A 128,158-nucleotide genomic window follows, 5' to 3' on the forward strand; every position below is an offset into this window, starting at 1 on the left:
ACAATACAACAGGGCTTACTGCTTTTAATTTGCTGGTAATTTACTATACAGCACAAGTCACCTCCTCCGGTGACACTCCAAAGTTTCAGCCCTCTGGCCAGTCAATCACTTCCAAGATTCCTGGGCAGTCAGGGTTTCCTATTCAAGCCCATGGCATTATCAGTGCAACCCACTTACTCAATGTAGCATCAGTTGCATGATGTGTAGAGAGCACCCTCCTTTTCAACATCCAGCTCAGCACAGGCAATCAAGGTGCGAAGAGGAGCTGTGCTTCAGTACCAACTATTTCTGAAGCAGCTCAAACTCCTTCATATGCTTCTAATATTTCTTTTTCAGTTGGAGAGTAATGGGAATGATAAAGGCAGGGCAGATTGGGGAGAAGGGAGAGGTATTCTTGACAGCAAGCAGGATGACCTGCTGTATGTGAAATTCAAAACTAGCTAGGAGAAATCAGAAGTTTTCATCTATTATACCTACACAGCCACGGCTAAATTGAAACAAAGAAGCCTGGTTCATTGCCACAGTTGCTATAAAATTGGCGTTTATTGATTATTCAAAATTACTAATCCCCCGAGCAATTTGTTCACAGCAGACACAAACACCATAACACACCATCATGTTCTACATGGAAGACAAGTTATCTGACTAGACCTTCTCATTCTATGGTGTAAAGTGTTTGATTTTGCTTTCCCCAACCTACTTTTGCATCTATTTTAGCTTCTATGAAATCTCAGTGATAGAGGCAGAACTGCAATCAAAATTTAATCAGAAAGAGCTTTGATCTCACTAAGGGCCAGAGGGCTTTGCAGAAACTCATGCTTTCTCTAACAGATTTGAGGCATCATCCACCTACCACTTTTAACAAAACCAGCCAAGGATCACTCAAGAAACTCTCCTTGGGAGAATGCCTGAACCCATGTTGAAACCTTCCTCAGGTCTGCCCTTTTTCCTGACTGTAAGTCATCCAGACACAATCAGAGGACTTTGGCTTGTGGCCTGGATTTTTCCTGCATCTGGCAATCCCAGACAGATGTACACCTAGCAGTTCTTCAGCACATATACAGAGTCTATAGCATATCAGCTACCCAGATAAAATTGCTCACTGGAGTCACTGAAGACATGCTATGAAGCACTATGTGTAAATCCTGTTCAGAAAATTCCAGACAAACATAGCAAGTCAGTCCCACAAAGGGCTTAGAACTGCATCATCCCAGGCATAGGTGATGTTTATCTGAAGTCTAAGAAGGATACCCTGACTTGTGCATTGCCATGGACTTTCTATCATCATTATTTCTTGCTCATTTTAGAAAAGGCCTTCAGGTCTTCTTTAAGAGAAGTATTTAATGCTAAAATAGTAAAATTATCTGGAATCCTCCAAAACACATTCTTAGACTCATGTTAGACACATTTACTAGTACATACAAAATTTAAGTGCCGTAAGAAAGGAAGTATATTGAGATATTACAAGGAATCTTGAAGCCTAGTTTTTAAAGCAAAATCAGCACTGAGTTTCCGCATGACTTCCGCATGACTCAGCCCATGCTGCTCTCTTTTAGTAAGTCCATAGTTTTCTTTCACATACTTTGCAAAGGGCATTAGATGTGTCCTAGCAGGAGTCCCATCCTTCCGAGTGGGCTGACTCAGGACCAGCTGCCCCCCACAGAATGCACACATGAAGCACTCTGTGTCCAGAGACTTGGAATGACGTCCAGTCCTGAAATGGAAAAATAACTACTTTGATTTCACACTTGAGGTAGACAGTACTTATGGGAAAGGGCTCGTCTCCCAGGCTACTTAAGGTCAGATTTTTAAGCTAGCATTTTAGAACAGGGAACAGACTACATACTTCACACAGTGGAACAATCAAATCTGTATTACACATTTCTTTACGCTAGAACCTTTACCACTGCCTTTTCAGCTTGGTTCCTTCCTCTGTCTGTTTTAGTCTCAGCCTAGTAGTATGAAGTGCTACAACATTTCAAAACACCTCCACAACTCATGTATCAACTACCCCTTGCAGTTTCTCCTCAAAGCCATCACCATGAAATCTTCTCAATGCTCTGTTGCATCTAAGCATTGCGTAGTCATAGTAAACACTTCAGGAAGATTCTTTCATATGCAAAATACTGTTTCCTTCCAGTGCTTCTGGAAGTAGCACATATGATCCTCAGAAAAAAAAATCCCATGCATGCTTTCTAAGCTTGCATTTAGCCCCTAAAGTTGGGGGGGGGGGAGCAGGGAATAATAATTTTTTTTTTTTTTTAATTTAAAAAAAAAAAAAAAAAAACAAACAACCCCACACCGTTGTCAGCCACTTTCCTGGGCTATGCAGAACTGAATTCACAAAACTTCATGCTCTCCAACTGAGACTGAGGTCATTACATACTGAAGTCTGTGGTCAGCTATGATCTTTCAGAAAAGGTAACACCTTCCATACCCATGAAAGGTAAGAAACTTGTGAAATTACTATAGCAACTATTTCTTCTGCTTGATCTCAGCAACATATATAGTTGTCATTTCACAAATGCAGTAAGCAAGACAGAAGTCTAATGGCCAATGTTGCAGTCTATCAGTAGATCTGCATCCTAGCTTCAATCCTTCACATCATAGTGCTGCTCACATCTGTGTGACTGCAGACACCTATTCTTCCTTTAATATATACATAACCTGAAAGAGTCCATGAGGTAAAAGATCAATTAAAAAACTGACTATAGCTTTTACAGAGTTTTAAACCAACAGAAATCATTCTATTGTTGGTCTCTACATTTGACTTAGCACCACTACCATAACAAAGATACAAGATTAGTCAAAGTGTTTAGTCTTAATTCAAAGTCATCAAGATACAAAACCCAGAAAGTTTCCCCTGATACTTTGTTCTAATATCTGATTACTGTCACACATTTTGTGCTCAGTTTTTATGGGGACTTGTTCCACTTTTGAATTCCAGTTGCTACTGACTTCTTTCAGCGTCAGATAGTCCTCAGTATCTTTACAAGGATGAGCATATAAAAAGTAACTTGGTCCACCATGCCAAGTCGCACTCCCTTGTGGACTGTTTTTACTTAGATCAAACCTAGATTGTTGTCATAGCACATTCAAAGACATTACTTTGTAAAATGTAAAATGTGGCTAGATTTCAAAAGAACTTGGAATGCATTATTTCTGCAACACATGCTAGTAATTTGCTTACATGAATTCTACAGGGATGTGCCAGATCCAGTCATTGCCCTGTCAGTGCAGGTCCACAAGTATTACTCCTGATGTAGTACTTAGAACTAAGACTGGAAATACCACCCCCTACCAAAAAGCCTATAATAGGATCAGTGTTGATCATGAAATCAGAGATAACTGGTCAAAAACTTTCACAAGATCACCCAATATTAACTACAGTGAAAGGTAAATCCAAATTTACTTCATTTGAGCAATGTTTGAAAAGTGAGAGCAGCCACATGGGGTGTGATCTTTCCCTGCCATGTCCTTCAAAGCTGAGGCACATATTCTGATCTCTTACTGCTTCCCAGAGACCCTCCATCATCACCAATGGTCCTCAGAAGACACTTCTGCCTGTCCTGACCTCTGAACTGGAACTGAAACTACCTGGAAACAAACATGTGGAATCATGTAGTGAGGTTCTGTGGGCTCAGGAAATGTGAAGTAACAACTCAGAGAGTATCCCAATTGCTTCACAGTTTAAGAGACCCATGATTTCTAGACACAGGAGACAAGTTAGAGACAAAGTTAATACATAGTCACATGCAAGATCAAAACATTACTCACGTAGCTTTGCAAGAAACACACTCATAGATGAATTTGTAATTAATCTCATAGCTGTGGCATCGTGTTACTACTGGCAGTTCTGGATGAATCACAGCTGATTTATTGGCATAGAATCTCCAGAATCGTCCATGTCCATCACGAACACCATTGATCAGCCAAGTGGCTGCATGGCAAACCTCATGAACTAGTGTGTCCCGAAGACGATCTTGGGGTAAGGCAAACAAAAAGACATTAAGATCAGTCAGGTATGGGGAAGTATGGACTTTCATCTTTGGTCACTGCTTCAGACCTTTGACACTCATTAAGATGCAAGAGTTATTTTGGAGGTTGGAATTACCAATGCTTTGATAAGACAAAATGCCCCAAAACAAGGTTTTACTCAGTCTGTTTCCAGTTTTGTGATTAGCCCTAATTCTGCATCCTAGTTACTTCCCTGCACACCTGATCTGTTTGGGGGGTTTTTGTTGTTGTTGTTTGTTTGGGTTTTTTGGTTGTTGGTGTGGTTTGGGGTTTTTTTCTTTTTTTGTAATAAGACCTGAAACACCTTTATTTAGACCAAGATTCATTGATTGCTTTTGTAACATTGATACCAGAAACAACTAGAGCAGAGGACTGAATTTTCTCCACAATTAAAATATTTCAGTTGGAAGGGATCTACAATGATCATCTAGTCCAACTGCCTGACCAAAAGTTAAAGCATGTTATTAAGGGCATTGTCCAAATGCTTCTCAAACACTGACAGGCTTGGGGCAACGACCACCTCTCTAGGAAGCCTGTTCCAGTGTTTGACCACCCTCTTGGTAAAGAAATGCTTCCTAATGCCCAGTCTAAACCTCCCCTGGCACAGCTTTGAACCATTCCCATGGGTCTTATCACTGGATACGACAGAAGAGATCAGCACCTCCCTCTCCACTTCCCCTCCTCAGGAAGCTGTAAAGAGCAATGAGGTAACCCCTCAGCCTCCTTTTCCCCAAACTAGACAAGCCCAAAATCCTTAGTGGCTCCTCACAGGACATTCCTTCCAGCCCTTTCACCAGCTTTGTTGCCCTCCTCTGGATGCATTCAAGGACCTTCACATCCTTCTTAAATTGTGGGGCCCAGAACTGCAGAGTACTCAAGGTGAGGCCACAACAATGCTGAATACAGTGGGATAATCACCTCTTTTGACCAGCTGGTTATACTGTGTTTGATGCACCCCCACCCCAGGATGCGGTTTGCCGTCTTGGCTGCCAGGGCACACTGCTGACTCATATTTGAGCCTGCTGCCAACCAGATGCCTTTCTGCAGGGCTGCTCTCCAGCCACTCCTCTCCAATTTATACTTGTGCCCGGCATTACTCCATCTCAGGTGCAGAATCCAGCATTTGGACTTGTTAAATTTCATCCCATTAATCATTGCCCAATGCTCCAAAATAGACAGATCCCTCTGCCAGGCACCTTGTCCCTCATGAGAGTCAACACCTCCCAGTTTGGTATCACCAGCAAATTTGCTAATGGTGCATTCAACTCCTGCATTCAGATGATTGATAAATATGTTGAACAGGACTGGCCCTAGAATTGAACCCTGAGGAACACCACTGGTGACCAGTCGCCAGACTGACGTAGCCCCATTCACTGTAAGCCTTTGAGCTCTGCCCTTCAGCCAATTCTTCACTCAGCGCACCACAAACCTGCTCGTCCCACAGTTGGACAACTTGTCCAGAAGAATGCTGTGAGGGACAGTATCAAAAGCCTCACTAAAATCCAGAAAAACTACATCCACTGCCCTCCCTTCATCCACTAGGTGGGTGACCTTATGACAAAAAGGTATCAATTAGTTAAACAGAACTTTCGCTTTGTGAACCCGTGCTGACTGTGCCTGATGATTACATTACTCTTTAAATGCCTTTCAACAGTACCCAGTATGATCTGCTCCATAATTTTTCCAGGAAGTGAGGTTAGACTAAGTAATCTGTAGTTTCATGGGTCTTCCCTCACACCCTTCTTGTAAATTGGAATAACACTGGCTAGCTTCCAGTCAGCAGGGACCCCACAAGGAGTTCCCTGTTCAGCCAAGCTGGGCTTCTGCCTTGCTTGCTTGACTTATGACACAACGGGATTGCCTGCTCCTGTGCTTCTAAAAGGTGCTTCTTAAAAACTGACCAGAACTTGTGGACTCCTAAACCCTCAAAAGCAGATTCCCAGGGTACTCTGTTGTATCTCTCAAATCTAATTTATTGAGCTTACTTCAAAATAGTCTATTAATTACAGAACTGGTTCTCCTACAGTAACTGCAACATTCACATCCCCAAATTGGGAGATGAGGGAGAAATAGTTACAGTACCCAACATGTAACAGAACTTAATTTGGCACTGACTTGTCTTTATTCCAGCTTTAAATGGTACCAACAAGGTGGCTAGCTACGATGGAAGAAGTCAGATTTTAGATTGCCGTTATAGTACATATCGAATTAGAGTAACCTATAGATCTTCAAATCAATAAGAAATATAAACAAGGTACTGCAGTTAGCATGAATACATCCATGTTCTCACATTTTGTAAGTTTGCCCAGCCTCTTAGAAGGGTTGTGAGGACAGGTACTACCATTAATGGATTTATTTATTCAAGGTAATACGAAGTTTCAAAGCAGTGTCCAGTTCCAGATCTCTTAGGTCTGTTTTTTCCTCTAGAACCTGCTTTCTCAAAGAAGAATCAGCACAGCATATCTTTTCTTTTACCCACCTGCAGAGTCACAGACTTTCTCAGAAAGTTCTATGCGAGCATAACGCTTTGCTTCAGGACCTTCTGTCTGGCCAGTTACACAATATCCTGCTGTTTTTCTCATTTTCTTATTCCAGATTATTACCATTTTCTCTGGTAACTGAAAAACAAAACAGTATATGTAATCTGCCCTTCTCCTACCTCTCTTTTCTTCTGGCCCTCTGGCTTCCCCCTATATTTACTGCAAAGACAGTACAGGATGCGTCTGTTAGTGCCCTTAACACTGTTGTCACTTAAGATGCAAATCCACCCTCCATGGCTTCTTATTCCCATCATCAGTTCTTCTGTAACCAACACCAGGAGTTTCACAATGCAGGATGAGACAAAATCCCTTAGTTCCTCTATTCTGCCTCCAAGAGTGGCTAACACATGCCACTTAAGAGGAAATACTAGGACAGGTCAGGCATAAAACAGAATTTCCTCCTCCAAAAAACAAAACAAAAAAAATATTCTTCCCAACTGCTAGACATTTGCAAGACAACACCTCACTGAGCCACACGTGGTTCCTTTGCATTAAATAGCCCTTAAAGTTGTTTTCTGGTGTTTTGGGGAGTGTATGTGTATGTTTAAGAATACATATGCATTGTTAGCATCCACAATAGGCTATGATCAGAAATTCTAGAGCTTAATAATCTACAGGTCAAGTACCATCTGCTTTGGTTCTTCTGAACCTGCAACTTGCCATTTTAATTTGATGCACCTTCACACTGCAAGAGGGTGAATAATCACCCCTTGCTTATCCTCTGTACTGCTCCTGATTTTATAAGCCCTCATCATATCTATCTTGGTTGGCTCTGTTCTTTTACTAACAGTTTTCTGTCATCTAAATTAGTTAATGAGCTTAAGGAAATGGTCCAACAGTAGTAAGTGCCAGCACAGGTACAGGACTGAAGCACTGGGGAACAAGATACTTTGCTTTCAACAAGAGTAAGCCTGTTCAGCTCAGCTTTATGTGAAATCATGAACTCAGCCTGTCCTTGGTCAGCTCAACAACATTTTCCTCAGCTGCACAGAAACATTTTCCTTCCTGAAGGAAACTCTACTGGAATTACTGAGGGCAGCGTCCTTCCTTTCAAGGATGTTTCTCACCAGAGGAGGGTCTCCAGTATCCCAGAAGATGTAAAGGTCAAGACAGCAGTTCTCTGGAATTGAACCTTCAATTTGAAATACAACTTACAGCTTTAGATTTGCCCAAAACTGTTAGTCAAAGGATAAGCAGCTTTTTAATCTGCTCTAGAACTGCAGACATGAACATGCAATAGGAATGAATGAAGACTGCATGTAGCATGACTAAGCACAAGGCAAGAGGCCCTAACAAAGGGAAGTGCTTTTATCCATGAGTTCTCTGCCCCACAGCGTAGGCTCCCAGCACTTGCCTTGTCAGCTGCAGGCAAGAAAGTTGTGCTACAACTAGCTATTAGGCTGTGGTAATGCTGCAGAGTTCACTAGTACATGTTACTTCAGTAAAAGCTGAATGAGCAACAGTGGTAGGCAACCTTGAGCTTCTTTCAGCAGCAGAAAGCCATAGCTGCCTTTGCTGGGGTCTACTACCACAGAGGCAGCAACAGAAACATTCCTAGGCTGCTGAGCTGATGACCATGCAGGCACTATTAAATACATGAAGATAAATATCAGTCACCTCTTCAAAGATGAAACTGATCCAAGGCACCTCATGTAGCAGTTTCTCTCATCAAGGACTCTTGGACACCATCCAGACTGCTCACTTAAGGATGGTACACCATTACAACTGGGAAAGCAAGCCGAGCTGAAAACCACTGCATCACAGTGGTGATAAACCCTTTTCAAATAAATTGCTTGAACTAATTCAAACATAAGCCATTGCTATAAAGCTTAACTTCTCAAGTTAATGACTTAACTGATGAGGATAAAGAGTAATCACATCAAAAAGTGAGGAGCAACATATTAACCAGCATTTTAGAATTGTCGTTTTTGTTTTGAAGCCAACCTTCTGCTCAAAGATGGTACTATTATACAGACAGTAGAGCTTCTGTGCCAGCTCCTCTTTATTTTTCTTGAAATACTTCACATAGTGGGAAGCCGGATCTGAGAGATCTTGCAAGAAACAGCCAGGCACCGAGCACACCCTGAGCCTGCAAGAAAAGCCATAAAGCGGTTTACTGAAGTACAGAGATATCACACTGAAAAATAATGGCCACTTTACAGCCAATAAAGATCTCTGGCATGCTGCCACTAGCATAAACCTCTCCTGACTTTTCATTAGCTTGCCCTCACAAGGCCAGTGGGGCACACATGCTTATACTGTCCTCTTCCCCCTTCAGGGGCATGAAAGGGCAGAACTGTTGCAGTAGTTCTGCAATTATTTCATTAATTCACAAAACTAGATTATGAGAACTCCTGAGTAGGAAAAGAGGGTGGCTCAGATCTTTGTGACACAGTGAGCCACAATTATACTAGAACTTGATCAATATATGAACAGCTCTAACGTGATCATCCACAATAAAAGTATGTTTTCAGAAATATAGCCAAAGATGTTCTGGGAATCCTCAGGAATTCATTCGGGGAAGTAGATATTCTACTAGGATGACTAACTCCAATACTGCAGCATTCCGACAAAGCATCAGCTTTAAACACATCATTTAAAGGTTTTGTATTGGTATACACAATTATAAGATGATTAAAGAACACATCACATGGCTAAAAGGCAGAATAAAGGCAGCTATTAGAAATGAAAAAGACATTCTTCTGAAAAGCTTAAGCTGCATCCACATACAGAAAAAGAAACATGAATTATAAGGATATAGGTAAAAAATATCAAGACAAGCTTGTTAAAAGACATGAATTACTAATAGAATCAGTTTTGATATATTTTCAGAGGCAGGCAGCTGGATAGATAGAATCTGTAAGGCCAGTGCACATTAGAAGTATGCTGTGCCAAGACAAGGAATAGCAAGAGAGCTAACATTTATAAAGAAGATTTGACATTTGTCAGATTTATTTGTCATCAATTCCTCTAAGCGGAGATTAGGGTATATTGTGCCTGTCACGCCTGAGACTGAAAGCTTTGATTTCCAGCTACTTAACCATTAACAACTGCTGAATTGGTAGCAGAAGTTTCTAGGTATCAGAAAAAACAGAACGTCATCCCAGGCAAAATGCTTAGCATCTCTTTGTCCATCTATAATGGTCCTAGAACCATAGTAAAGATGGAGAAATACTTACCTTTTCTCTGTCTTTGCTGATTGTGAGCAACTGATCAATTCATTCCTAGGAATTCTTGCAGAAGCCATCATCCTGGAAGGTGTTTCTTGAAGTGAAATGGAGTTTGGCCTTGGTGTCTTGACTCCCTCCCCTTTCAAGGGCTGGGCATCTTCACAGGGTGGCTTGATGTTTTCTAGTTCAACAGAAAGAGTCACAGGATTACACACTGTCAAAGAATTAGGAGTACAGATGTCAGCAGCCAGGTAACAGACAACGGTGAAAAAAGTCAAATATTCTGCCTCAGCATACACACTCTTTACTGTGCATACTTGAATGCAAAGGCTTTTACAACTGATGGAAAGGTAATTTGCTGTTATATACTACAAAAATTACCATTCAATGTAGGAGTGGCAGACTCCAAGCTTTCAAACATTGAGCTAAGAGGAAGTGGATGGAAAAGCATTTGTAACCTCACTCAGGCCCTTCTGTGACATTTCACCAATTCAAAATACATCACCAGCACACTGGGAGCAGTAATGCAGACACCATTTGAACAAAGAAAAGATTGTTCTAACCTTCTGTCGTGTACCATACATAAGTCACATTGTTTGTTTCACAGGCAAGTTCTGATCAGATAGCTGGCTATTTCCCCAGTCCACGTCTGGACAGATTGCTAAAATGACTGACCCTCACACCAGAAATCAAGGACCACTTCAAGGTTTACAGTCTCAGTAGATGTTTTCTCTGCTGGCTTTTCTCCAACTGTTCCCCTATTTGGGCCACTTGTCTCCTTTCACTATTCAACCATATACAGAGAAGCTAATGCAACTGCCAGCTCACTTCTAGAATATGTTTTCTAGACCACATTGACTTACTCCAATTAAAAAAAAAGTTGCTCTTTCCAGAGCGTATTTCTATGCTGTCAGCCATCCTCTTCCACAGGTCTCCTTGCCCTGAACTTGTTCTTGTTAGTGAGGAAGGCACCCTGTGTTTACTCTTCTAGAAAGAGATTTGTTTTCACCCGCTTACACAGCAATAGTCCTTTTCCCCCTTTGCAATCTTTCAGATGGAGGTCACTTCAGTTAGTCAGAGGAGAGAAGGAGCTACTGACTTAGGAAATTCTCATTATAAACTGTATTTTAAATAAAATAAAGTCAATTATAAATACAAGTACTAAATTAACAGTATCTAAACTGCTCAAAATTTCAGTCTTACCAAAATGACAGCTTCACATTAACTGCTATCATACATAAAAAAAAAAAATTAGTTAACATCATTCAAAACCACTAGTTAGATTTGTTTTCAGGACAATTTTAAAAACTAAAAATGCCTACAATTATAGGAATTATAAAAACAAACAACAGTGGAAAAACTTAAATCTTACATTTAATATGTTAATGAATATCTTAAATTTAATACCACAAAACTAGTAGAATTACTTTTCAGGATGCTCAGAGGAATAATTTCTGATTGCATCAAATTCAATTGCAAGATGCTGGGTTGCACTTCTAAAGCATATGCCACACAAATGAAAAGAATTAGGCAATTAGCACTACCATTGCTGCCAATAGGTAGCTTGCAAGTTAGCTAAGAACAATTGCTTACCTATTGTGCTTGGCTGGTAGACAGTTTTACTTGTGCTTAAGATTGGTTTTCGGGGTATACTTCGTTTCCTTATCCGTTCTATTAATGATACAAATTCATCATCAGAGCTATCTGATTCTACCTCTGTACTTTGTCGTAGTGCCACAGTTGGCACTTTATTTTCCGTACTCTTTTCACAACTTCTTTCTTTCCTTCTAACAAGTAAGTCTGGACTGCCTCTGGAAATTGATGCTTTCAGATTTTGTGGAGGTGAGAATTTTATGCACCTCTGACTCTCTCTCAAGTCTTTCACTCCCCCTTTTTGGTAGTCATGCCATGAACTTTCTACAAAGACAGAATCTTCAGTGTCACTTGAAGCCTCTGGATATTGCAATTCTTGGCAGCAAGTGTTTTTCTTTCCAGAAGTCAGGAACTTCTTTGGGGTCTGAAGATCCTTCTGTGCTGCACTTCAAAAGAAACAAAGTTTTGGTAATTTCATTTCGGAGACCTGCCTTTGCCTTAACACAAAAAAGTCCCTTGAAAGATAGGAAAACACAAATAATAGAAAGGTATCTTTACATTTTCTTTATTACACCCTGCTTATTTACCATCACACTAAATAGAAAGTCACTGAAAGATATTTAAAAAAAAAAAAAGGAGCTTAAACCCCATGTCCGTATACATCAGCCATCAGGCCTGACAATCCCGAGTAGGTAGCTAGCACTGGCATAATCTTCATTCCCAGTAACAAAAGCTACGTGCATGTAAGAGTAAGGCTGAACATTTCATATAAAGGTTTTATAAAACCACCAAGTGAAGGGTGACTTAAAAAATGCTCAGCCTTATCCAATCAGACCATTGCCTAACAGCACAAAGCGCACACTTGCCAACAAACAAGGCTTCTGACATCTCAGAGTTGACTTATCAAGACCAAGGAATCATGTCAGATCTATTGGTGACTTCTTTTTTTTTAATATGCTTCTGGTCCACTTTACTTCCCCCATTTGCCCTCCAGAAACCATTCGATTAACTTTTTGCAGTCTGCAGCTGGCATACGTGTTTCAGGGTTGACATTCACACCAGCTGCAAGAGATCCCACCCTTCTTGATCAGGGGTCAGAGCTTCCTCAGGTTCACTGAGATCACTGTTATTATTCCTCATCTACTAGAATTCTATCCTAATGGCTGTGTCAAGAATTCCAGAACCCTGTCCACTCCTTCTAGGAAAGTCCAGTTTGCTCATATCAATGAGAAGTGCAGCAGACAGTTGTAGTCAGGCTCTGAATGTTACCAAACCAAGGCACTTTCCAACCCTTGGGGGGAAACAGGGATCCTCTGCTCAGGCAAGCACTGAAACCACTCTGCCAGAGTGCCAGTGTTAAGACATAGGACCTTGGCTAAAGCAGCTCTAAAATAAAGGACCCAATCTGTGGCTCTGCAACACCCATAGGCAAGACTGACTGCCAATATCTGCATCAAATTAAAGGTATCTAGCTTAACAACACTTCTTTCTTTACTCCATGTCTTTTAACCACAGAATGAGCTGATACAGCCATTAGGAACGCTGTTTTACCTATCCTAAGTCCTCTCTCCACAGTGATCATCCCATATTTGCAGCTCAGTCTAATCAACCATAAGGTGCTACTCTTTTCACAGATGCAAATACCAACAGATAGTCCACAGTATCTGCAGACCTACAGCAATGTTTCAAAATGTACACTTGTCAGAACAGTACGACCATGCTTTCCTCTGTTACCCCCAGAGGAAACAGAAAAGCCTCTCCTGTTACCCTCAAGGAAGAGACAAAGAGATCTTAACAAGCTCTCTGAGAAATTTATGAGCTCAGCAATGATGCTATCTTTCCACCCATTAAAATTCCTGCTTCATATTTGTTGTTGGACAATTACTTGCTATTCTTTGTTGCGCTCTTTCTCACTTTAAAGTCCAAGAAGAAATCATCCGGGTCATCAATTAAGTCCTTCAAACTGCAAAACAAGCAAATAATGTGAAAAAAGGTAGGCATTAAGCAGGAAAATAGAAGAGTAATTCTGCCTTACTAAAAAAGCAAACCAAAAAAAGCCACCCAATACAACATTATCAGTTGCTCACAGCAAATGTTACCAACTACATCCATTAATAGGAATGGCAATAGAGCATGTACACCTCCAAAAATCTCATTTTATACTTGACCTGAACATACAGATAAAAGACGTAACAGTTCTGTCTGCACACGCTCCTGTATACATATCTGCCTATGAATCACTAAAACTTTTGTTTTTCTGTATTCTGAACAGTAGATGTGATACAGAAAACTAGTACGTAAACATTGAAAAGTCATTCATTACAGCACCCACCTTGCATCCGCCTTTTTAGTAAAAGATTTGGGAGTTTTCATTCTAGCTAGAACTGAAACAATAAAACATTAATTAAGAAGAAGGTTCTGGTTTTTTTGTTACACTTTTAAGAGAAAAGTTTGCAACTAGTAAAAATTCAGTCTAAAGACTTAAAAAAACCCAAACAAACATAATAATCCTTTACATACAATTCCAACTCTCAATTCCTCAAAGCTGACAGCAGCTGTCTAGCATTTCCTTCATTATTCAATCCTTGCCCAGCACAAAGCCAGATAAGAAGCGCTGTTATGTATCTTGCAGTATCCAGTATAGCCTCCTCATATATGTGGATCATTGGGGGTGGAATTAAATGGGTTTATCAATATTTTCTCCAAGCATTTCAATGACTGCAGGTAGTAGTTTTCCTACTGCAAAGAGGTGTCCATATGCTTATTCCACTAAGTGACTCCAAAAAAACAAACAAAAAAAAAGTTCAAACAAAATGGTAACAATAATACCCCACTGCAGAACTGCAATTCAATACTACTTCCCGGAAATAAATGCATTTTAATCAATCCAGGACTATCATGGTAACTGCTAAACATGAAAACACAGTTCAGGCAGCAGTACTGCACATGCTTGAGGTACTGACTCTTGAGAGATTATCAGAAATGCCATCAAAATTTCACACACCATCATTATAAGAAATTCAGGAAAGTTGAAGGGGAAGAAATTTCATTAAAGCATAAATCAGGCTGGGGAGAAGGGAAACAACTGTCCCTTCTTCAGAACATAATGGGCCAAAATAGCAGTTAAGGAGTGTTTGTTCTCATAATCTGAAGCTACATGCATGACTTCAGTGGGATTATAAACTTCTGCACTGTGCCATAAGCCCAAAACCAGAAGATAGGTTTGCTTGATAAAAGTTTTTATGGCTGACTGGTAGATTCTAGTACCAGGAAAAGCAGCTGAGCTACACCCAAATGCTGCCCTGAAAGCACGCTATTAAGTTAAAAAGCATAGGACGGGACTGAATATTGTCCTCTTTGAGGAGGAGCAAAAGGGGAGCAGGGGGAAAGAATTCAAGACCTTAAAGCTCAAAAAGTATTTGGAGCAGGAATTTATTTTCAGTTTTAGCACCCAGTAGTCTTCACCAGTACCTTCATTACAAAAGAAGTAAACACAGCATCTGCTGCCTTCCAAGCCACCACATCAATGTACCCACGGAAGCACAAATGGCCAGAAGCTTTCCTAGATGATCATAACCACAGTGTTCCTAGACCATGAAGCAGCACCAAACTAACAAGGCTGACACCTGGTCACAGGAAACCGAACACTTACAGAAAAATATGACTTGCTACTTAATAAATCAATTCTCTTTAATTTCTTGTCTCTTGGCACATATTTTCATTTAATTCTTTCCTACAACTGTCACTATAGTGATAGTATGGCAACAGAATAGCTTTGCAAATATTCTGCTCCAAGCCCCAACTAGTTACTCTCAGCTACCTTCCATGCCAGAGCTGACACATGACTTTGGCCTCAGCCTCCTCCTGGATGGAGGAGGCAAAAAAAGTAGAGAAAAAGAGAGAAAGAGCAGACTGTAGAATATTTATATTTAAAAAATTTACAGGAAAGTGAACAGTAACCTAATGAATGGACAGTAATGAAATATTTATCAGATTTAAAAGCGCAGAGATAGGGCAGGAACATTTTAATTGAACTGGACATAAGCATTGTCAAGCCTTACTACTTAAGATATGCACATGGCACTGAGCTAGAGCACAGCATGAACTCTAAAGTAATGAGAAATCTGCTTTAAAAGCAGCTGGACTAACATAATAGTGATATGCAAAAGGCAAATAAACAGATATGACTTGTTGCCTTACCATTTCTACCATCTCTGTTCAAATGTTGAATACTTAATGAAGAACATATCGCAAGATATACAAACCTTTAAATTACCTACCAGTCTGAAACCCACTTGAGATGTGGTAAAGCCATCAGTCTGTCTGAGGAACAAGCTAAATAGAACTCTTGCAACAGGAAAAAAACCAATGTGTACTCAACTACCCTAGCACAAAATGAGTCATAATGGCTATTACCAAAAATAAAAATACGGATATCGTGTTTTGTATGTACAGGCTAAACAAAGACAAGAAGTTATGCACAGCAGAAGCCACCATGTAAAATTTAGTGTTCAATTCCATCTTACCAAGACCGTGAGCCACCGTGAAAAGCCAAAAACATTCCTCCGACTGGTTAAGACTCATGCAGCAAAAGCCATGACACATTAGAGTGAATTCTGAGTAGTTTAGACATGTGTTTGGAACAGTGACTGCTTAGAGCAAATGTTTATTCCAAGATGCTTCACAGACTAAGAAGGAAGCAAGTGAATGACAGGGAACAGACAAAACTGAGGCAACAAGAAAAAATAATGCAAGGCAAAAAGCATCCAAGACTGAGACAAGGGATTCAAGAACATTCACTGTAGCATATAGCTACCAAAACCACACTGCAAGGAGAAAATGTACTTTGCAGCAGGAGCAATGAAAGAAAATCATGCATAAAAACTACTTCAGTATAACTAGATAGAAATGTGTCCTTTTTGTACTCCTTCAGAAAACAAACTAACATGCTGTTACTTACACATTTCAAATTCGTCATCACTGCTAGAAGAGAAGTACAGGGCATAGCTGCAAAAAATGAAATGCAGAATAACATCAAGAACATTAGGTCAACAGGAAGTAGATCTGCACCTCCACTGGCCTGAAATACATGTGAACACCAAGACCCAAAGATATATATTGAAAAACACTGAACATCTCAAATAGGCTGAAATGCTTTAAATTATTTAAAATAGAAATATTAGAACTTGTATATTAAAATTTATAACAACCATATATGTTCAATATTCAAGTAGTAATCAATCGCTGTCAAAACCTGAAAGATTGAACCATCTGGGGACACATGCTTAGGACATTACATTGGTTTAAGTTCAAATTGGGTATCAAAAGTCAGAAATGACAGAAAGCTTGTTTCTCATCTTACACATGGTATATGATCAGGTAGAGAACGCTGTGTTGTATTAAGTCCGAAACCTCAAAACATGCAACAGTGAGAAACAAGCTGCTTTTGTAAAAAGTGCACTTTAATATAGTTGCCATAAATATTTAGCAAACTGCAGTAGCTTTCGTAAAGCTATTTTAAGACGCAGAATGGATGCATTTCCACGTGGACCGCAATTCTCATGCAAATATAGAGGCAAACCATAATACTCTTACCAAATTTTTTACTTCATTTTCTGACAAAAGCCAAACATTAACAACTTGCAAAATACACCATGCAATTGCTTAAAAATATGAAGACAGGTTCTTTTAATCAGTTAGCCAAAGCTCGAAGACTGTAATTCTGAAACATGCTAATACCTACTAATTATCATAAAACAATTGAGGGAGTAACCTAAAATTATATTTAGATATGACCAATAAATATAACGAAGGACGCGAGGATGCGTGGGATGGGGCTGCTGCCCCACCGAACACCACCTCACCTGCCGCCCCCTCGGCCCTGGCTCCCTGCGGCCGCTCTCCCTGGGCTGCGCCCGCCTGAAGCCAAACCGCAGTAAGAGCCGGCGTCGCACGAGTCCGAGGGCCCGCCGCCAGGACGTCCCCCGGACCCGCTCCCCGCCCGCCCCCGGCATTGACCGTGCATGGGGGTGGCGGCGGGGCGCTCCCCGCGGCCCTCACCGCCCCGGGTGGCCTGCGGGCGCCTCTGCGGCGGCGGGGCCCCGTCCCGCGCCTCCTCGAGCTGCAAACGAAAGAGAACGTGAGGGGCCCGCAGGGTCTCGGGGTGCTGGGGGCGGGGGGGAAGGGGCTAGCGGCCCCCGACGCACCGTCGCCCGCTCCATCCCGCTTCAAACTGCCCGCGCCCCGCCGCAGCGCTTCCGGGGCACCGGGCCAGGACGCATGCGCGCCGCCCCGCGCCTGCGCACAAGGAACAAGCGGGCAGAGAGCCCCGCCAACGGCGGACTCGGCCATCGGCCGGCACCGTCGCAGGTCACAAAAGGGTCGTTAACCCCCCTCGTGGTACCGGACAGCTAACAGGAGAAGGAGCGAGAGCAGCTACAGCCAGGCTTCCTCCCCGGGGCATGCGGGCAGCGACAGCACCCCGCCAGGAAGAGGGGTGCTCATCAGGCAGCGGGTGACTGACCTAGGTGCGCCAAGCACCTGGGGCCTCCAGTACAACTGGGAGACAAACTCACCTGCTGCACATCAGCAACACCATTACCAAGGCTGACACTCATTTCAGATTGCAGTCTTTGACCCACCAGAGAGATTTAGGAGTTGGGGAACGCTGTTGTTGCTTATTTCAAAACAAAAATATTAATTTACACATAGGCCATGGCCTTCAAGGTACTACAGAGTTTGACCTGAGATAACAGCACCATGAAGGCCAGAAGAAACAAGCTGCTGTGAGGCCCCAAAACACTTCCGAATTAAGCATGCACACACACCAGATTTTTCATGTTTGGGTGGGTTTAGTCTAATCTAGTGGAAACAGAAACACCTATGTACAAGATCTACATTTACCTGGGATTATTTCTGCTGAAATAAATAGCATTACTTAAAATTACAGAAAGGCAGACGAAAGGCCAGCAGTTCAGAATACTTTTCTGACAGCAGCACACGGGCAGCAGAAAACATGAAACACTGGTCAAATCAGTCAAACTGGCAAACCAAAGCTTTATTTTTTGTTTAAAGTCTTTGCTACAGTACCTAGGACTGCGCCTCTATACATAATTAACAATCATTCCTGAAAGATCTGTATTTGGCACCAGTTTGTGTTTACCTCAAACACTTGTGGGGAGGATTAATCTCAAATCAAATTTGGTTTTTCAACAGGAGCTGCCATCATGAAGCCAATTAGCTGAGTTATTGGAGAAGCTTAAAAACAAAACAAAACAAAAAAAACCCACAAAGTCCTTATCTAAACCAACACATTACAGAGAGCTCCAAAACAGAGGTCAAACATTAAAAGGCTGATATAGGCTCAAGTGGTTTATAAAACCTATAAAAAAAGACTACACCAGCAAATATGCCCTTTCGGTCCACACAGTTCAGCAATTAATGCAGGGAGCAACACTCGCTAGCTGGAAATCTTGTCATGGGAGAATCACAGGTATACCAACAGGAGTACCCAAAATCAAATGTTAAAACACTCCAATTCCCAATCCACATAAAAGGAGAGAGATTCATAGGAAGATTAAATCCATCCATGAAATCATAATTGGTTGGGCAGTTCAAACCTCCCCCAGCAGCCACATCACTCATACACACAGGCTCACGTGTACACGGCTCAATCCCATTCAAATTCCTCATGGAATAAAAGGATCCCAGCCTCTATTGAGTCTTTCCCTATCATGCAAGAAATAAGTCTGGCTGTGCTTTAATCACCATCATGTATTACTTCAGCCACAGAGTACCAGGCAGATTAAGTAGAAATGCACAGTTTTTAGCTCATCATCTCTGCAGAAGTGTTTGAGAGGCTCAGTTCCTGGAGAGTTCTGGGTGGGCACACAGACAAGTCTCTCTTTCATGCAGATTCACTGGCCTCTACTGGCTTAATAATGTGGTCCGGTTTGTTGCCAGCAGCATAGTGATCCCACATCTGAAGATAAAGCCGCTCCAGGTCCATTGTGTACTGTTTCGTGTTGAACAAAGGACTGGATATTCTCTGCTTCCAGACTTTGCCACGTATTTTTTTCAGGCTACAAAAAGAGTTAAAAGTAGTCATGAGGGATTCCAAACACTTCGTAATACTGTTTACTTTTGAAATCTACTATTTTCAGCTAACCCAGAACTGCCAGTACAACCGTTTCAAAAATATCTGCTCCCCCGCTTCCAACAAATTCATATTGCTGTTTCAATCCCTCATAATTTCTGATACAGACCAGCATGACCACTTCAACTCAGAAGAGCTGCGACATTAACGCATTAACTTGTTGCATTATCTGTACTGCGGTAACTTTTTACAGTGCCATTTTTAACCTGCAGTAAGTGACAAACTGCTTAATTTTCAATTTAGAAAGAACAAAAGGTGAGCTATATTGCACTTTTCACCAGGTCAGAGTCTGCACTTGAGCAATTTCTTCAGAACAGGGAGCACTGTTATTCAACTGGGAGCACTGTAAGTTTACTGTAAAAGCAAAATCTGAGTTAACTGCAAGACAAGAAACCTCTAGACAAGGATTGCCTAGCTACTTTAAATATTAAAATACCTGCAAGATTAAAACTACTGATAAGTCTCAGCACTGTGCCCAAATACAGCACTTTACGTTCTTGATGTTACCACATTACACAGTACAAGTTTGCTTACTATTCCAGATCAGTTCCCAGTTTCACAGCAATATCCTCATATTCCTGTCTACTTTTTGCAATGAGCTCAAGACAACCCAGGCAAGTAAGCTGGGAGGCAGCAACTCGTGATGCAAGAGTCTCCCCTGTAAAAAAAAAAAAAAAAAAAAAAAAGTAACAGGAATAGGCTTATCAAGTAACATATTGCAGAGTATGAGTTACTTTCCTTCTGCCTCTACAAGAGGCAAAGTTTGTTGGGCTTGCTGTTTGTTATTAAAAAATTAATAATATTCAAACCCATCTGTTCTACGTAGGTTCCCCAGTATATTACCTGGCATAGTGACCATTGGAGTCCCAGCCCACAGTACATCCATCCCTGTTGTGTGCCCATTGCAAAGCGGAGTGTCTAGACAAACATCAGCCAATTGCCCTCTCCTCACATGTTCTTCTTTGGGGGCAACAGGAGAAAAGATGATTCGGTTTTGGGAAAGACCCAAGTTTTGTGCATATTGCTGAATATTGGGTTCTCCTACAGCTGGGAAACGCAGCAGCCACAGCACGCTGTTTGGAACTCTTTTTAGGATCTGAAACAAAAATAAAGAAGCAAATACAGAAAGTTCAGCCAGAAACATTTCCTTTTCCAAACAAGAAATTACCACATACTGAAATGAAGTAAAAGGCATAATCATTCAGTATTTTAATCTTCTGAGGTACAGAGCAGGAAAAAAATAGATCACCGTTTCAAGTAGAATAACTAGGACTGCATTTCTAATCCCACTGAAAGAGATAGCAACTCTGAGCAACAGTTCAGGGACCAGTACTTAGTAAGTCTTGAAATTTATGGTCTCATTTATTTACAGGCCCTTGCTATGGAATATAAAAAAATTACCCCTCAAGTAACTCCCAGCAATGCACTATAAACTGGACCTTGATACAGACACTCAGTGCTCAGATCTATCAATCTACCAACTGCCAAGGCCAGTTGTGACTTAATTGTGCAGATTAGGGAAGGCCCAACTTATTTCACAATGGAGTACAAGCATATTTAAGCTGGCCAAGATGTAATTTTTCACTGGCTAGAAGCACAGATGCTATTTGAAATAAATCTAAAAAATTCTATGTTCTATTAAGTCCCGCAACATGAGCATTGTAAGGATTCAAATGGCTCAGGTCAATGTTTTCACAGAACAGTTACAGTTTTAACTTGCATGAAGTTTCTCCTAACTTGAACAGACCAGCTATGTTCCAGAATTCTGACCTTAGATTTCCTATTAGAAACAGATACTCACATTAGCCCACATCTGTAAAGTGGAAGGATCAATCTTATACAGCTGATTAAAGTTACAGTATACAACAGCATCCTCTGGTAAGCCATACTGAGAACGGGTAGTAACAATTATAGTTCGTGGAACTTCTTCACCAGTTGCTGCTTTGTTGTTAATCTAAAGAAAGGAAATAGCTATTGGAACACTGAAATTGCAAGAAACAAGACTATACCCTGTGGAATCATCCTGACACAGCAACATTTGTTAGCATCGTAGGTTACTGTAAGCATATCTTCGGTTTTATTATACTAAACCAAAATTGTCTACTTACCCATAACAAGAATTTAACTGGTACGTGTACACACTTGTGGATACCACAATGTTGCAACCACCAAGGCACAAAACACTGGGCATTTTCATGCCCTTGCTATATCTCCCTGAAATTCCAAGTAACTGGAATAATTGGAAAGAAGACTTATATAAAGAGGCATTACACATGGACTCCTCCCCTCCTGAAGGTCACTTCATTTCCTTGAGACCAAAAATGAAATTAAGACTTCAAGAAAGAATAAAAAAGTATTTAGAAAGCAAAGGGGTTTTTTTGGCTTGCTTGTTTTTTGTAGTTTGTTTTTTGGAGGTTGCTTGGGTTTTGGGGGATTTTTTAAGATACAAAGACAACAGGCACAGAACAGATAGTCAAGACTGAAGATGCACACTAATATGTAACCAATAGACTGTACAGAACTAGCTGACAAGGAAATAATGGAAAATGCTGAAAATTAGACTAGAAGAATTTATTAATGGACTTTCGAAAAAGAATGTATCTTACAGCCTTCACAAAGAATAGGAATATGCTAATAAAAACCAGCAGAGGATGGAGTTGGGATAGTCAGAATACCATGCAAGTCTTGAGGATTAGGAAAATGGAAGTACGATATTTTTTTTTTTTTTTAAAATAAGGACAGGCAATGGTGGGATCAAAGATAGATAAAAACATCAGTACAGACAGGGCAAAACGGGTACTTAGAGCCTTTTTGTTTGAAAAAATTATTTTTTTTTTTATATATATATATATTTTACATACTTATATATTTAAAATTTAGCTCAGTGGCAGTGCGGCCAGCCAAAATAACTGTACTGTTGACAAACTTGACATGAATGACAATGACTTACTGCCACTGACTCGGTTAGAAGATGCACAAGATAATTTAGTTCAACAAAAGCTGGTAAAAGTGCTACTTATCCAGGTCACTGAGGAGACCTCAAAAACACAATGCACAGCTCTCGTTGACCTATGCCCAAAAGTAGCCGATCAAATTAGAACAAGCATGAAGAAGGGTTATATTAGTGTGATCAAAAGATAAAATTCCAGTTTTAGAAGTGCACTGACAGAGCTCAGATTGTTCATCTTGGTGGTGGAGTGCTAAGAAGACAAGAATTCTCTATTATTCTCAGGGAACAACAATTTCAGAAAAAAATGCTAATAAGCTTACTGACCAAACTAAGACATAACCTATCACCAACTTAAAGAAAAGTCTCAGCTGTGAACAAAAGAACTCATAAAAAGAATCCAAGGCATGAGATTATGGAAAGAGCAGTGATAATAAAAGGTCTCATAAAATGACATAGAAGAGTCTTCTGAAGGACTGCAAACTGAATAAAATTCACAAGTCAAAATACGGTATTTTTAAAAAGGAAGATCTGTTCTGCAAAGCAAGAAGTATTAAACAAAACCAGTAACTGTCACTACCACTAAAATCCCATGAACTGTTAAGCACTGAGAGGTGGTGGTATAGTGCATAGTTCAGAAAGATATAAGGAGGTGAACAAACATTGGTGAGATACAGTGGAGTAACTTTGCCTGTATTACCCAGCAATTTTTTTTCTAAAGGAAAAACACAATGGAAACTGGGTAACAACTCACAAATACCCTGCAGGCAATGAGCAAATCTTGCCTTCAAATTCTGAACAACCAAGTATCTTCTTTATGCAACAGGATTAAATTTCCTTGGACTTCAGATACCTCTTGACATAACCCCTCTATCTTTGGATCATCTTCCAGTACATCTGTGGCTTATAACACACTTGCGAGTTTCTTTCAGTATGAGAACTAAACAAATCAACATAAGACAGACATTTGCTTGGAGGTTTTTGTTCCTTGCTATGTTAAAGCATACACATATAATAAAATCCAAGAGAACAGCGTCTTGAAGTGCCTCACCTGAGTAGTTGCTAATCCATTACTGATGTTGAATCCATTGATAGTTATCTGAATTTGCCCACGATTAATCATCTCAATCACAGCTTCTGCAATTGTGTTCATAGGAATGACTGGCATACTGAGAGCGGCATTGCCATCTGCATTGTCACAACTGTCAGGACACTTCATCTAAGGCAGATCACATAAGCATCAGAGAAAGTACTAGCTTCAGTCCCTGAGACTGAACATACGAAGAAGTAGCTCTCACCTTAACAATCTTGACATCAGGGAGGCTGTCAAGGAAAGCCTTCAAGTCAATGCCATTCAAAACAATTCTGTTATCATAAATATGACCATTGGACTTGAAATCAATGACTGCTTTTTTCTGTTAAAAAAAAAATTTCAAAAAGTTACAAGATCCCTTACCAAGTACTATATACTAAGTACCATTTTATAAAGACAGCTATGGAAAACTTCTACTTTTCTTGCCCTATCTTCCTACATACCTTCAGATGGGGGAACATGTTGGCGTGGTCTCCAATAAAGAAAGTGTTTGGCATGTAAGCTAATTTCTCCGAATACTGCTCAGCCACCTCAACTGGGGAAGTTTCTTTATCTGTGATGATATAATCCATGAACAATGCCCCACTGGTTCCAGGATACCCTAGCCACATCGCCTAAAAACCAAGAAAGCAAGGCTCCAGTCCCAGGTATATTGCAAAAATAGAGGAAGTTAAAAATCAACACATAATAAGTTAAATTTTCTACCTACAAATTCAAGTTCCTTCTTGTGCTTTGTCAACTGAAGAGCAACCACTAAGCCCAAACTTTCACTACCGAGACAATGAACAGTTCAAGGATGTTCTAAAATTGACCCCTCAAGCAAAAGGCCAAAGCATCCAACTACGTGCAGGTATAGCCACAATACTAACCATCAGTGATTACAGCTTCTCTTAGCTGAGACAACTTCTGTAGCCTAGACTGACTCTGATTCAGGCTTTGCCCATTCTCTTTCCATAGGCATTTTAGAAAATATTTAGTCAAAAATGTAACTCTGACATTGATTCTGACTCATGCCAACTAGAATTTCACTAAGCCTAAAGAGTTTAAAACCAGTAACTCATTTCCACAACTGCTTCAAATACCCTTTCTTTGTTCTAACTAATGCAAGAAAGCCAGTGGTGTAGAGGAACCTCATAGAATTAAGGAGTTCTCTTGCAGGACATTATCAACTGCCATAAAGCACAAAAACCCCAAACTATTCTGCTTCAACAGAATGATCCTATTTGCCTCACATATGCTAAGCCCTAAAAAGTCTCTCTTGCTTACTGAGAAACATGACCCTTCAACATTTTTCCACTCTGCCAGAAGCAAAAGAGAAACTCTTCCTACTCACAGGTATTTTTTTGGAGATACAAAGCCCTCTAACTTAGTTACCTGAATAGGTGCTGGTCTCAGGGCAAACAATTCATTTCGGGCTCCTTTGGTATAACCATTCATATTAATGAGAATGTGTATCCCATCCTGATGGATGCGGTCTGCTGCTTTTCCATTACATGGTATCTGAAGAATAAATAAATACATAAAAGTTATTTTTGTTTTCATTAATAAATGTGGTTAGTCAGTGTACCAATGAATAAATGTCAACTGCATAATTTAATTTAGGTGAAGACTTAAATCTCATTACTCCTGGTTTTACAGAGGTGTTTAAGTCCTCAACTCAATCAAAAAAACCCCTGTTGAAGCCAAGAAAAACCTAAGTTTGCTAGAAACAGTTTAAGCAGTTGCTGACAGAAATTGTAACTGTGGTACTTCAAGATTGCCTTGCACATTCGAATCTGAGGACCAATACCTAGCATTGCCAAGCTCAGCAAGTCATGTAGAAAAGTATCACAAATGGACCACAGAAGAAACTTCAAGCAACACTGAAACTGCTTCCGTTCTTGGCTAAATCAAAAACAAAGAAGAGCGGAGCTTCACACAAGGTATTACCAATGACTTTCAAGAACAGCAAAGCCTTGGAAGTTACAATGTGTCTCTTCCTATCTAATACTGAAAGGTAAACAATTTGCAAAGTTTTAAATTCCTCCAAGAATTAATTATATAATTAGTCACTACCTACAAGCAGATAAAAGAAAATACATGTCTCTAGTTCAGCAGCAGTAAAACAAAAACCAAAGGCTAGAAACTGAGGCTATACAAACCAGAACAACCCCACCAGTCTCGTAAGGCTAATTAATGATCAAAGCTCACGTAGGGCAGGTGGTATATTCCCAAACTAAGGTAATACAGAGAAATTACTTCAAACTGAACATCAAGAGTAAGTTAATTAACTACTCTGCAGCCACTGCTAATGCTGATTCACTCTACAATTAATATGCACCATAAAAGTACTTAATTTTTGTAAAAAGGGAAAGCTACTTCACATTTTATAGCAGAGTTATCGCATGCACGTAGGCAGTTCTATCTCTGAGTGGACAATAATCTCAGTTCCTATCTTAGTTTAACTTTTAGGAAGTTACATTAGTAATGCAATAGATCACAGCAAACTGTTTCTACCTGTTTGACCCTCCTGTACAAATCTCTAAGAGTTGCACTGTAACCCAAAAATATGAGCTTGATACTTCAAGAATTTTAAGTAAGAAAACTCAGCATATCACTCCAGGCAAAGGAAAGAATTTTTCCTAGATAGCTGTTAAGTGCAACAACAAATATCAAATTGCTGCCCTATTTTACTATGACCCAGGGCTTTCAACAACCACAGCTACAAAAGCAGGGGAGGGAGTAGAGGGGGGACAGGACACACACACACACGACACAGCTTTCCACAAGCATAACTGAAGCTCATTATTCTAAAAGAACATTTTAAAATACCAACTTTGCAAAACCCATCTCAAAGAGCAATTCTGCTGACATCAATTCAGCGTTTTTACTTATGAGAGCAGTTTCTGAAGAACACTATGAGTTTTAAAACTACATGCAAGTTTACTCTGTCACCTAATCTGGGACTGTCCAGGTGCCAATCCAGTTCCACTATTAATGTACACTCATTATCCCATGTTGCTTCAGGGTTTTGCCAGTTATCTTGAGAAAGTATAACAACTCCTTGACTTCTGTGTATACTGAAATCCTCATCAGTTTTCACACAGAACTTAAAAACAACAAAACCACATGTGTATGTTACCAGAAGGGCCTTTTGATAGAGGGGCAAAATCCTACTAATCATTAAGCCTCTGTCTGGCTTCACTGGAGTAAAGCAATCTCAAATATATTTGCAGTTGTGCCATCTTGACTTACCCATGACATTTAGATATGACCATTATCTTAGGACCTAATGGAACAGTTATTCAATATTGCTAATATTACTCTTTAATAATCACACAGACGTCACACAATAACCACTGCATCTCAGGTAAGGCATAACACCAATACATCTACACACTCCAAAATGCTCAAGACTAATATCAGCCTAATTCAAGAAATTATTGCAATTAAAAATCTCAAACTGAACTCTTTCTTCATTTAGGTTTGCTAAAAGGTCAATGCATCAAAAAAGCTCACCTGAGATAAGTCAATGAAATGATTTGCTTCAGCCATCACTTTTACACGGAAGTTTGTACCATCATCAGGACTCAGGGCGTAACAGAAAACCTAGAATATGAGGCCCCGAAAATTGAGTATCTGCAACAACTTGCCAACAAAATAACTTTACTGTAAAACACATGGTATTGCAATTTTAAATTACTTTAGCAAAATTACATCTAGTTTCATACAAATTATATTACATTTATTTGTGTGGCATTTACCAGTTGAGAAAGAAGTGTGCCGCCCCCACCCCCCCCAAAAAAGGGGGGGTGGGGGTGGCATTTGACACATTTGCACCAGGCCCTATACCTAGTTCTGGTGCTAGAGTACAGCACTGCATCTCGCACAGGCATATATACAATGTTCTCATCAGCGCAAGGTAAAGTAATTTTAACATGTATTTGCATAAGCATTACATTCTCTAAGAATGCCTTTTACAAGACACCTTTGAATTTGTAGTTAGCAAGAAGCATAATTATGACTCAGGTTGAACAGACAAGCTAAGCCTTGGGGAAGCTTTTTAACAGACTTTTTAAACAGCAACTAGTTCTCTCCAATTAAGAAACTGCAAATGTATGAGAAATTCAAGGTTGACAGGTTATGCAAACAGGCAACTTTAGTTAACCTAGCACATATAGATACAGAACAAATAGAACCAATATGCAGAGAATTTATTATCTTGCAGGACAAAAGCATAGTTTTAGTAAAATAATAAATTATTTCTATTTAGTATTTAAATTAAGCTCCACAGAGCTTTATAAATCCAGAACAAGAAAGACTGCCCTTTGTCTTGAGCTGATTCAAAGTTAAATGGTATACTCTCCCTACACCCCATGTACTCAGACCACCAATTTAATTGTTTCATGAGAAAACCTGCTTCACAGTCACATTTCCGATAACAATTCAAGCATGCAGCTTTGCCACAAGGATTTCAGACTACAAAGACTTCATGACCAGGAAAAAGCAAGAAGGTAAGGGAAAAAGAGCCCAAAACCAAACAAAAAAAGATTAATAAAAACCACTTTTGCAAGAAGGAAAGATTTACAGCCCTTTACAAAAATAAGTAAATTCTCATGTCTTGGAAAACAGGAGCTCAAAAATGAGGCAATTTAAACAGTCACAGGGCAAACAATCTAACCGCAAATTAGTTCTATTTACAGCCTCAATCCCTTAACACAACACCCAAATAAATACAGATGTGACTGTCTTTAGCAATGCTAAAATACATACACTCCTTCTGGAGTAAGTGTAGTGTATCATTTCCTTTTGAAAAAGCAGTAGCCAGACCAATCTGAAGTCCATGTTTGTGATTCAGGTATCCCAGAGAAAAATACATGTAAATAAACCAGCAGCAGAGAGTGAACAAAACACAGATGCGTATCTGTAAATGAGAAGTAACCAAACAGTAGTAGCTAGATGTTGAGACACACCTACTCAAAGAACAGCAGTGGAAGCTTAAAAGAATTTTTCCATGGTCCACAAAACCTACCTACAGTCATTCCAAGGACACATATCTAATTTGCTTACCTTCTAAATAATGCTTCATACTGGTAAAGGAGAATGACTCAGGCTGGAGAACTCTTCAACCCATAAGAAAAAAAAAAAAGCCCGCCAACAAAAAACAAACAAATAAACCTAGAAATAAAAAAATTACGCTTCCCTAGTTCACCTGCCTGCAGCAAGTGCCACTTACAGCTGTATTTAAAGCTTTAAGCATGCCATTTATATTTTTACCTCAAATTTGTCTGGGTTATGCATGCCTGGGATTGACTGCATTAGGTGTGAGGTTGGGTGGTTTCCAAAATCAGAGCTCACATAGCCAATACGAAGTCGACCTTCACTGGCCTTCAAATCCTTGGGATGCTCATATGGTGGCTTGTGAAGAACATTAATCTGTCAAGAAAGCATACACAACTGTTTATAAACTCAGGAACCAAAACCAAATGCTAAACAGAGGGACAAAAAAACCCCCATGAGTTTGTAGAATTAGCCTTATCGCACATTCAAGTAAGCGGTCTGTGGGCATCTGCTGTTTCAAACCTGCATTATATGTATTCCATTGGAGCCCAGTGTAATGTCCATAAACTCTGTTACCAGATGTCACGTACCTACATTCAGCCAAATAAAGACAGACATCACTACTACAAGCTGACATTTCAGTATTACACCCCTCATTATTAAATATGCTGATACCACACCACTATGACCAGGAAGTTCTCAAACTACAAGCCACTTGTGACCAGAAGAGTATTCCTGTGAAATACCACAGCATGCTTTCTGTTCTTATGCTCACCATGTACCCCAGACATGAGCTTGTAGCCCCTATCACTGTCAGGACTATCAGGCTATTAAGACAAGCCAGTTTGAAAGCTAAGTGTTATTTTCTGAAGTTTGAGATCTTTACATTAGCTAACCACTCTTCCACTGGCTTGACAGTGTATTTTCAATTATAGTGGCAACCTGCTCAAGTAGTCCATCTCAATGCTCACAAGTGCTAACAGTCACAACTCTCTGGTTGAAGAGAAAAAGAAGTCGCATCAAATTTTAATTAAAGAATTTGCCATCAACCGCAACGCGTAACAGCTTGAGATGCTGTGCAGTCTTGTGGAAATGGCACACAGTTAAATAATTACAGCAAGAGAAGATATGTTTTTGGTATTCTACTGTATACAAAGCACTCCAAAACATAATCACAATGAATATTCAAGTACTTCCTGCTGTGATGCATCGCCCCTCTTAACATTGCTGCCATCACCACTAAAGTGAGTGCATCTGGAAATCCCAGAGCCAAACACAAAGCTCAGACGTTCCAGCAAGGATTCACAAGAGTCAAGGTCAGGTCCCAAGTGCTATGGGTGCTGGAAAGGACTAGATTTTGAGGAATGCTAACACACTTGATCTGTTTTACTGTCAGGAAAGAATAATTTACTCACTCTGCTTTTCCAACACCCCTCGCATATACTTTGCAAAACTAGATGAGCAACACTATGTCTATCTCTCTACAGGTCAGCATCTCAGAAACCTTACAAAGGCTAATACTAACTACGCAAGGATTAGATTTTCAGTAGGAACAGGCAAAACCACAAAGTACTTCACTCACAATTGGCCTGTGTAAGACTTCCTACCTTGTCCAAACACAGATTTCCATGTCTCTCAGCAATAGCCTTCCTAAAACTGTGAGAAAGGGGATACAGCATGCTATGATGTGGGTGGACAGAAGGCAGTCTGTTTTTCTCCAGTTGGTCAGCTACAATGCTAACCAGCTTCTTCATTCTTTCATCGTAGTCTGTCCAGTCACAGACAATCTAGAAGAAGGAAAAATTAAAAGAATATTAGGACAACAGCTTCCTTTGAGCCGTATCAGGTATTTCACAACTTGAGACTAATGCTTCTTCCAAAAATGGAAGCGAGAACTTCAGTAATTACTGTTGATGACTGTAGTCTTAGATCAGAAGGTAAGATTCTCTACTCTTCACATTTAAATTAGTGATTGGTTGAGGTGAACAAGCTTAGCATTTGCTGCAGAGGAATCTAAAGAATTACAATCAAAGCCTCATCTTCCTCACCTGCAAACAGTGGGCCAAGTTGCAGTAAGCATCTGGGAAATCAGGTTTCAGTTTCAGAGCAGTGCGGTAAGACGCAATAGCTTCTGGTATATTCCCTGAATCCTGTAAAGACACAGAAATGAGTCAGCAGATAAAGAGATACTCAGGGTAAGTACTCACAGTGCCCCACCATACTCTACAAGTGAATCATTCACATGTGCTACCTTGTGAATAGAGGCCAGGTTGCTGTGGGCATCAGCAAAAGCTGGGTTTATCTGAATGGCACGGGTGTAGCACTGTAAAGCTCCTTGAACATCCTGCATCTCCTTCAAAGTATTTCCCATATTAGAATAAGCATCTGCAAATGTGGGGCTGATTCTGAGAAATAAAGATAACGTATGTCATGAATAATAAAAGCTCCTCCTCCAATGAGAAACTATACCCATACCCAGATTTTTTGGTTTGCAAAGCAACTATCTGAATTAAAATATACTACTATAAGTCACTTCCTGTACAAATCTATGGCACTTTCCCGTTATGAAAGGCTGGGACTATTACAGATAGTATCCATTTACCTAATAGCCTCTTTGTAATGCATTAGAGCTTCCTGTAACTTTCCTTGCTGTTGCAGAACACTTGCTAAATTTGAATGCGCAGCAGCAAACTCTGGAAACACCTGGAAGAAAAAGAAGTAGAATCTGTCTCTCAAATGCCCCAAGTAGAACATATTGAAAAAAAAAAAAAAACAAACCACGAACTTGTGCATTTCTTACTCTTCTTTTTATATGACTCAAATCTCTGAGCAGATGTTCCTCCACTTACAACCAAAGAGGGAAAAAAAAAAACCTATGTCATATTACACATTCCCAACTTTAATTCCCCACCTCTCCCTCACCACATTCAACTGTACCTCAAGAGCTTTCCGATAAAGACGGACAGCTTCCTCAATATTCCCCTGTTCCCGTTTGATGTTTGCTAGATTGTTGAGAGAATCTGCATGAGTGGGACAAAGTCGAAGAGCTGTATTGTAGCATTCTTCTGCTTCTACCACCTTCAAAAAAAGGGATACTGTTAGTATGGCAATATTTGTTGTAACAGCACTGTTTATGAGAAGTCATTATCCAATCACTTTTAATAGATTCAAGGTGGAGGCTTCCTGAATTATTCTTCCTTATGACTAGCTAAATGAGGGTAACATCCCATCTTAATAAAGTTGGTGACACCTGGTGTCTAAAATAAACATTCACTATACTTTTAAAAAGGAAAAAAAAGTACTCCTTACACTGCCTTTCTCCTTTAAGGCGTTGGCCAAGTTACAATAGGCGTCGGGGAAGTGGGGTTGTAGTTCAATAGCCCTCCTGTAGGTGTCTATTGCTAGGTCTATTAGTCCTTGCTCATAATACACACAGGCAAGGTTGCCATGTACAACTGCATGATTTGGACTCAAACTCAAGGCTCGTAGATAAGCTGCTACAGCTCTGTAACAAAAAAAGAAGATAAATAATCATCCAGAGAGCAGCAATTATATTTACCTTGGTCATAAAAATGACCTACATTAAAAAAAACAAACTTCAAGGGATATGTATTATTAACACACACAAGTCTGTCCTGTAAGATATTACTGAAAACACAGAAGAGTACTGCCTGAATTAAAAGCCCAATCAAAGGATGAATTATTATTATTCATGTTATTTTAAAGCTATGCCCAATTCTGTAGTGACTAGCAGACTAGAAGAAATACTTTGTAAAACAGGAATGTTTTCCTCCTACCTGATGCTGTATAGTGATCAACATAAGTCTTCTGGGAAAAAAAATAAAACTTTCATCTACGTTTTTAAACACTCTTCTTACTAGGATAAGCATGAGACCTTTGCTCCATTTTTCTTCCAGTTTATTATTCAATTGTAACAATATAAACAGTATCATATTATTACATCTTTATTCTCTCCACTAACCTAACCTATGTATCATGCTTTACTTACACTTCAAACTTCACTTTGTTCAAAAGTGCGATCTTTAATTATATGCTCCTATAGCACTATGACTGATGTATTCAAATCCGATTTACAGAAAAATCACAACAGTATACATAGTAAGTAAATTCTGAAAAAGGTGATGTAAAGTCTAAAATGATGAGGAAACATGCCCTTGGTTGGCCTATTAATTTGTGGTTAAACCAGAAATCACAGAATGATTTATACTGTGTGTAATGCTAGTTAGAATAATTTACCTGTTCCCTGCAAGCTTTCATTAAATTTGGAGCCACAAACCACAGCTACCAGAAATTATAATCCAATTAACAGATGCAAATGGTACATTGCATATAAACAAACACAGCCTGGATCTTCTTCCAGAAACAAAAGATTCACATATCAGATTAGAGGTCTTAAAACAAGTTAGTTCAAAAAGACAGCAACAGTACTGGAACCCCATGCAATAACATGATGCTGACACATAACAAATACAGAATATTCAATCACATGCTTAGCTGAATTTCAGCATTTCAGCTTGTCTTACATAGAAGGAAAATTTTAGAAGAGACGCACTTCTAGATCATGTCTTGAATCACATAATGAAAACCGAGAACTCAACACTTACTACCTTTCTCAGACATCTTGTCTTCACCCATTCCCAGCCTGAATTTCAAATCTATTTTCATCAATACCTTCAGAAACTCTCATTTTTAACATTTTATTAAGTACAGGAAGATAACAAAGGAATACATTCCAGAGGAATTTTTTTTTTTTTTTAAATTCCAATAACCTGCTCTGTATGCATTTCAAAGCCATTTGCTTGCTTAGCTTACAGCAGAAGTCTTTGCTATACTGTCCCAAGAGATTTTTACATCAGGAATCTAATTTGTATCTTGATAAATCTGATAGGCCACTGACAGAGCGACAGTACTTATCCACTTACCTGTCAAATATCCTTGCCTCCTTCAGGACATTTCCCAGATTGATGTAAGCATCCAAAAAATTTGGGTCAAGTGTTACAGCCTGAAAATATTTTTGAAGTAACAGTTTTGAGCATTAACATAAAAACATTTTCTATGAAACCTAGTTGGTTTTTGGGGGGGGTTGTGCATTGAGGGTTTTTTTGTGGGTTTTTTTTGTTTGTTGGGTTTGGGGTTTTTTTTTAAATTTGACAAACCCAATCCGTAAGCATCTAAGACTATAAATAACCTAGCAAGGAATGAAAACTTAAGTCTTATAAATCAATCACAGAGCATCAAAGTTATTTATCTGTAGAAGTGACAGCATACACTATCTTCAAATTTATTCATTTGCTTACCTAGTCAGTTGCAACTACTGCAGAGTAAAAAGTGTTAAACATTTATTTCACATTAGGCTGATCATCACTTAACACTCCTGCCTACCCATGCTATGCTTCCTCTAATTTGTTTTTAGAGGAGAAAACCGTAAAAATCCATCTCCTTTATCTACTGCAAAATAAGACACCATTTAAAAACTTTAGCAGCCCAGGAAAAGAGAAACAGTTTCACAAGAGAGAGAAAAGAGCAAATACATCGTGTGTGTAGGGAAAATTCAGTAGCCATTTGGGGGGGGGGAACCCTGAAACACCCAAACATTTTCACTCCCTTCAAAACTAGTAACATGCAAAAAACTTAAGAACCAATAAAGTTACAGAAGATGCAGTAACAAACTACATGTGAGTATTTGACAGGTCACACTCTTACAGTCTTTCTCATGGGAACTATTATTTCCAAATTAAAATACTTTATAATCTATCACTAACTAGACACAGATCCAAAAAAAAATCTCAAGCAGTTACAATTATTTTTGTAGATCTTAAGTCATAAATATCAGGAAGAAACTGTCCACCACATCTTAAATCCTGATTTAGGTCACTTCAGACACTTGAAAGATGAGTACAAACTGAATTAAGATACCAACCAGAAGGTATCAAACAACTAGTTAATGACAACAATCTAGAGAACTCTGAAACAATAGTGGTGAAAAAATAATCCTGGAGAAGAGGAATTAGTGTGCCACTTAAAAATGTTCTCTCCAGTTACTCAAAGGGCAGTAATACCTGGAACAAAAATCACAATGAAAAATGATTTTAAGCAGAAAGTTTTTTCTCCCTCTCACACACAAAACACACAAAACATTATTCCCATCAAATCAGATTTTTAAAAAACTTATTCCGGAAAAGGACTGTAAAACAACTGAATGAATTTTCTTATATTTGACATATGTGTGAAGTCCTCAGGGCAATTCTAAACATATCTCTCTAGTGGCATACAGGCAGTCTGAAACATCAGGAAGTAAAAAAAACTATTAACACAGGCTGTTCACTAACAAGATCATCCGAAGTTCTCTGCTGATGAAAATATTTCTATCATCTACAAGCAGACAACTGCATGTAAAATCTAGCAATGAAGTTGACTGGCTTAGATAGTTACCTTTTCAAAGTGATGAATTGCAAGCCAAATTTCTCCTTGGGCATTGAAAACACAGCCAAGATTACTCCAAGCCACTGCAAAGTTTGGTTGAGTCTCAATTGCTTTTAAGTAACAGGCCTTGGAACAGTTAAAGAAGAGAGATACAAGGGAAGGGGAATATTTGTAAAAAGAAAAAAATGAGAAAAAAATAATTGTTAGTATGCCTTCTCTAACCAGCCAAAAGTGACCCTGCAGTATAGGCTAGCTTGCGCCAAAACTAATGCGCTGCAAACTGTTGTTGATCCTGCGCCAGCGCAAACCAAAACCCAGGTGCAAGCCCACCATTTTTCAGTTATGCTGATAACAAATTAACATGCCTTTATACACCAGGTCACCGCAGAAATCATCTTAGAAATAATTCAAGTAGTTCAGCAGAAATATCTGCCACCCTTAAGCGCATAAAAAACAAAAAATTACTGTGTAAAAAGAACTTCACTATGAAATAAAATTATGAATTGTGAAATACTCTAAACCAGACAGAAATTACTTTAAAAAATGAGAAAAGCTACTGAGAAAGATGAAGCCATTCTTCCTTTTAGTTGTCCTTGTCAAGTGAGATGACACACCCAATCCATATCTTGTTTCCCAGTTTCTTCAAATACATTCAATCATCTGCAGCTTCAAAACCTCAAATGACAGGATTGCATGAAGGTTTAGGTCCCTGTAATGCAAGCGCAAAAAATCGCTGCGCATCCTAAACAGCACGGCGCCACGCTATCGCTGCGAACTGCTTTGCTATATTGATTGCCCCTAGGTCCAGTGAACGGCCAACCAGAATCATTAATCTACCAGACAGGCCCATACAGAAACTCACATATTAAATTTGATGTCTGAACTCTAAATGCGTTACAACCCAATTATATCCAAAAGGCTACAGCCTGGAGCTTGGGCAGTCACCCAATCAGAGATTAATCATCTAGTCAACCGTTCACAAGGGCTTAATCGCACGCATTGCGCGTTACCGCTGCGCAGCCTTTGCGCTACTGCAGGATCACAGCGCATCATCAGAAGAGCAGAATGCTGCAATCCAAACAAAGAAGAAAAAAGGAAAAAAAATGAACAACCAGAAGAGTTAGAAGCTTTTACTATTAACTATCTCCAATTATTTCTTTAAAAAAAATATTTTAATTTACTTTTACTTTATTTCTTTGAAAGAATTTGTGGCTACTAGTATAAAATATTCTTACATTACTTGCTTGTAATTAAATATTTTAAGCTGTTTCTGAAGCCACAAGACAGAAGATTCAGGCATGGAGGCAAATGGTTTTGCTGTGGCAGTTACAAACCCGTTACCATATTTCTCATCATGTGACTTTTCGGTGCGTTCCTTGCTGGAAGAGGAGGAGGAGGTGTGTGTCTGCCCTAGATCCAGGCCTCGAGCTCCCTTCAGCGAGGCACCTTACGCATGGAATAGGAGGTTTCACCCACCTGAAACCTTCTAAATACAATATCAGTGGTGAAAAACCAAAAACAAGAGAGAAAATAAAACAAGATCATTAGTAAGAGTTCAACAAAGCAATTGCATTTTTTTGGATATGTCTTAACACATGGGAATGAGGACAATCTGTCTGTAACAAGGGAGACATGCAGAAGGGAGAGGGTTAATCAGGGCAATTGCATACAGCAGGGACTTTTTTTTTTTTTTTGGAAGAAAGGCTCTGAAATATCTACAAAGAAATTAAATTTTAGTTCAAACTGTAAGGAATCTGCTGGCTTGATCTTTCAAATGGACTGATAACCAAAGAAACACATTGCAATTTACTCAAGATGTTTTTCCTCATTTATTAAGTTCTCACAAAACGGAATAACACTTTCAAACTAGGTGTCTCCAGAGCTCTGAAACAAAGAAGTCAGCAACCTAAGGCAGGCGCAGTGTCTTGGCCTATACCAGTCACACTAAAGCTGCAGTGAAGTGCAATTCATGTTAGCTGTCCGCTTGGTGGGCTGAGAACCAAGTGTCTCAAAGACTGTTCAAACTCTAAATGCTGCTACAAAATATTTTCAACTTGGATCTGACCAAATCAATTAGGCTGCCCCAGGATGGTACGCACATCCAAGTTGTTAAGAGAAATCAAAAAATACAAACTTTAAACCTGCACTCCCATTACCCCATAAAGACCATAACCCTCCCCAAATGGTGCTACAGCCAAACAGACAGCTACGCTGTTCATACACTCCACTTTTTAGCATGCGCGTGGGGCTTGGAGTGACAGACGTGGAGTCCAGAGTGTTTCCGATTTCTCCACACTCCTCACCCCTGCAGCGCGGACGCGTAAGGTGGCTTGTAACAAGACAATTTGTTTGTGCAATCCAAGTTTTAACATGCCAAGAATTTTAAACTCATCTTGGTGTTCAAATTCACAGTTTAGGAAACACAAGACTGCTAGAAGCCACCTTTCCACTACAGCAAGTTTTCTTTCGATCAGTTCATTTCCCAAACAAACCAGCTTTGTCCTTCCGATTTCTTTATTTTGGGGGAGGGGAGAGGGAAGACATGAAGAAAAGATATTCGGGGGGTTCGCATACTGCGGCTATTGATCATTTACTAGCCTTTCTTCCACTATCAAGGGAAGGGAAAAGTTAAAAGAATAAAAATCTTTAAAAGCCAATATTACAAGGTAACATTTGGATAAGTTTCTTCTCCACTTACAAGCCACAAAGGACTTTAGAAGAGCAGCATTTTCAATAGCACCTGCATCGGACAGGGATCTCGAGCTAACCACAGGCTCTCTGCTTGGCATCAGCAGGCAAGCCTCAGATTTGAAGGACTGTTACTTATTTCCAGATAAGAGCATGATGGAGCCCCTGCCCAATACTTCAGAATGGTATCAGATAGTCTAGTTCAGCAGAAAGGCTTGGTAATGTTCCATTTCTTGACTTAAACCAACTTTTAAACATGGACATGCCATATCTTGCCCTGCAACTACTCTGGGGTGTTTCAGTGCCTTCAGTTTTCAGCAGTTTCTCAGACTGTCTGTAGATCAACGCAGATTTGAAGACTTGGTGCAATGTTCAAGTTTTCAAAACACTGACGTTTACATGTATTCTACCCAACACCTACCTTGGCTTCTTCCAAGCGACCCAGGGCTTTGAGCAGGTTCCCCAGGTCACTACGAACACAGTACAAGTCCTGAAAAATCAAAGTCACGCTATCAGCTTCAGGACTTCAGACGCCCCAAAGGTCTTCACAGAGAACTTGCAAAGGAACACCCCAGTCCTCTACAGCTTATTTTAAATTCTTAATAAATACATCACAAATGTAAATTATTTTTCTTGACCTAACATTACAGCCAACAGATCTTACTGATTTTAGTACTGTAAAAATACAACCATAAAGAAATACAAAGAAGAAAGTAATATTTCATATAGTTCCTCTTTAAACAGAAATATAAAAGAAACCTGAAGACAAATGCCCCCACACAAACAGCTTAAGTTCTTTTGCCATATATATTTGAAGCCCCCTTTTTTTGTTTTAAAGCATGACTGCAAACCTGTATTCTTAAGTTACACCATTGCCGCTATGGCTTTTAAATAGATTATATAGTGATTTTGCTTCCTGTATCCCCAAAGCAGTTTTTCTCAGTTTTTCCCCCTAACCCACCCATTTTCAACAGCCTTGCCACATGTTCTTGTTCTTTCATTTGTAACCACAGCACAGGCTGCAACTGCAGTATCTAGCAGTAAAGACCACAAAGAATGGGGACATTTTTGTCAATGCCAACAAAAGAAGTTTCTAACCTAAACAAAACTCAACTCCTGTAAGAAAACACCATCTTACAGTATTTTTAACCAGTGCATAAACTCCACTAGTCACACCACTTCGCATAAGTTAGACAAGTTCACCTAGGCTGAAGAACACAGCAAACAAGATTCTGAGCTCTTCTTGGACTGGGTTTACATTTGCTTTTCCAAAGGAAAAAGGATATATGCACACCAGACTGATGCTGCATTTTAAGTATTTTTTGACAAAATGTATGACCAAATAGCAAGCAGGTACCTTCATCATGATGAGCAGTACTATACAAATTATTTGAGTACAGTGCAAAATAAACAGGAGATAGCAGTCTGATACACTATTTACTAGAAATGTCAATTCAAAACAGTTGCAACAAAAATCCAAACATCAGATCTATTTTATAGGAGTCACTTATAGACAGATACTCAGCTTCAGCCTATAAAACATAAAAATGATGCTTCTGTAAACCAGTCCACAGTTTAAGTCTAACCAGGGCAACTCTCATCACCATGAAATTTCTGAATTCATGATAAAGTTAATACCTGATGATTTTTCAAGAGCTCACATTTGAGTCTAAGCAGTGACTCTCACTGTAATAATACTGCCTTAAAGCACATGAAGCTAAATACGAGGTTATTCACTGGAACTTCTGACTTCAGGGCAAAAAAAGAGAAAACCAGTTCCTTGCTTTTCTGTTATCTCAACAATACAGATAAGTACACAACAGCAGCCCTTACTGTATTGCAATATAAAACTTTTTGCTACAGAGGTCTTTCAAAGATCCTCAAAAAAAAGTATTAAGTAGATCATTAAGTTTATGGTGTACAGGTTGGAGGGAAAGATTATCACTTGTTCATTCTTTGAACCCTGCTATTTGTGTGTCCTGGGACAGTAGTAAAGTATGGAGTTCTTCTATACAATAAACTGTTACTTACAGGGTTGTACTGAAGGGCAGACACATATGCCTGTACTGCTCCTTCCATATCACCTGCAGCTACCAGTGCAGCAGCCAAATTAATATATCCATCAATGAAATCTGGTTTGAGGCGTAGTGCATGTCTATAATGTTCAATTGCTTCTTGTAGCTGTCCACGTTCCTTGTACACATTGCCTAGATTTGAGTAGGCTTCGGCCAACAGTGGATTCTGTTTAATAGCCAAAGTGCTGAAGTGAGCAGACCTGGAGAAAATTAGACAAGTTAGCAAAAAACAAACAAACAAAAAACCAAAAAACCCCACCACCCAAAAAACCCTCAACCCTTGATTTTCAGCATTTGCCTGTTTCCCTAGTTACTTAATGAACATTCATGCTTAAGTGAGCCAAACATACAGCCAACAAATCTGGATTTACAAGGCTGTCTTGTATGTTTAGGTTCTCCTAGCTTAAACTATCATCTCCCCTGTTCCTATTTTAGACTCTGCTGAAGACAGACAACTCTCATTTACAATCAGTAGGGTTCAAGTTGCCTCATCAAACCTGAACTCAACGCACTTGGAGAAAACACAACAGAAATTCTGTGAAGCCTCTTCCAACATTTGTATGCTTTAAGTAATGTTCCACTCAATATTCTTTTCAAGAAGCAGGACATAACTGAGAGATGTAATGTTAAATTCTGTGGTGTCCTCCCCCATCTTATTTTCCTATATCCAACTGTTATTACAACTTCATTTGGAAACCTATTAAAATAAACCTCAGTCAAAAGTTCTTACTTCCTTCACCAGCTCACACAGATTTACAGCTAGAAATTTCAAGTAAATTTCAAAATGCTTGAGGCACAGAAAGCAAGATCAGGAACAGGCAAGCAGAAACAATAGAGACAACTTTCAGATGACAAAATCCTTACCTAATCATGCCATTTCACAGCAAACAATCAGTCTTGCAACTTAAAAAAAAAACAAACCAAACTCCACAAACCCCCACAGTGCAGATGGAATAAGTAAATAAAAGCTTTTTTTTTAAAAAAACATATGCAAATACCTGCAGTACACACAAGTGTGGCTGACACTCCAATATTAATGTGTACAGTATTTTAAAATAGCATGAGAATAATAATGGCAAGACCTGTTGTTTGTTGTAAAGCTAGCTATTCAAATTTGTATTTCTCTTACTCTAACAAAATTCAAAAAGGAAGAACATTATTTTTGACCAGTCCTTACTGCTGCCAGTAAGTCAGTATTTGCATTCAGTGATAAAAAAAAGAAATCAATGTTAGAATAGAACTTTTGTCAGCTATGCTTAGTACTATTAGAGGTGCAAACTATAAAGAAAGCTTGACACAACACCTCAAGTCTCCTACCTGTCCAATCTGCGACACTGGAAGTGAATGGATGATAGTAATAAAAGCACACCAGTATTATCAGGCTCTTGTCTCCAAAGCTGCATGCAGTGTCTCTCTGCTGCTTCAAAGTCTCCTGCCTGATACTCACGGTGAGCCAACTCCGCTAACCCTTGGAAGGAAAGCATACGTTTCGTTGGTTCTGGAGAATCACCAAAACATTTAAAGGGGGAAAACAAAAAGTTAGATAATGGGAACAAAACAAAACAAAACAAAAAAAAAAAACCAACAAAATAAAACCATGTGAAAAAAAGTGTACACGACTGAAGGATGAAAATGTTTGAAATTACATAAAACACTACAGCACATGGCAGTTTGCACTCCCAGATCTTCATGCCCCAACCTATTACTATATTTCTAACATTATCTGTACAAGTCCATGACTTCATCAGCTAGTAACAGGAAACATGTAATGATGTGAGTATTGTCAATCGTTTTCCATTAACCTGAAATATATTTAAAGAGATTCCTGACATGGTATCGTACTTTGGTTCATAACAGTAGAAGCGCTGCTAACAGAACAATGACTCCCCTCACTCTCCCCCAAGACTGTAAATCTTACGCTTTTTAGCATTGTAAGTAAGTTCTAAAAACTTAGTAGGGAAATGAAGGACAGCAGACAAAGACTTCAAAGGACTTGAACAGAAGAAAGTTTTGCTGTGCCAGTAGTGAAAGCCCTTAAAAAACAAAACAAAACAAAACAAAAAACCACACACAAAACAAGCCAATGTGTAACAGTCCTTGAATCCCTATACTCCTACATTCTCTATATGAGTAAAAATTCCTTGCAGAAAAAAAATTGGCCTCGGAACAGTATCTGATGAGGGACAAACATACACTTCAATGATTATGCAACTGGCCTACAGAAGGAACCATTAAACAGACATGGTACAGGAAAGGAGTTACTGCTTCTGGAGGCTTAGCTGGAATAGGAGTGACAAAATCGTTTCAGGATTTAAGATACAATTGCGGAGAACAAAATTCTTCAGTAAAACACCACCTGTTTTAGACAAAACACCTGTGTGTGAAAAGTAAATACAATTTCTTACAAAGCACAGTTCTGTATTAAAATATAGACGTGCAGCTTGGAAAAAAAAAATCACAACTATTCATTCTAGAAAGAAGTGTTGGCCTTCAAATTCTGACTTTATATCAATGACTCTTGGCATTAAAATGTTTGATTATTGCAAGTATCTCTTATTTTTCCTCCTGAAGTCTAGTGTTTCCAGTACTCTGCAGTCACTTAATTTCATTCATGAAACGCTTCCCACCTGGACCTACATAGTTTTAAAATTTTGAATTTAAATGATAAATCCTTCTAATACAAGGAAGCACCTCAATATCTGAGTACACATACTTTTGCAGTTAGGTACTAAAAAAATCCTCTGAAACTCTTTAATTTTTTTGTGAGAACTTTAAGATAGCAAAATAATCACAAAGAGATAGGTACATAGTTACTGGGTAGTGTTTATTTTATGAAATCGGGATTGGTGTAAATTATTTTCAAAATTGCTTTTTTAGCACTAGCAGGTTTTGAAGATAAGATTGCAAACACTACATGATGTAACTAAAGTTGTTTTTCCAGATAGTATAGTCTCTGTCAGTGCTAAAAACTTGAACTGTTTCACAGTAAGTTGGAGCTAGCAAAGCTACTCACTTTCAGATACTTGACAAATTACTAACCAAGTATCTTCATCCAGATTCGATTCCTGCTTTCTAGGAGCCTAGCTTAATAGTTTTCCAACCCCGACAAAGGGAAAGGTGGACATCAGTATCTGGTTAAGCCTACCAGCAATAAACAGATGCAACTGTTATTTAGCATGAGAATGACAGCACCATTTACAAAAGTCCAAGGTGCTGACAGTAATAATGATACTGGAGTACCAACACACTGTTCCTCACTCCCTCCTCCTGCCGTTAACAGCCACACAGGTCTATCCCCTCTGGCAGTCAGCATATTTTCAAGTTCTGCTGATGGCACAAACACAGGGAAGCTGGATAGAGGAAGAACGTGTCCCGTGGACCCAAGTAATTTCTTCTTCAAATAAATTTTAATGATGTTATTAAATTTCAAAGCTAAAGCAAAAAAAATCTCAAAAGTTTAGATTTACATTCTTATGACCACTTGGAAAGAAGCTTCCAGCTGTTACCTAAATGCTACGTTTTGCCTACTTCAGCACAAAGTGAAACTGAATTTGCAACACCCAGGGCAAAACAGAAGGTGGTGCAGAAATACTGTATTTAACACCTCGGAATAAGAATTGCTAACAAAAGCAACCAAGTGAAACACTAAAATTTTCTCTCATTCATCAAGTCTCTTCACAAAACAACCTCCCCCAGAGGAGATAAAGCAAACCAATCACTCAGCATAAAATAGCCAGTAATCCACCTCCAAACAAGTGTTTTGGCAATGATCCTCGAGAACTTTATTGAAAAGTAGGAAGTGGACAGCTGTATCGCAAAGTTCAAGATGAGCTGAACTTTTAACAGAAAGTTGGCTGGAAGAAAAGTTCTACAACCCAAAGAATCCACAACACAGCCATCAATGGTTGCTCACTGAATCCATTTCTGAAGAAAATAATTGCAGTGAAGAGTCATAGCCAGAAGAATCCCTTGTTGAGTCTTACATACATGAATTTATGTACCTAGGCTAACTTGTGCCACATACTTTGACTATGACCTTGGAAAAGTCTAGTATGTGCTATGACAATGACCCTTCCTGAGACTTCTACAGAATACAAGCAAAATAAAAACCTGCACAGAACCATCACAAATGTACCAAAGGCCATTTTTTTCCCCCCCGCAGAAATAACATCCTAAGCACTTACCATACACTCATGCTCAACCTTACGTTTAGACAAAAATCTAGGCCCAGACAGAACAGTTGCCACCTCCATCTGGGAGGTGGTGGTGGTGACAAGGAGCACAGGACTCTCCCCAAGCACGCACATGTTCTTTTCACGATCAAGGCTGCAAGAGGATGCTGCAGCCTCACTGACTAGACACGTATTCTAGCTGAGGAGCAAAAAACCACCATATTGCAACACTTAGCCTCTCCATCTCCACTTCTGTATCACTACCATTTCCCTTTACATCCCAAACTCTGCATTGCTATCCCACCTCTTTCTCCACAGATCCTATTTTTTCCCTATTTTTCCCAGACATCGTTTCAGCTTTTCAGACTCTTCCTCCCCTCTCACTACCAAAACACACAGAAATCTGGGAGATAAAGCTGTGCTGTGCTGTCCTTTCATCCTTTCAGTAAGCAGAATACTTCTTTTTTCTTGCTCTACAGGGAAAATGGCATTTCTCCTTTTCTCTCCCCCGTCCCTCAAGTTCTGGATCTGTAAACTAAATGTAGGACGGGATCTTTCTTAGCTAAAGCATGCTATCTTACTGTCCAGAAAAGCACTGTACTTTTCAGCTATGCCACAGAAAACCTGCTCCTTAAGCGTAGCAAGAAATTCTGGACCAGTCAACGTACATTTTGGGTCAGGTTTTTACCCTCCTTCATCCTCGACGAAAACGCAGTCACCTGATAGTCGGATAAATATAGTAATAAGAGAACACCGCACTAAGAACTAATCGCGCCATGCTTCTCCAGGAGCGGCTCGCAGGCTGCGGCCGGGCAGCGCCAACAGGAGCCCACCGAGGGACGAGCCCGAGCCCGTCGGCGCCCCGAGGCGAGGGGGGACAAGCACAAAGGCGGCGGGGGCCGCGCCGGTAGCCACTGCCTCGCCCAGGCCGCCGCTTCTGGAAAGTTCCGCCGGCAGCGGGCCCGGCGAGCAGGAAGCGCCGTGCTCGGGGCGAGCCAGGCGCGGCCCCGGGGGGCGCAGGCCGCCGTGTGGCCCCGGGCGAGGGCAGGGCCCGGCCTCCACAAGGCTGCAGCGCTGCTGGCCCCGGCACGCCCTGCCCCGCGCGGCAGGCCACGGTACCTGTGCTGTCAGCCACGTTCCCCACGGAGGTCGCCATCGGGAAATGGGGTCGGTGAGGCTCTGGCGGAGGCAGCAGAAGGGCCGCGGGTGCGGAGAGGCCCACTCGGCTGAAGCGGGCGGCGCAGGACCGAGCTGCCCACGGTCCCGGCGCGCTGAGGCGGCAGCTCCCGAAATGGCGGTGGCAGAGGCCGAATGGCTGCTGCCGGAACTAGCTCCCCCCAGCAAGTAGTCCGGGCGGAGCCAGCCAGCGGGCCTCTACTGAGCCCTGTGCGGCGGATGGACCGCTACCGGAACTTCCTCCGTCTCCTTCCGCCGATGCCGCACCACGGAAGACACCGAGGGCAGTCCGGTATCCTTCCGCGCAAAGCCGATGCGACAAACGCAGCGGAGCTGCGCGTGCGCCGGCCCCCTCCGTCGCGCGGGTGCCCCCGCGGTTCCTCGGGGTGCCGGCGGAGCGGGGACCCCCGGGAAGGCGAGGCCGGCGGAGCGGGGACCCCCGGGCCCGGCCCGCGGCCCCTGTGCTCGCCGGACAGCCGCCCCGCGGCGCGGAGAAACGGCACTAGAAGCAGCGCGGCTTTAAGCCTTCTCGAGTTTTATTTACGAACCCAGGCGGCGATACAGCAGAATTTCACACAGAAGCCCAAGGTCTGCAGTGCTTTCCAGGTGACTGAAAATGAGGAATCTCCTGTGAATAACGAGCCTTCCTGAAGACTCAAATTACCAAATTCTGATTTCTGGGACTAACTGCAGCTTTAAAAAAAAATAGGGCAGCTGTATTCAAAGCAGTTAGGCAATTATTAAAACCAGTCTGGGGTAACTCTTCAGACACTGCATTCATGCTGTGGTTTCAGAGAAAAACCTTCCCTTTCTGAAATGAAATTTGTTTTATTGTTTTCAACAGCAGGTATTTTATTCTGAACAAGCATTTTTTTCCTGACAGATATGCATGTATCTAACAGGCCAGTATTTATGAAAAATCAACGTCTATAATACAAATCTTCATCTTGATTCTGGAACTGGTACGGGCTACAACAACCAAAAACTTGTAGGGCATGCTTGTCTAAAGCTTATTTGTCACCATCTACTCAGTCACATAACATGTTTTATAACAGATTAAAATATTATTTTAAAAAAGTAACTTCTTGGTAACACAGTCCACAACACACTGTTCCTTATACCAAACTGGGACAAGAGAAATTCAGGAGGCAAGAGTAGGCCAGGATGGGCATCATCTCAGGAAAGGGAATTTATTCGTCTGAGTCCAGGTCACTGTCTCCTGCAATAGAATGGAAGTCCTCACTGTCTTCCTCATCCTCAGACAGATGGACCTGACTTAATACGCTTGGCCCACAGCGCTGCTGTTCTTCCTCTTCCTCCTCTTCCGAGATCTCATACCCTCCAATACTGCTGAAGCTAGTATCTCTTGTGTTGGATTTTGGGTCTGGTTCTTCATAGCTGCCGTAACTAGAAGAAAGAAGATACTTCTGCTATACCATCATTTCAAATCGGCTGCTGATACTGACAATTCTGTATTTAACTCCCTTAAAAGGGTCCCTGGCTTGAAGTCCTTGTGGAACACTCAGAACCAGTGTGCACTTCAATTCTTTCAATGGCCAGCTTTTTAAAATAGAAAACCTGTTCTCCTGATGAAACAATCGTCTACCAGCATCCTCATCCCATTCTGATATACTCAGGGCAGGAAAAACAGATCACTCCAACACCTTCCCTCTGTCACCTTTACTACAGACAGAAAGGCAGACAACCCATTCTCAGCATCTTCTCTACCATTTTCTGCTGACTATTGTCAAGGTACTGGGCTGGACAGACCATTTGCCTCACCCAGCACAGCTACCTGTACAATAATTTATTAGGCAAATATCAATAATAGCATTAAGGGACTGAATTCCCTGAGTAGAAAAAGAACAGAGAATCTAATGCTAATACTCTACAGAATGGCCAGAGAAGGAAGAGTAGGTCAGTATTCTCTCAAGTGAATGTGAAAAAATAAAGCTGATACTGCTGTATTTGCCATTTTAGAAGAATGGAACTCCTTCCAAAATACAGAATATGCATATTCCTATTTTTCTGAACTTCAACTAAGCAGTTCCCTTTCAAATAAGGAAGTGTTTATTCTTAGAGAAAAAAACAAAACCAAAACCCATGAAGTTAATCAGCTAAATCATCTTTTAACTTCAAAGGCACCTTGTAGTTTCCAGGACAACCTATGAAAACCTTTATTTGTCCTGCCAAAAACCACTATGTACAGGAAATCCTCTAACTTACAGGAAAGAACTTTTTAAGAAAAGTTTTTAAGAAAGCTTTAACTAACATTTCTATTAGTGAAAATCAGCAAAACCAAATTTGTGTCGATAAGAAGTAAATTGCAATTATGGCAATTATGGTTGCAACGCTAAAAACAGTGACAAAATAACTTAAAAACCATGAGATATTCTTCATTTTATGATAAACGCTTCAGAAATCTTTTAAGAGAAGGGATTGGGTTTTGAAGAATTATTTTAACAAAATTCTCAACTCTAATTACCTGATATTACTGTCCTCCATAACATGAGATGTCTCCCCACCATCTCCTTCGTAAGACATCATGCTTTCTTCATTGTCCATGCCCATACGTGTGTTCTCTTGAAGAACATGAGGTTGTTTAGGTCTCACTGCATTGGGCTCCACATCTGAGTCACTGCCACTCTCACTCAGTTGGATAGCTGTGTAATAAACGAACAAATCAACAGTTTTGTTCTGTCAGTTACATACCCAATGTCTCTGTTTAAAGGCTACAATACTGACTGTAAGGAATGTATACAAAGTATTGTCTCCACCAGGTAGCAGAAAGGGTATCTGGGAGGTGATACCACTTACTGAGTACCCAATTCTGATGTTATTCAAAAGCAATCTCATTACCACCATTACTCAAAAAGGCCTTATTTGCTTGTCTACTCTGAATAATTCCCCCTTCTTCCCCCCTAATAATTTTCAGAAGCCATTGCTAAATACCACTGTAAGCTTTTCTGCATGGCAAGTTTTTTAGTAAAACAGGGAAACAATCTGAAGAACCTCCAGACACCTCTTCCAGTTATTGATCACACTGCTTCATATCAAAATAAATGTGCTTTTACTAAACTGCCCATTCCTGGCTCTGCACACCAAATCATAGTTCCAGCCTTTTCAGAACCATTTGCAGTTTCACTTTATGAAATACAATTGACCAGATCTTGTCTTAACTCTGCTTTCTTTTGTGTCCATACTTAGAACACTCCTATTCCACTTTGTTTTCAGTTCCATTTATGTTCATCCAGTTTTCTCATCTTGCCCTTCGGTCTCTCTTCCTTTTTGACTACTAGACCACCTAGCCTACACATCCCAATTATGCTCTACGCTCTCTACTGCATGTTTTTGTGATGAAAGCATGAGAAGCTTAGCTGCATTTCTAAACAACCAGTTCCTATTCAACCTTTATAAAAAAGGACACCTACATGAGAAAGGATTATCTCCCTCTTCATCACTCCCATCATCATCATCCTCTCCATCCGACATGAGCAAATCTTCATAGAGGACACTGGCCTGGGGCTGCTGGGCTGATCCTTCTTCTTCATCAGCAAGGTCACCATCTGCATCTTCAACTTCCTAGGTCATACAGAACAGGGATAGTGAAAATCAAACAACATATAAACTACTGCTGCCATTTCCAGCATATGCCTATTATTTATCACACTGTTCATTCTGAAGTATTCACTCATTTCGTAAGGTTAACATTTTAAAACTACATTTAAGAGTCTAGCTATTGCTATGAATGTTTCTGTCTTTCAGGGTGGCAGACACGGCAGACAACCCTAATACTATGGAGACTTCTACCACAAGTATGCAAGTCAATATGTAGACTGTGGCTGGGATTTCTGTAAATATACTCACTGGGGCTGGAGTCTTAGGTTTCCCATCATCATCCTCATCAAACCCTTCAATATCTACGTCAGAGTCTTCCTCGCCCAGCCTACCTCGCCCCTGGCGCATCTGAATGGGGAACACAAATAGCAATACCATTGAGGAAGGCACTACTGGACATAAACCAAAGGATATGACCAACATCTGGACCACAATGATGGGTATGGGAGTACAGGGAGGGAAAGACAAAAAGAAAAATATATGTGTATCACTCTCGGAGCAAGGATCCATTCTCTCTTTATTCCAAGATCAGAGAGCACACAGTCTCTACACACTTTTATCCTGATGTGCTCATCCTTGAAAAGGGAATCTCCAACCTTACAGCACCAGAGTTCTTTGTTTACCTAGCTATTTCTGGAAAATGCCACTAGATCTTAAAAAGTGCTTATTTTCACAAAATATTTTAAAAGCAGACAGCAGTTTCCAACAAATCTTCTCCTGCCCTTCTCTCTCCTGTTCTTCCCTCAGTCACCATGAGTCCAAGGTGGAGAGGACATGCAGATACTGTCCCAAAGACTATGAATTGAAAGTCTACAGAAAGCTTGAAGACTTCTAAATCTAGAAGGCATTCTCAAAGCTACAGACAGCCACAATACTGGACAGAACTATTCATATTCAATCTCTGTTTGTCTGGGTCCCTCAGAATAGCTCTCACTACTCTTTCTGGTACCACCTTCAGACTCGTGGCCCTCCCCACCTTCTTCCTCCTCCTGGCTATTTATTTTCATGGTCATATTACTGCATCTCCTTCTGCTACTCCCTCTCCTCCAAGAACTTTTTTCTTTGTTTAATACAGAATAAAGACTAAGAAAAAATATTCTGTGGTTACTGTAACAAGTTCATTTATAATGATTTAATAGCTTTAACCTGTCTGTTTTTTTTTCTTTTACAACTGTAAAGTATCTACAGTGGCAACCATCTCCTCCTAGGTGTTTGTACAGCTTTTAATCGTCACTAGATGCAACCATAATAATCTAATTATCATCTTCCAAATCTGTAGAATATACTTCACCATTTCCCTATTCAGAATCAACAAGGGATTGCGTATTAGCCCTCTGTAGCATGAGTCACCAGATTTCTACTCCCAGAAGTAGTGAAGCAAACAAATATCTGGCCTTAGGCACATTATTTTGCAGCTTTTGATTCTCTAGTCTTTGTTTTGCAGTGTCTCAATTCCCAGTGGTCTTTAAATTTTTCCTTTTCCCTCAGAGCAGTCAAAATGAAGGAAATTGCATAACTTTAGAAATGGATTCCCTTCTCTGCTTGGGAAACCTGCTAATCCTTGTCACCTGTTTCCTACAAAGTAATTGCCTCCTTTCAGCAATTTGCTTATACAACCCAACTCTCTAACCACACGAAAAAATGGAGGATTCTGACCTGAGTTCCTCGCTTCTCTGGAGTAGTGATGGGAGTGTCCATAGCAGACAAATTGCTCTCATCTTGATAGACTGAAGCATCATGTGACATACTGAGGGAAGTGTTGGTATCATACAAATCAGGTGGCTAAAGTATATGTGGAAACAGGAGACATAACATTCTCAGGCACTGAACTGAGACTAGAACAGTATCTTGAGAGGCAAGACTGGGATTTCAGGACTAAATGCAAAATGCATTTTTTGGCACAGTGTTTATATTATTAACCACTGTTTAATCAAAATAAGCTATTTATTCTAAAAGAACAAACATGGTAAAATGCAATGGCTCACAACCTCAGGTTTGAAGTTTGCCAAATAGCAGATTTTAAAATAGAAGTCAGTACTTCTATGCAGTGCAATCCTACAGAGGCCAAAATCATAAATGGACTCCAAAAGGATTAGATAGATTTATAGAGAATAGGTCTCTCTGCAGCTCTTAAATACAATGGTCCAGATGCAACACCAGTTTAAGGTGCCTGAACAGCCAACTGCCAGAAGCAGAGAGGCTTCACTGTAAGAAGAATCACTGTATGTTTGCATCCACTTACTTCTGGTCCCTGCCAGAGACAGAACACTCAATTACCTCAAGCTTTGGTTTGACTCAGCATGGCCCTTTTAATTTCCAATCCTACAATGGAAATGGTGTTGCAACCACAAATGCTGCTATCAGAACTGGAAAAAGTCTATCACACATGAAATAGCAAAGCTTCAACTTTCAATCAATTCTTTGTAAATCACTGTCTCAAGAGTCCCTAAAGCTGACAAAAGCAATAAAAAAGCAGGGTTTGGATAAAGAGTTCTAAAAGCCAATCTGTGGTCTGCATACCATTTGACCTCTGAGGAGTTAATGAGGAACTACATATTAGGATTTTTGTAAAATGCCCTTATAATATAGTTTATATATCATGACAATCCTGAAAGTGTTAATAGCAATACCATTTAAATTAGGCAAGACAGGCTTCATAAGAATTTAAACAGACATGTAAACCACAGACAGCTCTCTACTGGCTGTATTTGCTTTTTATGTCCTGGAGTCCAACTCCTGAAGACACATATGGGGAGGTACATTAGTCATCACAATTGCATTTGAAATAAAGAGAACTAAAGCCAAGCAACCATCACCAGACCTGCCATCTGTGACGAGTTTGGGAGTGTGGGAAGCAGGAGTGTACCTCCAGCCAAGAAGCAGAAGGGTCACCTTCAGATGAAGTTCAAGGGAGAAGCTCAGGAAGCTCTCTCCTTTAGCAAGCACAGAAAAGGAGCAGACAACTAATAGGCAGTTCACTGCTTAGGTCCTCTCTCCTGATCACCAACTTGGAAAAAAATCAGAACAGATAATGCCGCTCTTGGGAAGAAAACCATCAAACAGAGAGAAGGATGACATTTTTGTCCCTCATTCTCTGAGGTACTGGGATCATCCTTGATTCCATCTAACCTTCCTTGAAATGTGTCAATAGATAGTTTCTACAACTAATCTCCAAAGACTCCCTTGCAGCCTGACACTTTCCACTGCCAGGAAGGTCTTCTTCCATGATACTCAGTTTCAGTATTCCCACCCCATTGAATTGAATCATCATTCCTAGCAAGTTCTTTCTAGCTTCCTAAAATGCTACATTTTGGGGTTTTTTGCAGTAAGAGGTGTTAAAATATTGCCTCAAAATTGTTTGTAGCCTGCTATCCTGGCTCCAGCCATATTATCTTGGTATACTTATTGCCTAAACAAATTTTAAACTCTTTTTTCTCTTAAAAATAATCTTTATAAGATCTTAAATTGTTCCTGAACTTCAAGCCCCTCTTTTCTGCTCTGACTTTACTAAAATTAAATGCAACTTTCCAGATGTAATCACACCAGATTTACACAGAATAGAAAAATTATTGGTCTACAATTGGGATGAACAACTGCAAAGAAAGCTTTGCTCTGTCTTCCTACACTGGGTATACAAATTTGAATTTTGATCATTCAGTTATTAGCAGAGAGATCTTTCCAAAGGGTTATGAGCTTCAACAGTTTTTCCGAATAAACAAAAGGCACATCTCAGACACTAGGATGACATTCCCTGAACGATTACCTAATTTATCGGGCAAATTCCAAAGGCAATTTTATTTTTCAGGAATGAACTTGTCATTCCTGGTGAAAGCTTTTTACCAATGTTTTTAAAAACAACCAAACAGCCTGAGGCAAGAAGCAGCATTTAAAAAAAAAAAAAAAGTCTAAATAGCCTATAAAGCCTATAAAACTTCGCCAAACTGTAAACACTGAAAAAGCAGTCTGTCATACAATCACCAGTATAAATTATGCTTCCAACTTGGTCTATAATACATACAAAATAACCGACACACACAATTGTCTGCTGTAAAGTAATAACGAAGAGTAAAAAATGTTATTTCCATTAGAACCAAAATAAAGAAATGTAACAAATCCCACCAAAGAATGCAGAGGAGTCGTACTTCGCCGACCATATTAGGCAGTTTCTTTGCTCATAGCAATAAGCCTTTTCAACAACAGCCCCACCAAACAGCTCTCTGGCTTCTACTCAGCACTACAGTATTGATGTTTTTTCCTCATGTTCTCCTTACCTTTTCACTGCTTGCCTTCTGAGGGTTTCTAACTGCTACACTTGCACAGCCTTTGAACTTCCAACCAACATTCAGTTCTACCTGACTCTACACAGCTCATCTTGAGACCAGTCTTGCAAGTTGCATGGGAAATGACCTTCTTAGGTATCTCACTCTCCGAAGCATCATAACCGCTTCTCTTATTTATCCTTAAAAAATAGCTGTCAGCACACCATCCAACAAGATACTCTACTAAAAGACAAACTGCAGACAGATGGACAACACTAAACAAAGAGGCACCTCTAGATCAAACATCCAGGAGACTGAAACTAAAAGAAAGGATGTGAAAACTTTGCTTGGTCACTTGCCTGTGGAGTGTAGGGACCAGGGGTCATAGGATCAAGACTTTCCAGATCTGCCTCCTCTAGTGCCGCTTCCTTAGCAGTAGAGATGTCTCTCTCAAGTTGAGTCAGGTGCTCATCATACTAAGAACAAAGAAGCTCACTAAGGTTGCAGAACAGAAAATTCAAACATACAGAAATATTATAGTAGTTGTCCACATACCTCAGCCAAAGTTTGATAACAGATGTTTACTATCTCCTGCGCCGTTTTTGTGTACTGACTGTCTGGCCCTGTGGTAAGAAACAAGTATCTTTATGCATTCTGACATTTGCTCAGTTCCAGCTGCTGAGACAGAGAGACTGGTTTTGGTTACACAGCTCTCGTGACACAGGTCCCTAAATCCCAACACCTTCTGATCTGAGGAGAAATATAAAGCAGGGTTCACATTCAGCTAGCAAAGAGCAAGCAGTTTGTTCCAGCATTAAAAATACGATTTAGGAGACAGGAAGGTTGTACCCTGTCAATCTCAAGGAAATTCCCAGAAAGAAATCACTGAAGCAGAGATGTGTACTGAACAAGTAGCAAATCCTCCCCAAATGTAACTGCCCCATTCTGCACAAGATAGTAAATAGAGCACCATGTGACAGTGGAAAATGTCACTGTTTAAGCATCTCTTTTCTCAGCAGGAAAGGAAAGCAGCAATCAAGCTCAGGATTCACAGCTCCAGCCTTTGATAGCACTACAGAAAAGGTGCCCAGATGTATTCATTTAAGTACAGAAGGCAGCTGAAGCCTTATTTTCACCACCTACCATTGTACTTAATGCTGTTGGCAAGGATGAGGTTAACGTCATCCAGGAAAGTCTCTCTGTTCTGGTATTTGTGTTTGGAGATATTCTGGAAGAGATTGTCACCCAGTAAGTAATCAAGTCTAAACATCTCTCAAGTGGCTGCTCAGTTCAAGCTACACACCTTGCGGATAGTCTCCAGATCCATTGGATTAGCAATCACCTTGTAATAATCAGGAACAAACTTTTTGTTAACTGGATGATGAAATGGCCAAGACTGAAGAAAAGAAAACAGAGAAGTTAAAAAGCTTCTGTGTAGAATTTTTTACAGTTTGAGCTACAAATTTCATAAATCAAGTCTCCAGAACTGATTAACACTCAAAATGTATGGGAAGTATTTATCACAAGGCATCTTGAATCCAATCATTTAGCTTCAGGAGGGACACAGAAAAAAGATCTACCAGTTGCATTTTTAACTAGGTCTGTTGATTTGACAGTAGGAACATGTAGTAGGAACATGTAATACAAAATAATCATCATACAAAGGACTTTTCTATTTAATATCACTGTTTCCTCCACAACATAAAGGCAGTGTCCAGCAAGAACACTCATTGCTTGTACAATGAACAAAGAATATCAACCTATGTGTGATCTCACAACAGGGGCTATATGTACCAATTCAACAGTTCATCATGGTGTGATGGCATAGAAAAACTCTAAAATCTATTTCTAAACATCAGAAATGAGAACTTGGTGGCAACAGAGAATGGAACCAATGAAGTTTAAAAGAAGACAGGCATTAAGCCCTCTCTCATTCAATCTAACCACTACAGATTCTTGTTCCTTATTCCATTCAGACACAATACACATTATAGATGAGTGATACTGAAATCCTTATCTGTGCAGTTTTATTTGGTAAGCTTAAGGGTTTGGGTTTTTTTTAATACTAACGAACTAGTACAACACTGCATAAACCTGATCAATTAGAAATTAGCTTGTGTTTTGTTTGCACCTGAAAACTGTACCTTTGCAGACTACTTCGAGACCTACCAAAGCAAGTACTATAAGCAGCAGAAAACATTGTATGTTTTATAATGACCATGCTCAATGAAGATCAATGACTTCATACTAATGGGAAGTTGACACAGGCACTAGCCAGGAGTGAGAGCAGCGGGAAAAGAAACTGGAACCCAGCCTTCACTCCTGGACTTTTGCTCCAGTAAAGGGGAGGATGAGTACAGGTGTGTCTGTGCCAGTCAGAAAATCACGGGCCAGCTCCCTGACAGAGCAATCTTTATTTGCAGTGCAGTAACAACCACAATGTAAATATACAGCCACAGGACTATAATCAGCACATTCTGCACATCACACACACACTCTGATCAAGCTACATACATCCGGAACTGCCATCATCTTTTGAGTGACGATGTTATCCAAAATGAAGGAAAAGGCCACTTGATCATCATCATCCAGGAGGGGATTAATTGCTTTTTCTAATCGAGCCAGTTTATCTTCCTTCTGCAATAAAAGTAAGGGACATCAGTGGCTGACCCTAGATTAATAACTGTTAATATCAGGATACTCTGTCCCAAAGAGACTCCCAATCACCTTTTTATGAAGACACTTGTAAATAAGGTGGGATAATAGCCTAGATATAAGGCTACATCCAAGATAAAGTAACTAGAGTAACAAATGAGCATCTGTTTTCTGAGAAAGACTCCAATGTGAACTGTTTAACATTGTAAAAATTCAAATACACCCGGGGGGGCGGGGGTGTGGGGGGATTTCCCTTATTTTTCTACTCTCCTTAAAGCCCTGTGTTTTGCCTACTTACGTACGTCCTCTATCCTCAAACTCCTCAACCACCCTGACCATCCCCCTCCCTCTCCACTCTGATCACAACCCATGCACAAGACTTGCCTCTTTTAGCTTTTCATCACACAGGTCCAGCATGGACTGAGATATCTGTGTCAGTGAGTGCTTTGGCCCTGAAAACACACAGCAAGTACAGTGAGATACTCCAGCCTGATTAAAAAGGCCAATTATGTCACAATATGAATTAATCTTTACTCCTAAAGCATCACTGATTATATTTCTAGCACAGTTGGGAGTATATCCTCAATACACACAATTACTGAAGTTTAGTATGGATTTTGTATGAGAAAAGGTTATTTGTACTAAATATTCACTCTTCTGGTATACGTTCTGTTAAGGTTTGGAAATCCTATGGGAAAGCAGCTGTGCCTGTGGAAGACTGGCCTCTAAACCCTCCACCTTTGCCAAACTTTCAGAGTGTAAGTCATGAAATTTCTGTTTCCTTCACTAAATCCAGTCAGTGAAGCAGAACTGCTAAGGAAGGCAAGATGGACATTTAAGGAATATTCAGAAAACCACAGCTTTAAATAATTTCACGATTCCTCAGACATGGAAACAAGTATTTGCAACGGAACTATGAAAAAAATCTCATTTATTAGGATAAAACAGGGACTTAGCTTGCAAAATAACAAAGGAAGCAGTAAAGGCACAAAACCAGTGCTGTCAGTGTCACCCCAAATGCTGCACAGCCCAAAGAGACTCAATGCAGCTAGGAAGTTTTTTCATCTGCCAAATGAATACTTTTTGGACAAAGGCCTTTCTATCAGTGGTCAGAATACAGCTGACCTATAGTTGCTCAATGAATCAGCACTTTTCCCAGCAGATGCATGTTCTACTGCAGAATCTATGCTTTTTGGTTTTTTCCTAAACTAGCTTTCTGACCTTCCCAAATGGGGAAAAATTTATTGCAACTAAGAACCAAAATACACAAAATTATTACAGTAAACTCCACTGAAAGCTGCATGCTCTAAGGCAATGGCTTCAAAAGGTGTGAACTATTTCTATTTGTAGTGAAAGATTCATTCACTAAAGCATAAGATTGAGAAAATAAGTTCACAAGTATCTCCCCATGATCCATGTCTGAAAGCAAAAGGAAGGACACTGATAACATAGTCTACTGAAAACAACGTTTTGCTTAGCTTTACCCTATATGAAGGGGATATGCAGGACTTTGCTTCAGTGCAGTTTACTTAATACATGCACCAGTGTCTTCAGTCATTGATAGGTCCATAATTGAACTTCAGTTACTACATCACAGTCATCATTTAGTTATTGTTAAATGATAGGGTCAACTTCTTTCTTATTTATGAAGTAGCTCAGTAACATTAATACAGTCTTTCAGGTATATCTGGAAAAACATATGTTTATTGTTGCCATCTGACAGTGAATTTATTCTGCTTTTCTGTTGCTTTTGTTATTTCTAAAAGCAAAAGATCCACAACTCATACACGTATAACCTATTAGCAGAAACACAGTTTCCCTGTGTTGTTAATAGCCTACCATTGTATGTCGCACTGTTCTTAACAATTAGTTCCAGATGTTCTCTGAACTCTTCTCGGGATGGGTACTGTCGCTTACGAACATTTTCACGCAGGGTCTGTAAATCCATGGGCCGAGTAATAATCTTATAATAATCTTTGACAACTTTTGGATTTACAGGTGTATGAAAGGGGTATGTCTGAGGATGAAAAGAAAAAAATGAATGCTTATTAACACAGTTACTAGCACAGCTAATCTCAGTTTAACCTCCACAGCTGAATAGGCACTAACGTATAAAACCTTTACACAATCAGTTCCTTAACTGCACCAGGGAAAATATGACAAGCTCAGCCCCACAGTGGCTATCACTTTCTTCTACAAAATGTTCTTTAATACCATTATAAGAAGAAAAATCTCACAAAGAATTCTCAGATGGTATTTTTGGTTATGCAGCACAAAAGTCAAGAAACTGAACTTTGAATTCTCGTTTCAACTCAAATCTTCCATTTAATCTTTTGATTTTGCAAGTTTCTGTCAAAAAACTGGTCAGAAACAGTGAAGTACACAATTTTCTCCAGTGCCACATATATAAAAGTATTCCACATTGCTATATCAAGTGTTATGCATCTTTTTCTGGTTTTGTTGGGGGCAGGGGGGAGGAAATCACATCCCAGGCTTTGAATATGTATCCATACAGAACTGTTCAACATTATTTGCTGATATGGACATTTTCATCTCAAAAAGATTCTGAGCTAACTTATGAAATAACACACACCAACTGTGTGCAGGGCAGGGGGGAAAGGGGTGGCACACCACTCATTCAAGAAAAGCCCAGCCTAATTTTGGTGTCTACAACACATAACCTACTTCAACCATATTGCTTAAGACACAGGTTTTTGGTCTCATAGCTTAAACTTACATTAGGAAGATCCCTTATGTCATTGATAATGCCCTCCAAGATGGATGACAGCGTCACCATGGGATCTGTTCGCCGTCGGTGGATAGATTTATGAGGACGCTAAAGAAATCAAGAGGCAGAAAAATTAAAGCAGTTCCAAGATGCAAAATATTTACCCACAGAAAGCCTAGGCAATTTAGTTTATTAATTTACTGGGCAGGTATCTGTGTTGCATGCAGAGGATGCACAGGAGCAGTAAAGAAACTGGCTAGTTGGTACAAACAGAAACAGCAAGCCAATTGCAGCATCTCCAACACCTTCACTCACATTCAGATAATCACAGTGAACGGTTGTCCCTACTCGCCGCTTCTTCTTTGGAGGAAGCTGCTGTTTAGGGAACTTCAGGACCAGAGATTTCCTGCGAACCTCATCCGCACTAGGTGAAAACAAAAAAGAATAATATTTCCTCCCGCCCTCTTATGAATCAGAACCATTTGTCCCCCAGTATTGGTTCTGGTCCCATCTGCCATAATACCAAATACAGTCAAAATACTGTAGTAGTAGTCTATGTAAAGCCCTGTCACTTTATTCCTATGATTAATATACATATGAGTATTCTGCACTAAGCTATTGTTTTTTCTTACTACCCATCAGTATCTCTTCTTCCCTTACCTCTCAATCAGTTGTTTTCCCAGGACAATTTTTGTGCCTTCTACTTTGATAAGTTCTTCATTGTCATTGTGAATGACTGTTTTTTCCAGCTCTTCCTCCTGCTCCTCTGTCATTGCAACGGGATTAGAAGGCGGGGCATTTGTTTGGTAGTAAAGAGGGCAGAATTTATTAGTCCTCATATGGCCAATTGCACCACATGCTCCACATTTTAGCTGCAAAAATAAAAGAAAGATGACAGATCAGAATTCATACACAGGCTCCCAGTTTAGAGGCAAAGTATCATTAAAATCCTCTAGTCAGATCTTTAGTGCATCACTAGAACAGAAAACTTCTCCAATATACAAGACCTGTTAGCATGCTTTACATATGGATATGCTTACTTTCAAGTCTGGACGCTCTTTCATTTTCTTGGGCTTCTTTTCTGGAGGGCCCTTGAGTTTCTCTTTTTCTTGGTTCCGTTTTAACCTCCGTAATTGTTCCTGGATCCTACGCCGCTCCTTCCGCATTTCCTCACGGTGCTGTTCGTCAAATAGAGCAAACTTTCGTCTGGGGGGGGAAAAAAAAAAACAAAACAAAATATACAAGTTTTTCATCTGAGTTGATGATCTACTAGGTACTCTTCTGATCAATCAACACACAAAATCCATAATACTCTCCAAATGGACAGCCATTAAATGTCTCTCTCTCTCTCTCCACAATTACAGTGCCAGGCTTCTACATTCAATTCTACATTTCTTCACTGCCAATAGAATGAAATAGTCTACGGGCAAAGTTAAAAAGAAAAAAAAGAAAAAAATCAGATAGGTCTTACATGAACTCTTCATCCTTGGTAGTCCGTATTCGACAGTAGGCATCAATAACAGCAGGCTTCCGAACTGTCTCACACCTCACATATTCTTTCCCATCCTCATCTCTAAATGTGCGATAAATTTTGAGGCGGCGGCCAGTGGCAGAGGAATTAAGGCTGGTTACAGAGGCAGTGTCATCATCTTTGTGAGAGTTTGCTGAGGCTCCTGAAGCTGATGCTACAAGAGAGTGTTGTATTTACTTTTTATTTCATTCACATTGTAGAAACATCACTGTTTAAATACAGCAGATAGTTTTGGCTTAAAAACTTCCAAGATGCAAGCTGAGGAAAACCTAAGTAATAGAAGTCTTTTCCTTGCTTGTTCATGTTCTCTTATCATGACATATATCAATCTGAAACAAAAGTAAGCTACTGAATTATCCACATGGATTATAAAGCCAAAAGGAACAGCTACAGTCAAAAAGGACCCGCAGGCACCTAAGTGCAACCTGTAAGGCAACTGCAACTTGGCCCTGCAAACTGCTTATAGTTACAGTGGTTTTGATCATAGGTATGGAGATCTGGCAGAAACTGAAGGTCAACAATTACCCAGTTCTCCAACTAGTGTTACCACCAGTGAGCTAGCCTTGTCTCATGGGACCATAGAATCTTTCCAGCACCATCCATAATTTCAGTTGAGAGATTTTGTTCAAAGTAACACCGGATATCTTTTCATAAGGGAACAATCATCAGCAAATCTTCCACATATCCCTTACTAAATTATTCCACTGATTACTTAATTTGTTATTTATTCCAAATCTGGGTTTCCAGCTGCAGCAATAATGTTAAGCCAGACGCAGCAGAGCTCAACTTTGCTCATACACATGCAACAAGTAACAGTGGTCATGAGCACCGTCATACAGACAGAAGTTCATTCACAGGTCAAACACTTTTACCTGCCAGTTAGGGAGGTGTCAAGTTCCCTATTGGAATGCACTTAAAATACGTATGTCTCCAGGAGATCCAAATCTGGCAGCTACCCAATTACCTCCCAAACACACTGCTACAGCACACAGTATAACAGACACTGCTATCAGCCTACATATTGTGCCTGTTTCACATACATAGCTGTGTGTATACACAAGATCCAATTAGAGTACGATAAGCTGGTCACAGGAACTGTTTGTGAACACGTCTTGAGAAAACTACTCAAAAACAATCCTCCCCCCACCCCCCCCCCAAAAAAGGGGAAACTTAAGCAGCAAGCAGCAGTGACTATCTAAAGAAATACCAGGGTAAGTTTATAGTTCCAAATAAGCAAAGCTAGGGGGTAAAGAAAACACTTTAAATGCCTTTTCAGCCAGTAACTGCTCAGGAGAAGGAAGAAGTCCCAGATAAGCATGTCTATACATTCTCCCTGTAAGGAATCCACACTCTCCTCTGAGAAGCCAGATCAGCACACTCTGCAGCTTGACACAAAGTTTTGCATCCCTTCCCAGGCACATTCTGGTGGTTGCTGTTACTTACACAGACCCTTTTTGTCTCTCCTGTCCTTTCTGACCCTCTCTTTGTCATTGCCACTGTCTTCTCCCAGAAGCATCCTTTGCAATTCCTTTCGTTCCTGCTCTTCTCTTTCCCGAGAGAGCTGAGAACTAGTTTTCTTGTTCTGTAACATATTCTCAATATTCTTTCCCATCTCTTCAAAGTCACTGTCTTCAGCTGAGCTGCTATCTGTGTCTGTTGACAGGATCTCAGTGGATTCCAGAACCCTAAAACAGGAGGCACCTTGAAAGTCAGTTAGTCATGTCCCCCCTCCCCCCTCAAAAAAAAAAAAAAAAAAAAGAAAAAAAAACCCAGCCTGTTACCTTCCCAGAAATGCAAAGGTAAAAATGACACAAAGGTTTGAAAATTAATGTTGCAAATTACTACTACAAGAATAGGCATAATATATTCCCTTCTCAGTCCTACTGTAATCCCCATGTCCAAAAGATCAATTGTTCCAAGCCAACCTTCTCCAACAAGCTGATCTTTTCATCATCAACAGTACTATATTCCCTCCCCACTCTGAGGTGTTGGGCTAGAACAAGGAATAATGCATGAATTCTTCTGGCAGTTCTAAAGAATAGGACATAACTGTTAGCCAGGAGAGAGATGGCAAACTGCTGTTAACAAAACAAAAAGGAAAAAAAAAAAGAAAAAAAAAGAAGAAAAAAAAAGGAAATAGGGTGGTGAACTACTGATCTGTGGAATAGTGGAACATCTCATGTCATTATATGTGGCAGACTATGCAATTCATTCTACCTTTCCAAAAGGTCTAGGACAGCAAGACATTAAGGCTAACCCCTAAGTTTCTATTAACAGCCAAAACCCTTTTTCTCAGTGTGGTATTTTGTGGTCCCAGCCAGTTGAATCAACATCTATACCACTACATATCAGTGAGCCCCAGGCATACATAGTTCTGGACTTTTACAGTGGGGACAGGGTGGGGTTCAAGCCTGTAAGCATCAGATAAAAACTTACTTATTTTGTAAATCAAAGATGCGCTGACACTCTTCTTTATATCTCTCCTGATGTTCTGCTACAGAAAACCGAGACCCACGTGCAAATTTGCTCATAGGACCTTCCCCTGAACGAGCCTGCTCTGTAGACATTGTACGTACCACATCAATCACTTCCCACCGGGACAGCTTCTTTATCTGGAAAGAGGAAGACAGACTAGAAATGGCTCTAGACACATACAACTGAGGTAGCTGACTGTGGATTTCAACTGCTTTCCACACAAGGTCAGAGCAGAAACATATACATGCCTTCCACCATCAGCTTCTGAATCTTGTTAGTGAAGAGAACTCTGTAACCTGCTCCAGGTTCACGCTTACCTCCTCTTCAGGCACTCCAAATTTACGCAGAAGCTGTTTGGCATTTTTGAGAGAAAGTCGGCGCAGATCAGCATCTGTCCCAGTCACTGTCTTTTTCACTGGCTGAGGTTCTTTATCATCCTGTTCAGAGGAAGATGCAGCCTATTAATGTCATCACATGTCTTTCCTAGGCTTATCTTCTGATATTTTCTCTTTCTGACACCCCATATTTACTCCATTTCTCCCACATAACTTTCCAGTTATTGCTCCTGCTCCAACCCAGCCTTGGGAACTATACCTTCTGCTGAGTTGGTTTGTTTGGAATCTTCACATAAGAAAATCCTTCACCACAACCAGTAGGATCTGCTACACCAGTCACTTCTAGGAGGCACTTGCCCTTCATAGCAGCAATGAAGGCTCGCGTGGTGTTCCATGGAGCTGTGCGCACCTGCCAGCAAGAAGAGAAACATGCCCTCACAATCCTGCTACCATTGAGAATTCCAAGCTCTTTATTTTGGATTCTTCCAATCATACTGAGAACTTTTCAATTGACATAATGAGGGTGAATTCCACTTCTTGATCCTTCAGCTGCCCTGACAAAACCTCTATGAAGAACCAAAGTGCTAGATAACTCACAAAAGGCATTTAAGGCAAAAAGCCTAGTCCTGAAAGGACCTGACAAGACAGATCCCCAAACACAGGTATAAGCTTGGCAGCAGAGTTCCCAGGAAAAGTCACAAGAACATTCAATCTACTGAATCCTACTTTAAATATATCCTTTATATTTAAAGACCTCATTTCTCTCCCACTATGCAGATTTATATATTGGCATGCATGCTCATGTGTTGCTCTGACAGTACCTCATCATCAATCTTCATTTGGAAATCTTCTTCATTCTCTTCTTCTGGCGCAAAGAAGGATTTCTCCCCGTAACCTGCATCCTGCAGAGAAATATTAGGAAAAAATGAGAACCTAAAGTCTTAAAAACGTTACTGGAGAGAACTAGAAGCCTGTGGAGGCTTGTCATGCTGAACAAGCACACTTCCACAGACAGCTGTTTGCAAGATTTACTGTGCCCCACAGTATCACATGTCAAACTGCCCAGTATTTTGACAAACTCCATAACTAAATACTGCACTCAACTTCAAAAAACCAGTCTCTCTCACAGCCACATACTGACTACTTTCTGCTGTAGAGCTCCAGGTAGAAACATAATCCCTTTCTCGTACCTTCCCTTTGCTACCTTTGAGCACAGCTAGCTCAATATCTAGACAATAGGTGGTAAGAATATAACGTCTCTCTCTTTAAGAACTTAACTTCCTTTTTACGCAGCAGAAAACAGCAAGTTGTTGGGGCCTAATGTGCCTAGTCTATAGAAAAATTAGCTTTAAGCAGAAGGTGTTACCTAGCCTCACCCTTCACAGAACTACTTGTCAGTAACTTGCCTTATAGCCTACAAGGAGCATTTACCTTCAGTCGCTGCTCAGCCGCAATCATGCTGTAATAAGCACAGCACTGTTCTGGGGATACCATTGCTCTGATCTCTTCCTCTGTTGGCAATCTGAAATCTGGCTTTAAAACCCACCAGTTTGAGTCCATCCCTGAAAAACACACAGATCAAACACCATGTAGTTTCCCATAAATGTTGGATGCCATCATAATCCTGTATTTCAAGATTTGGTATCCTGCTACAATGCTGGCAAAAAGAGCAAGTATGACAAATCGGTGACACTTAGACCACTAAATGTGACAGGTTTTTTCGTACTGCATTTGTCTAAATCAACACCCCCTAATTCAGCACCTGTTATATCAGCAAACTCTTACACATTCATGCTCACTCAATGTATAAACTACATTCCAAAAGCATTTAATCCACCTTTCCCTTCCTCACCTCAAACTACTTTCCCCGTGGCTAGCCTAAAAAGCTTTGTATTACCACCTGTTTATCATTCTGCATATACAAAAATCAGAACTCAGGCTCTCAGAGCACTTACAGACTCATGAAGATGGGACATGCTTCTGCTGGCATGTATTTGCTTGAAAAACACAACGCACCCAATACACAGAGGGAAGGGAACATGTATGTGTTGGTGTTGTACGTTGTTACTTTACAAGTAAGTCATTGTCCAAAGGGTTATAAAAAAATGTCCAAATTGTAGTAATTTCTCAGCATCAAGCACACTTTTGCCAAAAGAAAGTGCACGTTTATAAAAATTGGAACAAAAAAACCTGTCATATTACATTTTAGTTCTTCAAATAGATGTCCTCAAAAATGGTTTATCAGGAGATGTCGCCTCCTTCTGCTCTGTTTGGAACTCCAAGAGCAGCAAAGAATGTCTGACTGCCACATAAAATCCTTAAATACCTGTGCGTTTGAAATCAGCACAAAGCTTTAGCCGCTTTCGGATGCTACTCTCCGAGTGTGAGGGAAAGGCCTTCTTGATATCTTCCATGCGAATTCTCCGAGGACGGTCTCTGCTTTTCCAGAAGAGGCGATAAATAAAAACCTACAAAACAAGACTCATTTGTGATGTCCAAAGAAAGAATACAACAAACCTGCAAAGAAAGCATAGACAATCTGTTTCTAGTGACTACTTCAGAATTCCTACTTAAACCCCATTGTTTCTTACAAATTTACTTAGTAAAGTTTTCCAAGCCACATGTCTGCTTCAGGTTCAGCTGTTTTTGAGAATGAGATGTGGAAAAAATATTTGTCTTGAAATTTTGTATTATCACATTAGAAACGTTCATGCTTTAATATAGAAACTTCAACTCTGGGAACAGCAGGGATTTTCCTGCTCTGCAAACACCTCTTGAGTTATAATTCTGAGTTAAACTGACAGTAAATTACTAGAAATTTTCTCAAAAATCTAAATTTGGAGATATTTATTTGAATGGTCACTGACAGTCCCAAAGCGTAATTGCCTCAAGATCTAGGAAATGAACAAAGACCTAATTCTGTGCTATGTAATAGGACTGTGATAAGACCCCTTAATTGTCTCTTAGTAAAACTCATGTAACTGTCATTTTATACAGCATAACCACTTCAAAGATCATTTTAATTTCTTCAGTTTCCTACACTTTTATATAATCTTATAACCTTTTATTTTGGCTAATAAAAAGCCTCTATCATATACTTATCAGATAGGATGCAAGTAAACAGAAGCATGCTGTAAATCGTTCATTAAATGACAACCAAAATGGTCTGTATGGTTAACATGCAACTCTTGTAGCGCTCTCACCTCACAACAACAACAACAACAAAAAAAAAAACCCCACAAAACAAAACAAAAGGGAGCCATAGCAGGGCAATGAGCTTCTCAAATCAAGGCTGTTCACGAGACCCATGCCTATACCATGGACTTTCTCCAAAGACCCCTCAGATCCCAAACCGTCTCTTACTGCATACCTGCAGAAAATCTCTGATATGGGTGTTAGCTCGTTTAGAGTTCGGACCAGGTACTTCATAAAGTGGGCACTCCTGACCAACTACAAAAATATCCACTAATTCTCGAACATAATAGCCTTGTCGTGTCCGGATAATCAGGAAATCCGTTTCAGGCATCTTATGTAAATAGATAGGGGCCCGGAAAAGGTTGTTTTCAAATGCCTAATAAGAGAAACAAATCGAAGTTTGAAAGTCAGGTTTTGATCAAATTTTCTGTAACTCAATCTACAAAAAAGGTCTCAAAAAGCCCCCAGTCATTCCAACAGTACACCATCATTTATATCACAGTATATGTAGATGTGCAGTCAGAACATTCCTTACTTATTGCAGAAAATAACCAAGGATGCACAAAAGCATAAGAAAACCTAGAACAAATGCAGAAAGAGTTTGAAGGGTTCTTTGGACTGACCTTTAAGGAGGTACTTTAAAAAGGGACAGAAAGAACACATATGCAGAAGAACACTATAACCACGGAAAACAGCCCAGGACACACGCACAGTCTGGGAATGGGAGAAGGCAAAAGAAGCAAGGACCGAAGACTTTGCTCAGGAAAGGAAGCTGTAAGAACCTAACCAGAAAAGCAGAGAGCAGCAAAGTTCAGCATTTAAAGGTAAGAAAGTTTAAACTAGCACCAAGGATGCGCTAGACTGAGTGGAACTGAAAAAGACCATCCTCTTCTATAAACTGTTTTCTCCACCTGTAGGGCTTCCACAAGCCTTACCCACTGCTACTCTCCCACACTACCCTCATCCACATTACAAAGCTTCCCCTGAGATGGCCCTGTCCTCGCTTCAAGCTTTCCAGAAGTCCTGTTTTATCGATGATGAACACCTCTTAGGCTTGGACAATCAGCATTGTCAGTTCTGTGAGGGATCTCTAATATGAACCTTCACCTTACTTTTTTCCTGTGGTACAGCATGGACAGAATTACTGCTGCAGCAAGTGCAGCCAGCATTAACTGAAACAGATTTATTTTTACATTCATCATGGATTTTGTAACCAGGTGATCCTTACTCCTTACTCCATTCTTAACTCCTCTCCCCATCTCAACTGTATGTATTTCAACAACAGAGAGAGGCTCATAAAAGCAGAAGTCTACACACCTGACTAATAACTGGCATCCAGCAGACAACTAGCAGTGCAGTTCTCAGAAAGTACACATAAGCTTTTGCTCACACATCCTGGACCACAATAAATCCATGTTTTCTATCCCTTCCAACACCTGTTTACTGAGCTCCCCAACATTCAAGCAGCTTTGGCCTTCCACTCAGTCCTCTCTAACACTATTTCTAATGCCATTACAAAGCAAAGCAGCAAAGATTCACTTCTGGTAGTTCATATCATTCCTACAACAATTTTAAAAAAACATACAACAGAGAGGTATTAAAAAAAAAAAAAGCCAAGAACTTAATTATTATCAGTAAACAAAGAGACTTAACCTGGAAATGAAACCAAATCTGGTTTTTTTGGAAGTTGAGCATTATTTGTGATTCAATTATCTGTGATTCAACAGGGCATGAAATATTCTGCCTATTACTCCACGTTCAACTTTTCTGTCTTATGCTTGCTCTTCTCACCTGCAGTAACTGGCCTGGATGCAGAGAACCCAGGAACGGAGAAGTGTGACAATAAACAGTCTCTCCATATTTACAGTCTGGAGCTCCTGGATCTTTGCCAGGTTTCTGCAACATGCAATGAAGGTGCAGTTAGCACTCAGTGAGAGGCAGAAGAAAATCACCGTCCAACAGCAAAACCTGCATACTCACCCTTTTGTAGTAATTTTTAATCTTTGTTGCCATGCCAACCTGCATCATTAAAGGGGCATTTTCTTCACTGTATTCAGCAAGAATGAGATCTCCATCTTTGCCAGTTAGGTCCTGTGGTGTGCGCATGAAGAACATTTCACCCCCGCCAGAAGCCTGACGCTCCTGCTCTCTCATCTGTGCCAGTGAAGAGACAGTGTTAGGAAAACAGCACATCAAACAGATCTGCTGTGCAAATGGAGCTACAGCAGACATCAGATACAGAGAAAAATAACTGTACCTTGGCTTTCTTTTTTATGTGCTTCAGCAGAGGTTGCACAGCATGGGGCCCTGGCTGGGACAAGGCACCAAAAGAGTATTTCTTCAGGGGAGGACGATGAAATTGTCGGAGCTTCATAGGACCCATGTGGGTGGGAAAGAATGGCTGGCGAAGTTCCACTGCTGGAATAGAGTGCTAACACAGGAATAAAATGTGTGTTAAGAATGACACCACATATCATCTCAAAAGCAAGATCATCCTCCTATCCTGCCAACCCTTACATAACAGAAGCTAGTAATATTTTTAGGTCTGCTACCAGTAATACTAGTGCATTGAAATTCACTTGTTATCATACATGTTGCCTTTTGACAGAAAGTGCTTAGGCCCTATATGGATCTTTCCTTTCTGTACAGAGACAATTTTAATTTTACTATTTCAAATAGTACCCAACGAGAGACTTTTTTTATTAACTAGAAGCATGCAAAGCCATTATCCCTATCAGTGGGAGAGAAGTGCATTTGGAATTACATACATTTTTCCCATTACAGAAGACGTTTTAGAAGAGGTCATTGAATACCATAATGAAGGAGGAAAAAAATATCACCTCTTCACCTAGGGCTAGTGAGCAGTAGTTCAAATTCACCATTATCTAAATTATTTTTATAATATCCAGATTAAAGCACATACTAGTAGCAGAAGTGCAGCCTCACCTCTTGACTATCTGCACCACTTTCTCCCCTCCCACTACTGCTTCAGAAAGAGTACTACAGAAAGAGACATCAAACAAAAGCATGGCAAGTATGATACAACAGGATCTAGCACCTAAACCTCAGTTTGATAGAGCAATCAAGAAAAGTTAGTTCAAACTCCTTTCTAATATTTTAATTAAACAACATTAAAAATCTCTCTCATGAATACTTAACTGACCTGCTGTAATCTAAATTCTGGTTTTCTACAAATCCTAAATCATACGCTCAGCTAGAAGCCTCCTACCAAGACATTGTATCTATCTCTCACTCTATAGCCAACACTACTATGACTACCTGAATGATGTTGCCTCCAAAGGTTCCTCGAAGTCCCTGCTGCTTGGGGTAGTAAAACTCATCATTGGAGAGGTTCCAGGGATCCTTCACCTCTGGCTGAGACATGTTCTAATTAAATTTTAAACACAGAGAGAGTGATGTCAAAAGAATACCAAAAAAAAAAAAAAAAAAAAAAATCACTTATTCCACATCATTCCCAACCTGCACAGTGCTAAAGCTTATGCTGACCTGCTGTGGTTCTTCCTTGATGACACCTGTTTTTCCCAACAGGATTCGACTCTTCTTTAGAGAAGATTCTTTCTTGTTCTCCTTGGATGGAGAGTTCAAAGTCATTTCTTCCTTTTCATCAGGAATTTCTAAAAACACAAGCGATCACACTATAGGGCACTTGTCCTAGGGTTTCCTTTTCAGCACTGCAACCTCCTACTGAGCTGCAGCTCGGTACAGACATTTTAGCCTTTTTGTTCAGTTTCTGGGGTGACTGTCCTCCTTCTACAATACTCCCCCTTTTCCTCCACACAGGTTAATATGAAACAAGCTCAACAAACACAGAAAAGCTCTGTGCTTAAATCTCTACCTTACCTTCTTCAGCAGTGAGTAGATTTGAGTGGGAGGAGGGTGCTTGTGGGGATTTGCTTGGGGTATCCACTGCTCAACACAAAATTTACTAATAATCTAATCAATGAAAGTACAAGAAGTAGCATCTGTTCTGCCAAAGCTGTTCTAAAGAGTTGAGAATCAAGGCAACAGGAGTGCCAATACTGTATCCCAACTACATGTATTAATAATCCTTTTCTTCCCCACATATATACAACACAGAAATGAGTCTGAACCCAGAGATAATATGGACCTGAAGCCAAAAGGGATTCCTGAAAAATTCCAGGAAAGTAGTATGAATTTTAAAAGTTAGCAGTTTGTGAAGCATGGATTCTCCAAGTAAGATTTTCACACAAGAAGCAGGGCCTAGTGACATGGGCTTGGTAAACGCTATATCAACTTCATGCACAGATCTCATGTCACTCTATATGAAATAAGAACGGGTTCACCTTTGTCACTATTTATGCAAACATCTGCAATTTTGTGGTGTATTTCAGACTTGGAAAGAAGATACTGCAAGGCTGCTTGTCTTTACTTTAACCAAGCTGAAATTAAGAGTGATTTTTCAAGGTTGCTGGGTAATACCAAAACATTCCAATAGATACATAAATTCTTAGAACTGACCCACTTTCCTGAGGAAGGAAATGCAATCCAGGCCATATAGAAGCGTAGCAAGATATGCCTATCCTTAAATTACATAAGACTGCTTGAAGATTACCAACACACACACCTAAGAGAAAGTGGTGATTTTAGTGGTCCAAATAAAGACAAAAATCTCTCCAGCTTGTAGCAATATAAGCAGGGAGTATATTCAAATCAACCTCTAGGAATACTGAGTAAGTTTGTAGCAGCAACAAAAAAGCTGACAAGTATTATGCAAAGTCATTGCTCCCATGTGCCATTACCCGTAGCCTGAAAGATACTTCAGGAATCTGCTGCTTCAGGCTTTGAATACAAGCCATGCTGAGAATGTCATGGGCTAGTTTGTGGTTTACTTCTCTACCTTCCCTCTTCAAACCAACATGCATGCAAGTACAATTAAGACAGTCGCTTCTAAAACACACCAAGAGTCAGATTAATTATGTTAAATTTAAGTTTCAGGGCATTAATTTTTTACTCTCTTGTTAATGCTTTTAACTTGGGAGCTGAAAGTATATACCACACCATTAGAGTTATTAGTGTTGCCTTCTTCTGCTTAGGCCTTTGATTACTTGCAAATTATCTTCAAAAGCCAGAACAAAGAAAGGCCATAAGTGTTGCACCAGTCCATTTATTTCCATTACAGCGTGACTATAAATCCTTGCTGCCATTTCCACTTGTCTTTTCCCATTTGAGTCAAATCTCTGGATGCCATAAACATACCTAGAATTATGTTTTCATCATTTGGATCAAGTGTTAAGACAGGGGGATCCAAGTAGGTTTCCATTGCCTGATCATCCCAGATGATATTGTCTTCCCAACGGCCATATACTAACTCTTCATTATCAATTGGGAAAATAGAGTACCAGGGCTTGTCTTCATCCAGGGAAACTGCAACAATCATAAGACAGAATCCTTAAGAGTTTTATACACTACCTTGGCAGAAAACCATTTCAGAGCTCATCCCCACATCTTATTCCCTCAACCTTCCCCATCTTTCAGGGCTTTCTGAGTCAGGACCTCTAAAGGACAAAACAAAACTCATCTTGGAAACAAAGAGGAAGTAGAGACCCAACTCTCAGCTTTACCAAGGCTTAGAGATTTTGCTCCATTGAAACACAGAGAACCTCCAAGAATGAAACAGGGCCTCTAACAGGTTTTAGAGCAAACAAGTATCCCTTTTATCTACACCTTGTTGCCAAAAAAGGACCCTGCTATTACAGAGAGCACAAGTCTATACAGAAACATGTGTCACATGCACCTATTCATAGGCCGAAGATTGACATCCTCATTACCTTGCTGTTCAGGAACCTGCTTTTCTTTGCCCTTTGCTATACTTAGGACTCCTGCTACATTTGGTTTCTGTGCTAGTGGAATTGGTGGATTGAGCAAAGAGCCACTGCGGTTCAAGCCTAGAGAAAAGGAAAACAAAAGTAAGGTTAGCTTGAGTGGGAGGATTAGGGGACATTGCAGTGCCTTAAATCAGAACTTGGGGGTTGCATGGAGAGTGATTTCCAGCTTGAACCAGGATGGGCCTACTGCCCATATCATAAAGAGTGTCATGCGTCATTAGTATGGGTAAGACTTAGAAAACACATTCACCCACAGCTTACTGCTGGAGTCTGTCTGCAGCCTCTTCAAAGTTATGTTTGGCTTGCTTTGCATACGCTGCATGACAATGCACAAGGTGCATTTCTATATGGTCCCTATAAAAGTGAGAGGCCTTGAGCAGCCAGTTGCCATTGACAGAACAGTTGGTCTGGCCTCCAGCAGCTTCCTGTCTTATGTCAAACTGTCATAGAAAAAGCAGATTTTTCTAGGAATTTCTCAGATTTCTCAAGGAATCGTTCTGTGGAGGCAGCTTCTCCCAGGGTAAACCAACTCACCTATGCTCACATGTCACTTATGTCACTGAAGTTAATGCTTCTGGAATGCATAAGACCTAACACATGTGGACAGATCAACCATGTTTAACATGTTACTGTAGCTTTTGATGGGACTCAAATACAGCAAGCGCCAGCCTGGACAGGCACAGCTGTGCCAAAATGAAAATTGTTATAAAAAGCTATCCCAAATTCACCTACCCAACAACTCAGAGTGTCTTGTACTCGTAGCTGAACAGTAAAAGATTGACAGTAGTACCCAATAAAGATTCCCATTAGTCTTTCCTTGTAGAAGCAGGATAAGATATAACAAACAGATGATACACATTCATTCTGCACAAGCAATTTAAACTTAAAATGCATCTGTGTCTAAGAGAAGCCTGAGGCTTGTAAGAATTGTTACTTCCTATCCAGAAAAAACAGAATACCATTATCAGTTCAGGGGAAACTTCAGAAGACTTTTACACAATTCTTCCAATTAAAAAAAACTATAAAAAAAATTCCATTGGCCTATAAACAGGAGACATCCTAAGTGTAGCATTGCTTAATACTAATGTAGATGGATCTAGCATAGTATTTCACATGGAGAGAAGAAAGCCAGAGCTGATATTTTCTTTAACAGAAGGGACCTACTCTGTTTTTGGAAAGAAAGTAAGAGTCTCAGAATTCTGAGCAAAGCTGTGATTTTGCCAAAAAACATTCCCTGACAGGAAGAATTATGTTCTGTATTTGAGACAAAAGCATGCAATGAGTCAGCTCAGCTACAGCAAGTACAATTCAGATCAGACCATTGATTACCTTGTTGGGCATTGTATGCGGTGGCATTTCTAGTCATGCTGGATGGCAGCCAACCAGCCAAACTTGCCCGCTGTGTCTTAGTCCCTTTGTGCTTGACATCTTCTCCATTCCAGATAACATCATCCTCCCATTGGAGCTGTGTCACCATAAGGAAGTGCTCATCAGCTAGTAGATCATCCTTCTCATCCACCAACCCTGCATCCTGGAAGGAAAGAATAGTTGCTTGAAGACCTGCATTGACTTCATACTTTCACACTAAAGGAGGAAAATTAAGTCTCATTTTGCATAGTGCACAACCATCCACTGGCCCATCACCAAGCTCTCATTGTGCAGCAGTCCCCAGTGCCACCCACATCTCCACACCTTCCCCCACAGTACCCCTCTCACCCCCTCATCTGTGTGTCCTTTAACCTCCTGTTCCTTCTTCTTCTCTTTCAGCTTGAAACCATAATCAAATCCACTGCCATCTTCAGGGATCCCCAGCATATCATACCAGAGCTGAGCTGGGCCATAGCGCCATTCTGCCACTTTAGGCTTTGTATCTGTCACTTTGTCTGTATCACCAGTTGACTGCGAAAATTTCGATTCCACAGGTGCCATCATGGTAATCTGAAGCACAGCAAAGGAGAGAATGGTTACCCCGATGGTCTATCTAAGTGTCAATAATAGGTTTGTTCCTTCCAAGTTTCCCAACTTATTCTCGGAGGAGAAAAGTATTTCTAAGAAGTGTTTTTCCATACTTACTAGCTGCCTTAAGAATGTTCTGCAATTAAGACTTCCAAGAACACAGAGATTTCTTCTTTGATACAAAGAGGATAAGCTGTCCTATTGATCCTGTACCACGGATGTAGCCTTCTCAGTAAGAAGCAATCACCTGAAGTCACTGCCTAGTATCTGGAGAAGAGCTTCTGCACAGCTGGAATACAAACCAACCCTGTCCTCCAGTTTTATGTTGGAGGAAAAGCTCTTTACTCTAAAAGTCGCTGTCCAATCCACTACTACCCCCAGTGCTAGCTGGTGACCCTCTCTAAGTCTCAGATATCCCACCTCATCATCTGAAAGGCACTGCTCAGGAGGAGGAGGAGCAGCAAACTCATACTCCCAAGGAGATTTTCCTTCCATTCCACTCTCAACTACAACTTCACCCTCCTGTATCTGCACTTCTTGTGCCAACTCCCGATGCTTCTTCTTGCGTTTTCTTCGGGCACTACGCCAAACCGATGGAACATTCTTTCCAGGGCCAAAGAGACGCAGGAAACGCAGCACCTAGAACAGGAAAAAACCAAGAGGGTCAGAGAAAAAAAAAACACTGCAGAATGCTTGTCTTCTTTCCCTCACCTGAAAAGCAGTAATGAAAGAGAGCACTCTGAAATTCAGAAGCTTGGCCTGTACTACAATCCCAACCCCTGATGCAATCAACAATCTCTTGATTATACTTGAAAAGAAATTGAAGGACCCATCAAACAGATGGATCCTTCCTTTTCAAAAGGATATATTCTTGATTTCAGACACAAAGAAATTCAGAGGGAAGAAAGACTGCCTTTACATATTTGAGCACATGGTAAGACACCACCTGGAAATATTTCTTTTCATTTTGAACAATCCACAACCTTCAGAAAGACACATGGAGATTGAAGAAGAGTCGATAAAATTATTAGCAAAAGAGACAAAGCTAGAAGACAGTTATATAAAGCAGAGATGTCTTAACCAAATAAAACCAAATACCACAGTCCAGAAATAATGCACTCATTTTTATTTCCATCATAATGCAGTTCCCCTATATGCACACTGCATACCTCCAAAACCTGCACTAATGACAGTGACAAACTGTCTCTTGTATTTCTTCTACGATTATGATTGCTTTAATTGTTAAGCACTGATAATTGTTTCTTCAGAGCACTCTTCTAAACAGGGAAAGCATTATTCTCAAATTAACTGACAGATTTAGGAAACAGGAATTAGAACCACAGATTTGCAAAGAGACATCCTGTTAATGTCCCCTGTTAATCTGTTACACTGATCTCCAAAGGAAATAATGCTTATATGACCACTCTGTCCACCTCTGCCCACATCCACACTATCCTTCCTAAAACTCCCCCAGATTACTTTTGAACCCTTTGACCAGTTTCAATGAGATTTCACCAAGGGCAAAGGTCTCAGACATAGTTAAGCTGCTAACAGTTTAATGAAACACAAAGTCTACTTCTCCACATGCTATTTCAAGTGGTTTCATCAAGAAAAACAGTGCTACATTAACACACACATTCTCAGACATCAACCAATCCTCATAGCCAAATCTACAGGATTTCAGGCTTTGCCAGCTCTAGTGCTCATGAATTAATTATGAAAAGTGCTCAGCATTAATAGCTTGCACTGATTTCTGCACCCACTGGGCATGTTCAACACTGAACCAGTTCCTGACATTATGTGTTGAGCACCGAAGAAGTGAACCCACGAACTGATAACAAAATACAGTAACGCAGGAAACACTAAGTTTGCAAAACCCCGGAGTGCATCCAGAAGGCTAACTTCTGTGCTAGAGCCTCATCTAGATTTCTAGTAGAGAGAGGTTAGCTAAATCATTAAAACATGACATTTAACTACGCAAATTGCTCGGCTCCTTACACAAAGCCTGAGATGGAGGCACACATAAAACCAAGTTATCCTGGCTCACAACCATCTGTTTGGCAACTATAAGCTCATCTTTATTCTCCTTCCCGTCTGACATTTCCTCTCCTCTTGACAGCTTTAAAAACTTTCAAATTAGTTATTGAAATACATCAACTACATTTGCTATTTGGGAGCATTTAGGAAAGTATTGTAATCAATTCGCTTTGTGCGAAAAATTACCATTCTTTCAACCAACTTGTAACTGAGCTAATTTCTGATCCATACTCAGAGCAGTTTTGAGGGAAAATTAAGTAAAGGATACAGATCACAAATTGTTTCAGGAAGACCACATCAAGTTCAGGATAGCATGAAAGGAGACGCAAATATAAGCCAGAAAGCAGACAGATTGGCATTATGTTTTTTAATCATCTGACAGAAGTATTTTGTACTATCTCAGAAAACAAATTTTCACAAATCAGCAGGTCTGTGCTATGGTTTTACAGAACAGCAAAACGTTATTTCACACCCTGATTTATACGATGCTTTTTAAGAGGCTCCTGCAAATGGCAGGAAAAGCATTACATGTTAAGCAGTCTAGAAACAGCAGCACACAGAAACTAAAGAAAGTATTGAGGTGAGCAAGAACATCTATGCGATTACTTACTACATAGCCTTAATATTATATGATTCATATTTAGAGGGCTTACATGTCACAGTTTCTGTCACTTCCACATATCTCTTACAATACCTTGCCTGGTCGAAATTCCGGGAAAAGCTCTGTAACACTTGGCAACTGTTTGGTAGCATCTCGCTGCATGATTCCTGCAAGAGGAAGTGTGAGTTTGCCTTCCTTGGATTCTGCCTGCCTGGCTTCTTGAGGTCCCATCTCTGACTCAGAATCAGAGCTGCTGCTGAAATCCACCTTGTCGGAGGCAGCAGAGGAAGGAGCAATGATGGAGGGCAAAATGATACCGTCTCCATCTTCAGATACTACAATAGAACAAGCACCTTATAAACAAACAGGTTTCCTCCCTGTCCCCTAGTACAACCCCATAACGCCACATGCACTGTTTATACCAAGCTTTGCAAAAATTAAGCCTCTGCAGGTGTTATGAGTACCATTCTGGCTTAACCTTTCATTTTATCCTAAGCGTTCCAGGTGAATTTCCCAGCCACAACTGAGAGGATGAGATAAAAAAGCAATTTCATTGTCAATATCAGTATTTTAACAATCACTGGAAATATTTCACCTTACATTTCAGACAATCCTATAATATTGCATATCAGGACAAAGACCCACCTTCAGATGCAGTCTGCAGACCAAATTTTGACGACACGTGGTGCTGGCCGCAGAACGAACTGCTACACAGCAGTGTTTGCTTCCTTCAGACATTCATACTGCCAGAGAGAAGAAGAAAGTCCTCACTCACCAGTGGCAGCTGCATCCTTTTCATCTTCTTTCTTTCCAGGTACTGGAGGTGGTGGTGGTGGCGGCATCAACTTGGAATCAATATCTTCACAGTCAGCATCATAATCATCCTCATCTTCATCTAATGAGTCAGGAGACAAGACTGCACATTAAGCAGACAATAAAAGGGAACCAAGCACTCTTCCCATTTATACTATCTCATACCTGTCCCAACCTGATGAGAAGACCATGCCTTCTCATTAGTAAGGAGACCATTCTCATTTTGTAACTAGATGCAAAACTCTTACAAAGTCCGGCTTCCTGCACAAACTCATTTGCAAGATGGAAATTTAAGAGTGGGAAGGAGGGAAAAAGGCAAACTGATATAAACGTGACTGAAGCACTTAGATATCTATATATTCTGCTGTCACCTCCCCTTATTCATGCTTTGCAGAGCAAATAAAGCTGCTAAAGAAGAAAAATGTGGTTAAAAAGCCCAAATCACCTTTACATCCCAGTAACCCCAAAACGTCAACAGAAAGGTTAAGTGTAAGGCAGCTTTAAGGAATACGCAAAGATTTAGCATGTGGACTAGCAGCTTCTGAAAGGGAAAAGCTGCATGTTTTTGAAAATCTGTTCTAGACCAGACAGAGATCCCTGAGACTGACAAAAGAACCAAAGTGTCTTCTGCAGAAAGTCATTTCAGAAAAATAATTCAAGGGTAAAACAGGAGAGTGATATTAAGATTGCAGTGACTCTCTAAGGGATCAGGACCTTATCTCTATCTTTGAGTATCTCCAAGAAGCACCTGGCCTCCTGCATAACCCTCTTCCTAAGAGCACAGGTTAAAGAAATACGAGCAGGTATTGTGTATTCTCTGCAGGGGATCCAAAGCAAAAGGAGGATCCTGGTTTCTCTTCTGAGTATAGTTTAACTCTAATGAGGGACTAATTCCTTAAAAAAGGAAGATATCAAGCAGTGGCTTCGCCCAGTGAACACAATTTCACAAAGGCTTATATTGGGTTCTTGAAGCAAGGAGTGAAACAGCACAACGTCACCCCTATGACCAGCTGGGTTAGCTCAGTTGGTTAGAGCATGTTGCCAGTAACGCCAAGTTCACAGGTTCAATCCCTGCTTACTGCAGGAGGGTTGGGCTCGATGATCTCTCAAGGTCCCTTCCAACCCAAAGCATTCTATGATTCTATGATATAAGAGACTGTCAAGGCCCATTGCCCCAAAATACCTTCCACAGCTAGAGCGTTACAACGCTAACCCCACTTACCTGGTCTTCGAACTGGCTGCAGGCTGCCCATTGCCTGCTTATACCTACGGCTCTCATCTTCTGCCACTTCATTAATATCTGAATAATCAACAGCATCTTCTGTGCTCTTAACCCAGCCTAGGAAGAAAAGAAATCTAGTCACACAAAACTTTATCCTAATATATATTACTAACTTCAAACTTCACTATGTACGTATTAATCCTTTCCTATGTTTTTTTCCTTAGAGGAACAAAAATATCTGACTAACATCTCCTATTGGAGTATTTTTCCCCTCATTCCAACCAAAAGCTCCAAGAGCTCTGAATTTCCCTAAAGACTGGTAAATAACCAACTTTACCACAAGGAACACCTTTCACTTACTCAGTGAAACTGTTCAACAAGCTCAGAAATAAAAAAAGAGACATAATAGTACTGTGCACTAAATAGGCTTGTTTAACACAAAGGAAAACAGAGAATAAACTTATTTATGAGAGAGGAGCGATGAGTAAGAAAAAACTTACAAAAAATGAAAGAGAACAAGTGCAGAAGTGACCAGGAGAAAATGACCAGAGAACCTCTGACCAGATAACATCATGATATTCCTTGCAGCCCCAGATGACCTGGGTGCGTTTCTTCCTCTCCAGTAAGAGCTCTGATCCTGCAGTCCCTCTGTCATCTAACTGCAGGTACCCCAGAGCCTTACCTTCCTCATCCAGGTGGGCTCCATCGGCCTCCGGGCTGTCCTCCTCGCTGGCTGTGATCTCAGTGATCAGATTGCCCAGTCCCAGCACACCCAACCCGGCCAGGTGCTTCTTGGATTCCTGGAGAGACCAGAGCCATGCCCCAGCTGGGAGGCTCCGCCAGCCGGGCCGGGCCGGGCCGGGCCGGGCCGGGCCGGGCCGGGCCCCCTAACCGCCTGCTCAGTCCCGTCCTGCGGCCTGCCCCACCGACGCTTCCGCAGGCCTGCCCCGGAGCCTGGCCCACCAACACCTCCTCCCTGGCCCGCCCCGGAGCCGCGCCGCTGGGCCCCCGGTTCCTCTCCTGTCCCTCAGCCCGCGCCGCCGGCCGGGCCGGGCCGCAAGCGGCGTCTCCCCGTAGCGACACAGCCCAACCTTGTCGAGGACGCTGTCCCCCTCCAGCTGCCCCGCCTCATTGATATTGCCGAAGAGGAACCCGGCCAGCGAGAAGGGCTCGGCGCGGCCGCCATCCGCCTCCTCCTCGCTCTCCGAGTCTGACATCGCGGCGGCACCGACCCGGAACCGGAACCGCGGCCCGAGGGAGCCGCCAGCGCCCCGCCCCCCCACGGGGCAAACAGCGCCCCCCCGTGGCCCCTCCCCGCAACGCCCCAAGGAAGCGCAGAGCCCCGGCCTTCACCAAAAAATCCTTTATTGCATTTAAGAAACGGGGTCTAGCTTTCCACAGGAAAGAACACGTTTAGAACAGGCGCGTTACAAACAGCAAGGTGAGTTAATATGAGAGCCAGAGATGAGGAAAGGTTTATTACAACTTAATTCAGCATAATTTAAAAAAAAAAAAACCCTTTAAAACTGTTAGCTGTACTACAAATTCTTTTATAGTATATAATCAAGTTGCCAGTGTATGTATCAGTACCACATCTAAGAGTCTTGGGTTCCCACTACTGACAGGTGTTCCCCGCAGCCCACCCAGGGGTCGGGACCCCCGTGGCATCCATCCGCTTCTCAGGGTCGGCTCCAGCAGCACCAAGGTTTCTACAGAGCAACATTTAGCACTTGGAGACAAAGCACAGTGAGGCTCTTCCAGTTTAAATTTCATAGAAATAGCTACAGGTGTAAACTGAAGAAAGCACCTAGATGTATAAGCGTACCTCATAACATCCTCTGGACACAGAATTCCTGAACTGCTCAGCTCCCTGTGGATGGCTTCTACGATATTTAAAAAACCACTTAAGTATTTCAGTAATCATTCACACACTGAAAGGTTAGAATTGATTTCTTCACAGAGAGTCTCTTCTGTGAATTAAAACATAGACACTGTGTTTCTATTCAGTAACAATCTGAGAAATCTTGAACAGTTTGGGAAACCCGCACAGCTTAACTTGGGTTTTCTTATCTCCCAAAAAAAGACAAAATCCAGCCGTGAGATTGTATGAAGTCTGTATCTGTCACCTGGCCACAGAAAAAAAAAAAAAACAAAAAACAAACCCAAAACAAAACCTAAAAAAAACCCCAAACCACGTGGGAGGGGCAGAATGGATTGTAGACTGAAGCACTGGACTACTTACAATAAAATGCACCAAGAATTGGGGGGGAAGCAGCAGGGGGGCATGGAAGAAGTTCACAAACTGAGAATGCCCACTGAATGGAAAAGCTTGCTGGATCTGTGTGCTCCTGAAGCTCATTCTCATAAAAAGCAGAGGCTGGAGGAAACCAGCTGTCAGCCGGCAGGACTTTTGCTCCTGGCAGAAAGCAAAAGAAATACAAGGCACCTAAATGGCTATTAATGAGGTACTCTAAAGTCAGTAAAAAGTTTTTGACGGTGCTCAAATGTCACTTTCTGCTCATTTTCATCACTATCATGTTACTCTCCTCAGTACTGCTGTGCAATCCATTTATTAAGTAATCTAGATGGGAATAAAGTGTTCTAGCAAAATGTAATCAATAATGTAATCAATTCAAATAAATTGATTAAGTAGTTGAATTGTATCTCACCATACTCTCTTCCAGTTAACACCAGGATGACTGCTCTGTAAGCCTACAGAAAAGGGGGGACTGTGTCCAATAATACTTGCTCACAGGAATTCTTCTCCACAAAATTATTGTAATCCAGTTAGGAATAACCACAAAAGATGCAGAACTAAAAGATTTCAGTACATAAAAAAGTAAAAACTTTCTAAAACAGTAGTAGCTTCAGTACAAAATTGCAAATATATGTAGAAAAAAAACCAAAAAAAAGAGGTGCCTGTTGTTGAAATGAAAAGTGTGTTTAAGAGCAGTTCAAACATATCACAAACTTTTTAAAGTGTATCTCTGAATGAAGCAAAGGTTATAGGCTTGCACCAGGGTAACTATAGACAGTTGACTTAGGCCTGACCAGCATTAAAAAAAAAAAAACAACATGCGCACTGGCTTAAATAAATACATTTTAAACATGATAAATTCTATTTACTCGGTTACTGAAATTTACCTACAGAAAATAATCATGAAATACAAGGCACAGAGTTTATTGCTGCCTGCAAGTCAAGCCCACACTAAAGGCCTACTACTAAAGTAAAGGCAGAACACAGTGAGTAGAAATACTGAAATACTCTTAGGCCCTCACAGCCTGCAGGACACTGCGGTAGGAGCCACATCTGGAACAGCACTTCTTCTACAACTGCAAAAGACACAAAGACACTCCAGGCAACGGCACTTGGTGAAGAAAAATATGCAGGGTCTCTAGGCTTCTGCAAACATCATTCTGCTGTAACCGCTAGAACTCTTCATGTTCTGATGATCTTCCACCTTAACTGTTATGAAGTCCTTTCCCTGGCGGAACTAAGCAACCCAAATTACCTCTCATATTAGATAAAGCAAGGTCAAATTAACACAGGAGCCCTAATAACCTTGTTGATGTATTTTCTGTTACCTTGCTAAAATTAGGCTTTTTTTCTGCCCAGGGTATACACCAGTGCAGTTTTGCATGTGTGGGAATCACAAGAAAGGAAGTTCTGAATGACCAATTGAAGCTGCATCCGGACAAAGACAGCACTGTCAACTTCAGACAACAAAGCCCAGTCCAGCACCATTGGTTTCACACAAAGTATCTTTGAAGCATACTGCTTTCATACCACCAAGCTGTAAGGTTAAGTCTAAGGAAGGTTTCATGAGCTCCCTCCTCAGCTGGTCCTGGAATCACACATGAAGAACAGTGCACATCCTGAAAATAAAAGCCAGCTGCCACTCACTAGAGCTGCTAAAGAAAGTCAAAAAGTACGTAAATGGAACTTCATTTAGAAGAGTTCATAATAACTGATCACCTAGTAGAGAGGAGAAAACTGCCCAGGTAAACCTATCCAGTGACTGGCTAACCATTACAAATTTAACTGAAACCATCAGTGAGTTGCCAGGAAGAAACAAGAGTTCCTGGTTCCTGTAAATAAAACCTCCAAATTTTCTGTCAGTGTTCTCCTGATAAACAGATAAACAACAAGGAATTTGCCATAAAAATGTCAGGTGGTGGCCCCAAGAACATTAAGAAGTGAAGCAATTAATTCCCCAAGAGCAAACAGGCTGCTATCAAGTCTCTGGGATTCATCAAAGGGATCACACTGAAAATCTCATTTTGAGAAGTGTCATCCCAACTACCTCAGTCAGTCTGAGAAGGTAACTGTTAACTTTATTCTCAGGGTGCAAAGTCTCTTTGGAGAGTGAAATAAAAACTCAGTTTAGAAGATTATGGAAGACTTGCATTTAAACTACTCTTCCACCTCTCCAATTCAAAAGTATAAAAATCACTCATTTGAGCGATTCATCATTAGCCTAAGTTCCTTACATTAGGAGAAATCAGCTCCTGCTTCTATTACTAAAATCACTGAAAGTGTTCCCTGGATCTTGCTCATTGCATTAAAAATACCTTATGCTAACTCTTCATATAAACGATCACAGTTCACTATAAGATGAATCTCAGTAATATTTCAGGCATTTTTGCATGTAAACAAATTTTTTTCAAGCTTTAATTTGACAAAGTAGAACTACTGGACAGCCAGACTTCTGTTTGTAAAACAAATTCAATCAGTAAATAAGGGATGGGAAAAGCAGCAGCTACGCTTAAAGCAAAGTTATCAGAATTTGTGCTTTTCAGCAAATCTAGTAACTGATGGCTATCTAGTAAAGAAGTCTGGCTTCAAAGAAGTCCCTTTTTTTATTTTCCTCCACTAAATAAGGACAGAAGCCAAGTGATCCCTGGAGAAGCTGGAGACTGGAACTTTAGAAGAAATAAAGTAGATATTTGACCTCTCAGTTGGAAAAAGAAAAAAAAAAACCTCTTCTGTTTCAGTTTCCCTGAAGCGATAAGACTGCAAGAATATTTGTTGCATAAAACTATTTCTGCTTAGAGCTGTTAGTGCAAGATGCAAATCTTCAATTTAACTCATTAAAGAGCCCTCCAAGATTCTAGTCAATATTCAACTTCGAACATCCATCACTCGAGGTAACTACAATAAGACACATTTTCTTGTGTTCTTCTTTGTCACAGGATACAGAACCGCACGCACAGCTTCAGCAAACACCTCCCGAACACCCTCCTGATTCAACGCTGAGCACTCCAAATATTTGACTGCTCCAATTTGTTTAGCCAGCGAAGTCCCCTGCTGCGGAGTAGTAGGAGCCAAGCTTTGCTCTTTCAACTTTTTAACTGTTTCCAGGTCATTTCTCAAGTCTCTCTTTGTGCCCACTAAAAGAATGGGAACATTTGGACAGTGGTGAGAAACTTCAGGATGCCATTTGTGCCTCACATTTGCATAGGAAGAGGGGCTACCGATGGAGAAACAGATGACGAATACATTGGTCTGAGGATACGAGAGAGTGCGCAGGCGGTCATATTCCTCCTGGCCTGCAGTGTCCCAGAGATTCAGGCTAACTGTCCGGCCATCAACAGTCATTTGGGCACTGTAGTTGTCAAACACAGTAGGGATGTACTCTTCTGGGAAGGCATTGGTGGTATAGCTGATGAGAAGACAAGTTTTTCCCACAGCGCCATCTCCAACAACTACGCACTTTATAGTCTGCATTCTTTACCCAGAAACAAAGTCCTGCACAAAGCAAGAAAAAAAGTTAGGAAAAGCACACTCAATGATAGTCATTTTAAAGATAAGCTTTATCAAGTGTTTTTAATATTGCTAACAATTTCTTATCACAGCTAGACGCACTTAGTGTCTCAGAGCCATTATGAAGAGCTCACAGGCTAGAAAGACAATAGCGAAACAGAGATGCAATGAGTTGAGAGCTCAGTGACAACTGGCTGCATTCCAACCCTGTAAGTACAAATTAGCCAAATTCCCACAGTCTTGCCTCACTGCCAAACAGTTTCCCACAGGCAAAGGGACAAGTGCTTAGAGGTACCTCCAAGTGGAAAGGGATTGTGACCTCAGACCTAGTAACAAGACACTCTGTCATTTGTAGGTTCACATGCACACCTCTGTACACACTCCAAGATTCACACTTCTTGGCTACATAGTCTACTGCCTAAACAGTTTACCACAAAGAAAGGTCCAAAAATTATTTAATAAACCCAGATACTCATTGCTGGGCTGCACTGCTACTGTTTACTATAGTAATTCACTCAACTCAAGATTAATCAGACCTCAGGAAACTGCATTATTTAGAGGATACCAGATACAAGGTTCAGAAAGTAGTACGTACAAGAAAAGCTGTTCTTTGAAATATAACTAGCCATAGTACCCAGATTAGAATACATAAAGAATTTTTCTAAAGAAGCCAAGAACAGATTATTCTCACTAATCAGTGACAGAACAAGCAGAACTTAATAGGCTTGAGCTACAATAAAGGAAGCTTATACTGGGCATTAGAAAAATGCATGCTGTAAAAGATCAGCAAACAGCCTTCCCAGGCAGACTGGAGAATTATTACAGGAGATATTTGACACTTAAAGGCTTCCCTATCCCTTTCCTGATATGTGAAGCGTAGGTTTGATAATCAAATGGATATAGCCTAAAACACAATTCATTCTAAACTTTCATCACATGAGCAGAACTTTGACAATAGCATGAAACAACTACAAGCAGTCATTTGTTTTATGCTGGAGCTTCCACTGCTAGCCTGAACAAGAAGGAACTTGCATCTGCCTTCTCACCCAAATGCCTTTGAGGTACTATCAGTAATCTTCAACTCCCAACCAGGAGCAAATACGCTGCTTCAAACAGTGGCAGGAACTATATTGCATATTCCAGAAAGATCACAGCTCCAACACCATCAAAATAGCAAAGGGAACATGAAAATGAGGCATAGTGCAGTACTTCACTTATAAAAGTCATGACACCCCCTCCCATCAACTTCTGCTTCTAGACCATCCAAACAAATCAACAACTCATTACCATTTAAGTCTCAGCTTTGTCCTTTTTGACAAAGTCTTTATCTGTATCCACATACTGCTGCCGTCCCACTGGGAGCACACGATTCTTCTGTACTAAGTGAAAATAGACTACCTTAAGCTTTGGCACAAAGCTGCAACAGGCAACTTGAGTGATATCAACTGTGGTCACTACAACATACAGTGCTTAAGGAAGTATCAATGTATGTACACACGCACTATTGAAAACCAATCAGTGGTGGGAAGCAGTGCAGAAACCTTGCTCCAGAAAGACCCAGAGGACACTGGAGGAGAAGAATTTGGAGGAAAACAAGCAGGAGGAAGATGCAGAAGCAGTTTATCCTCTTTGAAAATGGCAGGCATTACATTTCTAAAACAACATGAATCACCTGAAATGAAATCCAGTAAGTACTTCTGAGCTTTGGCAGAAAAGCATACATATGAGTTTCATCATACATCAAAAAAATCAGTCATCCCATTTCAAGGCTCCAGTCAGATGTAAAGAGAGTTGTGTATGCAACTGCATATTGTAAAGGTAATCCATAAAATGAAAACCAGCGCTGACCAGAAGCTGACAGCAGGACTGATTATGTTATTCCAGAACAGTTGCACCACGTTTTTCATTTAACAGCGCTAAGGGGGGGGGGGGGGGGGGGGGGAGTAAGTTCTGTAGAGGCTTAGAAACATTTCTTGCATTTTGCAAACCCCGAAGTTAAAACCCCTTTTAATACAAAATTACTTAAAACATTACAAATTAAACATTTTTAGCATTATGTTATTAATAGAGGTTGAACACTGTTACTGGCAGCATACAATATAACATAATACTTCTGAACACAAACTAAGTGCTACAAGCGAACAGTAACAGAAGAGCAGATGTATTTTAATACCATAACACTGTTCTATCTGAAGATGCAACCATAACTCACCATCCTAGTCTCTACTGCTGCTCTCCCTCTAGGACAGATCACTACCTGCTTTGAGACACTGCCACGCTCTCTCCAGCAGCAAGGCTACTTTCAGACATTTCCAAACCCTGTTTCCCCTTCCCACCCAGGTAGCATGCCACCTCCTCAGCTGCAACCACACACAGAAAAAGGGTGAGGAGTTGTTTCATCCAGTTTACCAAGTAGTACCACAATCAACTGTGTTGGTACAACCAAGCCAGCGATAGCATGTGGTGGGAATGAATCACCGGGGGCAGAACACCATACGCTGCTATTGCTGCCAAAGTGTCACTGGACTACAGCACAGAGAGTAGGTTTTAAAAGCTTATTCCTGCGTTTGCTTCAAACCACTGAAGTACTAGAAGATGCTGTGCCAGAAACCTTAGTAGTGACCAACAATTCCAGAGCAAAAGTTTTTTTCCAAATGAACTACCTATGCAACAGACCACTATTCTGATCAGTCAATAACAAGTGACATCACAGAGATAGCAGAACTGTCAGTTGGATACATGCAATAGAAACTCAAATATAGCAAGAAAAGTCTCGTGGAGAACGAGATACACAAAGCCTTTTATATGCCCAGTTTCTAGTTTCTAAAATAAACAAATTGCAAAGACTTGGAAACAGATCTCTCTTTAAAACACAAACCACGAGCTCCCCCCAAGGGCTTACACCTCTATGCGTTTCTGTCCAGAGCTTTTCACAGAAAGACAGGGTATCCCAGAATTGCACCCCTACCTGCACACACCAGGCACCTGATATCTGGAGGGTCATCACACCAATATTGTAAGACAATACAGGCAGTTTCATATATTGGTAAACTACAAAGTCACATGTATCCCGTACCATCAGTACCTAAAATAGCTTGATTCAACCCATTTTAAAATTTCTAATGAAAGTGTATTACCCAAAGACTATTTTGCTGGGACTTTATTTAAGAGGTCATTGGAGTTTTCAATTCGGAGAACAGTAGTAAGGCAACAAAAAGCCTGGAACACAAATGCTCTTTCACAGCATTAATATCTTGAATTACCTGACTAAGGTTTTGATTTTAGAAGAGCAACATTTGCAATAGGAAATAACTCCATGCAAAAATGCCAAAGCATCAGGCTAAGTATGAACTACACAAATACAATTAAAGAGCTTGTAGGCTTTTAAGTACGCTTCTCTGCAGGGCTCCTTTAAAATAGGTTGTCTTAGCTGAAGGGAATCATGTGTGGCATATGCAATACAGAAAAACAAATACACACAAGGATACACATGAAACACAAAATTTAGAGAAATTAATTAAAAAAAAAAAAAGGCATAGAAAGAAGCTCCTACACTCCAGAAACGTGTATGTTCTGAGCAGGTGTAGTTTGGTTAAAGATTTACATATGGAAGATAAAGGGTTTTTTAATTTAAGCCACAACCAAGCAAACAGTATTACCTCCGCCAGGCCTTTTCTGTTAAATCCACATATTGCTTTGTTCAAAATGTATAAAGTCTCTATTTATTTTTTCTTGTAAACAATTTGCCTAGCAATAAAATTCTCATAAGATAGCAAGAAACTGGAGTTCAAATTTGCGTGGCAAATTCTTTTTATTTCTCAAGCACCCCTGAACTTGGCACTGCATGCTATTTGAATATAAATTCATGCTGAAAAGAAAACCATACTCCAAAAACAAAATTACCAACAAACATTACCAAGAGCAGGAAAATCAGTTTAGGGTTTGTTTGGGGTTTTTTGGGTGAGCTTCAAAAGAATTTTTGGGGAAAACTTCAGAGAAAAAATCTCCATGTACAACAGGTAACAAGAACTGAAAAAGAGAAAAATACAGATTAACACGTCAACACATCAAAAATAAGACTTAGAATTTAGAAACAAAACTGGGCACAAGCTTCAAAGCCAAGTTTAAAGGTTACTCCGCAAGAGAAAGGAGTGAACGGAAAGTCCAAAATAGTGAGAGGTAATTCGGGTTGCTTAGTTCTGCCAGAGAAAGCACTTTCATTGCAGTTAAGGTGGAAGATCATCAGAACATGAAAAGTTCTAGCAGTTACAGAAGAATGGGAATAATTTTCAAATTAAAAAAAAAAACAAAACAGAAACCCAACCACCCCACAAAGTGTTGTGCAAAAACACGTAGATGAGAGTTATTTCTATCTTGTCCATCAGTGCCTTTGAATCAGAAAACTGGCATTCCTGTTTGGGATAGTTTCCTTCTCAGAAGATGCTGCAAAGTCTGCCTTCGCTGCCTGCACACCTGGCACTTCCTTTGGAATGTGCAAGATTTCAACCGACGTGTCGAGACATTGTCTGGAGAGCTGCTCTCATTCTGACCTAATTACATATTTTCTGGTATCATTAACGTGGGCAGCTTGCTCTCCTGTAACCCAGCCGGACATTTGCTGGGGAAATTCACTATTTGGATTCCACTCCCCCTCCCCACAAAGCTATCATAAGTGAAATCACAGAATAACTTCATGTTGCATCAGAATTTTTTTGTGGGAGACAAAAAACTTCTAGATCTTCCCTTTAATACTTCTGCAGGAAAGTTTCCTGTCTGCTGAGAGAAGGGAGAAACCAGTGACAGAAAACAGAGAGGAAACATGAACCTGAATTCTTCTGGGGCTTTCTAGATTTATGCTTTTTATACTTCCTGCACTTAGAAAAATTCTTGGCAGAGGAACTACTTCTTAGCAGGATATGTCTCTGCCCTTGCTACGTTAACACCAGATGCCTCTTTGTTAGGTGGATTTTAGTTTTGGTATTGTTCTTTGATAACCTCATTTTCACAGAGTTTGTCAGGTCTTCTGTACCTCTCTTTCCAGTTTGGATAGGGCCCCATTTTGGCCAAAAATGAGCAGAAAACACACTAGGAGTTCAGCCAAAATCACCTGTACCAAGCTGTGTCATTCTGTTCAGCCACCACGTTTGATCAATCCCTCCCTGTTTTGCAGGCTCAGAATCATAGAATCGTTTAGGTTGGAAAAGACCTTTAAGATCATCCAGTCCAACCATTAACCTAACATTACCAAGACCACACTAAGCCAGTTAAGGGTAGACTAAACCATGTCACAGAGTGCCATGTCTATCCGTTTTCTGAACACTTCCAGAGATAGTGACTCCACCACCTCTCTGGGCAGCCTGTTCCAATGCTCGACTACCCTTTCCGTGAAGAAATTTCTCCTAATATCCAATCTAAACCTCCCCTGACACAGCTTGAGCCCATTTCCTCTTGTCCTATTGCTAGCTACTTGGGAGAAGAGACCAACACCCACCTCACTACAGCCTCCTTTCAGGTAGTTGTAGAGAGCGATAAGGTCTCCCCTCAGCCTCCTCTTCTCTAGGCTAAACAACCCCAGTTCCCTCAGCTGCTCCTCATAAGGCCTGTGCTCCAGACCCTTCACCAGCTTCGTTGCCCGCCTCTGAACATGCTCCAGCACCTCAATGTCTTTCTTGTATTGAGGGGCCCAGAACTGGACACAGTATTCCAGGTGTGGCCTCACCAGCTCCGAGTACAGAGGGACAATCACCTCCCTGCTCCTGCTGGCCACACTATTCCTGATACAAGCCAGGATGCTGTTGGCCTTCTTGGCCACCTGGGCACACTGCTGGCTCATGTTCAGAAGTTTGATATTGCTTTATCAGGAGCAAACAGAAAAGTTAAGGAATCTGAATGACTTAATTGCTCATCTTTCAGTAACAAAAACTAGATCAGAGATGATTCACTCTGTCCACCTGATACATGAAGTCGGGTAGAAACTTTCAACAATTAATTGGGTGGGTAAGGCCGTTCTAAGTATATCCTACCACCCTCACCCATGCAAAGGAGTTAAAAGATTTTTCATCTGTGCAGATTAGCCACCAGCCCTGACAAGAAAAAGAAAGGGGCTCTCAGCAATTTTATCAAGACTCTGTTACTATTCCACAACAGCTCAGCTTTCTCGCCATTGTTTTAGACAAGTACCAAATGAATGGACACATGCCAGACTTTTAGAATCCATGCCAAGGAAGAGTGAAAAAGTTAAATAGGAGACCTCATCCCTAATACCCTTCAGCAATGAATGACCTACTTGGACTTCTCAGTGCCTTTCAAAGTTTTCACATCGCTTTCTGTCCTGCCATTTACCTGCAAGAGAAACAAAACACAGCAATAGCCTGAGTGGCAGCAGAGGAGGTGGGGAAATCGAAAAACCAAGCCAGACTGCAGCAGCACAGCAGGAACCCTGCAGTCCAGGACCCAGAGCTGCACCTGAACAGCAGAATCAAGGAAGCTCACTTTCTGCAGACCCTCAGTGTGAATGCTAGAAAGGCCTTACCCCTTTTGGTACAAAAAATTGTTTCAAAGAAATAAAAGAAACCACCCAAAACCTTTCATATAATGTTTTTAAAACCTCTACCCGTGTCAAATTAGGCTGAAATCGGTTTATCAATTTAAAGATTTTTTTTTTTTTCAGGGATGAAACACACATAAGCTTTATCATGTAAGCAGTATTTCTTAAGGAACCACAGTGAAAACTAAGTGGTCTGCATGAGGTATTTGGGCACCTCAACCACACAAACCTCAGTGCATCAACACTCTTACTACAGGCACTCATACTCCAAATTTTATAGGAGAGCAATATTAGTGACCAAATATCAATGACCCCAAATTCTATGAATCCAAGATTATGCTTATTGGATAATAAATATTTACAAAGGGCATTAGAAACAAGCTCATGAAACAGCTGCATAGCTGTGAAATAACACTACACCAAGGTGCAGCTGCAGAGTCATACAGGAATTAAAAACTAGGACTTCAGTAGATATCTGAATTCCCCGGTATATGAATGTGGCATGTTTCCATAATCAAAGCTGATTTCCCTCCTGCAACCACATGCAGAAGCATGGATTTGTCAGTATGGGTACCCTTCACAATTTATTTGAACACAAGCGACCCTGATGCACTTTGAGGGTGAGCACAGTAAAGGTGTAAGACTAGGAGCTGAGACTGCAGGGTTCTGTGCCCAGAACCACTACACACCTCCTGGGTGATACAAAACAACTTGCAGACGTCCTGGGTATCACAGTCAGTTCATAAAAAGTGAATAACATATATCCTTCCTACCTTTTATAGATTCTGGCAAGGCCTTAATTCTGTTGGCTAAAAGAAAAAAAGACAGTATCTCAGGCATGAGGTTCTGTGAAAAGGCGCATTAAGTACATTACAGGATGAATGATAAATCCAGTTAAAGCATCCCTGATTCCTATTTGAGGTGGAAAAAAAACCTGTTAGTCTATCTTCCTGTCATCTTTTGTCACCTGGCATTCATTGGCACTCTAAACGCTCTTTACTTTTAAGAAAAGTTGTAACAAAACCACTGTTGTATTTGAAGGGCAATGTGTATACTGGGAAAATCTAAGCTTTTTCCTCGAGAAAAAAGCCCACACATGCTTTTCATTCTCTTTGATTTCTTGTCCTCTGCCCCCAAATTTCACTGGGAGGTAAAAGAAACAAACAAAAAAAATGCACTTGGTCAATCAATAACAGTTTTCAAAAATGTCTTTAAATAGTTTTGATGCAATGAAAACACTAGTTAAAGCATGTACTCGGCATGTATGTACCATGGCTTGTGCGCTACAATATTGCAATATGTGCCGGTCTCGTTTGCATCAAGTATGGCAGCTCCAAAAAGTGAGCAGAAGTTACCAGTGGCAAGGAGTCTCTCAGTAGTCTATCAGATGCACACATACAGGCATAGGAAAGTAAAGCAAAATACAAAAAACAAAACAAAACCTCCTTTTAAAGGTATGGATCTTTACACGATGCCACATTGTGTGAAAACACTTTGGACTCCAGAAGAATCACAGCCTCATCATGGTAAGCAAATCAAACTGCATATTCAGTTTCCTCCTACTAATTACAAACCACGTATTTCATTGTTTTTCCAAGATCTCTGTTAAGTTCCTTCTAAGAATAACATTTAAAAGCATTTTTTTTTATATAGAAATAGTAAACTAAAATGCCAAGTATGTCACATAAGCTTAAGTTCCCTGCAGAAAAACTTGCGTGCAGCTAACACTGGCAAACCGGCTGAACAGAGCCTTCATGCTATGTAATTTACATCTGACACAGAAGTGAACACAAGCTTTTTAAAATCAAGAAATAAGCTTGGGACAAAGAGCACACAGCTAATGACGCTAGCACAAGGAGCACCGCACTCCAGCGCAGGACACATGTTGCAAGCATAGGGTACGCATAAAGAACAAAAGCATTTAAAGCTTTTTTATAACTCAAGAGTAAATATGATGGGAATCACAACTGTTTATAAAGAGTAAACAGATACTGACTATTCACTGGTTCTTTCAAAAAAAAAAAACAAAACCAAAACAAAACAAAGGGACATCAAATTAAATCAGAAAGAGGGAGGTTCAGAACAAATAAGAGGAAGCATTGGTTCTCAGGGTTTGAGGCTAAGCTAGGAATTCCTTAGTACAGGCTGTTACAAATACTGAAAGTTTATAGGACTCAAGAAGAGAACCATTAAGCTTATAAAAGAGAGCTCTGTAGCAGCTGCTAAATGAGACAATACCTCTGACTCCTGAAACCTCCCAGCACTCAGAATATTTCAGGTCACTACCTTACTCTACTCTTCCTGAGACAACAATTTGGCAGATTTTAGAGAGCGGATCAAATATGACTACTCTTACATACCCCTGTAAAGGAAAATCCACTCTCAGCACTGAAATAAGAGACCTTTAGAAAAGGCTAACTCATCATACGCCAACCTTTTATTATACCCGCTAGGAGCAGAGGTCGCCTTAAATTTGCCACGGTACTCCTAATGTGGATTGGCATCAGCCTGACTTCAGAACAATGCAGCCCAACCTTCAGACACTGTGGAAGAGGCACGAGCAGGACCTGCCCACGGGGCCATTCCCACTTCCCGCACATCCCTGAGCAAGAAACGGGACCAGAGAAAAGCTTGTTCCAAAGCGTCCGCCTTCCCCGACGCCTCCAACATCCCCGAGCCCCCGGATGAGCACGTTCACCTCCACAAACACCGCCGGCTGCAGAAGCCGGGACCTGCATCCCATCTCCTGCAACCTCTGGAAACAGAAAACAAGGCGCCCCGCGGCCGGGCGGCTGAGCGGGGTGCTCTTCCTCCCACGCTCGCCCTTCCCTCCTCCGGAGCCGGCTGCTTCCCCAGCGGGGCAGGTGCCGAGGAGCCGCGGGCAGCGCGCCAACAGCCTCCCCCGGCGAGGAAACGGCGACCGCCGCAGCTCCCAGGCCGGGAGAGGCCGGCGCCGGACCCGGGCCGCCGCCCCGCTGACAGCGAGGGCCGGACGCGGCGGATCTTCCTCCCCCGCGCGCCTCCCCCCGGCGGCAACGCCGAGGAGGAACACCCGCGGATGCGCAGAGGCGCCAGGGGCCCGCGGAGGCCGCTCCCCCACCGACGGGCCCGCGGCCGCAGCACCTCAGTTCACCTCACGGCCCCGCAGTGCCCGCCGCGGGCCGCGCCGCCGCACGGGGGGGGGGGGGGGGAGGAGGGGCAGCGGGGGGAGGAGGGGCAGCGGGGGGAGCCGCGCCGCCCCCCCCCCCGCGCACCGGCACCGCGCCCCCGCCGCCGGCCGCCTCCCGCCCCGCGCTCACCTCCTGCGCCGCCGGCGGCCGCTGCTCCCGGGGCGGCGGCGGACCCTCGACCCGGCCGCACCCCGGCGCCCGCCCCTGCCGCCGCCGCGCGCACGCGCCCCGCGCCCGCCGCGCGCAGGCGCCCTCTGCCCCGCCGCCGCTCCCGGAGGGCCCGCCAGGGGGCGCCGCCGCGGGGCCGCAGCGCCCCTCCCGGCGCAGGGAGCGGTGGGACGGGGAGGGCGCCCGGGCGGGGCGGAGCGCGGCCCGCGGGCTCTGGCCGCCCCGGCTGTAGGCTTGCAGTACCCGAATAGTTCAGTACGGTCGGCAAATGGTGCGCGTCGGCCTCCGCCTCCCTTCCCAGCGCCGGGAGGTGGTACAGAGCGAAACCCCCTCGGGGATCCCCCGCCCCCGCGGCCTCCTTGTCTCCCGTCGCTTGCTCGGTTTCGGTCTCGCACCCGGGCAGTTTCACGCCTATAAAGGTCTTCGCAGAGGAGGACGTCAAGTCCCCGCCGGAGCTGCAGGCAGCAATGACATTTCCCTAACGCCCGCAGTCCCCACCTCCCTCCTAAGGCCTCCCGGGCCCACCTGCCCACCACAGAATGAGCGAGGTGCTGCGGGGGGTCGAGGTCAGCTCATCCTGCTGCCCTGAGGCTCTGCATGCCCCAGAAATGCCAGCCTCAGGCAAAGCACCAGGCTGTGCCGCCCCAGCCCCAAGGAGGCCTGGCACAGGCACAGGCTGCCTGAGGTGCAGACGAGGGGGCTCCTCCTGTTGTCCTGCCCCAGCCAGGCACAGGAGACCGAGACACAGATGGCAGGGTTCAGCCCGCTGACGTTTCTTAAGTGCTTATCAGGCATTTCAGAGTATAACCTTTGCTCTGAGTTTTTATTACTTGCCCCTTCTGACTGGGGAAGAGGGCATGCTGCAGCCTGCACACAGCTCTGGGCTGGGTCTGCTCCTCTGGAGCTGGTGCCAAGGACCCCGGCAGCTCAGGAGCCAGCACTGCTCAGCTGCTGAAGCACTTGACTGTCAGTTGCTTGGTGTTCCCGTGTCCAGCTCCTCGTCTTCCTCCTCTGACCAGCCCAAGCTGTCATCCGAGTCCTCCTCCTGTGCTGCCCCAGGCTCCTCTGCGTTAGCAGCCACCTCCTCCTGCTCGCCACGGTAGTGCGACCTGCTTTGGGGGAGCTCCAGTCTGACCCAGGAGCCAGGGCTGGCTTTGCAAAGCGTGATCTCCACCTTGGTAGGGACCATACTCACAAAGCTCTTCTCTATTTCAATGACCTAGAGAGGGAAAGGTGCACTGAGCTGGGCAGGGGCAGGCAGACAGCACATGCTCATGCTTTCCTCTACTGGCAGAGCCCTGCCAGAGGAGAAGAGAGATCTCCTCTCCTCTCTTCTTGTGCCAGGAGACAGAGCAGGATGAAACTTGGGCTCCAGCTGAGCTTCACGGTGTTAGGTCTGAGCAGCACCGCAGTGCTGGTACAGAGCTCAGGAGAGCTCAGCTCAGCTCAGCTCGGCTAGCCACACCGCCGTGCATGGCTGTGGTACAGCTCTCTCCCCACGGCAGCGAGCTGCGCTGAGACACGGGCATACCCACACCCTGCAGCACGCTCTGCTGCCTGTGGGCACAGGCAGCACGCACCAGAAATAAAGGCAAGAAATGCACATGCAAATTCCTGAGTTATCACTGCTCCTCCCCAGCCAGCAAGCGGCTGAGAAATCAGAGATCGAGTCTCTCCCCTCACACCGCTACCTGCCCGCAGGCACAACATGGTTGCAGGGGGAGACAGGGACCTGCTGGGGCAAAGACCCTTCAGGGCAGTCTGGGACCAAACCCAGAACACCTACAGAGCCAGCAGCGATGTCCAGCTCTGCTCTGCTCTTAGTCCGGGATTAATTGGTGCAGCCACCGGCAGCCTCCTTAACAGCCCTCCTCGCAACCCCTAAATGCATTTCCTAGCAAACCTGGCTATAAATGCCGGTACCTGGGCCGCCTGGCTCCAGACAATCCCAACAAGAGCAAGCCAGCACTGTGGCAGTGTTTAAATGAGAGTAGCCAGGGTGCCTCAGGTAGTGCAGAGCAGTCAGACAGGCACTGAGCCCAGGCACAGTCCTGGCGTGGCTCCCAGGGCATGTTACCACTATGGGATCAACAGAGAAAAACCTAATTTCCCCATCAGCCTTTGCTGCTATAGAAAACTGGAGCTCCAGAGATAAATGGATCCTCTCTGCTGTGACAGCTGTGGTGGACCTGTGTTCTCTGCAAGCCTTCAAGAGCTGGCAATAAATCACACCAAGGGAGGGACTATGAAATGGCTGTTTGTTCCATAGATGTGCCAGCCACAGATGAGATGGCGTCCCGAGGGTCACAGCATTTCTATGCCATAATACAGTCAAAATCTGCCTCATGCTCCATGCACAGGAAGGACTGTGCAGAAATTGCAGCAACAACCACTGTGCTGCTTTTTCAGAAGTCTGAGAATCCTGACTACACAGAGAGTAATTTCCTTACTGGGAGCCTGTGTTTGGCGCTGCAAACACTTCTCCCAGAGCACAGGATGCCTCACAGCATTGCAGCCCAGCCCCATGCAGACTGCTGGAATAGGGAATCAAAGCAAACAGGATCTTACCCCCCAGAGATCCAGTTCTGCCTGGAAAATCTTATTCCCTTCAAAGATGACATGAACCTCAAGCTGAAAGATCAACAGAAAATTATCTGAGTGGGTAGCACAGCACTGCCAGAGCTCTTCCCCCAGACAGTGCAGCTGCCTTCCAGCACCATAACGCATCCCACATCCTGGTTCCGCTGTAATGGTCTGGCAATCTCCTCGGCACCTGGGAGCATTTCACCCCCTTCAGAGCATGCCGGGTTCACTTCTGCCACCAGTTGAGGGGTTCAAGGCCAGCAAAGCCACCCACTGAGGCTGAAAGCCACTGAGCTAGAGTGTCTGGGCAGATGCTGCTGAGCTCTCAGCTCAGGGACAGCAGGTCAACAGTGCCAACCCCAGCTGCAGCAACAGGCCATCAAAGAGCACCAGGCACCCGGCTGGCTCCTGGCTGTTGGCTCATCAAAATCAGGTGCCACCAAAGCACACATCCCCAGCCCAGCTCTGCCGGCCCCACTCACCACGGTGCGGTTGGCTTTCACGCTGCTGAGGGTGGGTAGTGGGTTCTTGGCATAGACTGTCACCACCACCTGGCTGCTGGTTTGGTGCCAGTCCTGCCGGCATGACACCGCCTTCTTGTCCTGCTGGGGCAGAGGAAACCATCATGGCATGGCATCTAGCCCAAGCACACCCCAAACAGAGGCGATGTCTGTGCTGGAGGATGCTCCTTTGCACGTCTCCTTTGCAGAGCACTGGCTGAGGTTGGCATCAGGAAGCAAGATCAAACCCTGCCTTTCATGCACGTTTTTGAGGGGAGGTGGTTCATGCAATGGTGGGCAACCCTTGCCAGGCTGTCCCATGCAACATGGAGCATCCGTGCTTGGTGTTGCTCCAGAAGGTTGCGTTAAGACCAATGACATCCCGGCCTTGTTCCAGAGTCACTCTGCTGTGCCCAAGCTCATAGGCGCTGTGCACAGTCAGGAAACTTGGTCTGGAAGGCAGTGCAGGGGCTGCCGGACATGGATCATGCCACCATGCTAAATTTGGGATACAGATGAGCCCCAACTGGCCACGTTTCACCTTTCCCCCACAGGACCCCCACCTCATCCATGCCACAGGCAGCTTTGGCCCCAACAGGCATTTCTGAGCATCACCAGACAGACCCTCAGCGTTGCCAGCCAAAGAAATGCCCCAGGAGGAATCCCAGCCCCAAACTCAGGTGACAGCACAAAGCCTCTGCATCACAACATCACAGTTCATTCACTGCAGCCTCCTTTACATCCACTATGTTTTCTGCTCCAGGACAAAGAACAGACTGGGCTCAGAGGGAGTTGCTCAGAGCAGCGCTGACTCAGAGGAACATGATGCACTTTCAGGGATATCCTGGGCTGCTTTGGTGCAACTTTCCCAGCTCAAGCCTGTTTCCAGCCAAGAGCTTTCCTGAGGAAACTTACACACAGAGACACAAAATAGGGAATAGGGATCTTCTTATTGCCCTGCCACAACACCATGTTGCTATGTAGATGAGGTCCCTCCTGGGAAGCAGTTCCAGAAAGAAAGCTTCATTAAAACCAAATTCAGTCATCTGTCAAAACTTTTGCGGTTTTTTTTTTTTGCAGGGCTTTTCCCATGCTCAGCTGCCTGTCCCTGTGCAGCAGCATGCAGTGCTGGCTACGCTGTGCCCAGGGCCAGCTCCTGCCTCATTCAGCTCCCTATTGCACATCTGCCAGTTAGGTGTGAGAGCTGACATGTTTTGTGAATGCAGGAGCAGCATTTTAAACAGCAGATGGGTGAAGATTAGGCATTCAAACCCTGTGCGGTCATCTGTCGGCAATTACAAAAATTAAGAGAATTAAATGCAGAAACCCCTGTGAACGCAGAGCAAGGGAAGGAGCACTCCTCAGGTGCCAATAATGGCACTTTGCTCACACAAGTCACCCCTGCCAAGAGCCCCCTTACCCCTTTCCCTGTCCAGCAGTGCCGCCCGCTGCTGCAGCCTGGCTGCTCCAGGAAGGTGCTGAAGTCTGTTGTTTTGACTCCACAGCAGCTCCAGTACTTCATCCTGAGGAGAGCGGGGTGACCTGAGCAGGGAGTGCCCCACCCCACAGGAGCAGGAGAGGGGACCACAGCCAGCTTTGAGGTGGTCGGGGAGAAGGGCTCGGATCCAGCAGCTTCCCCTGCCCACCTGTCACCCAGGGGGCTGTCACCCGCAACTGCACCAGCCGTGCTGCTGAGGCCACACAACCTTGCAATGCGGCACTTCCAGCCCTCAGCAGGGTCAGCTTGCTCCCCGGTAAAGGTTTGTTTCTTACCCCTCATGGAAGACGGGAACGCCAGGATGGAAAGTACAAACCTCTGCGTCACTCTCCGGGCCCTGGTAGATCTGTGGAGCGAGAAGCAGAGGAAAGTTTTGGCTGTGCCCCTGGCATGGCACAGCCAGGTGTCCACCCATCAGTGCCCATCCCTGCATAGGCACAGCATGATGCCCAACATCACCCTTTTGCTGGGTCCCAGCATCCCACCATCCCATACTCTGGGACAACGCCCAGCTGGCAGCCTGGCACTGGTCCCTGCTCCCTGCTGGCAGGGCAGCCACCCTGACCTTGCTGGGACCCCAGTGTCACCCCCGTGACCCTGACAGCAGCCCTTCTGTATGCCCTCTCCCAAACACAGCCTGGTCCCACCCCGGGGCTGGGCAGCACTGGGACACTGGGCAAGTTTGGACACCACAGAAACTCATTGAGAGGTTGCAAGGGGCCATTTGTCCATCCTGTCCCTTCCCCTCCTTCCCAGAGCATGTCAGTCTCATGTGCTCATCCACCTCCCGCCTTTTGCTGCCTGCTTGCTCCCCTCTCTCCTGCTTTCCAAGCATGCCAGCCCTCCTGCAGCTTGGTCCCTCTGGTGCATGCCTCGAGCCAGGCAGACAGTCCTACACAAGTCGATCTTGGGGCAAGACAGAGTGGGCTGTGGTGCATTAATTAAATGCAGGTGGGAATTCTTCCACATGCATTTTGCCTACATGCCCATATCCCGAATGTGCTATATTTCACTGCAAGCAATTAGCAGCAGTGAAACACAAATGTACCACCAATTAGGAATCTGGAAGCCTCTTGCAGGAATGTGGCTGGGAGGCAACAGAGGCAGCCACTCCAGGAACAGGATGAGCAGGAGCATACAGAGCCAATGGGCACTGCCAGCTCCCACCCGCCAGGCACCTGGTGACAGCTGGGAGATGAGCACCGATGCCAGACCAGTGATGCTCCTGGCCATACAGCACAGACCGTGCGAAGATGGGACCCTGCTGCGTACTCACCGCTTTACAGGCTGCGTTCTTGCAGGTGGTGCCAGCTCTCACCTGGGCAGCCGATGCCCCTGCAAGAGCAACACAGCTTCACCCTGGGGTACACACTGCCCGCACCTGCCCCCAAAACCCTCCCCATAGCCCTACTGCCAGCTTCCCAGCTTAGCACGCACGGCCCCTGAGCACAGCCCATTGCAATGCACCTCCAAGACACAGCTCTATGGGTTTGCAGGTGGCTGAGCATGCAGCACCTGCCATCCTGCACTGAACCTGCCATGCAAAAACCCATGCTGAACTTGCCACGTGCAACCCTGCTGCCCTCCATCAGCTCATCACTACCTGTGCAACTGCCCTCAGGTGCCTCATCCTTGGAGGACAGGTTCAGTTTCTCCAGTGCCTGCTCCAGAGACCTGGATACTTTAATTGGCAGCAGTTGTCTTGGCTCATCAGAGCTGGGAAACAGCAGCAGCAAAGGCAGTTTGGTTTTGCAATTTAAGTGTCATTGCCTCTCCTGAGGAAGCAGCAGGGCAGGACATGTGCAGAAGAAGCAGCACAGCAGGGTGACACTCTTAGCTGAGCCTGTCTTACCTTGGTCTTTCCCGCTGCATCTTCTCAGCTGATTTTGGTCCTTGGATGATGAGCTCCTCTGCTGGTTTGGCCTTTGGCTTGTCTGAGGTCTCCTTTTGGCTGAAAGGCTCAGGGGGCTTCTCCTTGCTGTGAAACCCCTTTGTGCATCCCTGAGCAGCAGAGGCAATCCTGATGCCTGCTTTGCCCTCTCTAACCTGGCAGCTGCTCCCAAACCCTGCGAGTTTCCATGCTCTGGTGGTTCTGCGTCCTGCAGGGATGGGCTCTGACCCTGCACCAGGGCAGGGGCTGCATCCGCAGGGATTCCCGGGGACAAGACAGTGTAGCAGCCTCACCAGGGCCATGGCAGACAGGACTCAGCTCTGCTGCACCCCAGCCTGGCAGCTGGAGGGCAGCAAGAGTCTCCCCCACGTCCCCCAGGCCTCCACTGCCTCCTTCCCCCCCCAGAACAGCTCAGATATTCACACCTGTGCTGGCGCTTAGGGCATTTGTGTTCATCCCACAGGATCCTGGTGGGGGATCCCAGCCCCTTTGAGCACCCTTCTCCGGGAGCACCTGCCCTACACTTTGAGAGCAGCACCCTTGCTTGCAGCCTCCTCGGAAGCAGACAGGAAATCCCTGGCTGGCAGGGCAAAGGGGACAGCCGTGGCTTGGAATGGGGATGGGACAGGGCAGGGCGGGGGCAAGGAGGAGAGGACGGAAGAGCAGCGGGTGCATTTGGTCTGGTGGGTCGCTCACCTTTATGGAGAGGAACTCGGAGAAGTCTGTTGTGCGTTTCTTGCAACAAGACCAGCCCTAGGCACCGGGAGGTGACAAACTGGTCAGATGTGGGCAATCCAGACTAGCACAAGGTCCCTCCCTGCAGCTGCAGCCCTGGCTCCTGCCGCACTCACCTTCAGGGCATCATGGAAGATGGGGACGCCTGGGTGATACAGGCAGGAATCTGAAAAGGGAAAATCAGGCATAATGTTTCAGAAGGAGCAATCCTGCCCACAAGCCATCCGTGACGCCTGGCAGCTCCTGAGCCAGCTCCTGCTATGCAGGCTGCCTGCACTAGGCTTGGCTCAGCCCTGCTTGGCAGCTCAGGCCATGGCACGGTGGCCAAGGACGCAGAATGGGAAAGCAGCACACATTCCCACTCACCCCGGTGCAAGGCAGACAAGCCCACTTACCCTTGGCGTTGTGCTCAGGATCAAACGTCTGCCCGCAGCCCTTGTTGTAGCACAGCGACGCCATAGCTCAGGCGTACTTGCGGCGTCCTTCACTCCTTCCACAAAAATCCCATCAATCTCATCCCTGCCTGTGATCCCCTCTCTGCTCCCCCGCAGTTTCCAGCCCAGGCACTGGGAGGTGGCTTTGCCTATCTTTGGAGGCAGCTGGTGGGGGTGGCTGGTAACTGGAGAGCAGGCTAAAGATGGACATAGCAGCTGACAGGACCCGGCACCCATGTTATCTTAAGAGGCATTTCTGTCTTGCCCCTGTGCCCAGCAGAGGGAATGGATGCTGCGGGGGGGCTCCGCACCCAAGGTGGGCAGAGGACCTCCCATTGCCTGCCACCCCACCAGCATCCGGCATGGAGGCATCGGCACCACCCCAGTGCTCACACTCGGCTCAGGGTAACCTGTGACTCCTCTTGACCAACTGCTCTCAGTTTCTTTACCATTTATAGAAGCAGCTGAAAGTTTCCTGTAAAAGAAGGGAAGAAACTTCCCAGAGTCCCAGGGCAAAACCTGTGCTGATCTCCCCCGGCCCCAAAAGGCACAACCATCTGCTAGACAGAGGCACCAACAGATCAAAGCAGTGTGTGTGGCTAAGACATCCTTCAATGCAGGGTCTTGTGCAACCCAGGGATTAAATCTGTCCCCTAGAAGATCATTGTCATCACAGAAGAAGAGTGCAAAATGTTATGTAGGCCCCCCATACCCAGGAGGGGTTTGCTTGGACTCCCTGCTCCCATTCTGGGACCCAAGGATTTTCCTCTACAAACAGGAAACTCTCTTGAGATCAAAGGTTTTGCTTAGTTCTTACAAGCATCTAAAACAAATATTAATTTCTTTTTGTTGTTCCTGTTTGCAGAGACAGCTGTTTCCTGGGTGCTTCCCTGACCTGCTGGAGCACACAGCACCTAGAGAGTGTTTCTGCACAGGAACCAGGTTCATCATAAGCCCTTGGCACTATCAGAAAGCACAAAGGGCAGGTCCTGCAGGCAGCAGCTGCCCAGGGAGTCTGCTCAGGAGGGGAACCCACAGGGTCCACCGTGGCTGATGTAACCCTATCCCTGTCCCACAATGTTTGTTTAACCTAATTCATCCCCCTACAACAGCCTGCAGGATCTGCTTGCCACCCCAAGGGGATCTCCAAAGTCCAGAGTTAGGATGAACCCTTGCCAAAATTCTGGAGCTCACCAGAGAGATGACTCTAGACTCATTTCACAATGCCCTGCTGCTCTAGCTCCACTCTACCATCCCCACCTTGAGATGCCCCGGCCAGCAGCAACATTGGGCTTTTCCTTGTCATCTCTTCCAGGAAGATGGCCTTGCTGGAGAGGATGACACGTATTACCATCACACCTCCTTATACCTGGGTAGCCTGTGTATAAACTCACATCCAACCCAAAATCTAGGAGGGAAACGTGAAGGCACTGGGGAACCATCACACCGGCATGAGCCACGTGGCTTCAAGCTGATACCTCCCTTCGAAGGACTGCAGTGCCTCAAGACACAATAAATGACCCAGCGGTCCCAAAGGTGGGTAAAAAAACCCCACTGCTGGCATCCAGAGCCTCTGCTCAGGCAGGAGGGATCACTGGGACCCAGGAAGCCAGGCATAGGTCTGTGACAGGGGAATTTGCAGCCCCAGGGGCTGAGCAGAACTATAGGGTTTCAGATCTCCTTGTCCTTTCCGTGAGCTGTCAGCAAGGTTGCAGCTGTTGCCATCCCCATGCCAGTGAGAATCTGGAGCTCGGGTTACTTCGCATGCCTTGGAGGAAACATCAAGAGGATGCTGTGGCTGACAGAGGCTTGTTGCAGAGGTATGAGCAGGTAGCTGGCGGGGGGCGCCGTGGCCCAGCAGAGGCCCCTCAGCACCCGAGGAGCAGTGGCAGGCAGCCAAGAGCATGTAGCAGCACTGCTCTGCCCCGGCTCCTCTGCTGCACCACTGCAAATGTCTGCAGGGAACAGGGTGGCTCAAAAGACAGAACCTACTGGGAACATAGCACAGTGACATATGGTAAATTGGGGTGTCCACAGCTCCCAGCCCAAGGGGAGGCTCCCCAGGGAGGACAAGGTGAGGGGGTGCAGCCTAGGAGACAGACACAAGACATCCACCATGAGAGATGAGCTCCAGGGGAACTGCTTGATCAGCCACCAGCAGACTCAGTACTTTGAAAATTAGGAAAAAGAGGAGATGAGGTGCAGGTGATGGCAAAGAGCATGCTGGACTGCACATCCATCATGCAGCATCTAGTTTGAAGCTGTGGCTTCTGGCAGTTGCATTTGAGCCACAGGGCTGCATTGCTGAGTCCAGCCCTCCTCCAGGGCAGAGCTCCAAGTAAAGCAGAAGTCACTGTGCGAGCCAGCCAAGCAGGCACAGTCATGACCAACACCTTTGGAACAGCTTGCAAGGAATGGGCCACCTGAGAATTAAAAATAAATCTTGTTTTATGTGCACTTAATTTGATGTATAACAGAACAAAAAGGAGGTAGGAAAAAAGGACCAAATGATTCTCAAACCCAGCTTAATGTGTTTGCCCTTGAATGATCAGGGTCAGTGTAAAACAGCCCCCCAGAGTCCTGGGGAGAACATGGTGGATGCCTCTGGGGAGAGAAACCCAGCTCATCCCTGACCTTTCAGTCATTCGGGATGCTCTGTGGAGCCTAGGGTAGTGGGAAGGGAGTGCATTTCTAAAGCATGAAGTAGTTCCTCTGTACAAAAGGCTGATTAGGAAAAGGAAAATCCCTGACATACATGTTACTGCTATGTATGCTACACAAAGCTAGTAGGCAGCATTCATGTTGTAGTTATTTGGGGAATAAAATCTTCCCCATAAGAGTATGTGCTGAGCACTTCTACAGCAGAAGTTCTGCCCGGCCACTCTTCTTCCAACAGCACTGCTCCGGAGTTACATACCAGCTGTCATCCTAGAGGTCTGCACTGATTGCACTTAACTCAGAGAACAGGTTTGTGTCTTGCTCCCAGAGATAATTTCATCTCCTCAGATCTGAGCTGCTAAAGGAGCCTGTTTACTCCGGTGCTCGCTCTGAAAATGCATGCAATATTCCTCATCAAAAAGTGCACTCCAGTGCTCAACAGGAACCAGTTCAAAAAGAAAAGAGTTCAGTCTACTCCTAAGACTCAGTTTTCTTGTCATTAGCTGGCATCCATAATAAAAATCTGCTACCCAAAATAGCCTGAACTGGCAGGGAGTGTGGGGTTTTGCAGGCTTTCCTTTGTAGGGTCCTGTTGCCTTAAAGCATGGTCACTATGAACTCAGGTAGAGCTGAGTGGCCAGTGTGTGGTGAGGGGAAGTGACCTAAAGGCAGTGTTGTGCCTGGCTGAGCTCCCTGCTTTCTTCCTCTCCTTTTGGCTACCTCTGGCACTCGGGTGACTCACCAAGTAGACAAGCAGGTACCCGAGCCATGACCAAGACAGAAGAGGGAATGATGGCTCCTTTCAGCAAGGCCATAGGAAATCACATCTTCCTTCTTTCAGCTCCCAAAAGTAGCTCACTTTAGCGTTTAGTAGTTTAGCATATTCCACAACTTACAGCTTTCTATGATAAATGACAGCTTCTAGTGAGATGTACTGCACCAGAAAAAACAAAGGAAATGTTTGTCTACTGCTTTGATGCGACAAAATTATCCAGGTACCAGTTGGATTTTTCAGATTTATCTTTGATTCTTGCAAATGCAGTCACTGTTGTTTAAGGGGAAGCTACATAAAGCACAAATTGCAACTTCTGAAGCCCACAAGTGGCAGGAGTTTAAAGCTAAGAGCAAAGTGGTAAGAACCAGACTGCTCATCAGTCCTTGGTCTGATATGAACTGATACTGCCTAAGTGCATTTTAAACAAGCTGATCAGATATGACAGCAAAAGGCAAGTGTGTCTCTTCATGATAGTCAAAATATGTCAGTCTGCAACTACGTAATAGCCAGCAATCTGGAAAAGCATGGAGAGGAAAGCATTCCTTTCTGCACACCAACTGAACCTCAGCACATCACAACAGTGCTTGTGCAGAGTCCAGCGTCTGGAGCTGCACTCACTACCTTATCCAAGCAGTGCAAGCACCAACAGCAAAACCCAAAGTGCTTCAGCAGACTCCAGCATCTGGAAGTGCTCTGGAGTAAGGCAGCACTGCAGCGCCCAGACTTAAATGCTTCTGCACTACAAGCAGTTCCTGGTGCCACCTCCTCCTGCTGCATGCCTCTGAAAACCTTAGTAATGGTTTGCTTTACAATTTCCTTACTAGAACCTGTCACAGGTTTTCAGTCTCCTCCTTTAAAGCAAATGAGAATAGTTACCTCTAGCATTCACACCAGAGTGTAGTTTTAGTTTTCTTCCTTTGCTGTCACTGGATCTTCAATTTTCATCTCATACCAGTCTTGACAGATGGTCTTTGAACAGTGCTAAATCCCTCCTTCCCCATGATTTTTACACACCCTGTTACTATATCTTTCTCCCAAGGAAAGGCAGTAACCAGACCCATCCTTATCTTACACTTGAATAGCATAGAGGCAGCAGCAGAGTACTGCTGAACATTTGAGCTCTGCCATTTCCCTAAGGCAGCGACTTCTCTTTTGACTGCTCACTAACAAGCAAGCCAGCTGAGCAACGGGCAGGAGAATGAGACAATACAGACACCCAGGTGCAACTTCACAGTTTCTTCTCCTGGTATTTCACACTTTGGAATTAAACGATGTACTTACCAAACACCCATGGCATTAGTGAATGTCTGCCAGCCACGTTCCAGACACAAGCCACCAAGAACAGAGGCATCCTCTCTGCAGGGCAACAGAAAAGCTAATCAGCATTCTCACCAACTTATTTGCGATTTTGCAGTATTTAGCTATCCTAGCAAATGTGCCAGGTGAAAAACATCACCAAACTCTTCATACTGTACCTACAGGTAAGTCACAATCCCCCTGATAATCACCATTCAATAGTGTATCACCTCAACAAGCCAGCTACTAGTGTTGATGCTTTCAAATGTGGAAAACAAAACAAGCAAAATAAACAAAGGCATCAGCTGCAGTCTCTTTTCAATACAGCTTATCAATCATCCCATTCCAGGCTAATTGTAGGCCATCCAGTGACAGGGGTAAGCCAATAAAACCTCCAGAGCAATTAGTTCGTCTTTCCCTACTTAGAGTACCTACCTACAGGACCAAACCCAAATTTGTTAAGGTTACTGCCTTGGTAACATTAGGCATTGGAAAATGTTTTCATATTCCCTATTATTTCACAAGTCTGTAAAGCAGCTTCTTATGCTGTAACTCTTTCTCCCTTCCTTTCCCACCTAAATTTCTTTCTAAGCTTTCCCCTCTGCTCCCCCCTCCCCAGTCTCAAATCAAGAGCTTCATTGCCAGAAGACAACTCACAGAAGGTTCCTGTCCCTACAGATTCCCTCATGTATTACACAAGATAAAAAGTGTTACTGTTGCCACTGACAGTTATGAGTCTTCCGCTTCCTGCCACAGCACAGGACTTCAGAGCTCTGCAGGAAGGTCTGCATCCGAGCCAGAGGCAACTGCAACACAGGGCAGAGACAGCCAGCCAGATTTGTACTATGCAGATGAGACATGAATTGAACTCCACACTCCCAGCGACACAAACAAGTCTTGTATCCACCACACAGACACAAACAAGTCTTGTATCCACCACACAGACACAAACAAGTCTTGTATCCACCACACAGACACATCTTAGGTGCACCAGGAACGTCCTTACTGTATTCTGAAATGCTGAAGTTGAAGGTCTCATTCCAACACACAAATAAAACTCATTCTGTGACAAGGAGAACTGTTAGAAAAATTCTCAGGGGTTGAACACCCTCTTTGTAGAACAATGCAAGAACAACTTTTATGCCATAATCTGAAGCTTGATTTACTTCAATCTATATATACACGTTTTTATTCAAAAAACAGAAGAGACAACACACCAGATAAAAAAAGGCTTAAAATCCACTTTAATAATGCATTCCTGTAACATTCCTCAGACAAACTCAAACTTGTTAGTGGGACAATTACAGCTTGTGTTCAAACAGTTTACACTAAGTGAAAAATCTTGTAGTACTTCTACACAAAAGACAGGCAAGGTTAAGATTATACAAACATTTGTTTCAGTTAAATCTTCAGCATGAGATACAGTATCTTTGTCCAATAGATTGTACTTTACTACCAGTAAAAATAAACAGCGATACAACACATTATCAAAAAATCCATCCAAACAAGAGCCTCCCAGCCATCCAGGCTGCACGTGACTGTCAACTACTTTAAAGAAACAGATGGTCCAGATAAAAAGAATAACTACAAGTTAGGAGGAAAAAAAAAAAAGAAAAGAAGAAATGAACATAAATCTCCCCCAATTCACTACATGATTTGGAGCTATATAAATTTACAGAACCATGGGAGCTGCAAAGTACCCAGATGCTGCCCTAGTTCTCCAGAGGCTTCCCCGTGCTCTTAAGCAAGGTACACTACACTAAAAAAATGCCAAGACATACTGCAATTTTATCTAGTTTAGTCTCAGGACTCCGGCTGCAAATAGGAAACCTGGAATGGTCAAGGCATTAAGGTCCTTGCCAGATTTTACCGTTACTGAACAACCATGGCAGCCTCCCAGAATCCACTTTTCACATTGAAATTATAGGAATGCACCACATGAAATTTTCTAAAACTTTTACCAGTCAGACTGCACTCCCCTTGTCCTAGAGTGGCTTTACCAAAACAGGCCCTAATTAACTGTTTTTAATATCCCCCCACCCCCCACCCTCCCAAGCTGAACCCCGTATGGCCTGCCAAGATTCCTTTCCTCTTTGGGGCATGTGCAGGGGGTAGCTTAATCCTGTTAGTATCTGCGACGCTTGTTAGGGCCAAAATCACCCCCTGGATTTCCTCTGTTGAAGGCAGGTGGGTTTCCTCCCATCGCTCCGAGGCCTTCCATCGCACCGCCCTGGCCAAAGCGATCTGCAGGCGGTGGCGGAGTCTTGTAACAACGACAAATGCAGAAGAGGCAGGAAGAAAAACAAGGAACAAGAGCAGTTAAAAGCCATTTGAGTTGATTCAAATTCTACCAGGATTCCACAATTCCAGCTGACCTTGCTACAAACCTTCACCCCACCAAAAATATCCCCAAAGCCCCAAAATTGGACTGACAGGACCATTGCAGGACCAAGTCTCTTTCCCCATGTGACTTGTAGTCAAGCATACTGGAATACAGTTGGCATTATCTCACAGACTATTGCCCTGCTGTGGAGCATGTGAGTAATGCAGTCTGGGAAATGAGAACGTCACATTTCCACCATATTCCTTCACCCAGAATGCAAATGAGGAGCAGTATACTGATACTAGAGCACTATCACAATCCTCCAATTCCAAAATAAGTCTGCAATACTAGTCTTGTGCCCTGACCATATCCTGTTATTTCCATTCCTTTGGCTCTCCCCTCTCCCAGCTGGATTACTGCTATTGCACAGTCTCTTCATTCCAGCAGGGAGAAGACGATGAAAGCATAATTCAGGTTGGAAGGTACCTCAGGAGGTCTCTAGTCCAACCTCCCGCTGAAAGCAGAGTCAGCTATGAGGTCAGACTAGGTTAGTCACAGCTTTATCTAGTCAGGTCTTGTAAGCATCCAAGGAAGAAGACTGCACAACCTCTCTAGGCAACCTGCTCCACTGCTTGAATGTCTTCATGGTGGACCCCCACGCTGGGGCTAAGTGACTACGTAGAGCAGAGCTGCTTTACACCAGGCTCCTGGGTCCATTTATTCTTTGTCCACAGGTTTACAGCAGTGATACGTATATATGCAGTGTTATGTCATATATATATGCATATCATAATTGGTATTAGTACTGTAAATGACTCCATGGTATTGCTTGGTTCTACAGAACACAGACCCAAACTTCTGTAAAATTGTCAATGGGGACATCCCAGGGACTCTCAATGCTCAATTTGCTGGCATGCAGGGGACGCACTAGCAGTAACACAGCACTCCTCCTACCTTTTTCCCTTCCCTACAGATGAAAAATTCTGAGAAATCATGAACTTATCCTGTAGGACACATCACTCCAAGCAGCCAGAGCAAACATGCAAAGTAACTGCTCCCTACATGAATAAAAAGCTGGAATACATGGGCCCAGTAACTCCTAAAACCAAGCACACAGCCAGGATAAATAGTTTCCAAACAGACTATACCTATTTCTGGCCATTAGAGAAACAGCTTATAGATTTCTGGTCTAAATGGTATTATTTCATCATATTCATCTGAACTCACCTTCCCTCTCCATTCCTCTCTTCATCTTCCCCCTTAATTTGTGTAGTACAAACACCCTTACCCTTAGCCACTCCACGGTCCCTACCACTTAGCTACAATAGCTTATAGCCAATTAAAACCGTTCTTCATGACAAAAAAAATTTCCATGATGCAGCAGTCACGATAGATCAAGAAGTCTAAGTAGGAAGGTTTGCAGGAAAATTGTTTATTAGACCAACTCCTATAAACTGCTAAAGGAAGAGGAACTTTTAGGCCAAACTTGACTATGACTGCTGCTGTTTCTGCTGCTGACTGTTAAGTGCTGACCCTGTGAGAGGACTGATCCCCTGTATGACAGAGAGGAATGACATCTGCCACAGAAGCCATGGTCTGTTGTAAAGCTCTGCAGTAAAGTTTAAAACTAAATTAAATACAAAAATTAAAAAAGGAAATAACTAAGCATAACCTCCACTGAGTTTTTGCTTTTTACCTCCTAAGCAGATTAGCTGAACTCATTTTAGCATACTCACTATTACCATACTCATTGTAGCCTATTAGCATAGGAGATAATTGTTTTTAAAACTGGTGACGGACAGAACATTTCTGAAAGCTTGGCTTTATGCCTGCAAGAATCTACTCTCAAAACACTCTTATTCAACAAAGTGCTTCCCATTACCCCATTTAAAAAATAACCATGTATTATTGATAAGATCTTTCTAACAAACGTTTTAGCACTAGCTATCTTGGAAGTAAAGTAAGTAGTTATTAGATTTGGCTCAATCTCCTGAAAATTACCAACCAGTACCAAGGCAAGATTAACTTCTGAAGAGATTTCAGCGGGAGTTAAACAACAGGTCTAGGTAGACAAACAAGCTTCAACTTCAGCAGCGTAGTCCTTAACAATGGAAACAACATAATCTACATTTAAAAGGTGTGCACAAAAAGCAGATGGAGATACATTACCATTCCCATGGCTCCATCAGGTATCATAGCTCCAGGACCAGCTGCAGGAGGTGCGGCAGCTGGGACGTTGGTACCACCCATAGCTCCTCTATTGTTCATGCCAATGGTACCTGGAAAAGAAAACTGAAGAATAGTCCTGGCAGACACAGTAACTGGGGTCTACTCATCACTCCAGAGCCACAAAACACCGTGCAAGCTCCCTGTGGCATTATAGTCAGGGACAGAGTCCTAGTCTATTAACTAGCTTTGCACTATTAGGTAAAGACAAACTGATCTTGCATTCCAGTATTATCTGAAACTACAGCAGGCTCTAACACTCACCACCTTCATTAACCACTAAGCCCCCATCACCTTTTCACTTGCTCTTGTACGTGTGGCCTAAAACTCTAAATGATGTAGTCAAAATATGGAAATACAGTAATCAAGATTATTTCCTGGGCTCAAGGTCTAGCACTACATGTCATACCAGTTTCTGTATCAGTACAAACTTCTGAAGCACATTATAGGCCTGACAGCAACTTCAACAAAGTCTTTTGTTTACTGAACTGAGTCTTTCACAAATGCGTCATACCCAAATTTTGTTATGTTTCCTGTCACATGAACGCTTCCTGTCACTGAACTGGGAGAATATTACTATGACTGAGTTTCTAAATAAGAAGCCAATAAAATAAGACTACTCAAAAAATGTACAGATTTTGTAAAGGAGGAAAGGAACATACATAGAACAAAGATGGCCATAGAACACTCTTACCTCCCATACCCATCTGTCCCATTCGCATATCTGGTGGCTCCCTCTGGAAAAAGAGATACTCATTTCAAATTATAAAAATTCAGGCTTTTTAAATGTAATTATATAAACTCAATGAGTTCTGGGGTTTTACTACTGAAAACTGTGTAGAAAAGTAATTCCCAGGGTAAATGTCAAAAGAAGATCTGAGCTACCTTCACACGATTAACTGCTGAACAAACAGGTCTTATTTAAAATATCTCATTCTGAAAGACTTTTTTTCACAATCACGGTAAAACATCCAGCAGCAAAGCTGCACATGCAGATTTTACCAAAGAGCAGCATAAAGAGATACCCAATATCTGGATGGAAAGGTCTGCTGAGCAGCAGTAACACATTAGATAAAATTAGTTTTGCTACTTCTTCAGCATAGCTAAGAAGCTTTTCGTGCTGAAAGGAATGCAAGCTTACATAAAGATGCAGCACTGGGTCACTTGCATTAAAATACCAGTTAGTGAGTTCAATTTCTCTTTTATTAACTGAGCATAGGGGACACATCACAGATCTCCCTCACTGCAAAACTAGGAGCACCTCCTCACTTCAGCGAGAATACTACTTTTTCCACAGTGGGAACTGAAGAACAGATTTCAGTCTCAGTGCCTCTATCATATGAAGGCACTATTATTTAGAGAAATCAGGAGTTCTGCTATGCAGGGTAATATTCATACATTTAGGTCAGTCACACAGTTTGGGCCCTTTTGGTCTGACATATATTCAGCTATTTTGCTTAGGGGCCAATTTTTCGCTAGGATACATGAACACTTGCTACCCAGTTGTATCGATGCCATTATACCACCTCGATAGCACTACAGCTGCCTCCACAATAGAGTTGCCAGAACTGCAAATGAATTGTAAGGCAGTTCTTTATAGAACTAGATATACAGCTATTCAAAGGCAGGTTACCACACATTTTACATTACAAGAAAATACTTGACCAACTGACATTTAAGTACAAGCAATTACCATGCCTACAGCAGTGCCTCAAGTTGGGATCACTTCATCTAAGCATGACTAAGACAGACTGCAGGCTAGGGATACAGCTGGGTGTATGACCATAACAGGGTTCTGCAGCAGTCAGGAGAGTACATCTTTGTTACTGTTACAGTAAAATTAGTTAGCATACATTCTTCCGAACAGCAAGACAGCTAGCGAGGATCCTACACAAACAGCAGTGCCACATTAACTGGAGTATTTATACTTCCCAGAGTAAACTGTATTAAGATTGGAAGGAGTCAATAATTTAGGGCAGAATGTGCTAAAGATGCAGAGTCTCTCAACCAACAAGTTAAGCATTCACAGAAAGCCCTGTACTGTGGAAGGGCAAAAATCTCATGTCAGTGTCCAAATGTAATGGGAAGGTAGAAGCACTCATACCGCATCAGCAAAATTCCCTTTAAAGCCTTCCTGCTGGCGTCTCATCATCTCTTCTTGCTGCCTTCTCATTTCCTCCTCACGGCGCCTGCGTTCTTCCTCTTGCCTGCAAAAAAAGGTCCAAGGATGCTCAGCACAATGTACACCAACCCTTTGCATCACAGTGTTGCAGTGCTGCCTAATTGGTCTTGTTTGGAAACCTACAACTTTAAGAACATTATTTTGCTGAGGCTGTAAAATATTAGGTACCTCATGACAAAAACAGAAACATGTACATGCACCAAGACAGTTCCAACACTTTCAATTTTAAGGAGTTTATAATAAACCCAACATGAGCACACCCACATGTGAGTCTCATGAGGAGCAGCTGAGGGAACTGGGTGTGTTTAGCCTGGAGAAAAGGAGGCTCAGGGGAGACCTTATCACTCTCTACAACTACCTCAAAGGAGGTTGCAGCAAGGTGAGTGTCGGTCTCCTTTCCGAAGTAACAAGTGATAGGGCAGGCAGACAGGGCCTCAAGTTGCACCAGGGGAGGTTTAGATTGGATATTATGAAAAATTTCTTCACTGAAAGGGTTGTCAAGCACTGGAACAGGCCACCTAGGGAAGTGGTTGAGTCACCATCCCTGGAGGTATTTAGAAGTGTAGATGCAGCACTTAGGGACATAGTTTAGTGGTGGACCTGGCAGTGTTAGTTTAATGGTTGGACTCAATGATCTTAGAGGTCTTTTCCAACCTAAATGATTCTATGATTCCATGTACACAGCAGCTCCCAAATGCATGCATTACATTGCATGTAGTCAGCATGTAAGCCAGACAGTTCTCATGCCCCTTCTATTACAGAAGTAGTCTTCCTGGAGCTTCTCAAAATGACCCTGAGACAAGGAAGAGATAGAATGGGGAGAGAAACCTCTGCGACTAAGTTACACCTCAAATGAACAGATAGATGCTAGAATGGGGTTTCCCAACCTGCAGCACTGAAGCCACCAAATCACTGCCCAGATTCTGATTTTTCTATCTGACTCGGTCAAGGAGCTAAACTAAGACACAGAACTGTAAGAAACCAAATACCAATCAGTGGAAGAAACCCCTAACTCTCCCATCTTAAACCAACTGTACACTCTTCCTATGAACAAAAAGGCCCAAAATAACAGCCACACTTTAGGCAGTAATTAAATTGTCACACTGAACAATTAGGTGCATTGAAGAAGTGTTTCATTCCATAATATTATGGATTCACAGAATTTCATAACCTGTCCCCTTACCTGAGTTCCAACTGTTTACGTTTTTGTACTTCTTGGTTATGCAATTCCTCCATTCTCCTCAGCTCTTCCTGGCGTCTCATTAAATCTGTAAGAGACAGCAGTAAAAAACCCAATCAAACTCATCTGCCATGCCACCTCTTATCGATTCCTGAACTAGAACTGTAACACACAAGAGAATAAAATAACAGAGCCTCTAGCAATACAGTAACATCTCTCCATTCATTTGCCACTACCACGCTTGGTTAGAAGTCAAGCAGCTACACCATGGCTCACCTTCAGTGGGCTCTAGCCAGTTTACTGAGCCACCCACCCCTGGATGTTGCAGGGCCATGTTCTGATACTGTATTTATCTTTGACTGGTACCTTGCCGCATGAGCATAACTTGGTGCTCATGGCGAGCTGCTTCCATTTCCATTTCCAGCTTCTCTCGAGCTTCCTTGATGTTGCGGTCTACTTGTTCTTGCTGCTGCTTCTCCATTTCTATTAGAGCCTTCCAACGCATGGCATATTCATACTCAAAGCTGCCAGGCTGTGCAAATCGAGGAGGCTGCTCACGCTCCCTTTCAAACAAGGAAAAGCTAGTGAATGCTTAAACAGAGCAAGGAGGAATCAAGAAAAATACAGTTGTGCGTTAAATGCAATGGCAGATCCTTTTAACAGTTATAAATGCATTTCTTAGTGCAACAAACAAGGAACTGCTTTGTCTTCTACTTTCTCACAAACAGGTATGCCTGAGATACCAGTTTGTCTGCTCCTCTGGAATCATCTTATTGAAAGGAGAAACTTACACAGAATCTTCCTGCAGGATTAATTATACATAGAAACTGTGTCCTGCCCTCCTCCATAACAAGCAATGACACTGCTTTCATAAGACACCGAAAGATTCAGGGTAAAGACATTTAGAAATACTCTTGAAATAGACAGCCTTTGCTCCTGCTGCACATCTTATGGACAGATCCACTCCACAAACAAACACTGCTCAAACATGCGTGTTTATTTCACTAATCTCTGCAGCCCCTGCACCTGGAACACATGACTATTCCTAACTCAGCCTCCCAGCTCTTGAAGTTCTCATCTTCCTTACTTGAAAAATTCATGAGCTCACATGGTTTGCTAACTCCCACTGCTTGGATCACGATACCTACTTACACTGGAAAGCCTTCAAAGACCATGGCTTTATACCTGGATAGCTCTACAATCTCCTAATGCTATTCACATCATTCCTTAAATTTTCACTGTGGATTCAAATCTATTTCCTCTACGGACTTTCCGTAATACTTAGAGCAAGTAACTTAAGTCTTTGCTTCAGCTTCTCATCTGAACAAGGGGATCTCACATTATCTCAAACTGACAAAATTTTTTATTCCACAGGTAGTCTCATCTCCTGTCGCATGGCAGGCACATACTTGTGATACTGCTGGTTTTTGATGACTAGTTTCTCTGGTAGTCCCTCTTCATCATCATACTGATCCATGGGCTCCACGGTGACAGGCCGAGGGAATCTGTAAAGATAAGATGGGGTGCTTTAAAGAAAATTCAAGAATGAGCTTGCAGTGTAGGAAAGCACGTGTACTGTGCCTGAACTTATAAAATACTGCTTTTAGCACAATTCGAAGAAACTCAGAGCAGTTGAGGGTCTCAACCAAAGTAAAACCAGAAATCACTTTGAACGCTTCTTTCTTTCTAGAATAGGAGCTGAAATGTTAATCAAAATCCTTGTTGAATCCAAACCAAAATCGTACTGAAAGAACACTTGCAGTTACTGGTTCAAATTAACAGCTTAACTGGAACCTGACATCCTCCAGTAGGATCTACTCAGCATGAAGTCTTGTAGTTCCTAGAGCCTGTTTTTTCTCCCTCTCCTCCCAATCATGGCCGCACAAGTCCTTGTGTGCTTTTTTATAGCTGCCTAAAGCTAAGAGTAACTACAACCTCACTGGAGGTTGCTGGCTGTACCGTTCAGTCATACTCTCCCAGTGAGACCACCACATGCCATTACTGCCAAGCAGCAACGCTCTGTAAGTATCTGTTGGGCCCTGTCTGAATTTCTGCCTCAAGAAATCCACTGGTGCACTTCACAACACAGACATTGCATATGTGTGCTTCTGTCCCCCTGTGCAGAAGAAAGTATTTAACAGAAGTGTCCCTAGTCTCTGAATTAGCTCCCCACCACAGCACTAACACTGCTTATCCCCAGCACAAAGCAGCACTGCAGCTTCTCGTTAGCTCCTCAACCCCATTTGCTAGAACTGGGGAAATGGAAGAGAAATGATCATGCTACGGGCAAGCAGTGCCCAGACTCCAGCAGGAAGGCAGGATATGAGAGGCTAAAATCTCTCTCCTCAGCTGAAGATCCACAATGTAGGTTTTCACTTCAATGTGACATATTCCATTATTAATAGTCTTATTTTCCAATGTGAACCAATTCCAACCAGCTTATCTAGCTGTTACTGTCATGAACTACGACAAATCAGAACAAATTTAATCAAAAACAAACCATAACTAGAAATAAGCAACATACCAGTTTGCTGTACTAGTTATCAGAATCTAATATACTAATAGGTACAAAAAGATAGAATGTTACCCTCAGATGCTCTCAGTTACACACTGGTAGTGATTAGTTTTGCATGATCACTTTTAAAAATTTGTTTTCATGGTTCTTTCAGGATATAGACTTCTGAATCAGCAAAAGCTCCCTAACAGCAATCCTCCTGCAGAGCACTACACACTATGCTGGTTATCCCCAAAGACTCTCAAGAAGAAAACCAGATATTAAAAAAAAACCCCAAACAAAAAAAACCCACCAAACCCACACCAACCCCCAAAACCACCTGCTTTTTGAAACTGAACATGCTTGTGTACAACTGTGCCATATGCAGGCCTCCAAGAAAAAGAAGTGAGAAGCACAAAGCTTATAAAATTACTTTAGAAATCAGCAATATAGCCCCAATTTCAGGAAGTATTCTATTCACAAATTCTAGGTGCATACATACAAAATACACAGTAATTTTTATTTCCAAGAGATCGAAAACAGTTCCCTCTTAATAGTTAGAGCAACAAGCCATGCTCTGTGGAACGCATCTAGAACTAGTCATTTACTTGAGCAAGTTCACATAATTATACAAGAACATGCTTTGTTGCCTTATGACATTCAAGCACAAGGAACACAGTTTATTATGGTGAAAACTCCAAATAATCCAATCTATCTGACCAGCTTCTCTGACAGATCCCATGCCCACAGTGGTGGATCAGCATTCCACCCCAGCAGTTCATGCTGCTGAGTGGAGTCCCATCCCAAGACTTGCCTCTGAAGCGACTGAGAGTGTACAATTAACATACTTGCACTTCGTTTCCAAGAAATTAAATGGATTGTCTCTGAAATAGCTCCTGCTTCTTAAAGGCTGCTTTAATTGCCCTAAGGAGGCTTTATTGAGAAAGAGCTTATTGGAAAGTTTTATGCACTTACCCCACTAGCAGCTTCCCAGAAGAAAGTTTTCAGACCTGAGTTTCAGCACAGACTCACTCTTATTGGAACAAAGCTAAGTAAAGTTCTCCCTGGACAAATCACCTACCACCTCCTGCCCCATATCTCAGCTGTCCTGCTCTGGTGTTAAGAAACATTGCTCACAAGCCAATGCCACCCATCAACCTGCACACATGCCAGTATAGCAGTTCTTGCCCTCCACACTTACGTAGTTAGCAGGAAAGACCCATCACTACATCTATCCAGGGCTTTCCTAGCAGCAGGCTTCCCTGAGAACTCCACAATGCCTTTCCCAGAGGATCGTCCTCTGTCATCCACAATAACCACAGCCCTTTCCACCTGGCCAAACACTGAGAAGGCTTCCTCCAGGAGCTCATTGGACACAAACTGAGGCAGGTTCCTGACTGTCAGCGATGCGCTGTGGCATGCAAAACGCACTCTTAGCTGCTTCCCACGTAGAGGCATGTTGTCTAGTTCCACCTTTGCAATCTCTGCCAGAGTGCGAGTTTCCTGAAGATAAAAAAAGTTATCATTAAAACTCTCAATGCAGTACAGAATCAGACAGTCACAGTCACAACAGAGTCACAAACCTATTTCCCTGAACAAGCACTTCACAGAGAGAAACAAATAATCCTCCCATAGCATGGTAGAAAGTGTCCTAACAAACCATAGCTATTATCAATGACTCTAGCTGAATAGGCATGTACAGTGTGGGGGGAGAAATGTATCAGATATAAGCTTAATCCAACAGCCAGTATGAAGTAAGCAAACAATTAAATGATTGTTATCTATCAGACATAATTATATTAAGGCTACAAAGCACGCCTTTATTTTTTTTTAAATAAATACATTAAAAAAATAAAAACCAAGATTCAACTCTTACCCAAGTCTGATAACTGTAAAAGGAAATGCTGATTATATGACAATCCCTGAAAGACATCCTATGCCAATTTCACACCTTTCCACTCATTTAAGTCACTTACCAAGCAGCTACACTACAGCAAAGCACCCCAGACTTCAGTGTGGGAACCTCATGCTCCATCCACTCACCTTGGGGGTTTCAGAAAAGTAGTACACAAGTTGATAAAGTCTGAGAACCATTACTCTATGTTGGTAGCTACCTCCCTCCTAGCCATGCTTCAACACAATCATCTAGAGATCCCCTACCTCAAGGGCATTCGTCACTCCTGCATGACACTCCTCCAATACTGCATGACAACCTATGTTCACAGAAATTTCATGTTCACACCCTTCCAGAAAATGGAAGTCCACCTTGTCTATAATAGCATCATGTTCATGTGTTCTTTCTGTTTTCCACCAGCTGGCTTCAGAATAACTTTATCAGATATCTCATAAATCCTGCCACAAGCTGCCTGAATTCATATTCCTTCCCATAACAAGCTCTAGACAAACCACTTGCAGAAGCTGATCCCATATTCCAGGTTACTAAAATCAACAGCAGGCTTAACTAGCAAGATATCTGAACATCTACTACTTCCAATTAGCAATACTCCTCCAGTGTGAGTCATTGCCACAAAAACACCCCAAAGGCAGCAAGTCACTCACCAGCCTGATAAAGCCAAAGCCTTTGTCCTTGTGTATGAAGACTTCACCTGCCTTGCCATACTTCTCAAATAACTTTCTCATCTCTTCTTCTGTAATATCTGGGGGCAGATTCCCCACAAACAGGCGGCTTCTTTGGGTGAAGGTCTTTTCACCAGGTTTCCGGAAATTCTTCAGGTCAATAGTCAGGCCTTCATCTGAGGGGAATAAGGTACACAGCTGCTCTACAGTTGGGGGGATAAATTCTATTAGGTTTCATCACAGTGAACACAGAGACATAGGCAATACAGATAACACCACCCATTCACTTTGGTCTCAAACCTCTCCAGCCATCTCTACAGCAATAAAGGGTTTTTATTTCAAAATGGGCCCATATTCTTTTTAAAGGAAACACATGCTTGGACCTCAGTGCTCATTAACAGCAGTGAAAGGTAGTCTAGAACTGGAGAAAAGGAGAACATTGCAGCGTGAAATTACGTGAGATATTTCACTCAACTTTTGGAGATCTGGTCAAGATGACTGGCCTGCAACAAAATCAACTGTAGTCACAAAACAGGATTTTGCTGTTACCACTTGAATAATTATAGAAAAGCCACAGTTTGGCCAGCAACCAGATTTTTACTGGGGGGAAAAAAAAAATAAAACAACCCCAAACAACCCCAGATGTCTAGAAAAATATGCATGTGAGAGGAAATTTTGCCTAGACAGGTAACATTTGAGATAGCTGTCTTTCTACAAGATAGGATTTGGGTTCCAAGCTGAAGAAAAGGCTGGAATGGTGAAAATAGTGAAAAAAATACCCCCAAAACCAGCCATATAGGTGAGGCCTCAGAAAAATTACAAAGTTCATTACAAAAAATCTATATAAATAATGCTATATCTAACACTAGTGAACAAGACAGATAGTAGGAACATGCTCAAATCCCCACATGCATATACAATCTTTAACCCTTAATTCAGCAAGAGTCCAGCACGATCCTGGAAGCTCTGCTATATGCCAGACACAGGGGTGGCTTTATCATCACTTTCTCTTCCTGTGTCCTATTTTCGTAAATATATACAGAACTTCCCCACACAGGACAGCAAGCCATAGAAAGCAATCCCTTGGCTTTGCAGAGGACACGCCTCATGGCCACACATACAAAATAAACTACAAACATGAGTGGCTTGATTCAGGCTACAAAGCACGGCACTAACCACGAAAGGTTATTCATGCCAAGACAATGCATGCAAGACATGCAAGGACAGCTCTTTTATAAGAACAAGCACACCTCCCTGGATAACACTAAAAAAAAAAAAACCCCAAACTGGAAGACTGACAGCATATCTATAGAAAAGTAGTGAGAGTAAGTTACCGACTTCACACAGCAAGGGTGCACAAGTGAAGTGTTTTGTCTTGTGAACTTCTTCACACTATTATCACGGATATTTGGGGATCAATTGCAAGGCCTGTGAATACACTACTACTATCACTGTTCTGCCTTAAGTAGATCCACTCAAAAGAATGTGAGCAGTCACTCACTACAAACTGATCCCTGCAAGAATACCACAATACAGTTGTTGTGCTGTATTGTTTCCAACCTAACTGGAAACGGACTGGTTTGCCACCCTTGTCTACTATCTTCTATGAACTGATAAGGAGCCTGTTTAACAGGGCCACCTAATAAAAATACGCAAGATTTTTTTTACTAGCCCAGTGTCTCTGCATGTGTGTGTATGTAGTTAAACCTGCAACTTTGACAGAAAAAAACACACAGAGAAATCATACAAAGTGCACATGTGACTTCTACATGCTTTTGAACAGACAAAGTGTCCAAACTTTAAAAAAAAATTTCTAATGTATTTAAAGCACTTCCTCCCCCAAAAACGTTAATGGCAATGCCCTGCCACCATACTTCTAAACTACCAAATTAGATCAGTTAAGGCCCCAGAAGCCATTAATGCATATTGTGCTCACAAGCACCCCCTCTGTATCCCAAGTAACAGAGCTACAGTCCACACTGATTAAGAACAAACCCGGAAACACACTAGATTAGAAGTAACAGCCATCATCAACATCAGCTAGTACTTGAATGCTGAAATACTAAGTAAAGCTGGGCATCTCCTGGCCCCTCCCATGTAAAAATTTAGTCTTAACAGGTGACAGCAGATTGCTGTAACAACGTTCTTACTACAACTATATCTTTACAGCTAGCACATTTATTTTACTAGTACTTAAGGAAACCTGTGTTGAGAAGCCCTCTGTTATGGTTGGGAAAAAAAGGAAACAAAGCCAACAGAAAACAGGTCATCTCGTATTTGTAAGGGTTACAGAAACACTGTTATGTGTTCAGAGACTTCCAAACTCTTTAAGTGAGTTTTTCTTGAAAATTTGAGACAAAGAAGAAACCTCTACATCACTGCCCAGTTTCAGGAACACAAGAAACGTACAAACAAATCCCAGTCAAACCTATAGGAGCCGCATGCATCTTTGAGTAGACTGAGAAAAAAACGCACAACAAAAAACAACCCAGCTGCAATTCAAACCACCGTCTCCAACAATGGAAAAACCTGGCTATTGCAAGTGAACAGCGAATGCAAATCGCGGTCTGCTTAAGGACCCGAGCGTTTATTGTTTAAAATAGAAAGGGCGGGTTCTGTTTCCGCCAAGACCTGTTGCACCCGTATGGACCGGCGGCTAACCGGGACCCGAAGTTACCCTCTGCAGCAAGGACGGTCGCTCAACGCCTACCCAAAGCGGGGCCGGGCGGCCCCCCGCGGCGGGCCCGGGACTCACTCTGGCTGTTGGCCTGCTGCCCGTTGGCGGGGATGGACGGTGGCGGGTGCTGCTGGTGCTGGTGCTGTTTCCGCGGAGTGTGGTTCTGCTTCTCCATGTTGAAGCCCTTGTTACCCTGCATCTTCCCCACCTAGAGACAGACGCGCCCGGTCGGCCACGGCCCAGAGCTCGACCTCGGCTCCTGCCCGCGGCCCCCAGGTGGCTCCCGCCGCCCCCGGCCCCGCCTCACCGGGGCCCGCCCGCCAAAGCGGCCGCGTGCAGCGGTGGGGCGGGGCGGGCCGGGCTGCGCCGCGCAGGCCGCGGCGGGCCCCGGCAGGGCCCTAACGGCGGCGGCCGCCTGGGAGTGCCCACCCCGCAGCGGAGCGGAGCCGAGCCGCAGTCCTACTACCGTCGTAGCCTCACCTGGTGGCGGACACCGGCGCCGAAGCAGATCGCGGCCTCCTCGCCCCGCCGCAGCCTGGAGAGGAGCGCGCTCGCGGCCGGAACTCGCGCAGCCTAATCAGGCGCCCGCCACCCGCACTCCCATTGGCCTCCCGCACTACAGCGCCGCGCCGCCACTGGCCGTGCTCGCCGCCACTCACAGCGCGGCCGCGGCGGGGCGGGACTAGCCGCCCCGGCAGCCCTCCACGCGGAGCTGATTGGCTGCGCGGCGGCGGCAGGCCGTCGCACGCGCTGCCAATCATCGCCGCGGGCATAGCGCTTGGGTGAGAGGCGAACGAGGGACAAAGGAGCCCGGCGAGCCGCCGGAGCGCGCCGCGCAGGCGCAGTGAGGCCGCGGGACGCGCAGGCGCGGCTGGAGCCGCTCGCTTTAAAGAGACAGCGGCGGGGCTTGGGCGCGTGCCGTGCCGCGCGCTTCCCCTGCTCCTCTTCTCGCTCGCTTCCCCCCCCCCCCCCCCCCCCCCCCGCCGCGTGCTCGGGCGAGGGGCGGCCTCTCCGCCCGGCTCTGCCCGTCCGTTGCGGCCCGTGAGTACCGGCGGACCGGGTCTTCTCAAGGTGCCGCGGGCCAGTGCCAGCCCCGTGCCCGCTCCCTTCCCCGCTCCCTTCCCCGCTTAGTCGCGGGCGCCCACTTCCTTCCCCCTCGCCCTCCGGACGCCGTTCCCGCTGCCCCGTTGTGGGAGGGCAGCCGGCTCGGCAGGAGGAACAGGCCTGCGGGAGCGGGGAGGGCCCTGCCGTGCCCCGCTGCCGGTGGCTGCGGAGTGCCAGTGAACGGTCTCGGGCGCCGCGGCAGCGTGGTCGTTCACTGCCTCCGGCGGGCTTGATTTCACCGCCTTTCAATAAAACCTCCCGCTTCCCTCCGTGTCGCGTCACACGTAACCGGGAGGGGTGCCGTGCGCCCGCGGCCAGCCCGCTCCCTGGGCGCGGGAGCCCCGCGGTGGCTCGCAGTCCTCCCGGAGCGGGGAGCAGCCGGCGGCGTGGCCGGTTCGCAGCTCCGCTGTCCCCTCCTGACGGCCGTAAATCCGCCTTTCCCTCCCCAGAGCGCGGGAGGTCGCCCCGGCGTCTCCTCCCGGCCCCGGCGCTGCGCAGCCCGGTGTGCCTCCGGGCCCCAGCCCACGCTCGGCCCCTGCGCCCCCCGCCTTCCCCGCGGGGAGGCACAAAAGCAGCCCGGGAGGGGGCTGCTTCCCGGGGCGGAGGGAGGGAAGGACGGGGACGGCCACGGGGGGAATGGTGCCCCCCGGGACGGAGCCCGCGGGGGGTGGTGGTGGGGCAAGCCTGGCTGGGGGGAGCTGCGCGGGGGGGTGCGGCTGGGCCCGCGGGTGGGTGGATGGGGGAGGGGTGCCCGCTGTAAGGGGTGTCGCGGGTGGAAGTGCCGCGGGTGGAGGAGGGGAGCCCGGGTGGGGGCTGTCATGGTTGGGGGAGGGGAGCCCGGGGGTGTGGGGGGTACCGTGGGTGGGGGAGGGCAGCCGGGGGGCACGGAGGGGGGCGGGGCCTAGGGGGGAGGGGGGTGTCGCGGCTTGGGGGGGGGGGGGCCGGGGGCGGGGTGCGGACAGCGGGCGCCGGCCGGGGCAGCCCCTCCCGGGGGCGGTGCCGTGTCCCGGGCCCCCGCGGAAGCCCCGCCCGGCCGCGCTGTCACTCACCGCCCCGGGGAGACGCTCCAGCTCCAGGGAGGCGGTGGCGGCGGCGCCTCCTGGACCCGGCCGGGCGTCCCCACCCCTCGCCCCCCCCCCGCGCAGGTAGAGGCGGTGGCGGCGCGGCCGGGCCGGGCCACCCGGGGCGGCAGCGGGACCTGGGCCGCGCGAGGCGGCAGCGAGAGGGTTAAGGGGGGGGGTGGGGGTGGGAGTGGGGCGGCAAGCCCGCTCCGCGCGATCTGCTCCGTACTTTGCGGGTGCCCGCGCGGGCACTGGCGGGGACTGGGGCGCCCCGTTCCAGCCCGCGCCCCCCGCCGCGCACGCCCCCTGCACCGCGCCGTGCCCCGCTGGGGTGCGGCCGCTGCCCGCGCTCGGCTCCGCGCTGTCTGTTCGGGCGGCCCCGCTCCGCCACGTTGATCCGTTCCGGGTTTTCCGGCCGCCCGGCGGAGTCCGGACTGTTGCGCCGATCCGGGGCTCGTGACTCCGCTCCGCGTTTCCGAGGCTGCCGCCTGCAAGCGAGTCTCGCGAGCCCAGGCCCCGCCGCGGCCAATGGGAAAGCGTCCCTCGCTGTACACAGCCAATGGGGCGCTGCCTCCGCCCCCCCTCGGGCTGCAGCGCGCTGAGGGCTCCGAGCGGCGCCTCCATTTAAAGGGGCCGCGACCCGAATCCGGGGTCTGGGTAGAGCGGGCGGCGCAGCGCCGGGGGGCCAGGTACGAGCGGCGCCGGCCGCAGGCGCCTCCCTACGGCTGCCGGGAAGGCGCAGGTGGGGCGGCGGCGCGGCGTGGGGCAGCCTCGGGGCGCCCGCCCGGGGGGGCGCCGGTGCTTGCCCCGCGGGTGGGGGCGGGGCAGGCGCGTGCGGCGCGGGCCCCGGGGCGGGCGGGGCCCCCTCACAGGATGGGGGGCGGGGCGGGGGGCGCGCGCCTGGCGGGAGGGGGCGGGGCCTGCCGCTCTGCGAGGGGGCGGGGCCGGTGCCCCTTCCCCCCCCCCCCGTGGTGACCGCTTGGGGGCGCCCTGCGGCGGGGGGGGCGGGTCCCGGGGACCCCCACGCGTTGCGGCCCCGGCCCTGTTTGTGTTGGGGGGGGTAGGCCCTGCGCCCCGGTTGGGACAGGGGAGGCCTCGGTGCGACCCTCGCGCCTGCTGGGGGGAGCAGGCCTCGGGGGCCCCCCCGGTGTGGTAGGGGAGGCCCCAGCCTGACACTGGTCCCTGCGCGGCGCCCACCCCGGGGCCGGCTGGCACGCGGAGGGGGAGGAGCAGGCCCCGGGGTGGCCCCCACCCTGGTGCTGGGGGCCGGCTGTGGCCCCTGCCGTGTCGGTGCCTGGGCACGGGCTGGGCCCAGGGGTCCATGAGACCTGCCCCAGCCCCCGGTGCACCCGCCCCCGCGGGGCCTGTCCCTGCTGTGGGGAGCCGCGCTGGGGGGTGGCAGCAGGTGGCCCCCCGCCTCCCCCTGGCACCCAGCTGCCCCAAAGGTTGCCGTGCGCCCGGTGCTCGGCCCCAGGACCCTCCTGGGCTCGCCTCTCCCTGCATCTCAGGCAGGGGCTTTGAGCGATGCAGCCTTTATGCTGTTGTCACCACACGTAGTAATGAAGCCTGTGGAGCTCGCAAAAACCTCAGCTGCTGGTCTATGAACCGGCTGACCATTCTGTCTGCCTTCTGTATGGGTGGGGCAGGCCTGGACCAGGGCAGGGCTTGGGAGTGGCCCTGAGGCCTGGAGTGTGTCCATGGATCCCTGGATGCCATGCGCTGCTCTTGAGGATCAGGCCCTGCGAGAGAAGGGTACAGCCCCGCGGGGCTGAAGTTGCCCCATGCTGCCAGAGGAGGCAAAGCCCCGACTGATCTGCTAAAGCCTTGGCAGGCCAGGCTGCATGTAAGCAGCGTGGCTGTGGCCGGCAAGGTGTCCTGGGGAGCATCAGTATGTGCAGTTTGCAGAGGTGGAGGCAGGACTGGCCCCAGACAGGAGGGTGTGCGCTGGTGAGGCTGGGAGCTGGCTGTGGTATGTGCCTGACATGAGAAAAGTCCCTGGCAGTCAGATACACTTGTGTGGGCAGAGAGAGCATTGGACATGGTCTGTGTCAGGTGATGGTGGGGGATAGGATGCTCAGCTAAGTGCTAGGGAATGGTTCCTGGAGTCTCTTTCTGATGAGGATGAGAGCTGCTTCATTTGTGCTTTTCCCTTTTCCTGTGCTTCAGCTATGGCTCTTGTCCTAGGCTGTAACTTCGTTCTCTCTTACTGCTGCTGCATTCCCCAAGAAAACTTTAAATCTGCATTTTCTCACCTAACCCTGCCTATCCTGGGACAAAGCTGGTGGTAAGAGTGTGGCTCTGTCATTATTGCCCGCCTGGCTTTAGTAAAGGAATAGCCACAGCCTGCAGAGCTGCCGCCTGTAATGGCCAACCTGCAGCTCACAGCCCCAGCATGCACATTTGCACAATCTCTGTTTCTCTCCACATGTGCTTACATCCCTCTTGCTGCGAGTGCCCTTGCTTTGGAGGATGACAGTAAGTTACACCAGATTCTTCCACATCTCTGACAGCCAGAGCAAGGGGCTGAGCCCAAGCCCATGGCCTTACTTTGGGAGAAAAGCCCCTTGTGTTATTTCTTTTACGGATGTTTTACGGTCAGTGATGCTGGGATGCATGACCCTGATGGACACAGGTGTGCTAGCAGAAGCCTCTAGTGTGGAAGGGGTATGGTGAAAGCAATCCAAGGGAAGTATGGAATAGGCTATAGCTGTGACAATGAATTTGTTCGCTTAGGGAAGGCTATGCTAGCAGGATTTCACTGGAATTGTGTTTTAATCTCGGTAGAGTGTTTTAAGTGTTAACTTCTTCCTCTGCTGGAAGCACAGGTCAGGAAAGGGCAGTGCTTGAGACCATCGTCATCAGTCCGGCTGGCCATGGGCTCTGGTGGTGTCTTCTGGGCACTTCCCGTAAGCCTGCTCTGCGGGCTCAGCCCTCGGCAGCGTAAAGAGAAAGGAGTTGGACACTCTGCTGGGTGAGACGTTCAACACAGCATTACCCGGGGCCAGTTTGTACAGCTGCACGTGAGGTGAAGCATCCCAATGCTGAGATGCCTTTTTGGGGACCTGGTGGCAGGCACCTTGCAGAGGGATCTGGGACTATCAGCGAGGCTGAGGAGACAGCTCACCTTGCGCTTCCAGTTTTTGGCTTTATAAGGCCACTTAAGGAAAATTAGATGTTTTGCCCTTAAAGATACATCATCCTTGAGACTGTGCCCTCTTGTCTTCTCTCTCTTCCCTGTGTAGTAAGGTTTATTCAAAGAACCATCAACAGATTTAGGTTGGAAGGGACCTCTGGAGGTCTCTAGTCCAACTGACCTCCTGCTCACAGCAGAGCTGACTCGAGATGGCGTTGTTCGGGGCTTTGTCCAGTTGAGTTTTGACGACCTCCAGGGCCAGGGAGTCCATGGCCTGTTCCCCGGCTGAGGCACTGTCCTTTGGAGAGTCCCCTGCTATGCCTGCAGCGTTCCTCTCTAGCTGGCTGTGGCTGCTTGTGGGAGGTGTCCAGGACTTTGTGTTAGGTGGTCCGATACCCTCCTGCAGCATTTGGGCAACAGGTAGAGAGACCTGGGAGCCATCTTTTTTTGACCATTTCCAGGTCTACTGTCTATTTCTGTCCTTTAATCAGTGTCGTAATATCATTAGGGAAGTTTCAACAGACACTGCTTGAGCATGCCATGCACCTCCATGCTTTTTTGTTATGCTTCAGATAGTACTCCCAAAGCTTTTTTACCCACCCACCCCCTTCCCCTGTGTATAACACTGTTTTGGCAGATGTTGTCATGTGGCAAGTGGTGAGCCTTGGAAGAAATGTTGCTTATTCATGCTATAGACACAAAACTGTACAAGCGGAAGGAGAGTTTTCTCTCTGACTTGATCTCCGAGTGGAGTTGGTTCTTGAAGCTGAATTGCCCCCA

General features: G+C 43.5%; 6 protein-coding genes across 26 annotated transcripts; all 6 read right to left on the reverse strand.

The window, feature by feature from the left end:
- Positions 1–582: 582 nt before the first annotated feature.
- On the reverse strand, positions 583–17,541 carry GCNA (germ cell nuclear acidic peptidase). 2 transcript variants are annotated; one of them, XM_075720588.1, is made up of 11 exons: positions 17,527–17,541; positions 17,185–17,441; positions 16,281–16,327; positions 13,644–13,704; positions 13,210–13,283; positions 11,321–11,761; positions 9,737–9,908; positions 8,502–8,646; positions 6,497–6,635; positions 3,778–3,982; positions 583–1,714 (listed from the first exon to the last, which is right to left on the reverse strand). In XM_075720588.1, exons 1-11 carry the CDS (start codon positions 17,539–17,541, stop codon positions 1,462–1,464), a joined length of 1,809 nt encoding a protein of 602 aa, XP_075576703.1. In that variant the 3' UTR covers positions 583–1,461. The 2 variants fall into 2 exon arrangements, with proteins under 2 accessions (XP_075576703.1, XP_009483098.2); XM_009484823.2 differs by lacking the exons at positions 16,281–16,327; positions 17,185–17,441; positions 17,527–17,541 and having other exon boundaries at positions 11,321–11,766; positions 13,206–13,283; positions 13,653–13,698.
- An 815-nt stretch (positions 17,542–18,356) lies between these two features.
- Positions 18,357–45,179, reverse strand: OGT (O-linked N-acetylglucosamine (GlcNAc) transferase). 8 transcript variants are annotated; one of them, XM_075720875.1, is made up of 22 exons: positions 45,054–45,179; positions 41,080–41,230; positions 39,719–39,962; positions 38,109–38,177; positions 35,009–35,125; positions 33,499–33,578; positions 31,865–32,060; positions 31,493–31,633; positions 31,158–31,258; positions 30,807–30,960; positions 30,604–30,705; positions 30,163–30,342; positions 28,772–28,930; positions 27,014–27,103; positions 24,890–25,015; positions 23,959–24,129; positions 23,721–23,837; positions 23,474–23,641; positions 21,277–21,429; positions 20,319–20,571; positions 20,010–20,133; positions 18,357–19,401 (listed from the first exon to the last, which is right to left on the reverse strand). In XM_075720875.1, the coding sequence occupies exons 1-22, from the start codon at positions 45,088–45,090 to the stop codon at positions 19,227–19,229; spliced, it is 3,108 nt and encodes a 1,035-aa protein (XP_075576990.1). In that variant the 5' UTR covers positions 45,091–45,179; the 3' UTR covers positions 18,357–19,226. The 8 variants fall into 8 exon arrangements, with proteins under 8 accessions (XP_075576990.1, XP_075576989.1, XP_075576991.1 ...); XM_075720874.1 differs by having other exon boundaries at positions 41,080–41,260; XM_075720876.1 differs by lacking the exon at positions 45,054–45,179 and adding an exon at positions 44,603–44,688.
- A 496-nt stretch (positions 45,180–45,675) lies between these two features.
- On the reverse strand, positions 45,676–79,622 carry TAF1 (TATA-box binding protein associated factor 1). 7 transcript variants are annotated; one of them, XM_075720867.1, is made up of 40 exons: positions 79,494–79,619; positions 79,085–79,202; positions 78,403–78,519; positions 77,143–77,262; positions 76,461–76,702; positions 74,150–74,368; positions 73,490–73,711; positions 73,103–73,304; positions 71,717–71,833; positions 71,145–71,312; positions 69,414–69,541; positions 69,186–69,293; positions 68,164–68,337; positions 67,887–68,060; positions 67,698–67,802; positions 66,082–66,282; positions 65,038–65,179; positions 64,143–64,273; positions 63,533–63,613; positions 62,971–63,120; positions 62,694–62,813; positions 62,338–62,513; positions 61,345–61,586; positions 59,842–60,055; positions 59,411–59,576; positions 59,031–59,242; positions 58,686–58,794; positions 58,380–58,478; positions 57,482–57,659; positions 56,027–56,094; positions 55,502–55,624; positions 54,291–54,383; positions 54,131–54,215; positions 53,543–53,610; positions 53,347–53,463; positions 50,385–50,510; positions 48,978–49,076; positions 48,542–48,692; positions 47,596–47,773; positions 45,677–46,517 (listed from the first exon to the last, which is right to left on the reverse strand). In XM_075720867.1, exons 1-40 carry the CDS (start codon positions 79,617–79,619, stop codon positions 46,301–46,303), a joined length of 5,886 nt encoding a protein of 1,961 aa, XP_075576982.1. In that variant the 3' UTR covers positions 45,677–46,300. The 7 variants fall into 7 exon arrangements, with proteins under 7 accessions (XP_075576987.1, XP_075576988.1, XP_075576983.1 ...); XM_075720872.1 differs by lacking the exons at positions 48,978–49,076; positions 71,717–71,833 and adding an exon at positions 53,279–53,280 and having other exon boundaries at positions 45,676–46,517; positions 53,343–53,463; positions 59,842–60,043; ... (3 more) ...; positions 73,466–73,711; positions 79,494–79,622; XM_075720873.1 differs by lacking the exons at positions 48,978–49,076; positions 71,717–71,833 and having other exon boundaries at positions 45,676–46,517; positions 59,842–60,043; positions 61,396–61,586; ... (4 more) ...; positions 77,138–77,262; positions 79,494–79,622.
- A 333-nt stretch (positions 79,623–79,955) lies between these two features.
- Positions 79,956–91,558, reverse strand: LOC104036101 (rho-related GTP-binding protein RhoG). 2 transcript variants are annotated; one of them, XM_009489599.2, is made up of 3 exons: positions 91,487–91,558; positions 83,594–84,151; positions 79,956–80,372 (listed from the first exon to the last, which is right to left on the reverse strand). In XM_009489599.2, exons 2-3 carry the CDS (start codon positions 84,128–84,130, stop codon positions 80,316–80,318), a joined length of 594 nt encoding a protein of 197 aa, XP_009487874.2. In that variant the 5' UTR covers positions 84,131–84,151; positions 91,487–91,558; the 3' UTR covers positions 79,956–80,315. The 2 variants fall into 2 exon arrangements, with proteins under 2 accessions (XP_009487874.2, XP_075576612.1); XM_075720497.1 differs by lacking the exon at positions 79,956–80,372 and having other exon boundaries at positions 80,545–84,151.
- A 3,435-nt stretch (positions 91,559–94,993) lies between these two features.
- ITGB1BP2 (integrin subunit beta 1 binding protein 2) lies at positions 94,994–101,771 on the reverse strand. The gene is made up of 11 exons (XM_009478638.2): positions 101,654–101,771; positions 101,375–101,424; positions 101,220–101,276; positions 100,485–100,633; positions 100,236–100,348; positions 99,909–99,967; positions 98,908–98,978; positions 98,555–98,657; positions 97,117–97,236; positions 96,620–96,682; positions 94,994–95,270 (listed from the first exon to the last, which is right to left on the reverse strand). Exons 1-11 carry the CDS (start codon positions 101,715–101,717, stop codon positions 95,019–95,021), a joined length of 1,101 nt encoding a protein of 366 aa, XP_009476913.1. The 5' UTR covers positions 101,718–101,771; the 3' UTR covers positions 94,994–95,018.
- A 6,718-nt stretch (positions 101,772–108,489) lies between these two features.
- NONO (non-POU domain containing octamer binding) lies at positions 108,490–123,259 on the reverse strand. 6 transcript variants are annotated; one of them, XM_075720419.1, is made up of 11 exons: positions 123,238–123,259; positions 122,114–122,290; positions 119,386–119,606; positions 118,028–118,329; positions 115,742–115,837; positions 114,699–114,895; positions 114,336–114,420; positions 113,075–113,177; positions 111,665–111,707; positions 110,914–111,023; positions 108,490–108,684 (listed from the first exon to the last, which is right to left on the reverse strand). In XM_075720419.1, exons 2-11 carry the CDS (start codon positions 122,277–122,279, stop codon positions 108,547–108,549), a joined length of 1,461 nt encoding a protein of 486 aa, XP_075576534.1. In that variant the 5' UTR covers positions 122,280–122,290; positions 123,238–123,259; the 3' UTR covers positions 108,490–108,546. The 6 variants fall into 6 exon arrangements, with proteins under 6 accessions (XP_075576534.1, XP_075576532.1, XP_075576531.1 ...); XM_075720417.1 differs by lacking the exon at positions 123,238–123,259 and adding an exon at positions 122,561–122,591 and having other exon boundaries at positions 119,386–119,579; positions 122,159–122,288; XM_075720416.1 differs by lacking the exon at positions 123,238–123,259 and adding an exon at positions 122,561–122,591 and having other exon boundaries at positions 122,114–122,288.
- Positions 123,260–128,158: the final 4,899 nt, after the last annotated feature.

The sequence above is a fragment of the Pelecanus crispus genome, chromosome 13 (assembly GCF_030463565.1).
Source record: "Pelecanus crispus isolate bPelCri1 chromosome 13, bPelCri1.pri, whole genome shotgun sequence".
NCBI classification, from domain to species: domain Eukaryota; kingdom Metazoa; phylum Chordata; class Aves; order Pelecaniformes; family Pelecanidae; genus Pelecanus; species Pelecanus crispus.

Bases quoted from the DNA above. Each gene is read 5' to 3' on its own strand.
- TAF1 (XM_075720867.1), bottom strand. From the start codon at position 79,619: ATGTCAGACTCGGAGAGCGAGGAGGAGGCGGATGGCGGCCGCGCCGAG. The intron at 76,703-77,142 runs GTGAGTGAGGAC...GTTCTATTGTAG, and splicing joins AAAGGATGCAGCTGCCACTG to TATCTGAAGATGGAGACGGT. The intron at 73,305-73,489 runs GTGAGAGGGGTA...CTTTCCTTCCAG, and splicing joins AAGGACACACAGATGAGGGG to GATGCAGGGTTGGTGGATGA.
- ITGB1BP2 (XM_009478638.2), bottom strand. From the start codon at position 101,717: ATGGCGTCGCTGTGCTACAACAAGGGCTGCGGGCAGACGTTTGATCCT. The intron at 98,979-99,908 runs GTGAGTACGCAG...CTCGCTCCACAG, and splicing joins AGAACGCAGCCTGTAAAGCG to ATCTACCAGGGCCCGGAGAG. The intron at 97,237-98,554 runs GTAAGGGGGCTC...CTGCCCCAGCAG, and splicing joins ACTGCTGGACAGGGAAAGGG to GACAAGAAGGCGGTGTCATG.
- LOC104036101 (XM_009489599.2), bottom strand. From the start codon at position 84,130: ATGCAGACTATAAAGTGCGTAGTTGTTGGAGATGGCGCTGTGGGAAAA. The intron at 80,373-83,593 runs GTGACAAAGAAG...TTTAATTCACAG, and splicing joins TGCGTGCGGTTCTGTATCCT to AAGAGACTCTCTGTGAAGAA.
- GCNA (XM_075720588.1), bottom strand. The intron at 13,705-16,280 runs GTAAGTAACAGC...TTATTGTTTCAG, and splicing joins TGATGACGAATTTGAAATGT to TTCTAGCTAGAATGAAAACT. The intron at 6,636-8,501 runs GTTGGCTTCAAA...TTTGTTTTTCAG, and splicing joins GTACCATCTTTGAGCAGAAG to TTACCAGAGAAAATGGTAAT.
- OGT (XM_075720874.1), bottom strand. From the start codon at position 45,090: ATGGCGACCTCCGTGGGGAACGTGGCTGACAGCACAG. The intron at 31,634-31,864 runs GTAAGGAGTACT...CTTTTTTTGAAG, and splicing joins CCTTAAAGGAGAAAGGCAGT to GTGGTAGAAGCAGAAGAATG. The intron at 25,016-27,013 runs GTGAGCTTTTTT...TTTATTCTTCAG, and splicing joins ATTTCATTGACTTATCTCAG to ATACCATGTAATGGAAAAGC.
- NONO (XM_075720419.1), bottom strand. From the start codon at position 122,279: ATGCAGGGTAACAAGGGCTTCAACATGGAGAAGCAGAACCACACTCCG. The intron at 119,607-122,113 runs GTAGGCGTTGAG...CCCCAACTGTAG, and splicing joins GCCGCCCGGCCCCGCTTTGG to AGCAGCTGTGTACCTTATTC. The intron at 111,708-113,074 runs GTATGAGTGCTT...CTCTTTTTCCAG, and splicing joins AAGGGAATTTTGCTGATGCG to AGGGAGCCACCAGATATGCG.